Source organism: Rattus norvegicus, chromosome 19 (genome assembly GCF_036323735.1).
Source record: "Rattus norvegicus strain BN/NHsdMcwi chromosome 19, GRCr8, whole genome shotgun sequence".
Classification (NCBI taxonomy): domain Eukaryota; kingdom Metazoa; phylum Chordata; class Mammalia; order Rodentia; family Muridae; genus Rattus; species Rattus norvegicus.
Genome location: NC_086037.1, coordinates 51,827,681 through 51,967,820, shown reverse-complemented (window position 1 = coordinate 51,967,820; position 140,140 = coordinate 51,827,681). Strand labels below are relative to the sequence as shown.

General features: G+C 45.7%; 7 protein-coding genes and 2 long non-coding RNA genes across 15 annotated transcripts in view; 4 read left to right on the top strand and 5 right to left on the bottom strand.

Moving 5' to 3' along the window:
* Positions 1 to 5,132: 5,132 nt before the first annotated feature.
* LOC134483512 (uncharacterized) lies at positions 5,133 to 10,520 on the bottom strand. Its single transcript, XR_010060341.1, has 3 exons — positions 10,147 to 10,520; positions 8,786 to 8,824; positions 5,133 to 8,175 (listed from the first exon to the last, which is right to left on the bottom strand). It is a non-coding gene; the product is annotated as an uncharacterized LOC134483512 (long non-coding RNA).
* A 41,544-nt stretch (positions 10,521 to 52,064) lies between these two features.
* Terf2 (telomeric repeat binding factor 2) lies at positions 52,065 to 80,600 on the top strand. 4 transcript variants are annotated; one of them, XR_005496666.2, is made up of 10 exons: positions 52,065 to 52,662; positions 52,757 to 52,852; positions 53,808 to 53,938; positions 64,978 to 65,064; positions 66,749 to 66,895; positions 68,956 to 69,056; positions 71,624 to 71,741; positions 76,127 to 76,212; positions 78,410 to 78,450; positions 79,991 to 80,012. XR_005496666.2 is itself a non-coding variant. In XM_039097857.2 (10 exons), the coding sequence occupies exons 1-9, from the start codon at positions 52,293 to 52,295 to the stop codon at positions 78,437 to 78,439; spliced, it is 1,257 nt and encodes a 418-aa protein (XP_038953785.1). In that variant the 5' UTR covers positions 52,065 to 52,292; the 3' UTR covers positions 78,440 to 78,450; positions 79,991 to 80,099. The 4 variants fall into 4 exon arrangements, 3 of the variants coding, with proteins under 3 accessions (XP_038953785.1, NP_001101918.1, NP_001229284.1); XM_039097857.2 differs by having other exon boundaries at positions 71,624 to 71,832; positions 79,991 to 80,099; NM_001108448.1 differs by having other exon boundaries at positions 52,373 to 52,662; positions 71,624 to 72,016; positions 79,991 to 80,600.
* A 4,572-nt stretch (positions 80,601 to 85,172) lies between these two features.
* Tmed6 (transmembrane p24 trafficking protein 6) lies at positions 85,173 to 91,260 on the top strand. The gene is made up of 4 exons (NM_001106183.1): positions 85,173 to 85,420; positions 86,279 to 86,405; positions 87,160 to 87,308; positions 90,918 to 91,260. Exons 1-4 carry the CDS (start codon positions 85,208 to 85,210, stop codon positions 91,143 to 91,145), a joined length of 717 nt encoding a protein of 238 aa, NP_001099653.1. The 5' UTR covers positions 85,173 to 85,207; the 3' UTR covers positions 91,146 to 91,260.
* Positions 91,261 to 93,372: 2,112 nt separating this feature from the next.
* Positions 93,373 to 95,515, bottom strand: Nip7 (nucleolar pre-rRNA processing protein NIP7). The gene is made up of 5 exons (NM_138847.2): positions 95,372 to 95,515; positions 95,180 to 95,266; positions 94,943 to 95,081; positions 94,215 to 94,355; positions 93,373 to 94,039 (listed from the first exon to the last, which is right to left on the bottom strand). The coding sequence occupies exons 1-5, from the start codon at positions 95,425 to 95,427 to the stop codon at positions 93,920 to 93,922; spliced, it is 543 nt and encodes a 180-aa protein (NP_620202.1). The 5' UTR covers positions 95,428 to 95,515; the 3' UTR covers positions 93,373 to 93,919.
* A 179-nt stretch (positions 95,516 to 95,694) lies between these two features.
* On the top strand, positions 95,695 to 106,445 carry Cog8 (component of oligomeric golgi complex 8). Its single transcript, NM_001106182.2, has 5 exons — positions 95,695 to 96,097; positions 99,231 to 99,438; positions 100,413 to 101,240; positions 103,292 to 103,460; positions 105,982 to 106,445. Exons 1-5 carry the CDS (start codon positions 95,703 to 95,705, stop codon positions 106,284 to 106,286), a joined length of 1,905 nt encoding a protein of 634 aa, NP_001099652.1. The 5' UTR covers positions 95,695 to 95,702; the 3' UTR covers positions 106,287 to 106,445.
* Positions 106,446 to 106,539: 94 nt separating this feature from the next.
* Positions 106,540 to 108,662, top strand: Pdf (peptide deformylase (mitochondrial)). Its single transcript, NM_001401071.1, has 2 exons — positions 106,540 to 107,093; positions 107,732 to 108,662. Exons 1-2 carry the CDS (start codon positions 106,556 to 106,558, stop codon positions 107,887 to 107,889), a joined length of 696 nt encoding a protein of 231 aa, NP_001388000.1. The 5' UTR covers positions 106,540 to 106,555; the 3' UTR covers positions 107,890 to 108,662.
* A 519-nt stretch (positions 108,663 to 109,181) lies between these two features.
* Vps4a (vacuolar protein sorting 4 homolog A) lies at positions 109,182 to 129,410 on the bottom strand. 4 transcript variants are annotated; one of them, XM_063277786.1, is made up of 13 exons: positions 129,298 to 129,408; positions 124,818 to 124,967; positions 122,838 to 123,356; positions 117,828 to 117,939; positions 117,586 to 117,733; positions 116,183 to 116,244; positions 115,962 to 116,081; positions 114,211 to 114,367; positions 113,113 to 113,261; positions 112,732 to 112,813; positions 111,987 to 112,206; positions 110,485 to 110,625; positions 109,182 to 109,904 (listed from the first exon to the last, which is right to left on the bottom strand). In XM_063277786.1, exons 3-13 carry the CDS (start codon positions 123,075 to 123,077, stop codon positions 109,803 to 109,805), a joined length of 1,533 nt encoding a protein of 510 aa, XP_063133856.1. In that variant the 5' UTR covers positions 123,078 to 123,356; positions 124,818 to 124,967; positions 129,298 to 129,408; the 3' UTR covers positions 109,182 to 109,802. The 4 variants fall into 4 exon arrangements, with proteins under 4 accessions (XP_063133856.1, XP_063133857.1, NP_663711.1 ...); XM_063277787.1 differs by lacking the exon at positions 124,818 to 124,967 and having other exon boundaries at positions 129,298 to 129,410; NM_145678.2 differs by lacking the exons at positions 124,818 to 124,967; positions 129,298 to 129,408 and having other exon boundaries at positions 122,838 to 123,028.
* On the bottom strand, positions 113,743 to 114,204 carry LOC134483350 (uncharacterized). Its single transcript, XR_010060210.1, has 2 exons — positions 113,969 to 114,204; positions 113,743 to 113,831 (listed from the first exon to the last, which is right to left on the bottom strand). It is a non-coding gene; the product is annotated as an uncharacterized LOC134483350 (long non-coding RNA).
* Positions 129,411 to 135,737: 6,327 nt separating the features above from the next.
* The window catches only part of Sntb2 (syntrophin, beta 2), a 92,592-nt gene continuing 88,189 nt past the window's right edge, over positions 135,738 to 140,140 (bottom strand). Inside the window, exon 7 of the mRNA XM_039097998.2 lies at positions 135,738 to 140,140. This exon is cut by the window's right edge and continues 3,947 nt beyond it. The gene's annotated coding sequence lies outside the window, so the exon portion shown is untranslated.

The window sequence follows — 140,140 nt, the reverse complement described above, 5'->3', positions numbered from 1 at the left end:
ATTCATTTACTCCAAAGGCTAAGACAGGAGTCTTTTAAGCCCAAGAATTCAAGAGTTCAAGGACAGCCTGGGCAACTCAGTGAGACCCAGTCTCAAAATATAAATATAAGGCCAGTGAGATGCCTCAGCACAGAGGCACTTTACGCCCAGTACACACATAGAGAGAAATAAAATAAATAACTGTAAATGTTTTTAAAAGGCCAAAAAGTTGGGGCTGGGGATTTAGCTCAGTGGTAGAGCGCTTACCTAGGAAGCGCAAGGCCCTGGGTTCGGTCCCCAGCTCCGAAAAAAAGAACCAAAAAAAAAAAAAAAAAAGCCAAAAAGTTAAACCCAATAATAGCAAATTCTATTATCTACTACTCTATATCATTTCATAATATTTTTTAGATAGAGTATGTTATAGGCAGTATATGCCACCACATATGTTTTGTTTTTAAATTAAAAAAGGGTCTTGGATCTGTCAAGTGCTTTTTTGTTCCTCTATTGGGGTGATAATGTGATTTTTTTCTTTATTCTGTTAACTGTGAATTTTTTAAAAAATCCTGCTTTCTGAGATAAATCATTCTTGATTATGTTGATTGTTAGTCTTTTTTTATAAAATTAAAATTCAATTTGCTTTTTTCTCATCTTTTCTTCTTTCTTTCTTTCTTTCTTTCTTTCTTCCTTTCTTTCTTTCTTCTTCCTTTTTCCCCTGGAGATAGGATAAGGTAAGTTGAATAAGAATGGCCCCCATAGGCTCTAAGTTACCAGAGAGTAGCACTATTTGAAAGGATTAGAAGGATGGATTAGGAGGTGTGGCCTTAATGAAGGAAATGTGTCCCTGGGGGTGGGCTTTTGCCAAATATCTCTTCCTTGGTCTGCAGATCAGAATGTAGCTCTCACTACTTCTCCACACCATCCCTGTTTTCAGCCATGCTCTCTGCCACAATGATAATCAACTATAATCAAGCTCCCAGTTAAATGTTTTCTTTTATGAGAGTTGCCTTGGTCACAGTGTCTCTTCCCAGCAATAGATCAATGACCAAGCCTCGGGGTCTCTATTAAGTAGCTCTAGCTGTCCTGGAACTTGCTGCGTAGACCAGGCTGTCCTCAAAGTCACAAAGCCACTTACTGCTGCCTCCTGAGTGCTGGGGCTGCCTCTTGAGTGCTGGGATTAAAAGTGTGTGCCATCGGGGTTGGGGATTTAGCTCAGTGGTAGAGCACTTGCCTAGGAAGTGCAAGGCCCTGGGTTCGGTCCCCAGCTCTGGAAAAAAGAACCAAAAAAAAAAAAAAAAAGTGTGTACCATCATGCCCAACTCCTTTCTTCTTCTATAGGAAGTATTTGTTTCTTTATTGTATGAGGGGAAGAGCAGAGTGTGTGGGTATGTGGGCAGTTAGAGGACAACTTGTTAAAGGAATGGGTTACAGGAACAACACTCCGGTCCCCAGGCTTGGTGGTAAGCACCTTCATTCACCAGCTGAGCCATCTCACTGCCTGACTTTTTGGCTTTTTAAGACATAGTATCACTGTGTAGCCCAGGCTGGCTTTGAATTTTGAACTTTCCATTATCCTGCCTCTCATAACCTCCAGGTGCTGGCAATAAAAGTATACACCATGCCCAGCCTCAATGTGGTAATTTTTTAAATATATACTACATTCATTTATTTACTGGGGTGGGGAAGATCACATTTATGCCAAAACACATCTGTGGAGCTTTGAAGACAACTGGTAGGAACTGATTCTCTCCTTCTACCTTGTAAATCACAGAGATCAAATTCAGGTTACCAGGTCTGGTGGCAAGAGCCTTTACCAGCTAAGCCATCTTACGAGTCCTGCTAATGTTTCATAGAATCTTTGTGTTTGTACTCATGAAAAATATTAGTCTATAGTTTTCTTTCCTTGGCTGCTTTACTTTTTCCAAGCTCTTGCAGAAGTATTTAGAGGAGCCATGGCAGCAGACTGTCAGTTAAAATTCTCAGTACGGTGCCCACTGCAGGATGTTCAGTTAGAACTCACATCCCAGCAGATCAAGCTGAATTATCTGGGAGGTTAAACTTCACATTAACTAGACATTAAACTAGACATTAACACAATAAACTAGACATTATTAGAGGGATCTGCTTCTTGAGTGATGTTAGGAGGAAGATAGAACCATTCAAAACACTTTCAACATCAATATCTTAGTACTGCTACTTTCCTATATTAGACAATCCTCTCCCAGGCTGCCTAAGTCAGAGAGATCTCCTGGGCCCACTCGCTCCACTCCATTATTTCAGAGCATATATCATGTGTGAGATCCTGCTCCAGGAGAATCATTATTTATTTTTCCAGACTATTTTACTGGTTTTGTATGAAAAGTAGAATTCAAACAGAAAGCCACTATGGTGAAGCTCAATCTGTTCCTCAGGAAAAATGTAGTCTCCTTCCTGTTAGAAAAAAGGCAGCATGGGGCTGGAGAGATGGCTCAGTGGTTAAGAGCACTGACTGTTCTTCCAGAGGTCCTAAGTTCAATTCCCAGCAACCACATGGTGGCTCACAACCATCTGTAATGGGGTCTGATGCCCTCTTCTGGTGTGTCTGAAGACAGCTACAGCGTACTCATATAAATAAAATAAATAAATCTTTAAAAAAAGGCAGCAAGTGGGGTGCTTCTGGATGGCTGACACAAAATTACCCTTCAGGAATGAGCGTTTTTAAGAGAGAGGGCCTCTCAATCCTGAAGTCATGACCTGGCTTTGATTGCTAAGAGCATTAGAAAAGCAATCTAGGCCCACAACTTTAATCCCAGCACACAGCAGGCAGAGGCAGGCAGCGGATCTCTGAGTTGGAGGCCAGCCTGATTTACAGAGTGAGTTCCAGGACAGCCAGAGCTACACAGAGAAACCCTGCCTCAAAAAACAAACATACAAAAGTACATTCTATCGGAAACAGCCTGGCGGGGCCTTAAAGAGAAGCAGAGCCTCCTCCAGGGAAAAGACTCTGACTTTTGTATCCTCTCAAGGGGTTATGGGAAGTTTGACATCGTGTGATTCAGTATGAGATGCATAGAGGAGCCAGGTATTGCCGTAAGTTAGGGACTCTAAAACCACAGCACAGATGTTACTCAATGTCCCAGAGAAAGTGGGGGCGGACTAAGATTTTCTCAAGCTCTGCGATCTGGTTCTAACTTGAGGCAGCAGGCCGATGACCTATCACGTCGCTGTGCATTCTTGAAATCTCTCCTTTAAAGCAACTGAAGTCCATCATTCTCTCTTTCCCTTCCCAGGGCCAAGAGAGGCCTATTCTAGCCTAAAGGTAGGTTTGGTTGAGGACATCCTGTGGCATAATTCCTACTCCGAGATCAGGCTGGTTTCTCCCCAACCTTTGCCTCTAGGGGAAGCTATATCAAGTAGGCATTGATAAGGAATGCCAACTAGACATCGATAAGAATATTTTCTCTCTTGGGCTCAGCTGCCTGCTTTTAGAACTTTCACTCTTCCTCCTTCCAGGGTTTCTCAACTTATTTGTAACAGGCACTAAGTCTGTTCACATCTCAGAAAGCAAACACAGGCTGGAGGGACGGCCCCACAACAGAGCACATGCAAAGCCCTGTGTGCAAATACCCTGGCAAGCTGTCCTCAGTCACTCATCTCAACAAGCCAATTGAAAGAACCAAATAAAAAGTGGAAAGCCGAAAGGGAGAAGATGCATTCAGCGTGCCCACATTGGGAAGGAGGAAATCTGGTGAAACACACTCACTAGTCTGTCTACTGGGTCCTAACATGAGGCTGAGTTTTATGTAGGGGTCCAGAGTCCAGAGTCGCGTCTGTCTATTCAGTCCATGTCAACGAGTGCTCCCACCCATCACAGAGCTTTAGTCGCATCTTGCAAGGTGGTGTGGCAAATTATTGGTGCTGTGAAATCTCTCTCTAGGAAACACTTTGTCCTAGTTACTAGGATTTCTTGTCAAAACAAGTTGGGGAGCAAAGGGTTTCTTTGGCTTACACAGCCACACCACAGTCCATCACTGAAGGAAGTCGGGACAGGAATTCAAACAGGGCCAAAACCTGGATGCAGGAGCAAATGCAGAGGCCATGGAGGGGTGCTGCTTACTGGCTTGCTCCTCCTGACTTGTTCTGACTGTTTTTCTACAGAATCCAGGACTATTAGCTCGGGAATGATACCATCCACAGTAGAACAGGCCCTCCCCCATCAATCGATAATTAAGAAAATGTTCTACAGGCTGAGGTGATTTCTCAATTGAGGTTCCCTCCTCCCAGATGACCAACCATAGCTTGTACCAAATGGACACCTAAGTAGCCAGCACACGAGTTGTTCCTGTTGTCAGTGGAAGGCTTCAGCCTTTTTCTTCTCAGGGCATGGAATTCCTGGGAGAATTCCCAGTTTCCTGGAATGCCTTGTTTCATAATCTGGTAGCCTACTTCTTTATTTATGCTCCACTTCTCCAGGATTTCACAACTTCCCTAAATCGCACCACTAGTCGGTACCAAGTGTTCCAATACATGAACCTGTGGGGGACAACTTACACTCGAGCGATGACACCCCGTCTCACAGTTCTTTGTGAATTCTTAAACATTTATCTCTCTGTGTATGTATGTACATTTATATGCACACACATGGGCACACAAGTGTGGAAGTCATGTGACAACAGGTGGGTGCTGTTTCTCTCCTTCTATCATGTGGGTTCTGAGATCCAAGTCTCCAGTCCCCAACTTAAAAAAATAAAACACGGGGTTGGGGATTTAGCTCAATGGTAGAGTGCTTGCCTAGCAAGCGCAAGGCCCTGGGTTCGGTCCCCAGCTCCGAAAAAAAGAAAAAAAAGAAAAAAAGAAAACACAAAAAAAGAGCTGAGTATATAGCTTAACAAGAGAGCTCTCAACTAGCAGTTGTGAAACCTTGGGTCCCACTCCTAGCACTGAAAAAAACTAGGCTAGAATAGATAATGGGGTGGAAACGTCTCTTCAAATCAGTCATCGAAACAGTGATGAGGAAAGGAGGCCTTCTACGGTGTCTGGACAAACTAATTAAATGCTTTGCTATGAGTTTTTTCAGAGAAAGCGATTAAGCTAAAATCCAAACATAACCAAAGACTTAAATAAATATAATACAAGAAAATGTAAACACAGTTGTGTTAACTCAAAGTTTGGAAACAGGAAAACAGGTTTGGGGAGGTAGCTTTGTGGGTAGAGTGCTGCTTTGAGGGCCTGAGGACCTGAGCTTGGAACTCATGTAAAAGGAAAGACCCTATGAGAAGACACCTATAATCCCAGCACTGAGCAGTAGAGACAGACAGATTCTCATTGGTCAACCATTCTCATCTAGACAGCAAACCCCAGGGTCACTGAGAGATCCTGTCTCAATAAATAAGGTTGAGAAAAACAGAGGACACCTGACATTAACCTTCCACGTGCAAACAGAGAGGTGATGGCACCTTTCTTGCAACTCCCTCACCCAACCCCCCTCTCTCCCAACAACTGCAACAATTAAAACCAAGAGCAACAGATACAGAAAAGCACAAGGGTCAAGACAAAAAATAAACAACTTGAGCTTTGTCAATGTTACATTTTCTTTGTTTATTATTATTTTTGTGTGAGAGTGAATGTATACTGTTTCTCGCCTTACACCATGGGGTCTCGGGATCAGAACTTAAATCTGCTAAACCATCTCATAGACCCAACATTGTCAAAATTATTTTAAAAAAGGAAAAGAAAAGAAGTTCTTCAAAGAATACTCTCAAAACTAAAACAGCTCATAAAAAAGAGAGGAAATATCCTGGCCATGGTGGTACACACCTTTAATCCCAGCACCCGGGAAGCAGAGGAAAGAGGATCTCTGTGAGTTCTAGAACAGACTGGTCTACAGAGTGAGTTCCAGGACAGCCAAGGATACACAGAGAAAAACAAAAACAGAAGAAAAGAAAAGAAAAGGAAAGGAAAGGAAAGGAAAGGAAAGAAAAGAAAAGAAAAGAAAAGAAAAGAAAAGAAAAGAAAAGAAGGGGTTGGGGATTTAGCTCAGTGGTAGAGTGCTTGCCTAGCAAGTGCAAGGCCCTGGGGTCCTGGGTTCGGTCCTCAGCTCAAAAAAAAAAAAAAAAAAAAAAGAGAGAGAGAGAGAGAAAAGAAGGGAAGGGAAGGAAAGGAAGGGATAGAAAGAAAAGAGAAGGAGGGGATGGAGAGGAAATGTTGGGAAGTCATATATCTAAGGTAAGGTACTTGTTTGTATACAGACTCTAAAGATTCTCACAAGTCAATAGGTCAATAGCCAGGAAGGGGAGCTGGATCAGCAGGTAAAGTGCTGGCTGCACAAACCTGAGGTCCTGAGTTTGATCCCCAGAGCTGTGGTAGAAAGAGGATCAACTGCCTGCCCCATCTAGTGCAGCCGTGTGCCTGTACTCACACTCATCATTAACACACACGCCAAGTAAGCAAATAAACGTAATCAATCACAAGCAGGAGCTGGTCCTCCGCTTCCGCCATGTGGATCCTGCGAATCTAACTCGGGCCATCAGACTTGATGGCGAGCACTTTTACTGTAACCATCAACCACCTTACTTGGCCAATAAACTTAAATCTAAAACAGACCAATTTAAAAGTGACCAAAAGCAGGCTGAAGAGGTGGGTCGGTGGTTAAAACCATATACTGCTCTATATTGCTCTTCCTGAAGACCTGAGTTCAATTCCTAGCATCCACATCAAGCGGCTCACGACAGCCTGTAACCAGAGGCATCTGACAGCTTTGACCTCTGTGGGCACTTGCGTTCGTGTGCATATACTCCACCACACACATAGTTAAAAATAATAAAAATAAATCTTAAAAAAGAAATTGATCAAAAGCAGGCCGGGAGTGTAGCTCAGCAGGAGAGCGCGCTTGCCAAGCCTGTACAAAGCTCTTGATTTGATCCCCAGTAAAAGGTTTGGGGTTTCATATTCAAAGGAGGCTCTGGGGCAGACTGTCCTTTTAGAGCTTATTAGAACAGTTACTAATGCCATGGAAAGACAGGTGGACATCAGCGTGGCCAGGGCTCACAGCATCCAGACTGCAGAGTGGCAGTCACATCTTACAATTTCTTAAAAAGGGGGATGGCAAAGAGCTAGAAAATTTCCCCAGGGTGAGGGTGGAGCAGTTGAACATTGTTAGGGGTGACCAGTTAAAGAGCATTAGGTGATTGATAAACATCTTTCCTGGCCGGCCATTACTGAGGGTTAATAAGGCATGAACAGCAAGAATCTAGAGAAACAAGTTAGTCTGAAAAATGTAAATTATCTCCATTTAACCCAAATAGAGACGCATTACAAAATGCCTTGGCTAACAGTCCTGGGGTTTGTTCCCACAGAGAGGTGGGGAAGGGAGTAGTTGGCATTCCTGTAGCTCTTTCCTAACGGACATGGGAGTGGAAGGGACGACTGTCTCTCCTATCAGAAATTCTGGGAAAGGATGGTGTCAACATGACTTCTAATGATGTTCTAGATAAAGGAGTTTGTTCTCGAAGACACAAAAGTTAAAAAGAGGGGTTGGGGATTTAGCTCAGTGGTAGAGCGCTTGCCTAGCAAGCTCAAGGCCCTGGGTTCAGTCCCCAGCTCCGGAAAAAAAAAAAAAAAAAGTTAAAAAGACAGAGTGGGAAACCATACTTTTTAATTAGGAAGCTCGAAGATTCAGTAATGAAGGTCACTGAGCAGCCAGAAGGCAGAGTAGCTCCAGGCTGTGAGTAAAAAGGTCCGAACGTCAGAGAAACCTCCATCCATGCCCACCAATATCTGTCTTCCTATCTAACATGTCCCCTAAAGACCCTAAAATGACTCAGGAGATGGACCTTAAGGCAATCTGGAAACTCCTTGCTGAAACAGGGACACCTAAAGATTCAGGGTCTCCACTGTCACTGACTCTGGGCATTGAAGGACAACCTAGGGGCCCCAGATGGGCAGAGTTAGATTGCCACTGGATCAGCTCCATGTGGACTGACTGCCAACAAGAGTAAATCAAATTAAGAATCAGCTGAGCACACAGAAGTCCAAAGATTAATAGTCTCTGCTGAGATTGTAATGGAGAAGTCGAAAACACAGGGTCCAAAGATTAATCAGGTCACTATCAAGTCTAAAGGATATAATCCACCCTGTACTGCAAGATGCAGGGATTCAGTCCCAAAGCTGTCATCAAGAGGCCGAGGGTGTTTGATGTGGTCTTGGTCTCATTTTGTAGACCTTGTAAATCAAAAGAGACATTAGCAGAAATGTCAGGATTATGCAAACAATATTTTGTTTATAGTTAGGAAAAGCATGAGAGTCTTCTCGTCTAAGTACCGCTGGGGAGGCTTCGAGTCTCCACCTGGCTCATGGGTAGCACAGAATCACGGTTGATTTAGTGGGGAGAACCTGAAGGCCTGGATCCTTCATCTCTCTTAAGTACAGTTTTGTTGCTGTTTTATATTATTTATATTATTTTTCAATCATTTCTTTATTTTAATTTTATGAATATTGGTATTTTGCCTGAACCTGTGAGGTTCTCAGATCCTCAGAGTTACGGGCAGTTGTGAGCCACCTTGTGGGTGCTGGGAACTGAACCCAGGTCCTTTGCAAAAGCAACAAGTGTTCTTAGCCACTGAGCTCTCTCCAAACCCCCATAAGCCTTGTTTTTTTAACTAACTGTGTCTTCAGTTGAGGATGAGTCAAGGCCTTACTGACTGGGGCTCTCCTTGGAAGGACTGAGGGCATAGCCTTTTGTGTTAACTCCCCTCTTAGCAGAATGTACAGTGGTCAGAATCAGTTTGGAGGAGTCCTGAGGCCTCTCTGCACAGGAAGAGAGGAGACTTACCAGAGCTTCAGCATCTCTCAAGACATGTCTTTTAGTCCCCTGGGATGTAAGAACAAGAGTTAGTGTCCCTTTTAGCCTTTCTATCCATATAGGTATAAGCTTTCAAATATGATAACTAGATATCTAAAAGCTTGTGCAAAACCCAAACGCATTTTAATAAATCTGGATTAGACAAATTCTTAGGTTTTAAGATGGTACTTGTAAATGCTACCAAGAAGAGATCAATAACAAGAGAATTCTATTGATTTAAGTTTGATTGAACTATGATCTTAGATATTTTTAATAACTTTTATTATACATATATCACCTGTGGTCATATCTCATGTAACTTAAGACTTTTGTACCTTGTTTAAGCCTCCTTACCTTTATTTTTTTTTCTATTCGGGAAATACCCAGCCATCTTAACTTTGAACAAAGTCTTACACAGAACTCCTTCCTTATTAAAAATATCTCTTTTAGGGATTTTATTTTTTTCAACATGGATGTGTGGGGATGCGAACATGTGTGTGGGTGTCACTGGATACCAGATGAGGGTGTCAGATCCCCTCCAACTAGAGTTACAGGTGGCTGTGAGCCACCCAGCGTAGGCACTGGGACCCAACCTCGGGTCCTGAGTAAGAACAGTGAGCTCATTCAGTCACTTAGCCAGCTCTCCATCCCCCGCTAAAGATGCTTTCGTTCTTATATAGCTTTCTAACATGCTCTTTTGCCCTTACTTTTCCTTGTACCTTATTTTATTTTACTATTATGAGATATAGTAACATTGAACAGATAAATTTACCAACCTACTTGTCGACTTACTGTTGATCCTAATGACTTCAGACTGGGCCCTGAACGTTCAGCAAAAGCAGACAAAAAAGTGCAGAGAGAAAGGAATGTCAATGTGGGGAGAAGAACATTCTATCTCAGCCAGAGAAAAACAGGTCACAGGAAAGATGAAGAAAATCATGTAACCAGGAACATCAACCACCGGGAAGGAAATGTTCAGTAAGTCAAATGGGTCTGAAGAAAGAGAGAAAGTGCAGTCATGTCTTTGCGCCCGAAATCATAGCTGAGATCCTAGCATCTTAGGAAATCAGTGGATCAAGACAAGGGATTCAGTTCCAAGTCTGAAGGAACCCAGTTCTGGAATTACAGGGCAAGGAACAGGGTTCTCAGAAAACTAAGAGCCTTATTGGGGGAGAGGGGGCGAAGGGAGGACAGGAAAGGAGCAGAGTTCCAAACTAGGAGCCACAAAGGACAGAACCCTGGGAAGAGGGTAGAGTGAGGGAAGGGCCGAGTGATGACTGGCCCAGCTTGAGGCCTGTGCAATGAGAGGGAGCCCATCCCTGGCACTGCTAAAGATACTCTGCTATACTTACAGAGAGGAGCCTAGCATAACCTTCATCGGAGAGACTTCACACAGCAATTGATGGAAACTGATGCAGAGACCCGCAGCCAAACATTAAGTGGAACTTGGGGGAATCCTCTGGAAGAAGAGAAGGAAGGATTGAAGGCCAGAGGGGTCAAGGACACCACAGGAAAACCTACAGAATCAACTAACCTGGGCCCATGGAGACTGAACTGCTAACCGAGAGCATGCGTGGGACTGACCTAGGCATATGTAGAAACACACGTGTAACAGTTGTGAAGCTGGGGCTCCTAAAGTGGGAGCAGGGGCTGCTCTGACTACATTGCCTGCCTTTGAATCCCTTTCCCCTAACTGGGCTGCTTTGTCTTGCCTCAATAGAAGATGTGCCCAGTCTTTCTTCAACTTGATATGCCAAGGTCAGTTGATATCCATGGGAGGCCTCACTTTTTCTGAGGAGAAGGGGAAGGAGGCTGGGAGGGAAAGGTGAGAAAGAGGAACTGGGAGGAGAGGAGGGAGGGGAAGCTTTGATCCGGATGTAAAATAAATAAATAACTTAGGGAAAAGAGAGAGGGAGGGAGGAAGGGAGGAGGGGAGGGAGGAGGAGGGGAGGGAGAGAGGAGACCCAGAGAGAGCCCCATCAGTAGAACAAAGCCCAGGGCTGTTGGCAGAAGCCTGCAATAGAGACCTTGAGGGCAGAGACACAGCTGTAGGGGCTGTGACTCAGCATCTCTAAGCCTCCAGTGTAAATAGAAGAGCCGATGAGCAAGAGGCAGAGGCCCAGGGACCTACGGAGTCTGAGGATTTTATGGTTGAGAAAGTCAAACGGAAGACCTCGGAGAGCAACCAGGCAGGCCTTCATCCGGTGTTACAGGTTTCCTTAAAGTCGATCCATTGAGTTTCAATCATAAGAATATTAAATCACACAAACAGCAAGGTAATTGGTTGGTTATCTAAAAGACTAAACTAGTCCAAGATAAGTCTGGGTTTGAACCTGCAACATTGGGGTTGGGGATTTAGCTCAGTGGTAGAGCGCTTGCCTAGGAAGCGCAAGGCCCTGGGTTCAGTCCCCAGCTCCGGAAAAAAAAGAACCAAAAAAAGAAAAAGAACCTGCAACATTTTTGCTCTCTGAACTTACTGCTGAAGTTCCAACAACAGGGTCGCTTTAGAATTTTACCAGTGATAGCATAGAAACATTGTATTCGGTATCAAAATGATCAAATACATCAGAAGTTTTCAAGGTGCTAAGAGCAGGTGGGGTGGGGGGCACACTTTTAGTCCTAACACTTGGGAGGCAGAGGCAGGCAGACCTCAGGCAGCCTGATCTACAGATAGAGTTCCGGGACAGTCAGAGAGATACACAGAAAAACTCTGTCTCAAAAAAGAAGGGGGAGAGGTAGAGGGGGAAAAAGAGGAGAGGGGAGGGGAGGAGAGGAGAGGGGAGGGGAGGAGAGGAGAGGGGAGGGGAGGGGAGGGGAGGGGAGGGGAGGGGAGGGGAGGGGAGGGGAGGGGAGGGGAGGGGAGGGGAGGGGAGGGGAGGGGAGGAGAAATATAAAAATGGGCCTCTAGTGGCAGTACACAACTCTGAGTTCAAGACCAGCCTGGTCTACACAGCAAGTTCCAGCCCAGTTAGGGTAACATAGTGAGACCCTGTCTCAAAACAAAACAAAGAAAGGAAATATGAAAGTACAATTTTTCCTTTGAGGCTGGAGGTTTTTTTTTTTAAATAATGAAATCATCTGATTGTCTTTACTTTTTAGAGGCTACATAAAATTTATTAGTGATAGATGTTTATTTAACTATTGGTCTAAAGGACTAGAGATCATAGATAAATGTTTTAGAATGGACAAATTTTAAGTAGATTTAACTTTTTGTCCAGTAAAGTACAGTCCATGATTATTATGTAGTTTTACAGGATTGTCCCAAGTATGAATAAATATTTGTAAAAGGATTTTTAAACATTTTAATCTTATTTTTCCTACTAAGACAGTCTCTAGCAAGCGAAGGTGTTATTTAATAGAGAAGTAAGCATATAACCAGCATTTGGAGAAATTTAATCACAGGCTTGAAATGTCTTGTTTACTAGAAGGAAAAAATGAAGATCTTTATAAACGCTAAGTGCAAACCAATATTGAAGGAAACCTTATTTGGAGGGATGGAGAGATGGCTTAGTGGTTAAGAACACTGAATGTGCTTCCAAAGGACTCAGGTTCAATTCCTAGCACCCACATGGCAGCTCACAGCTGTCTGCAACTGCTGTTCCAGGGGACCTGAGACCCTCACACCGACACACATGGAGGAAAACCACCACTGCACAAAAAATAAATTATAAGAAAGCTTTATTATTGTACATAAAGAATGAGGCATCGGTTCTATCTGTTTATAACAGAATGTTGGTCTTAGGACTTACGATTAAGTTAGTTCCAAAAAAAAGAAAAAAAGAAAAAGAAATGGAAAAAGAAAGAAAAAAAGAAAAAGGAAATAAAATTGAAAGCCATGCAGTGAAGTCTCTTTGTCACCATTTTACCCAGTTTCCCTTTCCACTCACCCAGTCCACACTGACATATATCGGCTCTGTCTTTCTTTCCCAAGCTTCTTAATACAAATGAAAGTGAGTACAAGAATGCTCATTTTATACCCTTTAGTTAGGAAAGATAGTGAACATCGCAGTCTGTATGGTGCTTTTAGTTTTGTTTTGTTTTTTTGATTTTTACTTATCTTACAAGTGGTTAGATAGAACCGGGGGTATAACTCCATGGTAGGGCATATATGTCTACATGCATGAGGTAGTTAACTCCTAGCCCAACATGCACACCTGCGTGTCCTCCTGCTGCTACAGAGAGAATGCCTGGATCACTGGCACAGAAGCACAGCGTTGCACAATCGAGTATCCAGAGTTGTTGTAAATATACCCTAACTTGTATCCTACTGGTGGTAATTTAGGTTGCTTCCAGTCTTTTGCAAGCACAAACAATACTGAAGTTAGTAACCTCGATCTTCCATCATTACACAATGTACAAAAAGAAATGGGACCCCTAAGCCAAAGACATAAGCATTTGTTGCATTCCCAATCACCAAAACGATGTTCTCAGTGACGGTGCATTTAAGCGAGTTTGCACAGCCTGACACACAGAATACTAATGTTTTCTAATTATGCTAATCTCACATTTAAAAAATTTGTAAGTGAATATTAATGCATACTAGTTTGGTGTGTTTCTTTCCGAAGCTTCTTAATGCAAATGCAAGAGAATACAAGAATGCTCGTTTTATGACATTTTTGTCTGAAAAGTGTAGTGAACAACATACAATCACAATGTTTTGGTTTTTTTTTTTTTTAATGACTTAGAAATGTTTCCAGACAGCTCAGGACATCGTTCCGTGGTAGGGGATTTGCCTGTACAGTTTGCGTGTGTGCGTTTGTTTTAGCAACAAGGTCTTGCTGTATATTCCAGGTCTTGATAAGCCTTAGCTACCCAAGGGCCTGGATCTATACCATGGTCCATATCATCCGATGCACAGTAGTACTTAACTACTCACTGGGTCTATGAACAGCTTCTGGAAGGCAGCAAATGTCTAAAGAGAGTTTTGCAAAGTTGGAGTGTGAGAAAAGAATTTGACCTTATGAGTAGCTTAAAAATGCCTACAGACAGCCCCAAACTTTAATCCTTTATTCTCAAAGCATTTCAACTTCATAACTTTTTAGCCATGGACATGAGACCCACCCCTGGTTAAGTTCAGGTTACGGTTGGGGCACCGAAATATTTTCTTTCATCCATAATCACTGGATCAAGGCCTATAAATCAAATAGTTAAGACACAAAACACAAACAAGGTCATAATTTGTTTCTTCCTGCCTGCTGTTTTTCTTGGCATGAAAAAACTCAAGCTTTTCCTGACTAGGGATGGGTAATGACATAGGGGGTGATTCATTAAAGGCAGCCAAAGAAAATGACCTTTTATTTCTTCTCTTTCTTTCCCCCTATTGTCCCAACTCACATTAGGAAACACACTGAATCAAGTAACTCTCCCACTGATAAGGAATTTTCTTTCAATTCTTTGTTCACTCATGACTCCCCATGATCAGATTCTTGAAGCCAGAGAGGCCTTGGGAAGGTTGGATGTGATGGGTAGAGAGATGTCCTAGTGTCCTGGTTTTTGTCACTTCTCTCTCTACCTTTTCTTAGCACAGCTGTCTGCTAAGTTTTGTTTTTTTTTTTTTTTTAAATTGTTCCTATTCCCAAGGGGTTCTATTCCCAGGGTCTGGCCACACAAACAGGGGTCAAGTATGGCTAAGGGCAACCTCTGGGAACCTCAGTTGTTTTGTTGTTGTTGTTTGAAGAAGGGCCTGTCCCCGATCTCCAGCCTTGGCTGTCCTGCCTGCTATGTAGTCAAGGCTGGCTCCAAGACCCCAAACTCACATCTGCTTCCTGAGTGCTGGAATTACAAACATGCATCCCACGCCCAGCGAAACCTCAGTTCTTTCATCTCAAACAATTGTGTCAGAAGCTAGTCCTTTCTTCTCAGATAAATTTGACTACGTTTAAAGCGTGAAGACAAAGGAAAGTTGTAAAAAATTATTTTTCATAGAACACATACATGATAATACTTAGAGAAATGGCAGACTGTGGGTACATTTTGGCCTATAATCCCAGCATTTGGGAGACTGAAGGAAGTTTGAGGCTAGCCTGGGCTACATAATGAGATCCTGTTTTAAAGAAGAAGAGATTTTGGAATGTGCTGTTTGTATACAGTTTCCTATTATTTGAACTACTTGCCTCTGTAGGAATAATCAAAAAACATTGAAAATATAGAGAACAAAAAAAGTAGAGATCGGGGCTGGGGATTTAGCTCAGTGGTAGAGCGCTTACCTAGGAAGCGCAAGGCCCTGGGTTCGGTCCCCAGCTCCGGAAAAAAGAACCAAAAAAAAAAAAAAAAGTAGAGATCGATCAAAATGTTGATTGGCCATGGTGCTACAGCACTTGTAATCCTACACTAGGGCAGGAGAGACAGAAGGGTCGGGAATTCACAGACATACTCTGCTGCTGCATACTGAATCTGAGGTTATATGACACCCTGTCTCAAAAAGATAAAATAAAATCGGGGCTGCAGAGATGGCTCAGGGGATAAAAGCATTTGCTGTTCTTGCACAACACTTGAGTTCTGTTCCCAGCACCCACATTGCAGCTCATAACCATGTGGAACTGTCTGAAGTCCTAAAGAATCCTATACCCACTTCTGGCCTCCAGTGTCCGCAAGCAAGCCTATGATATACATACATACACATACACACACACATACATACATACATACATACATACACACATACCCACATACACACATACACACATGCATACATACACACACATACACACATACATACATACACACATGCATACATACACACACATACACACATACACACATACATACATACATACAGGCAAAACACTCCTCCACATAAAAACAAATATTTTAAGAAAGTAAAGAAAGTTAACAGTAGCTATCCCAGAGCTGAGAGCTTCTACTTGGTCTTAACTTTCGTCTTTATACTTTTCTGTGTATTTTCATGTCTTTCCAAACTTTTCCCACTAAATAACTTTAGGTTGGTTTGTGTGCCCAGCCTCCTGCACGCCTCTGCACAAGTGGAACAGTTTCTTCTCCCAGTGGTGGGTGTAAAAGCCCAAGAGGGGACAGGAGAGGTGGGGGACAACTGTGTCTCTGATCCAGTCAGCGCAAAGCTGTGGAAAATTACCAGGGATGCCACACCCTCCACACTGCTCTCTCCTTTGTTTTTTTAGTCCCCTCCTCATGAAATAACCCAGCTCTCTCTCTCACCTGCTGCTGTGAGTAAATGTGACCTTCTTGCCTCCTTCATGACTTCCCTCAGAGCCTGCTGTAGTCCTCCCAAAGCAAAAGTGCTCCTTGTTGCTAGTGCTGGGGACTTTCAGGGAAGGAAGAGAGGGTGAGTCTGTAAGTCCTTGGAGCGCAGTCGTGCTCCCCGTCCCCTTGCAGAAGGCATTTAATAAATGGCAGGCTTCAAGGCTGGGAATGGTGGCAGTCACCTGCAAGCCTGGCGCTTGAGACAAGGAGGCATGAGGATTGTCTCGAGTTTGGGGCCAGCTTGTTGTAAACACAGCTTTAAGAGCCTAGCAGACCCTGAGTCTGTTGAGAAAGAGTAGAAGATGCTTATCTGATAAAGGCTGTAGGTTAGAGAACACGGTGTGACCAAGTAGGCATCTTATTTCCTAATTAAACAGATTTTGTATTTTTACCAGAAGTTCTGAGGATTAATGCACCAGGGTGAAGGGAAGGCAGCATCCTTCTCGGCCCTGTTTAGTGTTAAAGCCTTGTACATGATAAGTAAGTCCTCTGCCACTGGATTACCCTCCTATGCCCCCTTCCCAAATTCTTAATCCTCAGACCTCAGGAAAAGGAAGATACTGGGCAGCTCAGACCCACTTTCTCCTGATTCCCTCCCTTCTCCACATGTAGAAGAACAAAGAATAGTTCCTACTGGAGACCCACCACACAGCAGGACCCACAGGGAGTGAAAAGAAACATCTTCCTTGCTAAGGCCACGTGTCCAGAGGATGCTTCCAGCAACACTGGGAATATGGGACACACTACCCACTCCCAGGCCTCTCTACAGCAGAGTCACCACAGAGCTTTCTACTGCTGCATGCTTTCTGTCAGAGGAACCCAGTAGGCAAACAGTGTAACTGGACGCTAACAAAGTAAAAAGGTGTCCTTGAGGACCTTGGTGGACACTGAATCTGGTCATGTGTAAAATCTCGTTTGGTGACAGAAAGAATTAGTCTCAATTTTCCACAAGCTACCATGTGTAGTTTCTGCTCTTAGCACTGTGTGCCCACACAGAGAACTTGGCCTCCACTTCTTAGATGGGGCTCAGATTACGAACCCCAAACTCCCATTAGATATTGAGTCCCCTTTTGTGGTGTCCATTATGAGCTTGGAAGTGGATCAAGTGTTCTAGAAGATTCCAGCAGATCTGGCTGCCAAATTGAAGTAGCAGTGCAGGCTTCTTCATGTTGGCCCTGTCTCTGCTTGTCAGCTGCTTGGGAAATCCAGGCCAGAGGGCGCATGGCTAGAGGGAAAATCAGACACGTGCGTGTGGTAGAATGCAGAAAATGTTGGAGAAGGTGTCTGTGCTACCCGAGAACAGCAAGCCTATCCTAACTTTCAAACCTCCTTTATATATAAAGGGCCATTATTGGAGGTGGGAGGGGGAGACAGAATCCTACTCAAACTAAATAGGGTTTTTAGCAAATTAATCTTCAAAATAAAACAAAAACATAAAACAAAAGACTACAAATTTGGGGGTTGAGGATTTAGCTCAGTGGTAGAGCGCTTGCCTAGCAAGCGCAAGGCCCTGGGTTCGGTCCCCAGCTCTGAAAAAAAAAAAAATAATTAAAAAAAAAAAAGACTACAAATTTAATGCCAGATGATGCAGAAATATGTGTTAGACAATAGCTAGTAACTTTTTATTTATTTTAATTACATTCGTGTGTCTGTGTGTGTGTGTGTGTCTGTGTCTGTGTATCTGTGTGTCTGTGTGTCTGTGTCTGGGTGTGTGTGTTTGTGTGTCTGTGTCTGTGTATCTGTGTGTCTGTGTGTCTGTGTCTGGGTGTGTGTGTTTGTGTGTCTGTGTCTGTGTATCTGTGTGTGTGTGTCTGTGTGTGTGTCTGTGTGTCTGTGTGTCTGTGTCTGTGTGTGTGTGTCTGTGTGTCTGTGTGTGTGTGTATGTGTGTGTGTGTGTGTGTGTGTGTGTGTGTGTGTGTGTGTGTGTCAGTGTGTGTGTTCTCCCATTTGCAGAAAGGCTTATGTTTGGAGGCCAAAGGATAACTCGCAGAAGTTTGTTTTCTTTTTTAACCACATGGGTTCCAGGAATCAAACCCAAGTTTTGGGGCTTGGTGGCAAGTGTCTTTATCTCCCGAGGCTTCTTACCAGCCTTCATTAGCCTTCCAGTAAGGATTTCTTTTAGGTTGGCTATTATGATAGGAATTTTACAAGCATTTTAGCCATTCTATGTTGTGGGTTTGGTCTAATGTTGTCTGTATTATGTTAATCTGAGTCTCTGAGGGAACCCTGTCCCCAGTTGGTTTTGATTGGTAAATAAAGTTGTCCGTGGCCAATGGCTAGGCAGGGAGACAGAGGCAAAATTTTTAGGATTCCCAAGCAGGGACCATAGAAGGTGGAAGGAGAAAGCCACCATGTCGGGAGGAGAACCAAGACAGACGCCACATCTGAGAAGGTTCGGGACAGAGAACATAGTCACCATATAGGAAGCAGGGAAGAGTGGCCCCAGGAGGGCTGTCCTACTGGTCCAGGGCAGCTAAGATGGATTTTAGTGAGTGATGAGTTGGGAATATTGGATTAGCCAAATGGAGGCCAGGAAGTGGCTCAGGCATCAAGCCATTTTAGGCATATCAAAAATTAAAGACTCTGTATATGTGTCTCTCATTCAAGAATATAAAACATTGGGACAGATAGCAGGAAAGTTCCGCCAAGGTGGGAGGGATCTTTTGAGTGACAATAATTGGGTACAGCTACAATTCTACACAATGGTTCTATTTTTGTTTGTTTGTTGCATAAAAAGGGGAGGGGTGCAGAGATGGCTCAGTGGTTGAGAGCACCGACTGCTCTTCCAGCAGCTACATGGTGGCTCACAGACATCTGTAGTGGGATCCGATGCCCTCTTCTGGTGTGTCTGACGACAGCTACAGTGTACTCATACATTAAATAAATAAATAAACAAACAAATAAATAAATAAATAAAATATTTTTAAAAAACAAACAAAAAACCCAACAAGCTGGCATGGTGGTACATGTCTTTTAATCTCATTACTCAGGAGGCAGAGGCAGGAGGATCTCTGTTAGTTAAAGGCCAGCCTAATGGACAAATTGAGTTCCAGGACAGCCAGGGCTATTATACAGAGAAGCCTGTATACATACATACATACATACATACATACATACATACATGAAACAAAGCAAGCTCTTATGTACCCCAGGCTAGCCTCAAACTCACTGTGTGGCCAAGGGTAACCTTGAATTTCTCATTCTCCTGCTGGAATGCCCACCACACCAAGTTTATGAAGTGTTGGAAATGAAACGCAGAATTTCGCACTTGCTGGGTGTACTGGCTGATTTTGTGTGTCAACTTGACACAAGCTAGAGTCATCAGAGAGGAAGGAGTCTCAGTTGAGGAAATGCCTCCATGAGATCCAAGTGTAAGGCATTTCTCAACTATGATCAATGGGGGAGGGCCCAGCCCACTGTGGGTGGTGCCATCCCTGGGTTCTATAAGGAAGCAGGCTGAGCAAGCCAGGGGAAGTGAGCCAGCAAGCAGCATCCCGCCATGGCCTTTATATGAACTCCCGCTTCCAGGTTCCCCTTGAGTTCCTGTCCTGACTTCCTCCAGGGATAGACTGCGATCTGGAAGTGTAAGCCAAATCAACCCTTTCCTTCCCAACTTGCTTTTAGGCCCTGGTGTTTCATCACAACAATAGAAACCCTGACTAAGACATTGGACAAGCATGCTACCAACTGAGCTACGTCACAACCCATTTTTCTGATCACTTTATAGATAGTAAACATTGGGAAAAGTTAGCACCTTGCCTATGGGCCCTCTAGTTTCTAGTGCCATGATCTAACATAAGAGCTTTGTGAGCCCTATACCCTAACAATATACCTTTCCTGAGCAGTTAAAGCTCTGACTTTGACTACAGTGCTATAATTTGCTAGTTGAATGACCTTGAGCAAGTCAACTTCTCTTATCCTATTACCATCACAAGAGGAGAATTCAGAAGCCATGCTAAGAACATTTACCTTCTCATTTCTACTACGTTAACACTTTTTATTTAGGGGGCTGAGACAGGAGAATTGTAAGTTTGGGGCTAATCTTGGCTAGAGTGATTTCAAGGTCAGTCAGACAATATTTCAAGACTGTCACAGAATAAAATAATAATAACAAAAGGAGAGCTGAGGCTATGGCTCAATGGTGGAGTACCCAAGGTTCAATCCCTAGGGCTCCTAAACAAACTTTAACTCTCCGACATTGCAAAGTGTGATTTGTAAGGGCTGAACTCTTATTCTCTGAAGAAACTATAGATTGGTTTCCCCAGGAATTCAGGATCAAAGTTTTCCTTGGGGCCATGTATCCCTTTGAAATAGATTCAAAGGCAGAGAAACTAGAAGGCCTTCCTTCAGTGAATCAACGACCAGCTAGCACAGGTGACTGGTTCTCACCCACTCAACTGATAAGCCCAAAGCGGTCACAGCTCCTAACTTGAACTCACTTTCCCTCCTTCCTGCCTCTCCGTGTGTGTGTGTGTGTGTGTGTGTGTGTGTGTGTGTGTGTGTGTGTGTGTACACGTGTGTAGTCAGCTGAGATAGTGTTGGGTTGATTTTTATTTTTCTTTCTGCAAACACAAACAGCCCCCAGGATGTGCACTGTGCCTGCTGCAAACTACCCAGCTGAATCCGGTGCTCCCTCTGCCCACAGTCCTTTATTGCTGCATTCCAACAAATTAGCCATGTGACAGCAGATTATTTTTAACTTCAATGGAGTAGCTCCCTCTCTTTTAATATATCATGCTTGGCCCACATTCCCCGGTGAAAAGAGCACCAGCGGCCACTTCTGAGAACTTTTAATTACTTCGATTGTTTGCAAAACTCTGTTAGAAGCTGGAGGGGAAAAAAATTCATTTTTCTCCTTCATCCTCCAGACCCGTCCTCCTCGGATTTTATTCTTTGTGATGAGTGTGAGTGGAGTCCAGATTTGACTCAGAATTTTACCAAACCACCACCAAATCCTTAACTTTGTGGCCACCAACTTCTCCTGAAGAGTTGGGTTTTTTTTTTCCCTTAAAGATTAATTTTTGGGGCTGGAGAGATGGCTCAGTGGTTAAGAGCTCCGACTGCTCTTCCAGAGGTCCTGAGTTCAATTCCCAGAAACCACATGGTGGCTCACAACCATCTGTAATGGGATCCGAAACCTTCTTCTGGTGTGTCTGAAGACAGCTACAGTGTACTCACTCTACAGTGTACTCACATATGTAAAATAAATAAAAATCTTTTAAAAAAAGATTATTATTTTTAGTTATACGTATCTCCCCTCTATGGACATCCATACAGGCACATCAGATTAGAGCATGAGGTCCTGATCAGGGAGATTGGACACCCCTGGATCTGGAGTTAAAGGTAGTTGCAAGCCACCTAGGGTAGGGTGAGGGCTGGGAATCCAATTTAGGTCCTCACCATAGTAGCATGTTTCCTTTTTTTTTTTTTTTTTTGCCCCGAGACAAGGTCTCACTTTGTAGCTCTGGCTGTCCTGGAGCTCACTATGTAGACCATACCTTGAACTCACAGAGATCTGCTTGTCTCTGCCTCCTGAGTGTTGGGATTAAAACCTTGGGCCACCATGCCTGCTCAAAGAGCATTTTTCTTAAGGGCTAAGCCATCTCTCCTGCCCTAAATTGTAAACTTTTTCAAGGTTTACCTTATTCTTATTTATGTATCTGTGTGTTTGTTGTATCTAAGCACATGTGTATGTATGAGCACACGTATGTAGGTACCTGCGGCGATCAGATGCCCTGGAGCTAAAGTTGCAATTGTGCCTGTTATGTGCCTGTTGCATCCCAGATTAAAACACTCTGTCCTGAAGGTAAACTCCTTAAGCAGGAAGATAATGTTTGGTTTCAGACTCAGGACAAGGGACTGAGGTGCATCTTCTACATAATCAAAGCAGACCTGACCTTCAGGTTCTCCCAGCATCCCTCAGTCCCTACCTGGCATACCCTGCCCCCAATCCTGAACTTTCCAGCCCAGGGGCTGCGCTGCCCTTCCCCCAGAGGCTCCTCCCTATATAATCTAGACATTGAGTCTCTCAATGTCTCTCTCCTCCTTCTCTTTTCTCTTGCATGCCCTTTCTATCCCACTGATCTGTAGTGACTGCCCTGGCCTCAGTCCTTGGGGCCAGTGATCTTACCTGAGAGCAGCTTCCCAATAAACCTGCTGTTAATTTAATCTAACCTGGCTTGAATTGACTCAATTCGCCATTGAAGAAATAACCTACCCGGTAAATAATTTAGTAGTTCAGGAAGTTCCTGAAACTGACCAGATTCACTAGTTCCTGCCCTATCAGTGTAAGCTGCTGAGAGTTGCTCTCAAATGAGCTAAGATGGGAAGAGCTGCCTAGAAGGGCTTTAGACCAGAGTCACTCACTTGAAAGGCTACGCAGTGTGCTTCACCGTCCCAGTTCAGTGAACTGTCACCCATGTGGGGGGTGGATTTTGGTGACACAACTGTCTTTGAGTCATTTCTGTTCCTATGTGTCTCATGTCTCCCCAAGAAAAGTTTTATCACACAATAGCTGTGAGCCACTCAGCTTGTATGCTAGGAACTGAACTCTAGTTCTTTGAAAGATCAGGAAGCTACCTTAACCACTAAGCCATCTCTCCTGTCCCTAGAGGAGTTGTTGATGTTTCGTTCTAAGCGCAAATCCAATTGGGAGTTGAAGGGAAGACACACCAATCCCAGGCCTACACAGACAGGCAGCAAAATGGGAATTAGGAGGAGAGTCCAGAAGCACTTAGCACTAAGCACTAAGGCCCTAGGTCTTAAGACAAGTCTGCTACTCACTAAATACATCTTTTTTTTTTCTCATGGAGCATTCATTATAATGGAAGGAGAGAAAGAAAATGAAAACTGTTCCCATATAATACAGTATTATTAATGTAGAATAAACGGATAAGAGGTAGAGAAAGAACAGGCCTGGTGGTATATACTTCTAAGTCCCAGCACTTGGGAGACAGAGGAAGGCAGATCTCTGTGAGTTCAAGGCCAGACTAGTCTATATCCAAGACAATCAGGACTACCTAGAGAGAACCTGTCTCAAAAAGAAAAAAAAGGGGTTGAGGATTTGGCCCAGTGGTAGAATGCTTGCCTAGCAAGCACAAGGCCCTGGGTTCGGTTCCCAGCTCCAAATAAAAAAAAAAAAAAAAAAAAAAAAGAAAGAAAGAAAGAAAAAAAAGGTAGAAAAAGACATAAAGGTTCTTATTTATTCCAATTGTTTATTTTGTGGGTGAGCATGTGTCACAGTGCACTTGTGGTCAGTGTTAGCATTCTATCTAAGCTCCACCCCACAGTTACCTGGCAACATAAAAGGGGTTATACTATAAAAACGTTATAAAAAAAACGCTATAAAAGGGGCTGCTTACCCCCTCCTCACTCTCTTGATCTCTCTTACCCTCTTCCCACTTTGTCCCTTCTCCCAGAATTCCCTTCCCCCCTCTCTCTCCACTATTCCTCTCTCTCTCTCTCTCTCTCTCTCTCTCTCTCTCTCTGCCTTTCTCTGATCCCACTACCTCTTGATTCCCCTCCCCATGCCCTGAATAAACTCTATTCTATACTATACCATCCTGTGGCCGATCCCTCAGAGGGAAGGGATGCCTCAGCATGAGCCCTCTGAGGTACCCCCTTCCTCCATACCTTACCACACCTCCATAGAACATATCATATCCCCCCTCTCTTTATCTTTTTATAAACACATCAGTCAGAGGACAATTTATAGGAATCAATTTTCACCATTCACCAAGTGGGCCTCAGTGATCAAACTCAGGTGATCAGGTTTTGACAGCAATTACCTTAAAACTTGAAGAGCTCATTTTTTTTTTATTTATAATGTGTTATTTTTAAGTGTGTGTAAAATCTCTAACTCAGAAGATATCCTAGAAACTCTCAGATCTGGAGAAGGGAAAGAACTAAGCCACGAAGATGGGGGAACAAACTTCCTTTTATGTTCTGCATTTTCTGAAATTTCAAACTTTGTGAATGCATGCTCTCATCTGAAATTAGTAGAAACAATTGCAACTTAAAAAAAAAAAAAAAACTGGGGGCTGGGGATTTAGCTCAGTGGTAGAGCGCTTACCTAGGAAGCGCAAGGCGCTGGGTTCGGTCCCCAGCTCCGAAAAAAAGAACCAAAAAAAAAAAAAAAAAAAAAAAAAACTGGAAAAAGTATTTGGCAATATTTCCAAGCACCTGGGACTTCAGGTTATGGGAAAGACCCTGTTGTTTGTGAATCTGGGCAGGAAGAAAGGGCACACTCCCCGCTGCCACGCAGAGCAACCGTGGACCAGAGCCACGCACGTCTTGTGAGATGAAAGAGGACGGAAGGAAGTCAGTTCAGTCTTTGAGTCCCATACGTAGCGTGGGTGTTTATCAAAGGCCCGACAGCTCTTTCCTAAATTTGAATTCCTGTCAAGTGAGAATCAGTTCAGAAAATATGAGTTCCTCCTTTCAAGCCACTTTGGACAGCCCTGTTCTGGAATGAAGGTAACGGGGCCAAGTTCATTCATAGGGGACATCCGCGTGGGGAAGAAAGGAAGATAAGGCCCAGAATAAAGCTGAAAGTGGACACCTCTGCCTTTTCTCCCAGCTTCCTTTCTGCTGCCCATTGGTTGGCTACACAAGAAGGAAGGCCCGTGGCGCTTCTGTGATTTATCATTGTGATTTATTCATGTCACCTCATGAAAGTGCCACATGTGGAGGAGGAGCTCGCCTGCAGCCTGCACCCTCTGTAATGCTTGTGTTCCAGAAGGTTCCCAGAGTTGTTAGATACAGCTCTAGGATTAATGTCTTCTTGTGGTCTCGAGTCAACCAGTTTTGGAAAAACAAAACACAAAGCAAAACAAAACAAAACAAAACAAAACAAAACAAAAATCCCACAGCTTTCTATAACACATTTATAATCACTTGTATTGTTTCATGATAAATCACCCTCTTTAAAAATCTGCCATTATTTTTCTTGTATTACTAACTTTTGACTTAATTAATGGTTAATAAAGGAATGGACTTCTCTGAAGATTAGAGTGCTGCAGTCGAAGGTTTGAGTCTCTTTACTCACAATACCAGTTTCTCTCTCTCTTTCGAGAAGGACGGTACCCTGGAAGATGTGTGCACATCATGTGCCCAAACACTGCTGGTTTCTGAGACATGAACATCCATGGGCCTTAGTTTCCTAGTAGTCCTGGAATCGATCCCTGTTGGTAACCCATGAAAAATATATTCCTACTTGTTACACAGACTGTTTCAGATGCTGTGTAAACCTCCTGAACTCTGTATTGTTTATCACAAAAAAAGAAAACAAAAAAACAAAACTCAAAGAAGAATCCCCTTGCCAGGTGGTGGTGACACACACCTTTAACCCCAGCACTTGGGAAGCACAGGCAGGATGAGCTCTGTGAGTTCGAGGCCAACCTGATCTACATCTCAAGTTCTAGGACAGCCAGGGCTACATGAAGAGACCCTGTCTCAAAAACAAAACAAGGGCTGGAGAGATGGCTCAGCGGTTAAGAGCACTGACTGCTCTTTCAGAAGACCTGAGTTCAATTCCCAGCAACCACATGGTGGCTCACAACCATCTGTAGTGGGAGCTGATGCCCTCTTCCGGTGTGTCTAAGACAGCTACAGTGTACTCACATATATGAAATAAATAAATCTTTGAAACAAAACAAAACAAAAAAACCTAAAAGCAGAAGAATGCTCTTTTTAAGGATTTTGTAGTGCTTACAGAGATCGTTTGGGGTTTTGGTTCGTGAGGATCAATAATAAATGTCTTGTAAATGGGATATCTGCTGTATTAGCTACAGAAGGCCTAACAAAAGCAGCATAAGGAAGAAGGCTTCCTTAGCTCATGCTTTAAAGGGTACAGCCCATGATAGCAAGCCAAGCCCGGCAATGAGAGGGTAAGCGGCTGGCTATGTGTTCTCTACAGTCAGGAAACAATGACATTCAGGGTGAAAATTTTTCCCTCCCAGTTTATCCCCTCTGAAATGCCTTCATAGACATTGCTCCTAGTGGAGTGTCTCCTAGGCAACTCCAAATTCAGTCAAGTTGATAATGGAGATTAACTATTATACCTACTATGTGCTAGACGTGTCCAGATTCTTTGTAAACCTTGTGTCGAGCCTTATCCGGTACTTATTGGTGTGTAGGTGATTCCGATGGCCTGCCCTCAGGGACCCAGCAGCTGTTTAAATGTCACGACCTGCAGGTGTGCCAAGTGTGTGCAGAGATCTCTCTCTCCTCAGCGTTCTCTCCCGGTGTGTTCTCCAAACGGGCCCTCTCTCTTTTCCTCTCTGCCCGACCCCTTTTTCTCCATCCTCATGGCTAAGCTCCCCATCTGTCTGCCTGTCTATCTGTCCACTCGTCCCTTCTACCCCTTCCCCAGGTCTTCACTCCTCTCCCTCCCCCCCCCCATAACCCCTTTTACACCAGGTCTGTTGTGTGGTTTCTCACAATTTCTCAGGGTGCCAAGGACACTCCTCACCGCATTATATTCCATAACCATGTGTCCTTATATAGACGAGGAGTTTAAGATGCAGAAAAATAGGGGCTGGGGATTTAGCTCAGTGGTAGAGCACTTACCTAGGAAGCGCAAGGCCCTGGGTTCGGTCCCCAGCTCCGAAAAAAAGAACCAAAAAAAAAAAAAATGCAGAAAAATAGACGAGGAGTTTGAGATGCAGAAAAGTGAAGCATTAAGACCAAAGACACCCAGCCAGGAATTTGAGCTCAGAGTTTTTAACTGCCTGCTTGGGGGGGGGGGGGTCTCAGTACGAAGCTCTGGTTGGTTTGTCACTCACTATGTAAACAAGTATGGCTTTGAACTCACAGACGCTCCTGTCTCTGCCTCCTGAGCACGGGAATTAAAACCGGGAATTAAAACTGAGCACATGGGGTTGGGGATTTAGCTCAGTGGTAGAGCGCTTGCCTGGCAAGTGCAAGGCCCTGGGTTCAGTCCCCAGCTCCGGAAAAAAGAAAAAAAAACAAAACAACAACAAAAACAACAAAAGTGCACATGTAGCTGGTTCTCTCCTCCATGTTGATTTTTATTTTTCTGTTTTTTGAGACAGGGTCTCACTATGTATTCCTGACTGGCTGGTTTAGAACTTGCTAGATAGATCGGGCCGGTCTTGAATTTGTAGCTATCCTGCTACCTCTGCCTCTCCAAGTGTGTACCACCACACATAGATTTTGGTTTTGGGTTTTTGTTTTGTGGTTGTTGACATTGTTTTATTTTGAGACAGGCTTTCTTGTAGCCCAGGCTTGCCTTCAATTCCTAATCCTCTCTCCTCTATCTTCCAAGTGCTGGAATTATATGCCTGTGCCACCGGTGCCTAGCTTGACCTTAAACTTCTGAAATTTGCCTCCCTCCTGCTCTCTTTCAATGGTCCAAATCCTCATTAATATTCACAACTCCACTTTTGCTATGCTTCTGGAATGCTTAAGCTTACAAAAGAATTCCGTTTTTCTTTGGGCGGCCTGAGTCAGAAGCTATTAAGGGCACCCAGAATTACTCCTCTGTTAACTCAGCTAGACGCCCCTGAGCAGAGTGGTCCACAGGCAGAGCTTGCTTGATTCCCAGAGACTAGATGTCAAAGTTTCATTTGTATCTGACTAACCTCAAGTAGATAATTTTAGGCCTTGTAGAGCCAATTTTGCTCAGGTCTGTGTTGAACATCGTCTCTTAGAAGTCATTCATGGCGGAAGTACTCAGACCATATTACTCGGCTAATGCAGTCCTCCACTGCAATTTCCGAGAGCCATTCGTTAAACAGTTACCAGCACCCTTTTGTCCTCAGAACTACTAAGAAGCAACTAGCACATCACATGTTTCATCGTTTGCTCCTCTCTCTTAGGCTATTTTTTTTTCTTTTCCAGAATCATTTTAGTAGTTCTCAGAGAAGCAAGCAATTTATGCAAATAATTTTTGCCTTTTAAGAAGACTTGGTTTTTTTGGTACTTGGTTTTGAACCTGGAGCTTCACACATCGGGCAGGTACTTCGCCATAAAGCTGTAAATTAAAGCAGAAAGTACAGCCCCCTCTCCACTCCAAGCCTCTGACATGAAGTAGCACGTCTACTGCTACAGCTAGGGAGCCTAGACTTACAAACCATTTTCACCCAGAGACCATAGTTCTGTGGGGGTCATTCCCGGGGTTGTGCTTCATTTTTGTCTCTGTTTTTGCTCTTGTCTTTTGAGATAGGGGTTCATGTAGCCCAGGCTAGCATAGAATGTGATAGATAGCCAAGGCTGGCCATGAATAGTTGAGGATTTGCAGGCAGGCATCACCATGCCTGGCTTATCAGTGCACTCTGTGGATTTTGACGCACATACAATAGCATGCAAGCCACCATTTTGAGAATATTATACAGGATGGTCTCACACCTCCAAAATCTCCCGTGTCTTTTGTCTTAGTCTTTCTCGCCTTCGACACTCACTGACAGTCACTGATCTTTTTACCTTTCATATAATGTCATCCGATTGGGATTAGGTGGTCTACAGATCTTTCAGATTGACCTCTTTCTCATTGTGGTTCACAATGAGTACATTTTTGTTTTTTAATTTTTTAGCACTGATCCAGGGTCCGGATACACCAGCGTTTATTTGTCTGTTTAACCTCCTGAAAGAAATCTTAGTTGTTCCTGAGTTCTGAGAATTTTGAGTAGAAGTATTCTAAATGTTCGTGCATAGATTTGGGGTAACTACTCTGGAGAGCAAGCATTTGCTGGATTGGATAAGGGTGTGCTTGTTGCGATGCGATGATGCCCTTCTTTAATCCCTGCTGGGAGTTGCAGCTCAGTGACAGGGTACTGAGGTGGAAGTAGAAAGGTCAGAAGTTCAAGGCTACCCTTAACTGCATGTAGAGTTTAGGGACAACCTAAGCTTCCTGAGACCCTCTCTCAAAAATAAACAGTGGGGAGGTGGTGGCACACAGGAGACAAGGACAAGCTGATCTCCTTTTTGGGAGTTCCAAACCAGCTAGTTCTAGGCCTGCCAAGGCTACACAAAGGAATCCTGCCTTGACAAAATAAAACCAAACAATAATAGTGATAGACAAAATAGACAATAAAAAGTCTCAAAAACAAAATAAGAGTGTCAGTTTGTCAGTATCTTCAAAATAACTTCTGTTGGTATTCTGTTGATCATGGTGGGCAGAACCTAGGAGAATTTTCTTTTCCATGATGGATCCCAGGCTTGTAACACACTAGATAGGTAGCCTGTCTCTGAGGGCAACTCCAGCTCAGTGCTGAGTCTTCCTCTCCAGGAACCCAGGGCCCTCTCCTATGATCTTACTATAATTACTACTTGGAGAAGTTCTTTTTCAGTTCTCCCCGATGTTATGCATGGATAATCATGGCATGTGTAAACACAGTTTGATTTCTTCCTTCGTCTATGTACCCTATACTTTCTTTTACCTCAACAAAGTTTTTAAATAACAATTGATTTTTTTCCCCTCAGTTGCAGTTGACAGATTTTTTTTTCTCGTGCTAATTTATGATGGAAAGTTGAAGAAATAGACTTTGGACTAAATACCTGAGAATGGCTCCCAAAATACTGTGGTACCAGCTGACGGTGTTGTCTCCATCCAGAAGCTTCAGAACCGCTAAGCTGTGTCAGACTCCTGATCCCAGAATACCATTGCTCTGCCTCCCTCGGTGCCAACAAAACAGGTGCCTCCCGCCCTCCTTCTCCCTCTACACATGGAAGGGAAACATAAATAGAGCCATCACTTCGAGAGTCATGGGGAAGGTGGCCTCTGCAGCCCAAAAAGTCAGCCACCAAGGAATTGTACTTGGAATAGATTTAGAGCAACCCGGTGTAAAGCAACCTGCCAGGTGCCACTTCTGGATGCATGCCTGATGTTATTTCATTCCTACAAGAATACAAGGAGGAAGGACTATAATTATCCTCCACTGACAGATGAGAACGCCAAGAACACAATGGGATGGTGGTTTGGGCTTTATTGTGCTTTGGGAAGGTAAAAGAAACCTGTTCTTCCACTCTTGGAGAAGCTGAGGTAGAAGACAAGAGCCGACAAGAAGGAAGAACTATTTCCAAGGTGACAGGGGACAGGAGAATGAATCCGAGAACTCCCAAGGGTGCATGCCAGACAGATTCCAGAGCCCCTGCTTGCTTCATAAAGCCATACTACCCAAAATGGAAAGAACCAGAATTAACGTCCAGGCAACACAGTCTTAAGGCTCCTTCCCAGGTCATATCTCTACTACCTCTTTGCATCTGTAGCACAGAACAGAGTGGAAGGGTGAAAGGTCAGCAGGGAAGGTTTCCAGGGGCAGTGAGTTCGCAGCAGGTTCTAGAGTTGGACTGTAGGCTTGTGTATGCCTGGCAGGCCAAAGAGGGTTTCAGATGAAAGAATTCACAGGCCCTCGTGCCAAGCCTGACTCTGAAGGACACCGGACACTGTAACGTTTCAAAGCAGTGCCCTTGACTGAGAATAAAGAAGGTGAGCCAGTGTTTGGGAGAAAACAGTAAACAAGCTGGCAAGAACAGGAAATGCTTACAGAATAAGGTCACGTGCGGCCCCTCCTGTACTTAAAGTTTTATGACGGTTTTAGTTCGGAGCTGAGGAGATGCCCCAGTGGATGAAACTGCTTGCCCAAGAAGCCAGGGAAAGCCGGAGGCAGTAGTGCCCCTCTAGGCACGCCTACAACCATATGCAGGTGAAGAGCAGAGGAGTCCCTCAGCGCCAGCCAGAAAGCCAGAGGCTGACACCTGGGCTCCTCTAAACAGTGTGCACAAATAAATGCTCAGGAGCTCACACAGGAGCAAGGGACTAAGAAGAAACAATCAGTATATCGTCAAGTGGATTGGTAGTTAAGATGGCTCTTACAGAGGACCAGAGTTCTGTTCCCAGTACCTACAATTCTACAGTTCCGGCAGTTCACAGGCATGTGTAACTCTGGATCTGACACCTCTTCTGGTCTTTCACTCACATACATACATGGTATACACTCATACAAACGCACGTATGTACAAAGAAATAAAAACAGACCTCTTTCCCTTTTTTAAATGAGTACAGTGTGTAATTAAATTCATTTTGGACCAGCATGAGATCTCAGAGAACACACCACAGCAATGGTATACCAGTATTCAGATGATTCTTGGGCCTGCCTGTCTTAACTATCTCATCCTGGGTCCATTCTGGATGCCCAGGTCTCCTGCACAGAGACCTAGCCCAAGTTCCTGTGTGACCTTGGAAACTGAGGCTCCTTTACAGTGTCAGTTTTTCCTGAAGATATCCCAGTACAATCAAATTATAGTTACAGGGCTGGCTGTGGTGTTTTACACCTGTAACCCTAGCACTCAGTAGGCTGAGGCAGGATGGACACAAGTTCAAGGCCTGCCTAGGTTTTAGAGAGAGCTCAAGGCTCCCCTGGACAACTTAGTGATATCTTGTCTCAAAAAAAAAAATAGAAAATATAAATCAAAAGAGCTGGGGATGTAGCTTAATAATAGAGCACTTGCCTTGCATGTAATGGACCCTGAGTTCTGTTCCTATTACCTGTTCTCACACACACACACACACACACACACACACACATGCACACATGCACACACTTGTACACATCCATACATACACCCATATAAACACACATACACACGTGCACACACATATATACACTCACACACACTTGCACACACAGACACATACATACACATACGTACACACAGAGAAGATAGTATTATGATTTTTTTTAGCCATCTATAAGAACATTGCTGTTGAAGTATGAAGGAAGCTGGAGAAGTACAAATGCCATGCGTGTGTAAAGACGTGTAGTGCATAATGCATACGCTTACATAGAAAGTGTTTTCTGAGGTGGCAGCAGGGTTCTTGCTACCATGACCGGAGCTCCATCTCACCCCCTCATCTCCTCCCACTGAGAAGAACAGAGCGGCAAGAACAGATCACTGTGGCTAAATTTTAACCTGTGTTTATTTCCCTACAAGTGCCTGCTGTTTAATTTGGCCACTCAAGATCCTTTTGTAAGCCCGTGTGTGAGTCCTGAGCACCAGATCTACGACCTTTGCATACGTGCTAAACATTTATAGAGTGGAAGGGCTCTTTTTCTCCATTAGTGATTTGAGTAAATGCTAACAGCCCCACCACCCCACCCCCCAAAAATTAGTATTTGAAAGATAAACTGCCAATAATTCATCCTGATCAGCTGAGGTCTGCCAAGCAAATAATTTGATAAGCCAATTAATTTCAGAGGGCACTGGGGCTTGTTTCTTCCTGATGCTGATTTTGATTTGTAAAGGTTTTTGGGGTTTGCTCTTGGTTTTGTTTTTTCCTTTAAGTCAGATTATCTCCGTGTTGTACTGGCTGGCCTGGAACTTACTGTGTAGACCAGACTATCCTCTAACTCAGAGAGATCTGCCTACTTTTGCCTTCTGAATGCTGCAAGGCATGGACCACCACACCTAGCTAAGGTTTTATTTATTTGTTTGTTTGTTTGGTGTTTTTAGAGACCTGATTTTTCTGTATAGTCCCAGCTGTCCTGGAACTTGCTCTATAGACCAGGCTGGCCTGGAACTCAGAGACCTGCCTGCCTCTGCCTCTCATGTACTGAAACTAAGGGTGTGTGCCACCACATCCAGCTTAAAATGGGTTTGGTTTGATTTGTTCTTTGGTTTTTGTTTTTGTTTTATTTTGTTTTGTTTTTTGACAAATGCAAAGAGAGCTTTTTAAAGTGAATTCAGCAAATCCATAGAACTAATTTATCAGATGAGAAAACTGAGCTTCAGGGCAAAATCAGGTTTTCAGAATCAGTAAAAGAACCGTATGGGGACATGTTTTATTCAACAATTCCTCTGGCACCTGAAGCTTTCTGTGGTTCTTGCCTTTTGTTTCCCTTCTAGTGTGGTGGACGGTATTTGGGCCTGCGACTGGAAACCTGCGGACACCAACCCTCAGTTTAGTACGATTGCTGCCCCCTGCTGGAAGGAAAACAGTTCACAGGATCCGGAGGCTATATGGAACTTTTCTCAAAGTGTAAATATATATGAAAGTATGCAGCAGGTATGTATTGTTTTAGACAAAGTCTCTGTGACTCTGGATGGACACTAGCCTCAAACTCACTGGAAGCCAAGGATTACCTTGAACGTCTGGTCTTTCTGCCTCCACCTTTAGAGGGTGGGATTATAGGGGTACGCTACTGTGCCTGGTTTCCGTGGTTCTGACAATAGAACCCATATACTCTTGGTAATGGGTTCTGCCTTCTGCCAACTGAGCTACATCCTTAGCTTGCAATGGCTCTCTCTTTGTTTTTCTTTCTTTTTTCTTTGTTTTGTTTGATACAGGGTTTCTCTGTGTAACCCTTGCTGTTTTGGAACTCACTCTGTAGACCAGGCTGGCCTCGAACTCAGAGATCTGCTGAAAGCTGAATTTAAAGACATGTGCCACCATCCCCAGTCAAAAAAACCACAGTAATTTCTGAGGCTAAATGTTTAACACCATGGAAAGACATAAAGGCACACAAGAAACTCTTCCCTGTATCTGTTCCATTTTCTTCTGCCAATTATCATTAATAATCCTTTCTTTGTGTGTGTGAATATGAGCTATATGTGCCTTTGTATGCAGGCATGTACATACATACATACACACACACACAGTTTTTAAGAAGTTTTTATATGTAGCTCTGGACTGCCTCAAACCCACCCATCCTCCCGCCACGTCCTTCACGTGCCAGCATTACAGACATGGGTTCCCACACCTGACTCAATCTAACCTTTTTTTTTTTTTTTTTTTTTTGGTTCTTTTTTTCGGAGCTGGGGACTGAACCCAGGGCCTTGCGCTTCCTAGGCAAGCGCTCTACCACTGAGCTAAATCCCCAACCCCTCAATCTAACCTTTTTAATGAAGAATAGGTCCAGGTGTTTAGTAATACTACCGTTTCCAAACCTGCGGGGACATCGAGAACAGAACGTCCCAGGGAGGTTCACTGGAAATCCATAGCTACCTTCTGTGAACTCCATTCTCATCTCCCAGCCAGGGAAGGAAACAGGACTCATACTTGGAAGGGCTCTCCCATGATTCCGATGCACAGTGCCCTGTATGAACAACCATCATCCTCCCCTTCTTGCTACGGGGCAGCTTCTGTTTCCTGATCCCCAAGTCAAGGCCGAGACCCTTTGCTCTTCTTCCAGAGCAAAGATTGGTGTGGGGGTGTGTGGTGTGAGTTTCGACACAGCCCCAAGGGCGGTGATGCTGGGGGTTAGCTTGTTGGTGTAGGTGTTGGCAGCCAGCTGGGGCTCAGGGAGGGAGCCGCGTGTGGGTGAAACTCAGGAATCCTGTGGCACTACAGTTACAAAAAAATTTAAAGGCCCAGCCCAGGCCTTTATGAAGCACAGCTGAGTCTGACAACCCCAGAGGCAGCACCAGCTCTAGATCTTCTGAGGCGAGGGGTTGGGAGGGGGCGGGACACAGTCCCTCTGGGCCCTTCTAAATCAGATAAGACATAATGTAGGTGAAACGCGGGTGGGAAACGCTCCGTACACAGCAGATTGCAGTCATAAAAAGAGATGACAGATTTCACCGTCACTCATTACCCACCCAAATGTCACGTCCTCTGGGCGCTTTCCCTGGCATTTCCTGCCCCAAGTGGGTGTTGTTTCCATGTGCTCCGCGACACTTGAAATGTAACAACAAAAGGAAAAAATATTACTACTGCCGCCTGAGGTTTCCCGGGTCAGAATGTCTAGCTGCTTTCCTGTGCCATCCTGTTTGATCTCCCAGGAGTCCAGGGATCCAAGGGATTTAAATGACTAAAGCCCCCACAGGCTGTTTAGTCAGTGGGCTTCACTTTTTTTTCTTGCACACTCAATTAACTTTCTAATTTCTGTAGGGCTAGAAACAGGTCTATACCTGGGCCTCTTAATCCATAACGAAGGTGGCACTTCAGAAAATGAGAGATTTTTTTTTTTCTCTTTTTCTTTTTTCTTTTTTTTCGGAGCTGGGGACCGAACCTAGGGCCTTGCGCTCGCTAGGCAAGCGCTCTACCGCTGAGCTAAATCCCCAGCCCCCGAGAGATTTTTGTCTTTGGGGTTTTTGTTTTGTTTTGTTTTGTTTGTTTTTTTTGGGGACCGAACCCAGGGCCTTGTGCTTCCTAGGTAAGCGCTCTACCACTGAGCTAAATCCCCAGCCCCTTGGGGTTTTTTTTTTTTTTTTTTATGTGTATGTTGTATGTGCTTATGTGAGTTGATGTATATTACCTGTGTGCAGTTATCCATGGAGACCAGAATCTTGTGTGTGCAGGTATCCATGGAGATCAGAAATAGATCGCCTGGAACTAGATTTACAAGTAGTTGTGAGGTACCATGTGGGTGCTGGGAACTAAACCTGGGTCTTTTGCAAGAACAGTGTATATTCTTTTTTTTTTTTTTTAAAGATTTATTATATAGAAGTACACTGTAGCTGTCTTCAGACACCAGAAGAGGGCATCAGATCTCATTACAGATGGTTATGAGCCACCATGTGGTTGCTGGGATTTGAACTCAGGACCTCTGGAAGACCAGTCAATGCTCTTAACCACTGAGCCATCTCTCCAGCCCAACAGTGTATAAAGTGTATATTCTTTTTTTTTTTTTTTTTTTTGGTTCTTTTTTTCGGAGCTGGGGACCGAACCCAGGGCCTTGTGCTTCCTAGGTAAGCGCTCTACCGCTGAGCTAAATCCCCCGCCCCCCAACAGTGTATATTCTTAAACTCTGAGCAACTCGTCTGTTAGCCCTGGAAAGGGTTGTTTTTTTTTGTTTTTTGTTTTTTTTTTTTTTTTGGTTCTTTTTTTTTTTTTCGGAGCTGGGGACCGAACCCAGGGCCTTGTGCTTCCTAGGTAAGCGCTTTTTTTTAAACAAAGGTCAATGAACCCGATAGAGGAGTAAGATGCACCTGAGCCCTATTTTATGCCCGTCTCAAACATCGAGATTAGATAAAAGTTTACACATGGGGCTGAGGCTGTAGTTCAGAGCTCTGACAGTAGAATGCTTGCCTAGCGTGTGTAAGGCCTGGGGTTCCAGACCAGTGCCATAAAAAACCAATGTGGTGTACATAGGAGGATTAGAAAATTCAAGGCCGGGGGTTGGGCCAGGGGTTGGGGATTTAGCTCAGCGGTAGAGCGCTGCTTGCCTAGGAAGCGCAAGGCCCTGGGTTCGGTCCCCAGCTCCGAAAAAAAAAAAAAAGAACCAAAAAAAAAAAGAAGAAAATTCAAGGCCGGGGTTGGGGGTTTAGCTCAGTGGTAGAGCGCTTGCCTAGGAAGCGCAAGGCCCTGGGTTCGGTCCCCAGCTCCGAAAAACAGAACCAAAAAAAAAGAAAGAAAATTCAAGGCCATCCTAGGCTACAAAATAAGTCGAGGCCAATAAAGGCCGCTTTGAGTCTGTAGTTTGAGGCAGAGGCAGGCAGATCTCTGAGTTTAACCTGTGCATATAGTGAGTTTCTGTCCAAGCATGGCTACATCTTGAGTCTCTTGAGTCTTGGGGATGGGGCCGTTGTGGGAGGGAAAGACGGCTCAGGTGGTAAAGGCACCTTTAACACAAGCCTGATGACCTGACTTTCATGGTGGAAGGAGTGAACTGACTCCTGAAAGTTGTCCTCTGATCTCCACACACACCCACGATGCCACACAGTCAGCCTCTCACTCAGGCTCATCCTTTTTAAAGACTGAAAGTTCAAACTCTATAGTTTGAGGGCTAGGGCGACAGTTTGTAAAGTGCAGGCGTTGCAAATTCAGAGCCTTGAATTAGATCCCCAAAACCCTTGTAAAATGTTGGGTGTGACTGTAGTCCTGTGCTGAGAAAGCAGAAAGAGGTGGATTCTTCGATGCTCACAGCCTGGCCTACTTAGTGAGCTCCAGGCCGGTGAGAGAGCATTTTGGCTCCTGGAATTCTCCACTGGCCTCCACACAAACCTGTACGCACACCACACACACACACACACACACATACACACACATACACACACACACACACACACACACACACACACACACACCGCAAATGCATGCAAACACATTGTTTGCTTTTGAAATATTTTATTATTTTTTATTATGTGTATGTAGATATGTGTCTTTGTGTGGGTATGTGCATGTGACTATGGCACCATAGAGATAACCATGAAAACCAGAGGCTGCTTCTGAGCCCCAGGCACTGGAGTTACAGGCAGATGGATGCGAACCGCCCCCAGAGGATGCTGGGATCTGAACTCAGGTTCTCGGTGAGAGCAGCAAGTGCTCTTAAACACCAAGTCATCTATCTCTCCAGCCCCCCTATTTATTGTTGTTGGTTGGTGGTTTGAGCCAAGTCCTCTCTCTGTAGACAAAGCTGATCTAGCCTGAAGCTCAAGCCAGACAGGATCCCACCCCTAACCCAGAAGCTATCTGCAATTGACACCGTCTGGTAAAGGAAAACCAGTTTTCTCCAATAGAGCTTTATTTTGTATATCAACCATACTCCAGAGCAGCCCCAAGCCTTGGGGAAATAAAATCAATAGTACTTTTGTGAACTTTTTGCTTCATTTTACTTTGTTTTAGCTTTTTTCTTGTTTATTCTTATTTTCATTTTTTTGTGTATTTTGTGGGGAGCTTTGAAATTGTTTCTTTGGTTTCTGCTTGTTTCTGAAAGAGAAAGGAAGAAAAAAGGAAAAATAAAGACAGGAAATTTGGGAAGATCTGGGAGGGATTGAGGGAAGGAGAAACAATCAAAACATGTTGTGTGAAAAAAATTTTCAATGAGAAAAAGAATTTTAAAAAGGCATGTGCCACCACCCCTTTTATGTTTATTATTATTATTATTTTAATGTTTATATTTATTGTATTTTGTAGGCAAGAATGTTTGTGTCTGCAGGTATATATATAAACCATATACTTGCCTGATCCTCTTGGAGGTCAGAAGATGCTGGATCTGCTGGAACTGAAGTTAGGGATGGTTGAGACCCACTGTGTGGGTGTCCTGGGGTCACTCAGGTGCTCTTCAAGAGCAATGGGAGACAGGTGTTCCTAACCTTAGGCCACGCTTCTTGTTGTTGTTGTTGTTGTTGTTGTTGTTGTTTTGAGACAGTCCTATTATGTAGTCCAGGCTGATCTTGAACTCCTAGTTAGCTTCCTGTCACTCCCTGCTAAGCCACAACAAACTTATTTTTAAAAAGAGAATAAAATAGATTGCACCGAAGGCCTGGAGAGATGCCCAACAAGAGTACAGGCTGCTCTTGCAAAGGACTGTTGGGTAGCTGGCAACACCTGTCGCTGCAGCTCCAGGGGAGCCAGACCCTCCTCTGACCTCCACAGCCAGCTCTGCTTACAAGGAAAGCACTCATATGAGGGTGCCTGTGCGAGCGAGACACACACACACACACACACACACACACACACACACACACACACACAATTTTACAACAATGTTTTTTTTTTTTTAAAGATTTATTTATTTATTATATATAAGTACACTATAGCTGTCTTCAGATACACCAGAAGAGGGCATCGGATCTCTTTACAGATGGTTGTGAGCCACCATGTGGTTGCTGGGAATTGAACTCATGACCTCTGGAAGAGCAGTCGGGTGCTCTTAACCGCTGAGCCATCTCTCCAGCCCCACAACAATGTTTTAAGTTTTAGAGATAAACCACAGAGTGCTTGATAGAAATATTTTTCTTTCTTTTGTTAAAAGTAATTAAGTGATTTATTTATTTTTTTATCTTCTGAACGGTTTTTGCCTGCGTGTATGTCTGTGTGAGGGTGTCAGATCTCCTAGAGCTGTAGTTATAGGCAAATGTGAGCTGTGAGCTGCCATGTGTGTGCTGGGAATCGAACCTGACAAAGAGCACTGGCTACTCTTAACTATCCAGACCCAGATAGAGGATATTTTCGACAACCACAAGTGTGTTCCTCCCACCCTGTCACTGGGCTAAAGTAAGGAGAACAAGTGATGGATTGAGGAACAAGTAAGGACTGAGAAGATGAATCTGGCCTTGTTTTCTTTTTCCCACAATACAGAAAAGAAACTGCCACCTAAAATGACGTATCCCTCTCTGTGAGCAGTCTCCAGCTAACATCTAAAAGTTTGATTTGTACATTTTTTTTCTTTAAACTAGAATTAGCATATTCATAGCAGTCTTTTTCCTAATTGTCCAAAACTGGCAACAATCCAAATGTCTATCAACAAGAGAATGGATGGGTAAAATTGTGGACTTTCACACAAAGAAACACAATACTCAGCTATAAAAAGAAGCTGCATGGATCGATCTCAAAGACAATGTGCAAAAGAAACCAGACAGAAGATGTGCTCAGCGTGAGATTCTGTTTATACGAACTTCAAAAACATTAATCAAATCCCTCGTCATTTTATCTTACTGCTATCAAGCAGGTTTGAATTTAAAATCAAATTTAGGGTGGGAGAATGTCACTTGCTGGTAGTGACTATCCTTAGCATGTTCAAAGTCCAGGGTTCTAATCCCAGGTCCCCAAAACAAAGGCTATGTGGTGAGATTTTTTGTCTCTCAATAATTAAATTGAACTTGGATTTTAAAATAGATAAGATTTAAACCGAGTGCTACCATGTCCAGTTTTCTGCAATCCTGGGACTCATGCATGCTATGCAAACACCCTAACAAATGAGCTAAGAAAAATCCCAGACTTTAAAAAAAAATTTTTGTATGTGTGTGTGTGTCTGTGTGCATGCTTATGTGTGATTCCTACATGTATGTCTGTACTATGTGCATGCAGAGCCCACAGAGGCCTTTGAACCCTCTGGAACTGGAGTTATTGATGGTAATCATGTTACCATGTGGGTCCTGGGGAGTTGGGGAGGAACCAGTGTTCTTAATGGCCGAGCTATCGCTCCAGCATCCCATGTAATGGTTTTTGTTTTTTGGGGGGGTTTTTTTTGTTTCTTTTTTTTTTTTTTTTTTTCGGAGCTGGGGACCGAACCCAGGGCCCTGCGCTTGCTAGGCAAGCGCTCTACCACTGAGCTAAATCCCCAACCCCTTTTGTTTTGTTTTAATGTAGCCCTCCATAGATCAGGCTAGCCTCAAATTTACAGAAATCTGCCAATCTCTGCCTCCTGAGTGCTGAAATTAAAAACATGTACTCTTTTTTTTTTTCAACAACTTGGCTTTCTTCTCAGCCCAGATCCAGTGTTTGGAGTCCGTCCACTCCAACGTCTACTCTGTCTGTGAGCTTCTGGAGCACATGGAGGAGCAGACGTCATTACAGGATATGGCTGGGAACTGCTGGTCCCAGGCTGGTCCCTGGGGTCTGGCCTAGGGCTTATGCAGTGAGCTGCCTCCCCTACTGGGAGATGAAGGACACAGGGCGATGGTGCTGTCTGCAGTCTACAAGCACAAAGGTTCAGCCCCGCTGAGCCTGGGGCTGCAGGAAGAGGTGCAGCAGTATCCTAGAGCTTGCACAAAAACCTGCCCCAGGTGCCCTGCCTAGCGGCAAGATCACCCTGACTCAGGACAACAGCAGGATATGTGTGATGTGTCACAGCAATGGTTCAGGATTCATAGTGCTTTAGAAACCATAAACCTTGAACCAAACCAACGACTCCTTACAATGAATATTTTCATGTAAAGCTGTTTGGGAGCAGGGAGGGGGGGGTGATAAATACTGTGTGACACACTGCGGCTTCCAATGCCATCACGACGAACAAATATGTGATGGAGAGGTGGGAAAGGCAGAGGGGTGAACTGGTGTGTGCCTGGTGGAGAGAGATGGAACTAGAGCTCGATCGGTGACAGGTGAGAGAGGGTTTCCGGCTGTGGAAACGATTGACAGGGGACACGTCATTGTTTAGTAGGGTCAGAAGGTTGGTGTGCAACAGCCTGGAGCTTGCACAGACTCAGTCCCAGAGCACACTGCCCAGCCGCACGATCACCCTTGCCCCAGATGAAGAATGATTCATTTTCTGGATTGGACCTCCTTGAAGGGTCTCCATGGTATGTGCTTTTCTCAGACGCCATGCTGGTGTCCGAGATCCGGCAGCTGCTCCAAGCAGTGTTGAAGCATAATGGGGTTTATACTGATATTCTGGGCTGCCGCTGGAGTCCATGTCAATGTCCGAGGCCTATGGGGGAACTTTCCCTACCTGCCAGCAGTGTAAGACAAGAGGTCTTCTAATCTTTTAAAGCTCGGGCTTTTACTAGGGCAGTCTCCCAGCTAGCTCAACTAACTTAACCCAACTATCTAGTGTACAGCCAGCCACGTGATTAGCTCTATACCTTTCTCTGCTCCACTGGGGTCGGTGTCTGTTCTTTCCCCTCCATGTCCACTTTCCAAACCTCTCACTTCTGCTTTCTTCCCTGAGACAGACTGTCTGCCCGGAAGTTCTGCCCTCCACTTCCTGCTCCAGCTATTGGCCGTCAGATCTTTATTACAACCAATCAGCATTTAATTCTCTGCCTGTGCAGAATTGACGATTGAAAAATAGAGACACACCTTCACACCATCTGAGTAAGGTAACCCAACAGCGGGCCATGCTACCATGGAGGGCCAGGTGGATGTTCGTAGTCTGTGCTCTCACAGGAGGTCACGTTACGGTCCGTGGTCCATGGCCTGTGTTACCACTGAAGGCCGTATAGATGTTCGTGGTCTGCTTTCGTCACCTGAAGCCATGTAGATGATGTCTATGAACTGTGCTGCCACCAGGGATCATGTGTATGTGAATGGTCTGTGCAGCCACCTGAGACGAAGTAGATGTGGTCTGTACAGCCTCCCGAGACCTAGCTGAGGCCTGCCCGTGGCACCTGCTGATGCCAGAGGCCATGTGGACGTGGGTGATTTGTGCTCCCATTGACTGTGAAGGGCAAGGAAACTACTTTTGCAGTGGTATTAATGACTGCAGACTCACATTGGAGAAAGAGGAGGCTTTTTTTTTTTAACTTTTATTTTGACTGAAAGTCTTATAAGTTGCCCAGGCAACTTGAGATGAACCAGCTCTGTAGCCAAACAGGCCTAGAACTTGAGATCCTTCTGCCTCAGCTGAGGTTACAGACAGGCATCAGTAGCCCATGAGCCAGGAATATTTTATATATTAAATTTGTATTGCTCTATTCTTTTTCCTTTATATATTGACCATGAAATAATTGTAGGGCAGTTAGTTAGTTAGTTAGTTAGTTAGTTAGTTAGACAGGGATGCCGGTCTTTTAATCACAGAATAAGATTCCTAAGTATGACCCATACCGTGATTTATTTAATAATTCTATTATCAGACCTTTTCTGTTGTATTTTTTCTAAATTATAAGTGATCCCCAAGGAGGTTCCTCAGAAAATTGGACATTGAACTGCCTGAGGATCCAGCTATACCTCTCTTGGGCATATACCCAAAAGATGCCCCAACATATAAAAAAGACACGTGCTCCACTATGTTCATAGCAGCCTTATTTATAATAGCCAGAAGCTGGAAAGAACCCAGATGCCCTTCAACAGAGGAATGGATACAGAAAATGTGGTACATCTACACAATGGAATATTACTCAGCTATCAAAAACAATGACTTTGGGGGCTTGGGGATTTAGCTCAGTGGTAGAGCGCTTGCCTAGGAAGCGCAAGGCCCTGGGTTCGGTCCCCAGCTCCGAAAAAAAGAACCAAAACCAAAAACAAAAACAAAACAAAAAAAAAAAACAATGACTTTATGAAATTCGTAGGCAAATGGTTGGAACTGGAAAATATCATCCTGAGTGAGGTAACCCAATCACAGAAAAACACACATGGTATGCACTCATTGATAAGTGGCTATTAGCCCAAATGCTTGAATTACCCTAGATGCCTAGAACAAATGAAACTCAAGACGGATGATCAAAATGTGAATGCTTCACTCCTTCTTTAAAAGGGGAACAAGAATACCCTTGGCAGGGAATAGAGAGGCAAAGATTAAAACAGACACAGAAGGAACACCCATTCAGAGCCTGCCCCACATGTGGCCCATACATATACAGCCATCCAATTAGACAAGATGGATGAAGCAAAGAAGTGCAGACCGACAGGAGCCGGATGTAGATCGCTCCTGAGAGACACAGCCAGAATACAGCAAATACAGAGGCGAATGCCAGCAGCAAACCACTGAACTGAGAATGGGACCCCTGTTGAAGGAATCAGAGAAAGAACTCGAAGAGCTTGAAGGAGCTCGAGACCCCTTATGAACAACAATGCCAACCAACCAGAGCTTCCAGGGACTAAGGCACTACCTAAAGACTATACATGGACTGACCCTGGACTCTGACCTCATAGGTAGCAATGAATATCCTAGTAAGAGCACCAGTGGAAGGGGAAGCCCTTGGTCCTGCTAAGACTGAACCCCCAGTGAACGTGATTGTTGGGGGGAGGGCGGCAATGGGGAGAGGATGGGGAGGGGAACAACCATAAAGAAGGGGAGGGGGAGGGATTAGGGGGATGTTTGCCCGGAAACCGGGAAAGGGAATAACACTCGAAATGTAAATAAGAAACACTCAAGTTAATAAAAAAAAAAAAAAAAGTGATCCCCGATGAAAATCCTTAACCTGTGCCCATTCATGATTCTTCCTCCAGGAATAATTTCTAAAAATGGAATCTGTGTAGCTCATGATGGCTCGTTCCTTTTCTGAGTTTCTGTCTTTAAAGGTTGTATTGATTGGCTATCGATTGACACTCCCACCATCAATGGTGCCGAAAGCACCTTCCCTGACAATGAACATTACTGACTTTTTTTTTTTTCTTTTCTTTTTTTTAACCCAGGGCCTTGCGCTTCCTAGGCAAGCGCTCTACCGCTGAGCTAAATCCCCAACCCCCACATTACTGACTTTTAAAACTGTGCTACGCCTGGGTAACCATGCCTCCAATCCCAGTACTTGAGAAGAAGCAGAGGCAGGCAAATCTCTGTGAGTTCAAATACAGCCTGGTCTACAAAGTGAGTTCCAGAGTGTGGCCAGACTGGCTACCTCGTGAGATTCTGTCTCCAAAGCAAAAACAACAAAATAAAAGTAAAATAAAGATTCCTATGTCAACCTCATGCCTACCCACATGCTGTGCACACATGGACACACACATATCTGCACACATACAAACACACATACACACATTTGCATTTACAGATCGGCAAAAACAAAAAGAAGCATTGTTGATCGCTCTGGAATTCGGTCGTATTTCATGTTCGCATCCTACCTACAGCTGTATAAGTTGTCTGTTTGGTACACTGGCCTCTCAAGTAGATGGGAACAATTAGACTCCCAAAACTTAAATTTTGACCCAAGTCAAGCAATTTTGACCCAAGTAAAGCAAGCGGAGATCTAAGGCTTGCCGGTTCTTAACCCAGCCACGGCGACCTTTCCCCTACACCACTCTGCCCCCTGCTGGAGAATACTGTAGCACAAGAAGTAACCGAACTCCACAAAGTAGTTCCCTAGACTTTTCTGGGTATTTGTGGTAGATGGTTGCAGGATGTTTGGTCACACCGGGAACCCCAAGATTGTGTTGTTTACTGGAAAAACCATTTCTAGTTGTGTGTGCCTCAGCCCTTTAATCCCAAACAACAAAGGTAAAATTAGTTTGTACAAGGAAGCACCCGTATTTGAAAGTGATGTCTAATTGAGTGGCAGAAAATCAGAGGTCTTACAGAATAGCATATGCCCAACTCTCAGGAGAATAGAGGAAAGGGAAGCTACTTAAGAGGGAGCCTTGCAGAGAAAAAGGGAGAAGGCAGTTTTAACCAAGACAGTGGTACAGAGACAGTTTGCGGAGAGAACAAGCTAGACACAGTGAAGACAGAATGAACCAGAGAATGAGAAGGAGCCAGAAGATTAGAACAGATTGCCAAAGTTCGTATGAGGCCAAGCTGAGCAATTCAGGAGAGGCTGGGGGGAGAAGGGGGAGACTGAATCAGAATCAGTCAGCCTTGAGAGGATTTTTGAGCAGAACAGCTGAGTTGAACCATTCAGTCAGAGCTCAGAGAGAACTAGAAAGGGTGAGCTTATTCAGCAGCAAGTCTCAGAGGCTGAAAATATTCGAGGCCTAGATTAGAGTGTATGGAAGCTAGAAGTTTCCAGGACTAGGCTTAGGGTAAAAGTCTGAGGTAGTAAGCCTCGGAGATGACAATTATGGCAGACGAGTAAAAGTCACTTTTACAGTAGCTAGAGGAGGACATTGGTTCAACTATGAGACACTGAGACTTTTAAAAAATTAGACCCGCTCCAGGTGTTCTGGAATACCAGCACTTGGGAATGGAAGCATGGGAGGCTCAGGGGTTTGAGGCCAGCCTAGGCTGGATTCTAGATTTAATATAGAAACCCATGCAATTGAAAAAGGTGTCAGAAGTTTATTTGAACGGTTGGCTGAAGCATTTATCAAAAGATGGCCTCCTGAAAAGGAGTTGGAGATGCTTGATTTCTTTTTTTCTTAGCTTAGTGTTGATGAAGGGATTTTTCAGGCTCAGGGAAACTGCAGTGCTAGAGTGGGAACACTGTGCAAAACCTAATCCTCCATAATGAGAAGGCCTGAAAGACATGCTCTTCATCCTATAAGACGCAAACTGGAGAGAGGGGCACCAGCTCATTTAAATTTTGTTGTCACCCTTTCCTTGTCTCCTTAGTGTTGGAGAGCCTGCTGCTCAATTGGAAGAATTAAGGACAATGGGTTTAATTGGGCCCCCGAGGTGGCAGAGGCCAGGTGGCAGCACTGAATTGCCAGAGGCAAGGTAAAGAAAGTAGTTATTATAATGGGCAAAGCATGTGAAGATATTGGTGTCCCATGGAAACGCTTGCCAAAAGGTGACTTCAGCTGAGGAAGAGTTCAGTAATCAAGTGGATAAGACTGCCTGTTGTGTGGACAGTCAGCCTCTTTCCCCAGCCATCTTTGTCATTGCTTAATGGGCACATAAACGATGTGGCCATGGTGGCCAAGATGGGGTTTATGTGTGAGCTCAACAATATGGACTTCTACTCAGTAAGGCTGACCTAGCTACAGCTACTGCTGAATGCCAGATCTGCCAACAGCGGAGACCAACACTGAGCCCCAGATATGGCACCATTTTTCGAGGTGACCAGCCAGCAACCTGGTGGCAGGTTGACTACACCGGACCACTTCCTCCGTGGAAAGGACAATCTTTTTTCTTTTTTCTTTTTTCTTTTTTTCGGAGCTGGGGACCGAACCTAGGGCCTTGCACTTGCTAGGCAAGCGCTCTACCACTGAGCTAAATCCCCAACCCCAAGGACAATCTTTCATTCTTACTGGAATAGATATTTATTTTGGTTCTGGATCTGCCTTTCCTGCACGTAATGTTTCTGCCAAAATCACCATCCGTGAACTTCCAGAATGCCTTATCCACCATCATGGTATTCCACACAGTATTACTTTTGGCCAAGGAACTCATTTCACAGCCAGAGAAGTGTGACAGTGGGCCCATGATCATGGAATCCACTGGTCTTACCATGTTCCCCACCATCCTGAAGCAGCTGATAGAAAGATGAAATGGTCTTTTGAAGACAACAGTTACAGCACCAATTATGTGCCAGGAGCCTGTTTGGCTAGGCCAGAGTTCTCCAAAAGGCAGAATATGCTTTAAATAAAAAATATGCTTTGAATCAAAGTCTAATATGTGGTACAGTTTCTCCCATAGCCAGGATCTGTGGGTCCAGGAATCAAGGGCTGGAAAAGGGAATAGTCCCACTTATTACCACTCCTAGTGACCCACTAGGAATGTTCTTGCTTCTTGTTCCTGCCACCCTCAGTTCTGCTGGCCTAGCAGGGCATGCTTCTGCCGGGAGCCACAACATTCTATTGACCTGAAAGCTTAGTCTTCTTCCTGGTCATTTGAGGCTTCTAATGCCCTTAAACCAACAGGCTAGAAAAGGAATAACAGTGTTAGGAGGGGTGATAGATCCAGATTACCATGGGGAGATTGGATTGCCTCTCCATAATGGAGGCAAGAAGGATTGTGTCTGGAGTGCAGGAGATCCCTTAGGACATCTCTTAGTACTGTCATGTCCTGTGATTAAAGTCAATGGGAAACTATAACAGCCTAATCCAAGCAGGATGACAAGGGCACGGGTCCATCAGAAATGAAGATATGGCTCACTCCTCTAGCAAAAGAGCCAAGACCTGCTGAGGTACTTGTAGAGGATGGAGGAAACACAGAATGGGTAGTAGAGGAAGGTGGTTATAAATACCATGCAAGGCCACATGACTGATTGCAGAAACAAGGATTATAAGTGACATGAGTGCTCATGTTTTATTTTGTTATGAAAAGGATGTTTCCCAAGGGATGATGACCTGATCTAAATTTACAATGCATTTGCCGTTATACGTAGGATAATTATGTCATGTTAGGAGTATTTATGAGCTGGTTACTGTTTCCATTTGAACATGAGATATGATTCCTTTCAAGTTGACAAGGGGTGGATTGTGATGGCTATTCCTGGTTGTCACCTTGACAGTATCTGGAATGAACTACAGTCTAGAAATGGAAGACACCCTGTGATCCAGATCTTGAGGCTGGAAGGCACAAGCTTTTGATTGGGACCTTGAGGCATAGTGGCCATGAAAAGCTTATGCCCAGGCAAGGTGGTGCACCCATTTAATCCAGGAGACAAAGGCAGTCAGATCTCTGTATTCAAGGCTAGACTGGGACAGAGAAAGTTCCAAATAAAGCACAGTTTAGGTCCAGCTGTAGTGGTACCCACCTTTAATCTGGGGCATACCTTCTGCTGGAGGCCTACATCAGGACAATGGAGGAGGGGAGGCTTTCCTCTTTGTGTGATTGCACTTACTGGCCAGCACAGCTGTTGGAATCTACTTCCTCCAGATTCTGGCTTGTACAGAAGACCAGCCGAAACACCTAGCCTCAAGGGACTTCTTACCCATTTACAGCTGCCCATTGTTGGATTAGTTGGACCACAGACTGTAAGTCATTCTACTAATTTTAACATATAGAGACATTACATAAGTTCCGTGACTCTAGAGAACCCAGACTAATACATCTGTGAATTCAAAGCCAACCCTGATCTACAAAGCAAGTTCCAGAACAGTCAGGACTGTTACTCAGAGAAACCCTGTCTCAAGAGGAGGGAGGAGGAAGAGGAAGAAAGAGGAAGGGGAAGAAGAGTGCTGGGTCTAACCAACATCACAGGCCATAAGACCAACAGGTACTAGGTGGGGCCTCATGAAGTTGAAAAGCTTCTGTATGGAAGAAGCCACCATCACACAGGCAAAGTGGCAGGCTACACAATGGGAAGAGATCTCTACTAATTATACATCTGAATCTGACAGTAGCTTAATACTGAAACTATATAAAGAACTAAACAAACAAACAAAAGAACATCAAGGAAAAAAAACTGATGGGCAGTGGTGGCACAGCCTTTAATCCCAGTTCTTGCTGATCTCTATAGCCAGTCTTTTGCTACTTTGTGGGTTCTTCTTTCTCCCACCGCCCAAGGATAGAAAAGAAGGGGGATGACGTTACCATTGGACTACTTCCTGCTGATTAGGGTATTGAGTTCCTTGGGGCAAGCTTGATCTACACACAACTACTTAACCCACAACCAACAGCCCACTCGACCTCTCAGGCTCTGGCATTTATATACCCTCTGAAAAGTCCCCAGAATTCCAAACATCGCACAACGTCAAACTACTGTGGTGGCAGAATCACACCCCTGCTAGAGCACCAGGCAAATCACAGTCAGCTGCTGTGGACAATCTGAAGCAGTCCCATATTCCACACCTGGGAGAAACAAAAACACATTCTTATATTTTTGTATTTTAAAGAAACCAAAATTCCAAAATTGCCACAAGAGATCTCCATGAGTTTTAAGCCTGCCTATTAGTCTACAGAGTGAGTTCTAAGACACCCAAGGTTTCACGAAGAAACCCTGTCTCAAAGAAAAAAAAAAGCCCAAACAAAAACAACTTTAAAAAATTGGGGAACAGAATTAAGCAAGGAGCTCTCAGAAGATGTGACACAAATGTCAGAGAAACAAAGAAGTGTTTAGTATCCTCAGCCATCAGGAAAACTCAAATTAAAATGACTTTGAGGTTTTTATTTTACATCTGTCAGAATGGCCACAATCAATAAAACAAATGACAGCTCAAGCTGGTGAGGATGCAGGGCAAAGGGGCCATTTATTCATTGTTGGTAGGAGTGCGAACTTGTACAGCTACTGTAGAAACCAGTGTGGTGGTTCCTCAGGAAGCTGGGAATATAGATCTACCTCAGCTATGTCACTCTTGAGCATATTTCCAAATGACTGTACCTCTGCTAACAAAGACACTTGCTCACCATACTCAATCGTTGCTCTATTCACGAGAGCCAGAAACTGGAAACAGCCTAGATGTCCACCAACAGATGACCAAATAAAGAAAATCTGGTACATTTACCCCGTGGAATATTATTCAGCTGTTAAAAATTATGAAATTCACAAGTGAGTGATGGGACTAGAAAGAAAAAAATCATCCGTGTGATGTAACCCAAGCCCAGAAAGAGAGATCTGGATGCTTTCTTTTTTATGTGGTGGCTAGCTCTTAAGCCGTCCTTGTGGGTGTTGTAGTTCGTGTAACCACATGGGTTAGGTACCTAATAAAGGACTTGGGAGGGGGAATTTCACAAGGAAGGGAAAATAGAATATGTTGTTATGGAGAGAGAGAGGAGACTGGAGTGGGAGACTTGAATGGGAAGCAGGATGGAAGGGATGGGTTAGGGAGGGAAAACTAACATTCAGGGCCATTAGAGGGTCCACATGGGCTCCTCATACTGCGGCTTTCTATATCTGTACATATATTGTCTTAGGGTTTTGTTGATGCAAAGAGACACCATGACCAAGGCAACTCTTATAAAAGAAAACATTTAATTTGGGTCTGGTTTACAGTTTCAGAGGTTTTGTCCATGACCATTGTGGTGGGAAACATGGCAGCATCCAGGCAGACATGGTGCTGGAGAAGGAGCTGAGAGTTCTACATCATGATCTGCAAGAAGGAAACTGGATGTGTTTCACACTGGGTGGAGCATGAGCATTTAAGACCTCAAAACCCTGCCTTCACAGTGACACACTTCCTTGAAATCCCACCAATCCCCATTCTGGAAATGTCAACCCTGGAGAGCTCCATCCCACACCACCCCAAGAAACCCTATATAAAGTCTTCCTTCTGTTCAGTTCGCTGCTGCTTCTCACCCAAGCAGAGGCAGCCACCCTTTGGGAATTTTTTCCCTCCCAATAAATCTCTTGTATGAGGTTTGCTGTACAGGGTGACTTTGTGGTATGCTTTGGCCCCCGACTGACAGGATGCCTCCCAGAGCAGAGCTGTAACACCTTCTCTGTGGAAACCTCCCCTGCTGAAGGAGAACTGTAATACTTTTTCTAGAGAAACCTTCCCCTGCCAGGGCAGAGCCATAAAGAAACAAAGTTATCCAATTATAAAAGGAAAAAGAGTTCTGGGTGTAAGCCCCAACAGGTGACACAGTAGTCAGGCCTTGCCCCTGAGGATCTCCAACAGTCAGTTCTATCCACAGAATACTCTACTGCTCTAATGGCTAGACCCTGCCAGCCCCCACCCTACAGAGTAAAAAGTTCAAGCTCTGGGCTTGAAAACCCACCCTAGAAAGCTCCACTCTCACCCCAAGAAACCCTATATAAACCCCATCTTCTGTACAGTATCCTGCTGCTGCTCACCTGAGTTTGGGTTCTTCCTTCCCAATAAATCTCTTGTGTGGGAGGCTTGTTGTGCCATTGACTTTGTAGTATTCCTTGGCTCCTGACTGCCAGGATACCTTCCTGCTCAGAGCTGTAACACTTACACTGGATGTAAAGGCATGGACCACTGCACCAAGCTTAAAATCAGATTTTTGTGTGTGAACAAAAATAGATTTTCCAAGCATCCATTGGATGAGTTGGTTAAAATATCTTCTTGAAAAGTACTTGGAATCCAAGGTCACCAAGAAGGTTCAGTGGTTAGAAGGACTGACTGCTCTTCCACAGGTCCTGAGTTCAATTCCCAGCAACCACATGGTGGCTCACAACCATCTGAAATGGGATCCATTGCCCTCCTCCGGTGTGTCTGAAGAGAGCTACAGTGTACTCACATACATAAAATAAATAAATAATTCTAAAAAAGGAGGAGGAGGAGGAGGAGGAGGAGGAGGAGGAGGAGGAGGAGGAGGAGGAAGAGGTTCAGTGGGTAAAGAGGCTTGCCAAAGACGAAACCAGATGACTTTGATTTTAATCCCTCAGACCCACATAATGAAAGGCAAGAACCAACTTCTAAAAGTTATCCTTGGGGGGTTGGGGATTTAGCTCAGTGGTAGAGCGCTTGCCTAGGAAGCGCAAGGCCCTGGGTTCGGTCCCCAGCTCCGAAAAAAAGAACCAAAAAAAAAAAAAAAAGTTATCCTTGGATATCCATGTACACACACACACAGACATACTCACATACACACAAATCTGTTGAACTCTTACAAGCTGAATCCTGGGCTACAGGAACCAGAAACAGTAATTCAGCTCATTTTAATACAATCCCCACGATGTACCTCTATTATGTACACTTGACAGAAAGGGGCACAGGTACACAAATGGGGAAGTAACTTCCACAAGGTTTACACAATAACAAGCAGAACTGTCAGGATGTGAAGGCAGATAGTTTAGCTCCCGATAAGAAAGGCCAACAGGCTGGGATCACCAAACAGCTTTGATTGCCACAGTTAGGACTGCTTCAGAGAGTGGCTCCAAAGCCTTGTTGCACTTGGACTCTGAAGTGAGTTCAAAACTAGCCTGGGCAACTTTGCAGGACCTGTCTTAGAATAAATTTTTAATGGGGGTGGGGGGTGGAGGGTCGAGGGTCGGGATGAGGGGAGAGTGCACGGTTGATAAGTGCTTGCACTAGAATGGTTAGGTCCTGAGCTAATTCCCAGAACAAACCCATGTTTTGTTTTTTTAAAAAGTCTGGTCAAGTTGGCACTATCTCCTTTAATATCAGTACTACAAAACAGAGGCCAAGTTCAAACTCTATGTCTTGAGTTCCAAGCCAAGCAGGACTACACAGTGAGACTCTGTCTCAAAACAAAGTAACTTTTTTCCTATTGTACTGCTTTTCACAATTTGCGAAATGTCTAACACTATGCATGCGTTTATTTTTCGTATTCTTTACAGGGTCCCAAGTAAGGAGCGTAGTCTTTAAAATAGCGCACCTGGCTGGGCTGTCTGGACTCCAATCCCCAGCAAGCATAGCAGCAGACAAAACGGGAACTACGGATGCCAAGGAGGTGGGTGGACCGACCCCCCCCCCCACCTCGGTCCTTTCCCTCCCAGAAGCCCGCGGGCGGCTTGGAAACTCGTCGGTATCATGGCTGCGGGAGCCGGAACAGCGGGCCCTGCTTCCGGCCCGGGCGTTGTGCGTGACCCGATGGCGTCACAGCCAAGGAAACGGCCCGGCGGGGAGGGCGCTCGGCGGTCGAACACGATGGCGGGAGGAGGCGGGAGCAGCGACAACGGCGGGAGGGCGGCGAACCGGCGAGCATCGCGCAGCGGCGGGAGGGCTCGACGGGGGCGGCACGAGCCGGGGCTGGGAGGCGCGGCAGAGCGGGGCGCGGGGGAAGCTCGTCTGGAGGAGGCGGTCAACCGCTGGGTGCTCAAGTTCTACTTCCACGAGGCGCTGCGGGCCTTTCGGAGTAGCCGGTACCGGGACTTCAGGCAGATCCGGGACATCATGCAGGGTGAGGGCTGGCTCGGGCCGCGGGGAGGACAGGGTCTGTGGGGGCATGACTTGGGGTCCGGGGCTCGCAGAGCCAACCATGTCTTCTTTCCCAGCGTTGCTTGTCAGGCCCTTGGGGAAGGAGCATACGGTGTCCCGGTTGCTGCGGGTTATGCAGTGTCTATCGCGCATTGAAGAAGGAGAAAATTTAGGTATGGCTATTCTTTGTGTTCTTTTCTGGGCTTACTTACGTAGGGTTTTGTTATTTTCAAACTTGACATCCGGAACTGAAAGATTCCGGGTTAAAGTGCGCTACTGTTTCCACCGCGGAGGGCTTTTTCATTCAAAGGTGGTTGAATTCTCTAATTCTACTTTTCTCCAGTTAAAGTTCCTTGGCTGGTTTTATGTGTTTTTGTTGTTGTTGTTGTTGTTATTTTATTTTCTCCCACCTGTTAATTGTACACCCGTTTTTGTTGCTAGAAGTAAGTTACATCAATAAGGACATACCTTTCTCCCTTTTCCTCTGCATAGTAAAGTGTGAAACACCCCACACACACACACACACATACACAAGTTGAATTTGGCAGCTCTTTAACAAACTGCCTTCATTGTTGGCCACTTGTATCTGAGAAAGATGTGCTATTCTGGATTTTGAAGTCAAATGTATACGTTATAATTGAGCTGCGTCAAAAAGAATTGAAAGGTAGTCACTTGAAATACGTTGAAGCCCATGTAGTGTAGTGGCCAGCCTGGCCTACAGAGAGAGTTCCAGGACAGCCAAGGCTACACAGAGAAACCCTGTCTCGAAAACAAACAAAAAAGAAATATGTTGATTTGAGTTTGGACCATATATCAAGTACTAAATAAATGCAAATTTTACTGAGTTTGTATGGTCCTTTTGTATTATTATTCACTGATGGTTTTCTGATTTGTTTTCAAATGACAGAATCTTTCTACATAGCCTTAGCTGTCGAACTCACTGTATAGACCAGGTCGGCCTCTGCCCTTTGCCTCCTGAGTGCTGAGATTAGATGCCTGGCTTGCATGATTCTTTATACAAGTGGGTCTTATGGTGTTTGCATGCTTTCATTGATAGCTGTGCACACTTTTTGGACATTTGCTACTCCACAGCAAAAAGCTTAAAGTGGAAACTGTGTTCTGTCCTAGACTGTTCCTTTGATATGGAGGCCGAGCTCACACCCCTGGAGTCAGCTATCAATGTGCTGGAGATGATTAAAACAGAGTTCACACTGACAGACTCAATGGTTGAATCCAGCAGGAGACTGGTGAAGGAGGCTGTAAGACACATTTACTACTTACTTTCTTTCTTTCTTTCTTTCTTTCTTTATTTATTTATTTTCTAACAGAAATCAGGGATCTGTGAGGACTCATTGTGGAATCTTTTCTGTGTGGGTAGAGGGAAGAGCAAGTGGAGAGAGAGAGCGTGAGCGTGCACAAGTAACGTCATCTCTTCACACGTGCCCTAGGCATGGAGAGTATAGTTTGGTTGTCTTTGTGGCCTTGGCAGGAGTGACATTAAACTGGGAAGTGGGTTGACATTGAAGACTGCTGTTTTGGAAGTTATTGTACTACTGAGGAGCACCGAGGAGGCCCCCAAGTATCTCTGGTCCTGGGTTTGGTCACCATTGTCTGTCATAAGCCAGAAGGAATGGTTAGGGCCTGGGGAAATGTGGGACTGAGTTCTTTGACTGCTGAAAGGAGGACTTAAGGACTATTCCCTGCACTAGACTAGAGACAGTCAACCCTGGACGAGGTGTAGCACAGACAAGTACTCCAGAATAACAAAGTTGAGGAGTGTCCAGGAATTCTGGGGTTCGGGTGGCTTCTTTAAACAAACCAAGTGGCTGTGGGTTCTTCTCTAGTAATCCAGGCTGAGGGTGTGGGAGCATGTGCATAGCTAGGAGTGGAAGAGTGGCAGAAAAGTTAAGGCTAACAGAAGAGAACTGAAAAGGGCAAGGTCTTAGAGGTAAATGCTTCACAAGAAGACATTAGCTCTATACAGGGTACATAGATACTTTGTTTTTGTTTTCTAAACATATCTGTTCAGTTAAGGATCTGGAGCAGGAACTATTGGTTCCAAACCATGCTTGGATAATTGTTATTCAGTTCAAGGAGGAAGAATAATCCACTATAGGTTTTTTTTTTTAAAGATTTATTCATTTATTATATATAAGTACACTGTAGCTGTCTTCAGATACACCAGAAGAGGGCATCGGATCTCTTTACAGATGGTTGTGAGCCACCATGTGGTTGCTGGGAATTGAACTCAGGACCTCTGGAAGAGTAGTCGGGTGCTCTTAACCGCTGAGCCATCTCTCCAGCCCCCACTGTAGGTTTTTAGTATGGGTAAGACAGGTTGTGTTGAGGGGGAAAGGCCAGAAAAGTCCTTAGCAATGGAGTAGAAACCCAGGCTACCCTGAGCATAGCTCAGACTGTACTGAATGGAGGAAGTGTTACTTGGTCATAGTGACTTGTACAACCCTTGTAGAAATGAGGACTATAGGTGTGTCATCTGGCCTGTTTTGTAGGGGAGTCTTGTAGGCATGTACATGTTATAATTTTATTACTTAAGCACATGGGTCTCTTTCTGTTGTTGTTTATTTGGGAGTTTGTTGTGAGATGGGGTCTTACTGTATTCAGAGTAGCCTCCGCCTCTGTGCTCCTGACTTGGCCTCCTCAGTGCTGGCTTATACCACACAACCAGCTAAGTTATTGTGTTCCTGTTCTAAATTTTTGTTTGTAATGTCTGTCAGTGAAACCTAAACTCCCTGGGGCTGGAGAGATGGTTCAGTTGGTGGTTAAGAAGAGCACTGACTGCTCCTTCAAAGACCCCAGGTTCTGTTCCCACCACCCACATTGAGGCTCATGACGGTATTCTGCTGTAGCAGTAGCAGACAACCAAGCTACTCTCCTGGCCCTGACTGTAATTGTCCCTTCAATATAGCAAAGTACTCTCTTGAAACAGTGTCTATTAGCCTTTTGTTGCCAAAGGCCAGGAAGCTAGTGGCCCACCTAAGGGGCTCTGGCTCGGGATTTCTTAAAGCTATAGTTAAACTGTCAGCCAGACTTGCAGTGCTGTGGCTTGGTGGTATTCTATGTACCTCACGTAGGAGAGACCTTAGATTCAATCCTTAGCACTACAGAAATAACAGTCATTTTAGACTCAGCTGGCGCTGGGACTGTTGATGCTTATTTGAAATCCCAGTACTCGGGAGGCTTAGGCGGGAAGATTTTGAGTTGTAAGCAAGCCTCAGGTGGTAAGATCCTGCTAGGGTCTGAAAGATCTGATCCATATCTGATGTGGCTAATAGCAGGACTCACTGTCAACCAGCTATAGGTTAGTGTACACGTGGAACTGCGTCACACTGTAGACAGCTGTGCGGTATTACAATGGGATTGTGCAGGAGGTGAGGGTCACAGAGGACTACTTTAGAACCGGGGTCACTTCTGCTTTGATACCCTTGTCACCCTTGTGTTTTTTCTGAAAAATTTCTGAAATTTCTGAATTTCTCATTTAGTGTTCCTAGAGTCTCTTAGTGGGCATCTTAGAAAATCTTATGGGATGCCTAGGTTCATTTAAGCTCTGTAAATTGTTACAGTAATTTATTATTTTGTTTTTGAGACAGAGTCTCGCTATGTATGTAGCCTTGGCTGATATGGAACTTGCTTTTAGACCAGGCTAGTCTAGAACTCAGAGATCTGCCTCTGGTATCTAGGCCTCCCAAGTACTAGAATTAAAGACATTCACTATCACAGTGGGCACAATAATTTATTTTAAAATGTACTAAAATATGCTGGGTGGTAGTGACAAACACCTTTAATCCTGGCACTTGGGAGGCAGAGATGGGCAGATCTCTTGAGTTCGAGGCCAGCCTGGTCTACAGAGTGAGTTCCAGGACAGCCAGGGCTACACAGAGAAACCCTGTCTTGAAAAATAAAGTATTAAAATAGGGTCTGGGGTATGGTTCAGTGGTTCAGCACTGACTGGAGTTCAGATCCCTGGTGTCAATGCTGGGAGAGCATGGGGGTGCTATAACACACCCTCAGAAGGAGGAGATAAGATCTCCAGGACAGGGGTTGGGGATTTAGCTCAGCGGTAGAGCACTTGCCTAGCAAGCGCAAGGCCCTGGGTTCGGTCCCCAGCTCCGAAAAAAAGAAAAAAGAAAAAAAAAAAAAAAAGATCTCCAGGACAGGTAGCTGAGGAGGCCAGCTGTATCTAGAGTTCTAGGTTTGATTGAGTAACCCTGCCACAGTAAGGTGGAAGAAAGATTGTGGGTAATTCAAAAAGAAAACTTTTAACCAAGTAAACTAAGTTAGAACTTCTCAATTCACGTTCTGATTCCTGGAGGTCTCTGAGGCTCGCTCAGAATACACTCTCAAGTTATATTAAATGGCCAGTTCCTTTTTAAAAAGTTTTTTATTAATAAGTATGTCTGTGTACATGTGCATGATATCTACGATGATCAGAGGACTACTTTGTGAAGTCTGTTCTCTCCTACCTTTACATAGGGTAGGGATTGAACTGAGGTCTTCAGTTTTTATGGCAAACTCTTTTACCCACTGAGCCAGTGAGTCTGCTTAGTGAGCTTATTTAATTCCAGCACTGGTGTGGCAGAGGCAGGTGCCAGCCTCTTTTCCCTAATGAGACTATATAGGGTGGAGGGTGTGGCTAAGTTTGCTTGTTGGTCAGGGAAGAGTGGTACAAAGGATCCTAGTACCCACAGGTGCCTCACAACCCACGTTGGCTCCTGTCGCAGGGCATCTGACGCTCTCTCTGGCCTTCTCAGGCACTGCACACACCTGGTGCACAGACATAAATGCAAGCAAGACACCCATACACATAAAATAATTTGGGGGGCTGGGGTTTGAGACAGGGTTTCTCTGTGTAGCCCTGGCTGTCTCTGTGGGCCGGGCCAGCCTGAGAGTAATGGGAGTAAAATAAAGCTCTTTTTTTTAAATGGGAATCTGCTTTGTAAAGTTTGGTGTAAGAGCAAGACTGTAAATGAGTGGCCTGTAAATCCTAGCTCTTTAGGAGGCTGGGGCAAGTTCAAGGTCAGCATGGTAAACTTAGTGAGATCCTATCTAAAAAGAGAGAGCTGGCTCAGCAGGTGAGGACACCTGCTGTCATACCACGCCTGACAGCCAGAACTTACACCTTACACCCAGCCTAGTGCAACCTGGAGGAAGGAGAGAAACAACTAGAACATGTTGTCCTGACCTCCACATAAGCACCATTCGCTGGTACACATCCATGTACACACACACTAAATAAAGATTATTTCAAACTAAGGGCCATGGTATAGTTCCACAGCAGATCGCTTTGCTGCCATGTCCGCATGAACCCCCAATGCCAACACCCAAGGAAAAGTCGGAAGTCATAGATGAGCATCAGTGTCTGAGAAGCTGTCAAAACAGTTGTCCCATGAAGGCACTCAGACCTCTAATCCCAGCGATCAAACATGAGTTCCACAGGCTAGCCTAGTCTGCATGGTGAGTGCCAGGGTATAAGGAGACTCTGTCTTCTAAAAAAGAAGTAAAGTGGAAAAGAGGGCAGGGAAGAGAAAATCCTCTGTAGACCAGGCTGACCTCAACTAGAGACCCGCATACCTCTGCTTCCCTCCCAGTGCTGGGTGATGAGCCCCACTGTCCCCAGTGCTGGGTGGTGTGGCCCCGCTCTCCCCAGCTGCTGTTTTTTTGCTGCTGCTGTTTATTTTGGTTAGCATTAGTTGTTTGGCATTTCTTCCCATTATAAATCTACCTTACCTGTTTTTGAAAGTCTGCTTGTAATGTCCTATGTGTCTAAATTAATTGGAGACCATTCATAAGGCTACCATCTAAGAATCTTAATAAATACAAGAGAGAAGGAATTAGATTATTTTTCTGACAGCTATGGGAAATTAACACAAAGTCAAGCTTGCAGCATGAACTTCGGATTTGAAAGTATTCACATTTCCTGTCCTGCCTCACAAATGAAATTATGGGTGGCCTGTGTTCCAGTTCTGGGGAGTAAAGCACAGAGGCTGTCTCTCCTTACACAGTGGGAACAGCTGCTGAGGATGCAGATGTAAATAGTGAGGTAGGAGAAGAAGATCAGAAGTTAAGACTGTGCCAAGACTAGTGTGGAGTAGTTACCATTTTCTTGCGCTATCTAGAATGGACTCCAGTTAGGCAGCCTGGACACCTGGATGTGTACTCCAGGTATGAACAGAAAGAGTTTCAAAAGACCTTCTCTTTCTGGCCTCTGGAACCTTCCCATGGATTGAGATAATGGAAGGAAAATCCTTTCACTCCTGTTCGGCAGCAGCTGTGCTGAACAAATCGGCAAAGCACAGGGTGTGTGTGTGTGTGTGTGTGTGTGTGTGTGTGTGCGTGCGTGTGTGCATGCGTGTGTGCATGTGCGTGCGTGCGCGTGTGCTTGCCCGTGCTTAGGGGTTGCAGACAGGGTCTCCCTATGTGGCTGTTACTGACTGGCTGGCTGGAACTCGAGACCCGCCTGCCTCTTTCTCTGAATGCTGAGATTAAAGGCAAGCACCACACACTTGGCTGTTGGAAGATTTAGTGTCCCTAAGATTGTGTTCTCTTTCATTAATCCAGTTCATATTACAATCTCATCAGCCGCTGTTACATATAAGAAAAGACAAATGAACTAAAGTAACCAGCACAAAAGATACAGATAGGGATGAGTTGAGTAAGGAGACTCCAGGGCTGGGTGTAGGTAAGTGCTAGAGAGTGTTGTTGTAAAAATATAATAAATAAAAAAAGGTATTGGTTCTTTTATCCCGCTAGGTCCAGCACCGCAGTGTCCCAAGATAGTCTGCTAGTTATCTTGGCGAAAACACATCCCAACTCCTTGGTGGCCCAGTGTCTCTTGCCACCACACACTTCACTACACACAAACCGTCACATAAAGGAGCACACAACACAATAACCTTTGACCCAATTGGTAAGATATAATTGCCCACTTAAACATACAAAGCCCAGTACCATCCATCCCTTAGGAACATTGATAACAACCTGTAAATACACAGAGCAGAATCTTAACATCAGCCTCCATGTCCTCCCACGGCTTCTCTCCCTCCCTCCCTCCCTCTCTCCCTTCCCTTCCCTTCCTCCCTCCCTCTCTTCCTCTCTCTCCCTCCCCTTTCCCTTCCTCTCCCTCTCTCCTCTCCCTTCTCCTCTCCCCTCCTCTCTCTCCCCCTCTCCCTCCTCTCCCAGTCTCCTCCTCTTCCTTCCAACTTTTCTCCTGCCCATCCTTCCTTCTCCTCCAATGACAGGCATCCTTCTATCATGTACCTGCCCTCACCTGTATTTTACAAATTCAATGGGGAGAAGTTTCTGGTGAAGTCACTTGAGTCCTGAGTACAAGACTAGGCCGCTGTCCTTGGGGCAGTGGAATCAGCATCAAAATACAGATAACTTCAGGGCAAACCACAACTAGAGAGTGCATGCAGGAGAGCCAGAAGCCCTTGCCACATATATGACAGATGGATCTTTGACAATGTAATGGCATTTCAATAACTAAAATATTAAATGAAAAAGGGCAATCTTTAGCAGTTGCTGTTGAAACAATGGGGTGTCGGTATGCATAAATGAATCATAACCATAAACATATTTCATAGCAAAAAATAATTCAAAATAGATCACAAAGAAATTGTAAACTTTAAAACCATGAAACTTTTGTTGTTAGTGGTTTTTGCTTTTTTTTGAGACTGGGTAACCTTGTAACCTTGGCTTTCATGGACCTCCCTATGAAGTCTGGCCTCAAATGCCTGCCTCTGCCTCTGCCTCTGCCTCTGCCACTGCCACTGCCACTGCCTCTGCCTCTGCCTCTGAAGTGCTAAGATAAAGGTATTCGTCACCACGCCCAACTTCAAACCATGAATCACTTGAAGAAAGCATAAAAGAAGGTCGTTTTAGCTAGCACATCAAGTTCAGTTCAGTGTTGCATGTTTGGTGTTTCAGTGTTGCACTTAGGAATGGAGGCTGGAAGACTAGGAGTTTAAGGATCTAATACATTACAAGGGAGTCTTACTTGGACAAAAAGAATTTGGGTGGGGGTTTGCTGGAGAGATGGTGTAGTTAGAAGCACTTGTTCTTGCAGAAGACCTTGGTTTGGCTAAATTCACATGGCTATTCACAACCATCTATAACTGAGATCCTATGCCCTTTTCATACACATGACTAAAAATAAATAAATAAGCAAGCAAGCAAGCAAGCTTTTAAAAAGAATCTTCAAGAGGACAAATTGATACATGACAAAAAATGTTTATTCTAGGGGTTGGGGATTTAGCTCAGTGGTAGAGCGCTTGCCTAGCAAGCACAAGGCCCTGGGTTCGGTCCCCAGCTCTGGAAAAAAAAAAGTTTGTTCTAGCTGGGCATGGTGGTGCATGCCTTTAATCCCAGCACTCCAGAGGCAAAGGCAGGCAGATCTCTGAGTTCAAGGCCAGCCTAGGCTACAGAGCAAGTTCTAGGATGTCCAGGGCTATACAGAGAAACCTTGTCTTGAGAAACAAACAAAAAACCCACTTTTGTTCTGAGCTAAATACTATATTAGAAGAATAAACAACTGGAAGAAAATATTTGCAAGTCATATCTGACAACAACTATGATATATAAAGAACTATATATGTGTGTCTAAATCTAGGTACCTCCCTTTTCCCTGATAGCCCAGGCACTGAGGTTTTGAGTGTGAGCTATTATTATTACACTGAGCCAAAGTGTTTGTTTCTGTTTTTATTTTTGAGACTATTGAGGCCTTAGCCTGGAACTTACTAGATAGGCTTTGAACCCAGAGATCCACTTGCTGTGATTCAAGCCATATACTACCATGCCTGGCTAATAACATCCACTTGGGAGAGTTTGGTCAGGTTTTTAAGTTTAGGGGTTTTTATGTGAGTGAATGAATTTGTGTGTGTGTGTGTGTGTGTGTGTGTGTGTGTGTGTGTGTGTGTGTGTGTGTGTGTATGCATGCATTGGTGTTTTGATTGCACATGTCTGTGTGAGGGTGTCAAATCCCCTCGAACTGGAGTTATAGATGGTTGTGAGCTGCCATGGGGGTGCTGAGATTGAACCTGGGTTCTCTGCAAGATCAGCACATGTTCTTTTTTTTTTTTTTTTTTCTTTTCTTTTCTTTTTTTTCTTTTTTTCGGAGCTGGGGACCGAACCCAGGGCCTTGTGCTTGCTAAGCAAGCGCTCTACCACTGAGCTAAATCCCCAACCCCCAGCAAATGTTCTTAACAGTAGAGATATCTTCTAGCCCTGTGATTTTAAATAGTGAAACTATATTATCTTGTTTCCCTATAGGATATTCTATAGCTTAGGCTCTTTGTTTAACTGATAAGTAGCTGAAAGATGGCCCTGGAACTACCAATCCTCCTCCTTTCACTTCCTAAATGGCCAATACATGCTTTGGTTGTTTTACTCTGTGGGGGCTGGAAAGGAGGCTCAGTGCTCATGAGCAGTTGCTATTCTTAAAGGTCCTGAGTTCAATTCCCAGCAACCACATGGTGGCTCACAACCATCTGTAACAGGATCTGTTGCCCTCTTTTGGTGTGTCTGAAGAAAGTGACAGTGTACTTGTATAAATAAATCTTTTTTTAAAAAAAATGCAAAAAACCTGTATGAATTAATGAATGGAATGAAATGTGTGAGTATGTACTGTGTGTCAGGTACTCAAAAAAGCCAGAAAGGCACTTTGACCTCCTAGAGTTTGTATTATAGGCAGTGAGCTTCCTGGCATGGGTGTTGGGACTTGACCGCTGGTCCTCAAAAGTAGCAAGCACTCTTAACTATTGAACCTTCTTTCCGGCCTCTAAAGTCTATTTTTCTTTTCTCTTGGGAGTGAAGTGGGGTGTTGGGTTTTTCAAATCAGGGTTTCTCTTATAGCTCTGGCTGTCTAGAACTCACTCTGTAATCTAGGCTAGCCTAGAACTCTGAGATCCACCTGCTTCTGTCTACTTAGTGCTGGGATTAATGGTGCACACCACCACCACCTGGCTCAAGTATCTGTTCTTTTTTTTTTTTTTTTTTTTATTTATTAAGCACACTGTAGCTGTCTTCAGACACACCAGAAAAGGGCATCGGGTCTCATTACAGATGGTTGTGAGCCACCATGTGGTTGCTGGGATTTGAACTCAGGACCTCTGAAAGAGGAGTCAGTGCTCTTAACCTCTGAGCCATCTCTCCAGCCCCCTCAAGTATCTGTTCTTAACAGTTAGTATCCAACACTTTCTCCTCCATCCAAGGACATTATGTTAAATGGATTTTTGTTGCTCAGTGATAGGCTAGGAGCTTGCTCTGTCCCCTCCGTGCATCAGCCTGGGATAGTAGTACCTCCAGGAGCTGTGAACCCCTGCGGGGCATTAACAGATGTTAGGGAGGATTTGGATAACTGAAACAGTTGCACATTGCTGATAGAAATGCTAAGTAGTACATCTGTTCCCTACCATAGGTTTGGCTGCCACTCACCCTGTTGAACAAGTGTGCTCCAAGAATCCTACTCCTGCATATTTATGGCACAGTTGAAGAGTTGTTCACACAAAACCTGTTTTATCATCTCTGTTCATAACGACCAAAAACTGTGACCTACCAGATGTTCTTGAGTGGATAAATGAATAAACTATAATATATTCCAAACAATACAGTAGTCCTCGACAGCAAGAAAATGGAACCCTGGCAGCCCAGAGCTCAGTGGACTCGCATTGTGCAGAGTAAAGAAGCACCCTTAATACAGCTGGTGCCAGAGCACAGCCTGCTGGCGAGTGTCTGTAGTCTCAGCTCTTGGGAGGCTGGGACTTGAGGGTATGTGATGATACCCTACTTTAAAAAAAGCAAGAAATAGTGCCACTTTATGCTTTTAATAAAGACACAAAATAGCAACAAGAAGAGTTTAGAAAGTGGGGCTGGGGTTGGGGATTTGGCTCAGTGGAAGAGCGCTTGCCTAGTAAGCTCAAGGCCCTGGGTTCGGTCCCCAGCTCCGAAAAAAAAAAGAAAAAAAAAAAAAAAAAGAAAGTGGGGCTGGAGAGATGGCTCAGCGGTTAAGAGCACCCGACTACTCTTCCAGAGGTCCTGAGTTCAATTCCCAGCAACCACATGGTGGCTCATAACCATCTGTAAAGAGATCCGATGCCCTCTTCTGGTGTATCTGAAGACAGCTGTACTTATATATAATACAGTGTACTTATATATAATAAATGAATAAATAAATCTTTTAAAAAAAAGAGTTTAGAAAGTGGACATTTGGATTCTTTTTTTTTTTTTTTTTTTTTTTTTTCCGGAGCTGGGGACCGAACCCAGGGCCTTGCGCTTCCTAGGCAAGCGCTCTACCACTGAGCTAAATCCCCAACCCCTGGACATTTGGATTCTTGCAGATATAGATGTGTGTTAACATTTCATGCCATATGTCCTAAAGAGTTTTTCTGTGTACAAGTTAAATGCAGTTAAACCTAATAGAACTGTTGTGGTTTATAAAAAATAAAAGCTGTGTTAAGAAAGTAGGTATAATAGTATTTATGCTGAAATGATATGTACATAAACATGGTCATCCGAAGATGGTTAATTTTGCTTCTTCAAAGAGTTTATGGTCGTGCCTGCTTATTGATGGGCATCAGAATCTGCCCTGGATGGCTGTACTTATATGTGAAAGTGTCCTCTCAGGTGTCCACTCACCGCTGCCTTTCCATATGTGATGTGTTCTCTCAGGGTCTCTGTTCTTCCGATGGGAGCATCCACTCCTACCTGGCTCTTGGTCGCTTTCCTTTTCTGTTGTGGGTGAGCTGTTTGCAGATCTCAGTAATTCCCCACATGCTCTAGCTAGAGTAGCTAGATGGCAGTTGTGGTCTAAAAGGCTTGTTTCTTGTTGTACAGACTAGGCCTCAGCCTCTTTCTGGATAGAGAGAACTAGCAGAATACTAGGATCCCCACATTAGGTTCTCTCGCTGAGCCCCACCCCGCTTCAAAGCTCTTGTTCCCAAAAAAGATTGGAATCAATTGTTCTGCAGACCTGAAATTTCCAGACTCTGCTATAACTCCTGTCTGTTTTCTTTCCTTAGGCAATCTGGCTCAGCTTGGCTAAGTGTCTGGAGACCAGGGGATCTAGATTTGCTCTCAGGCATTAAAAACAAACAAAAACTACACATATGATTCCTCATAGTGCTTGAACAGTAATGTTGGCTTTTAAATAACAGAAATTTGATTCAGTGTAAAAACAGTCATAGGAAGTTATAAGGTTAAGGGTTTTGGTAGAGTATGTTTTGGTATTTGATATTCTAATGACAATTGTCGTTACAGAACTTTTACATTTTTCTCCCTTTTATAGGCTGTCATTATTTGTATCAAAAACAAAGAATTTGAAAAGGCTTCAAAAATTTTGAAAAAATACATGTCCAAGGACCCCACAACTCAGGTAAATTTGACATATTTTTATTCCTGTGACTTAGTTCCTCTCACTGGTTTTTGTGAAGCAGGAGTGGAAAGGGTTCTTTGTTAAGAATGTCACTATCACAAATGTGGTAAGAGACACCATTAACTCCAGCACTTGGGGAGGTAGATGGAGGTGCAAGGCCAGCCTGATGTCCATAGTGTGTTCCAGGCCAGCCAGAAAACTACAGCGTGTGACTTTGTCTCAAGGGGGAAAAAAAAAACCCACATCTAAGTATTTACCTTTTAAATACCCAACATCTTGGTTGATCCTAACCTCTCAGAGCTTTTGCTTATGGGGCTATTGGGGGGTCCTGCTTGAGGTTTTAATAGTAAACACACAGAGAGACATCTGCATGGTATGAGGCCGTTGGCCTGTTTGCTTGGGCAGTCTCTGAGTGTCTAGCTCCACCTGACTTCTCTCCTTCCTCTTCTGTCGCTCAGAGAGGCAAGAGGACTGCAAGTCTGGGGACTGCCTTGGGCTATAGCTAGTTCAAGGCTAGCTTAAGTCACATAGTTAGACTGTTGGAACATGTTTCACATCTTTTTTCTTATATTTAAGGTAACTCTGACTGTAGCTTCAGTATCTGAGACTGGCTTCTCAAAATTTAGTTTTTTTCAAGCTACTTATTTTGCTTGTTCCGTTGGCTTTGTGATAGAACATTTAAGTAATTGATACCAGATAGTCAACAAAAAGTATGAGACTTCCAGCCCTGTCTATATAAATGCTAGCCCTGTAGGCTTGGAAGGCTTCTTTGGGAAGGATTTATTATCTCCATTTCCTGTCAAAAGGGTGGATTCATTTTGAGCTATATCCTCAGTTGGGTTCCCTTCCCACAACTTGGATTATTTTATAAATTTAAATTTTAGGCTGTGGAATATTGCTCAAGGGTAGGGCATTTGTCTAACATGTCTAGGTGTGAATCCTGGCACCAAACACATGCACAACCCACTCTGTCCCTTTTGTTGTTTTGAAGTGAGGCTTCTCTATGTAGCTGTGGCTATTATTGAAGTAAGTAGACCAGGCTACCTCAAACTAACAGACTCTTACCTCTCTGGTACCACCATGCTTGGCAAAGCCCTTTGATGTTTGAAGATTAACTGTGTAGTACAAAATTCAAAAGGTGTTCTCAGGGTTGTAAAATCGGGTAACGGTGTGCAAAGCCAAGCCTGGGACCCTCTGACCCATGCGCGCACACACACAGATGCACACACGGACCCACACACATGCAGTTAAATTGTAATAATAAAACCTAAGTTGTAAGAAAGCCAGAGTGAGGAAAGAGCTGAATGAAGCTTCCCTTGTCTGGCCTTCACCCATTGCTACTCTCAGAGGCCATTACTCTGACCCTTTCAGAGAAACCATCTACAGGCAAGTCTGCTGTGTGTGCACATAAACCCGTCATGGCTTCCATCTGCCCACAGGACACAGCCTCTACACTTAGACGTCGTTCTCTCAGTATTGTAGCAAGGGGTTTCTGTGAACAGAGAATGAAGCTGCTCTTCTCTTATCACTTTGACCCGGTGTGGCTGAACCAGGGCTAGTCAGCCGTCCTCTGAGTAGTGGGGCAGCTTTACAGACGTTCTGCTGCTGTGTGCTGTCTCAGCTCAGCCCTGGTGTTTACTGTTCTCTTCCTTTCTCCTGATGCAAATGTCAATCTTCCATGTAGAAAGTAAGAACTGATCTCCTGAACATTATCCGGGAAAAGAACTTGGCTCACCCTGTTATCCAGAACTTTTCCTACGAGATCTTCCAGCAGAAGATGTTGCGCTTCCTGGAGAGCCACCTGGATGACACGGAGCCCTACCTCCTCACGGTGTGCCTTGGCCTCTCCTCAGTTCCCATAGCCATGTTTGGGTCCTGGAGCGTGGGTGGAAGTGGAAATGTAAAAGTGAAGAGAGTGACTGCATGCCTGTGCAGTGCCTACGATGACCTCCTGCCCACGGCGGGTGGAACTTAGGCTGGTTTCTCTAACCTGCTCTGTATATTCTTTTTTTTTTTCTTTTCTTTTTTTTCTATTTTTCGGAGCTGGGGACCGAACCCAGGGCCTTGCGTTTGCTAGGCAAGCGCTCTACCACTGAGCTAAATCCCCAACCCCTGCTGTATATTCTTTTACGTGTGACCAAATCTTTACAGTAGTGCACGCTCTTATAATCCACGTGGTTCCCGCGGCAGCAGAGGCTTGAGTGCAGTGATGGGAGTTGGTCTGTGAGGGCACAAGCTGGACAGAGCGGATCTTTTTTTTTTTTTTTTTAATTTTGCGTTTTGCTTGTACAGATGCCTGAGCACTACATTTGTGTGATGCTCGTAGAGGCCAGAAGGTGTCAGATGCCCTGGGACTGCTGGAGATACTGTTATAAGCCTCCATGTGGGTGCTAAAAATCAAATTTGGGTCCTCTACAGGGGCATCCAGCACTCTTAGCTGCAGCGAGAGTAACTCTTGCCTTACCCATGTACCCCTGGCTGGCCTAGAAAACTTGGTAACCCAGGCCGCCCTTGAACACACGTACATCCACCTATCTTTGTGATAGTGCCCCTTGAGTGCTAGGATTAAAGGTGTGGGCCACTGTGCTGTACTCCCTTAGGATGACAGTCTTTAGTTGAACTCAAGAGATTGCATGGTGAAGTACGCCACTGTGCTGTACAGGACCAGTTCCATGAAAGTCTGTGTCTGATCCTCAGCACCCCAAAAAGAGAGTGAAGTAGGGAACCAGGATTGACTGTGATAATGTTAAAGTTGCCTGTTGTGATGGTGGATCTCAAGCCCTTTATACTGGTGTCAATGATAGATCCTATCAGCTGTTTGACAAGTCTCAGATCACTTGTAAAGCAGGTAGCTGGGATAGCTTGCAGGAAGTATCTAGGTGCCACCTAAACCAAAGCATTCCTTTGCCTTTGGGGCACCGGGGGGTGTTCTGCTCACCAGAGGATAGAGCTGTAGTGAATGGGACAGTCTAATACTTAGCAGAAAGACAGATTAATAGTCAGGACAAGAATGTCCTGCCTAGAGCTTCCTGTGCAGTGTTGGTAATGATTTTCAAATACTGTTGGTCAGACAACATATAGTGGGGATACAGTCAATAAAAATTAAATACACAAAGTTATTCTGATCTATAAGTTGTCCTACATTTTAAAAATCTGTTTAGGCCAGGCGTCGTGTGGCACATTCTATAATACCAGCACCTGGGGAACAAGCAGGAAAGTCACAGCAAGTCCAGGGCCATCCTGGTCTATCTTTTGAGTACTGGGCCATCCAGAACTGTAGGCTGAGACCCTGCCTCAAAAATCAGAAAACAAAACAAAGCAGGAGGTACCTGGAGAAATGGCTCAGGGTTTAAGAGCATTTACTGCTCTTACAGAGGACTCATGTTAGGGTCTGGCCTTTGTGAGCATGTGGGTACACATGAACTCATGCAAGCACATGCACATATATGTGAAAATAAATATTTTTTAAGAAGTAGGGGAGGGGTTGGGGTTTAGCTCAGTGGTAGAGCACTTGCCTAGCAAGCGCAAGGCCCTGGATTCAGTCCTCAGCTCCAGGAAAAAACAGAAGATGAAGAAATTTAACTTTTGTATTTATTTGACTCCAAAAGAGACTTGAAAACGAGGAACTGATGGGACCGAGGTAGGAAGGACAAAGGTGCAGTGCAGCCGTCTGTGGAGGGTGCCATGATGGTTCTGCTGCTCTGTTTCAAGATGAGGAAGAGAAGTCTAAGGGTGCCCCCATCATGCTGTTCCTGTCTGTGTCCTCCAGCCAGTGCCTGGGTTGATTTGTAAATGTGTTGCTTATGTGTTGAGTATGATCTTGGTGGAAGAAGCAGATGCTGAGTGAACTTTTGTGGCTTCCTCTTTCTGATGACGCCCTTCCTTTCCTAGATGGCTAAAAAAGCTTTGAGATCAGAATCAGCTGCTTCAAGTACAATGAAGGAGGAAAAGCACACAGAGCCAGTGGAGAAACCACTCAGAGAGCCTCCACGGTGAGCATGTCCTTTGTGATTGTCGGGGAGACATTTTGCTGATGTTACCAGGTTATTGGCATACCACGGGTTGAGAGGCAGAGAACATGGCTTAGGAGAATGAGAGTAGCTGCCTGGGGTCTGGGAAGATCCCAATTGGCACTCCTCCAAAGGTTCTGTTTAAAAGTTTGTTTGTTTTGTTTTGTTTTTAAATATTTATTTATTATATATAAGTACACTGTAGCTGTCTTCAGACACACCAGAAGAGCCCATTGGATCTCTTTACAGATGGTTGTGAGCCACCATGTGGTTGCTGGGAATTGAACTCAGGACCTCTGGAAGAGTAGTCGTGGCTCCTAACCACTGAGCCATCTCTCCAGCCCCCAAAGGTTCTGTTTTTACCGCTCTGCCTCACCTGTAACTTGTGGATCAGCCCCATCCCCACCCCTTCTGACTTTGCAACCCGGGCTGGCCAGGAACTCAGCAATACTCCTTCAGCCTCCATGTGTTAGGTCTTCAGTTGGAGCCAAGCCCCTGGCTGGATAGATGATACTTTAATTCATTCATGTAGCAGTGTTCAGGTAAATGAGTCAGAGCTGGGCATGGTGGCACATAGCTTTGTTGGGGGGAAAGGGGTTAATGGAGGGAGGGTGCATTCAAGACAGGGTTTCTCTGTGTTGTTCTGGCTCTCCTGGAACTCACTCTAGACCAAGCTGGCCTCGAACTCGGATCTACCTGCCTCTGGTGGCACATAGCTTTAATTCCAGTACTGGGGCAAGAGACTCTAAGTTAAGAGGCCAGTCTAAGCTATGTGTAGTGAGACCCTGTCTCAAAATCAAATGAAAAGAACTGGTTGCAGATATCAAAGGAAAGGAAGGAAGACAAGTCCAAATCTCCTTGTAACATGAAAGCCACCGAATTCCTAAAGTGGGTGGGGGGTACGTTTTTATATTTTTGGTTGTCAGCCTAACCTTTAGTGGGTGAGCCATCTCTCCAGCCCTGGAACATTTTTATATAGTAATTCTAGAGGCTCGAGGGTCCATATGTAGTGATGCCCTTCTTGTTAGCATGCCAAGTGCTGGTGAGGGAGGAGTGTGTGTGTCTCTCTGTCGGTCTCCCTGGTCTTAAGTAGTTAGTCTAGGGGGCTCTATCCTGATGTCCTTTTCTAATCCTAGTACTTGCTGGGGACCTATCTTCAAACCAGGAGTTAAATGTCAACATGTGACTCACTGAAACCATATTTAAATCATAGCACACTGGTTTGAAATACAGAGGGCCGGGGTTGGGGATTTAGCTCAGTAGTAGAGCGCTTGCCTAGGAAGCGCAAGACCCTGGGTTCGGTCCCCAGCTCCGAAAAAAAGAACCAAAAAAAAAAAAAAAAAAGAAATACAGAGGGCCAAATGGGTCCTAAAATAAGATATTCCAAAGCAGGACACTAGCAAGGAGAGATAAGGCTTTCTGTTTTTCAGTTGCTACTTTATAAAGAGTGTAAGCATTCCACAGTGTGTTCAGATTTTGTGTGTGATACTTCCTTTTCTTTATGGTTAGATTTCTCAAGTTTTAGACATTTTTTTATTTTATTTTTTTTTTTTTATTTTAATTGTGCATGGTGGCTATGGGTTCCTATGGAATCCAGGAAAGGGATTTGGAGTAGCTGTAGCTGGGTTTATCCAGCTGATGACAAGCCACCTAATGTAGGGTTGGGAACTGAATTTGGGCCTCTGCTCCTCTGCAAGAGCACCAAGCATTCTTAACCATTGAGCTAGATTTCCCAACTTCTCCATGTTGGTTTTTTTTTTTTTTTTCCGGAGCTGGGGACCGAACCCAGGGCCTTGCGCTTGCTAGGCAAGCGCTCTACCACTGAGCCAAATCTCCAACCCCTGCATGTTGGATGTTGGTTTTAAAATACAACTTTGCATGTGTTAGACAGCATGACATGTCATGACCAGTCTGGGGAGGCTGGCCTTCAGGCTGCCGGTTTGCCCTTTCCTGACAGATGTTACCGTAAACTCTCTAGTTGTTCCCAGGGATCGATGAAGTTTTTGTAAAACCTAGTCACATTGCTCCCAGGCCCATGGCACACTGCTTTCTCAAGACACTGACTCTAAACATGCTGTGGATGTAGCCCACTAGCTGCTCATCTCACAGGAGGTCTGGGCTGGGATGGCAGGAAGTAGAGATTCACAGTGAGTCTGTAGTGCTGTCAGTTGGCTGCCCAGCTAGATGTGAGGTTGCCAGGTGCTGCCCAGAGCTCTTACGGGATGGAAAACATTGCTTTGATCATAGAGACTAAAAGGGCTGACAGGGCACAGACTAGGGTGGCCTTGGTTCCTGTAAGGTTCTCTTGTTTGGAACTTAAACTTGATACCACTTAGATTTGTGTTCAGTGAGTGAAGGGTTTTATAAACAAGAGCTGTTGAACGAAAGCAGCCTGTCTTCCCCCCATGTTTTTTGTATTGGCTTGTCTTATTTTGATGGACCGTCTTGAAGAGTCCTGTTTGAAGCCTTATATTTCACAAAAGTCCTGCCTACTTAGGTGTGTTTCTACTTTTGGGAGACTGAGTATCCTGCGTGTGCTTTATTTGCAGACAGCCTCGGAACCCTCCAACCACCATCGGACTCAGGACAGTGAAGGCAGCTTTCAAAGCTCTGTCTACTGCACAAGACTCAGAAGCGGCTTTTGCAAAACTGGACCAGAAAGATCTGGTACTTCCTAACCTAGCATCCCCATCATCACCGACCCACAAAAACAAGAGACCCAGGAAAGATGAAAATGAAAGCTCAGCTCCTGCTGAGGGTGAGGGAGGCTCAGAACGACAGCCCAGGAACAATCGCATGACAATAAGCAGATTGGTGTTGGAGGAGGACAGCCAGAGTTCTGAGCCCAGCCCAGACCTCAATTCCTCCCGGCAGGCCTTATCAGCATCACCATCCAAGCCCAGAGCTCTCAACCAACCCCACACAGGGGAGAAGAATCCCAAGTATGAAGACCTTCTTTGTAGCAGTTTGGGGGCTGGTTGGTGGTCCTGGTGGGCCTGGTTTTACTTCCATGAATGAAGTAATCTTCAGCTAAGCTACTCTCCACCAAGGCTTGCTCAAACTGCTAGAATGAGACTGGGGCAGGGAGGGACAATGCAGTCCTTCCCAGTTCCCAAGCCTGCCGGAGGCTGCAGGGCACTGCCCGAGGGCGTGAGTAAGAGGGCAGGCTTCTGAGCCTCCTGCCTGTTGATCTAAGTGCCTCAATGACTAAAAGTTAGTCTTATTTGGGACGTTTGTCTGAGTTGGGCCTCATTATACTTGGTATTAATGAAAGACCAGTGAGTACTTAGTTTTGTACCTTTCATGAGCATTTGAGACCCAGAAAATTCAGCAAAGATTCCCTAATCTTCCATGTTGTGCAGCTTCTGTGGGTCGGTGGTTAGAATATGTTAATTGTATTAACTTTATCACCATCGTGATGTCAAGCCCAGGTTTTGAGTCTTTGCCCTTCGTGCCCTGTGTGGATCCACCCTCCAGGCACTGGTTTGCTTGTGCTCTGAACATGCTGTTTGTTTCTCCTGCTGTACATTCCCTTCCTCTCATCCCCACAGTGGACTGTCATCCCTCTGTTGTTGCCTGTCAGAATCCAGTGGTGCTTGGCAGGGGAGAGACACTGAAGTGTTTCCTGGGCCCAGGCACTTCCAGGTGTTACCTTACGGAATCTGCAGCTCGTTCCAGGAGATGGTGCTAGCCCTACTGTATAGATGAGAAAGGCTCAGCAAAGTTACTAGGTCACTTGATGTTACACAGCAGGAAGTAGCAGACGGCTGTTTGGGGGTCTTAAGCTGCATGGTGTTGACACAACAGCTGAAGCCACATATACCAGTTACCTCTCCTGAAACTTCCCTTCTCCATGAACTCTTGTACAGCTGTCCCTGCTGTAAGTCCTCTGCCACACTGATCTCCCAAGGCCATGGCCATCTCCACACACTGTTGTGTATTATGATTGTTCAGAGACCCTGTTTTGACGTGCACTGTGAAAGGCCATGGCATGTGATAGCATGGTTTCCTTAACCTGTGTGTGCTCCTGCATTCGGAAACAAGTCACTGCGTCTCTTCACACTTCGTCCTTCCTTGATCCATGATCCATTGATACCTCACAGACCCCCTGTGAGATGTAGATACTGTCCCCTTCCACCTCCCACCCCCATGAGCAGCTGAAGAACCGTGGGCATCAGCAGCCAGTGGGATTGTAAGTGGAGTCTGTCGGGAGGTTGTGGGCCCGCTCAGTGCTGTCAGTGTCCAGGGTGTGAAGTGTACCTGCGGTAAGGGCTGACAAATCCACCAGCCACTTGTTTCTGTCAGGAGAGGTTAATTAGCCACATGCAGAAGGTAGGACTTGTCCGTGGCTGCTGTGGTGCTATGGCTGTGAAACAAGGAGTGGTGACAGACTCAGCAAGGCTTGCAAAGCTGAAAACACTGTCCCATGAGTCTATATTGAGGAAGTGTGAGGTACCCTGGGAGCTAGGGGAGAGTTCCTGAGCCTGCTCATACAAGTCTTGGGTGGACTACATTCTGTGGAACAAATGTGGGGCTGACCTGAAAGGGTAGGAAGGCAGCAGGTATACTGTGGGGAACAGTTCTGGCAGTAGTGTTGGGGGAATGCAGCACAGAGTTGCAGGGATGGGCCAGATCTTGAGGAGGGCCTTGGAGTCTGGCTGGTAGGCAGGCAGCTTCTTAAACTGAGGGTCACAGTTACAGACTTTTTTTTTTAAGGTGTATGTCCCTAGCTTGTGAGGCATCACTGAGGGGAGGGTGGGAAGCTCATGACGGCTGCAGGGAAAGCTTTGGGAAAACAGGGACAGAAAGATTCAGAAGGGACAGGCAGCTAGGAGAAATTACCAAAAGGAAAGGCCATAACACCTAGATTTATTTTATTCCCTAAGGCATCTTGTACCTGGTAGATATGTGCTTGGCGTTTGTTGATCAAGTAAAAGGGATTCTTAGACCTTGTATTTAAGGGTTACCATCCCCCAAATGTGTGTAGGCCATCTGAGGGTTAAGGTTTGTTCATTTGGAAGAGGGGAGGAACCAAAGCCTCAAGAACAAAACCCAGCAGTCACAGGCTAATTCACAAGACTGGGCTAGACCAGTGTTCTCGAAATTTAACCAGTGAGGAACATAAGGATCCAGAAGTGACCTGACTTGTCCGGGGCCACACAGCCACTTGACAGCTAGGAGGACTCTATTCTCAGTCCCTTCCACATGGGAGAAGAGCAGCTGCAGTGAACAGGGCATGTTACGTGGGTGGGTAGGCTCCAGGCAACCTACTGAAACATGTGTAGAAAAGGCAGTGCTGAGAGTTGGAGAAGGACAGGTCCCTAACAGCCTGCGGTGAACTCTGTAGAGGACAGAACAGCAGTTTCGGGAAATGGTGACTGGCCAGGGATCAAGGTGCAAGCTGACTTCCTGTGAGGGCAGGAAAAGTAGAGAATTTAGTAGGCTGTTACCTGTTTGTAAACACTGATCCACAGTAAAACTAAAAAGAAAGAGGCTTGTAAATGTTTGTCATATTGTTTCAAGTAAATTATTCACAATTTAACCAATTACGCACAGTATATATTGTCTACCATTTGTCTCAGCGACTTTGATAATTTCTTAGGAAAACTACAAGAAAGGAATGGGGGTGGGGTATGTCTTGCCTAGCTTTGTTATTTTAAGCCAGGCTGTAACTAGCTCTATGTGGCCCCAAACTGACCGAAGAGGCTTTCTGTACTGGGATCGGTAGCTTTAGGCTGGGGATGTAGCTCAGTTAGTAGAATGCTTGCCTGACGTGCATGAAGCTCTTGGTTTGGTCCTCAGCCAAAAAGGGCCTGGTAACACTCATATCAGCCCTCGGTGGAGGTTAGAAGATTGGCAAATTAAGGTCTTTGATGATACAGCACATTCAAAGCCAGCCTGGGCAACTGAACCCTATCACAGGAAAAAAAGAAAAAAATTATTATTATTTTTTTTTTCGGAGCTGGGGACCGAACCCAGGGCCTTGTGCTTGCTAGGCAAGCGCTCTACCACTGAGCTAAATCCCCAACCCCCGAAAAAAATTATTTTTATGGTGTTGAAAGACCCATAAGAGGAAGATCCAGGAAGAAACTTCTAGGCAGAGGACTTTGTTCACTCACAGGAGCAAAGCAACCTGGGTTGCTATAGGTCAGCAGTTCTCAACCTGTGGGTCTCAACTCAGGGATGCAGGGGGTGTCAAACAACCCTTCCACCAGGGTCGTAGATCAGATATGCACAATTCATAACAGTAGCAAAATTACAGTCACGAGGGGGTCACCCAACATGAGGCACTGTATTAAAGGGTCTCAGCATTAGGAGAGTTGAGAGCCACTGCTGCAGGTGTAGCATGTGGTGTAGTCAAGGTAGGAAACAATCTGGATTCACAGACCATGGAGGAGGATGTGCTGGTTTTGGTGTTTCAAGAAGAGTCGAGCATCTGCATTTCGAGCCAGCTTTGAACTTGTGGTTTTCCCATTGTAGTTTCCCATATGCTGTCAGGTGTGGACCACTGTGCCTCATCATACACTCTTGTGGTGTCACCTTAGTGAGGAGAAAAGGCTAGTGTAATAACTGATGAAAGTTATCTTGAGCTTAGCTCCAGAAATAAGGAGGGTACCAAAGTCAGTGTAGTCAGATTGAGCGTGGCCCTGCAAAGGGGAGGGGGAAGTTTGCACCTTTGAACCTGCTAGATCTTTAAAGGAGCCCAAAAGACTGGCTATGTTGATGAATACCTGTTGAGGATCCCAGCCCTCAGGTGAGGCAGGAGGATTGAGAGCTCAGAGTACCAGCCTAAAACAAAATGAAGAACTAAACAAGTTAGAAAATGAGTTTTGAGGGAGATGGCAGTGTGGTGATGGACTTCACCCAATGCCCAGTTTGACACTTGGCCCTGCAGGCTGGGACATGTTCATGCAAGGAGATGCCTGGAAGGGGGACAGTGAATCCAAGCGTTGTGTGTTGAATCCCAAGTGTGTTCTGAAAGGGAGCCAAGTTCAGTGTCGGGGTGTGGGGGAAGGGAGCGTTTCGTGGCTCACTTTACTGTTTTCCCCTAGAGCATCGAAAGACAAGTGGAACAGCCCTAACGGGCTTGAAGAAAAGGAAGTTTGGTCGGAAGAGGACCAGCTGTTTGAAGTGCGGGGTAAGGCCTCTTGCAGATGTTCGCTGAAGTGTGAGGCATGTTACCTAACAGTCGGGTTCATGTTGCAAAAGCCTCTGCCTCCTGGGGAGACAGTGGCTCTACCTGATCTCATTTGGAATCACTAGGAATCAGATCGATCGTTTGGTTTGGTTTGCAAACAGGGTCTTGCTAGCCCAGGCTGGTGTTAATTGTAGGAGCCTCCCAGGTGCTGGGATCAGGGACATGTAACCACGTCTGCCTCCCTGTATTTCCCTTTTGTTTTTCTTGGTGGTGAGGCAGGGTTTCATACAGTCCAGTCTGACCCAGAACTCCTGGCCTCTGCTTCCAGAGCTCCGGGGTTGGAAGCATCCACTGTCACACCTATTTTTTCCTTTTTGTTTATTTGTTTTGGAGACAGGACCTCTTGGTACGTAGCCCTGGTTGGCCTGAAACATTATATAGACCAGGCTGACCCCAAACTGGGGATCCATCTACCTTTGCCTCCCAGGTGCTAGGACTAATGGTGTGCGTCACACTGCCCGGGTCATATGGTATGTTCTCATACAAATAAAGAGCTAAATCTTCATTTGGAGGGCTGTAAAGACTTGGAATGACAACAGTAATTCTTTCCGAAATTCCAAAAGTTTTGTCCTTAAGTATCCTCCAAGAAGGCCAGCTGCCAAGCCAATGGACCCAAGCTCAGCCTCAGAAGCCACACAGTGGAAGGAGAGTACCAGCGCTCACACACAAGCCTCAGTTTGAGTACACATGTACTTAGAAAATGAAAATATGCTCTTATTGTAATAAAAAAGAGTTTTTAAACACCTTCATAGAGGCTGGGCCTGGTGGTATATACCTTTAATCTGAGCATTCCTGTGGTAAGGACAGAAGGCACTCTCCGAGCTCACTCAGGCTAGCCAAGACTGCATACTGAGACCCTGTCTCAGAAAAAGGGAAAAAAGCCATGGGTTGTGTGTGGAGGTCAGAGGACAAATTGGGGGAACCTTCTGCCATGTGGGTCCTGGAGATTGAACTTGGGCAGGCAGATTTGGTCACTTGGTCTCCCAGCTCCTAAGGATTTTAAATTCTTAGCAGAAAACAATAAAGTGATTATTCCAGAACAATAGTTATCAACGGATTGTAAATGTGTGTGTGTGTGTGCGTGTGTGTCTGTGTGTGTGTCTGTGTCTGTGTGTGTGTGTGTGTCTGTGTCTGTGTCTGTGTGTGTGTGTGTGTCTCTGTGTGTGTGTGTGTGTCTGTGTGTGTCTGTGTCTGTGTGTGTGTGTGTCTGTGTGTCTGTGTGTGTGTGTGTGTGTCTGTGTCTGTGTGTGTGTGTCTGTGTCTGTGTGTGTCTGTGTCTGTGTGTGTGTGTCTGTGTGTGTGTGTCTGTGTGTGTGTGTGTGTCTGTGTCTGTGTGTGTGTGTGTGTCTGTGTGTGTGTGTGTCTGTGTGTGTGTGTGTGTGTGTGTGTTATACCCATATGTAGTAATTCTTAAGGCTTTATTTTTAACTATGTAAGTGTGTGGACTTGTACACATGGCCTCAGTGCTAATGAGACACAGAAGCTGTTGGACCTCGCAGGGTTGGAGTTATAAATGATTGACAGCTACCCAGTGCAGGGACTGCAAAACAGAGTTGTCTCTGAAAGATGAGCCATCTCTCCAGCCCTGAATCTTTACTTTGACTTTTGGCCACAGAATTTAGTCCCTTTTGCATATTAGGCAGGCACACTACTACTGAGCTGTCTACTGAACTTTTATATGTGATAGTTCCTCAATGGATTTAGAAAATGATAGTTTTGGTATAGAGCTTGAAGTCTTGTTGTTAATCATAATTTATTGCAGTCAGGCAGAACTGGCACACGCCTTTAATCCCAGCACTCAGGAAGCAGAGGCCGGCCAATCTCTGACTTTGGGGCCACCCTGGGCTACAGAGTAAGTTCTAGGACAACCAGGAAATCCTGTCTGGAAAAAAAAAAACAACAACAACAAAACCAAAACCAAAAAGCAAAAAACCTCAAAATCTGTTGGAAGCCTGTTTGTAAAGCGTTTCTTTGTTCAGGCTCTCAGAGCCTCAGGTGACTGCAAAGAACAGAAAGGTTACCCTTCAGTCAGTGGTAGTCTGAGCTGCAAAAATTTAAACCTAGTTTTCTTTTGGGGGATACTCTGTTTTCTTCATGTAAACTCTAAACTGAATATACTTTTCATGTGTTCCAACAGCACCAGGTGAAGACAAGTCATCCAATTTAGCAAGAAAGCAGGTAATTTAAAACTGGATGTGGGGATGTTTTGCCTACACTAAGATTGTGTTTTTGATCATGTGTGTGTGGAGGCTTCTGCATGTGACTGCAGTGCCATAGAGTCCAGAGCAGAGATCCTCCGAAGCTGCAGTTACATGGTTGGAAGCCACCTCTTACTGGTGCTGGAAGCCAGAGTTGGTCTGTGTGCACCTGGCGTCTGCAGAGGCCAGAGATGGTTGTGAGCTACCGTTTGGATGCTGAAACCACAGGTCCTCTGGGAAGACAGCCAGGGCCCTCTCCTAACTGCCCTTTCATCTCTCCAGCCCGTAAGACTTTTCTCATAGGAGTTTCACGAGAACCAGTAAAACAGGTCCCCTTCTCAGGAATTTACCCATGCAAAAATACCTCTCAAGGTAGTTCAGACTAGGGTCAACACTGGGTTTTGATGTTTTGGGTTTTGGCACAAGGGGGGAACACAGGGCTCACACATCCTTGGCAAGCACTGTGCCACGAGCTGCACCCTTCTCCTTTTACTTTCCTTTTACGTTTCCATGGTTTCAGGGTTTTGGTTGGTTTTTTGTTTGTTTGTTTGTTTTTGTTTTTTTGTTGTTGTTGTTTTTTGTTTGTTTGGGTTTTTTTGGTTTTTGTTTGTTTGTTTGTTTTAAAGATTTATTTATTTATTATATATAAGTACACTGTAGCTGTCTTCAGATACACCAGAAGAGGGCATCGGATCTCTTTACAGGTGGTTGTGAGCCACCATGTGGTTGCTGGGAATTGAACTCATGACCTCTGGAAGAGCAGTCAGTGCTCTTAACGGCTGAGCCATCTCTCCAGCCCTTGTTTTTTTTTTTTTTTAAGATTTATTTATTTCATTTATATGAGTGCACTGTAGCTGTTTTCAGACACACCAGAAGAGGGCATCAGTTCTCATTACAGATGGTTGTGAGCCACCATGTGGTTGCTGGGATTTGAACTCAGGACCTCTTTTTTTTTTTTTTTTAAGTTTTGGGGGGGATTTTTTCCTGTGTGTTTTGCCTGCATGTATGTCTGTGTACCACATGTATACAGTGCCCCAGAAAGCCAGAGGAGAACATCAGATCTCCTTAAACTAGAGTTTACAGATGGTTGTGATCCACCATGCAAGTATAGGAAACCAAACCAGGGTCCTCTCCAAGATCATCAGGTGCTCCTGACCACTGAGCTATCTGTCCAGCCCCACAGCACGATGATCAGTAAAGAATGATATGTCGGAACATTATAGTTGCAAACTATCCAGATTCTCGGTGCTGCTCTTTGTACTGTAGCTTTGGACCGTGTCTCCATGTAGCTCTGGCTGTCCTTAAAACAGAGATCCGCCTGTCTCTGCCTCCCAGGTGCTGTGGCGCCACTTGGCTTGTACCTCATCGGAAACCCTGCTGTTGGGTTCAGAGCATGCGCAGGAACTTTCCCTGCTGTTGGGCTCAGAGCATGCGCAGGAACTTTGACTTTGGTTTGGTCAGTTTGTTGGGAAAGGTAAACCACAGCACATTTTGACAGGTCGTTTGGTTTTCTTTTGCAGAAGTGGACCATAGAAGAAAGCGAGTGGGTGAAGGATGGAGTGCAGAAATACGGGGAAGGAAACTGGGTTGCCATTTCTAAAAGTTACCCCTTTGTTAACCGAACAGCTGTGATGATTAAAGATCGCTGGCGGACCATGAAAAAACTTGGCTTGAACTGAGAAAGGTTTTCAGAGCCACAGGACTCACAAGAACATGATTCTCAACAGTAGTCCCTGAGGCTGTGATGTCTCCTTCAAAAGCTGGAGAATTGCGGCAACCTCCTCCTGTGCTGGGAGGTCCGGGGACACTCCTGTCACTGTTGATGGAGATCATGGAGCTAAGCGGCAAAGCCAGGTCTACCCATGGCTGCGGCAGAGGCGCGGGCAGGCACATGGCTTGTACAGTGCCGGAACATCATTAGTGTTTCCCTTCAGTGGTTTGCTTCAGTTTGAATCCCTAGTAACCCAGAAGTCTTCTAAGAAATGACGGAATCCATTAGGAGCACATAGGCTCTCATGACCTGTTAAAACCAGAAATGAGAGTCATCGGGAATAAACTTAATCCTCATTGAGTTTTGGACTCTGACTCAAATACAAAGGAACTCCGTGTGTTGAACCCAGATGAGAGATTCCTTTTAAAATACTGTTCGGCCACTTTCGTCCACCCTGGGCCTGCCTGCCTCAACACCCACACCGATGACTGCCGGGGCTACATGGCAGGTTCATCTGCCACACTTCTCCCGGGAGTCAGACGAGTGGATTTTGGTTAAATGGTGATTGTAAATAAGCTTAGCCCTTCCCCACCCACCCTTTTCTCAGAGCCTTCCGTATGCTGGACTTTTGAACCTTGAAAATCATTTGTTGAATATAATGCCTAACTCGACCTCTGTGATACAGTTGCTCCCCCGACTCCCTGGTCTTGCTTTGTTTGTGTCTTGCCCAAACTCTGACATACCCTTCTCCTTTTGTACTGTGCTGTGCTTGCTGTCTCTCAGACACCCTTACAAACTGTCTTTTTGGAAAAACACACACACACACACACACAAATTGAGTAAAGTGTTTTCTGTAATCTTTTTTTAACTATGAGAATGACTTGTTCCTACTTGTAGCATTCTTCATTAAAGTCTTGCTTCTCTCACGTTTCTATAGCTGGTTCATCGAAGTGCAGCATGGACTCCGCTCAGGCTGCTGCACGGTGCTGTTGAGTTGATGAAGCCACTTTGTGGCCCTTGGGTGCCATCCATACATGCTGTAGACTTTTCCTCTCAGTTTGTCCCTTATCCCTGGAACCGCTTTATCTAGGGATTAAAGAATCCTGACTTTCTGCTGAGTGAGTGAAAGGCAAATTTAAAGACGTGGAAGTTTGCGTTTTGTCTTTAACTTGATTGAAATGAGGAGAGTGCAGTTCAGCGCCTGTCAGCCGAATCTGGCATTTGATACTTCTGCTGTCTCACCAGCCACAAGAAGCCACAGGAGTGAGACCCAGAGCTGCTCTGCAGTGCCTTGTAGCTGTCACCACAGGTGGCCTCCCTCCAGCCCCGATTAGAGTCCTGCTCTCTCTTACCCTAAATTCCATCATTAGAGGGCTCTTTCCAAGGAGATGGGTAAGGCTGATTAGAATTAAAGAGGCAAAATACCCTCGTTAGCATGTGCCATGTGTCCACAGGGCTTAAGTGTGTTTATGCAGGGCTCCTGAACAACTGCACTGTGCTCTGTCAACCCAGATGCTGCTTGTAAGTGATGTTTAGACAGTGCTGGCCGTGGCACTGACTGGGAGACCTCTGTGTCCCTGTGAAATGAGGTAGTTCTGGGTTCCTTGACTTAAAAACTTCGCAAGAGCAACCAGGCCATAGGGTTTTGGGGTGTGTGTGTGTGTGTGTGTGTGTGTGTGTAGCCCAGGCTGACCTAGAACTGACAGAAATCCACCTGCTTCTGCTTCTTTCGTGCTGAGATAGAGGTGTGCAGCAGCTCTGTAAGTTGTTTTTTAAAGACTCCGCTACTTTTCTGTTGCTGTAAAACAGCATGACCCAAGCAACTTTCAGAAGAGTTTATTTGGGCTTTTGGTTCTAAGGGTAGGGAGTCCATCACGGAAGGAAGGTGTTGCAGCAAGCAGAGGACATGGCAGTGGAGTGGAAGCTGAGGGTTCACATCCTGAACCAAAAGCACAAAGAAAGAGCGGGGCATAGTCTTCAATCCCAGTGTTCAGAGGCAGAGGTAGAGGCCACCCTGGTCTACATAGTGAATTCCAGGATAGATTGGATCCCAGGAACAAAAATGAATTAAAATACATAGAGGAAGGGTTGGGGATTTAGCTCAGTGGTAGAGCGCTTGCCTAGCAAGCGCAAGGCCCTGGGTTCGGTCCCCAGCTACGGAAAAAAAAAGAAAAGGGAAAAAAAAATACATAGAGGAACTAGGAGAGGCCCATCCCTGTGACACACCTCCAGCAAGGCCATACTCGGTAAACCTTTCCACACAGCACCACCAGCTCAGGGCCGGACCACTACAGACTTCCTGACATAAAAATGCTAGCCTTTTGGGCTAATGCTGGGCCATCTTGGGCTAAACTGGAGATCCTAGTTTACCTGCCTCCTACCCTGTAGGGAGCTGCGACGTGCCACGCCCCAAAGACGGCACTGGTTTCCGCCTTCCACCCTCCCGACGGTGAGCGCTCCTTGTAATAAGTCCTTACTTGGCTATGTCTGCCTGGCCTGCTAGCTTCCCCATAATGACAGCCTGTCTGCATGACCCACGTGGCACGTTGAGGTTGGTCAGCGTTAGGTATTTAAGCTGATGCAGGACGTTCCCCGGGAAGAGAGAATAAGCTTATATCAAGGATCCTGAATAAACTGCCTAAAGAAGATCTCTGCTAGTCGTGTCTTCCTTGCTGGTCGAAGTTGGGTGCAACACTACCCAACACACACACACACACACACACACACACACACACACACACACACACACACGGTTAGGTTACAGGATTCAGAATTTGGAAACCAACAGCTTGAGAAACTCTTAGAACATGAGGACTCCAGCTGTGCCACCTATTCCTCTGGGACCATGAGCCACTCAGGTCTGTGGCAGTGTCCTCAACACTAATATAATTGATGACAGCATTGTGAGGATGAAAGGAAATGTTGGTGAAATGGTGAGCCCAGTGCCTGTCACAGTCAGTGGGTGTTGAAGCCGTGAGTTAGAGATCAGAGATTGGGATATGTCATAGTTTTAGAATTGGAATAGATAACGGTTTCAACATGGATTTCAGATAGTTTTTCCCTTCCTGTGGATGCCAAAGAAGTCGTGAGTAAAGAAGAGATGGAAAGTTTGAATAACGTCCTCTTTCACAGGGTTTGGAGAACTTCAGACTTTTCCAACCAGGCAGGTGGAAGTTAGCAGGAGAGACAGAGTGGAGGGGTGGACCACCTTGTTCACTCTTAGTCTGGGTTTCCATAGCTGTGATAAGCACCGTGACCACCAGCACCTCTCGGAGGAACGAGTTTACTTGGCCCATACTTCCACATCACAGCTCCTCTTTGAAGGAAGCTAGGACAGGACTCAGGCAGGACAAGGGCCTGCAGGAAGGAGCTGATGCAGAGGCTGTGGCCGTGGAGGAGTAAGTGCTGTTTATGAAACTTTGTTCCTTCTTTTGCTCTGCCTGTTTTCTTAAGGATCCCAGGACCAGCCGCCGAGAAGCACCCACAGTGAAGTGGACCCTCCCCCATCAATCACTAAGAAAATTCCCTACAGACTTGCCTGCAGCCTGATTTTATAGAGGCATTTTCTCAATCAAGGCTCCCTCATCTCAGATGAGTACAGCTTATGTCAAGTTGATGTAAATGTATCCAGCATTTCTTCATATGTTAAAATTTTTATGTAGCTGGGTGTGGTGGCACCCAGGGGCAGGCAGACTTTTGAGTTCAAGACCAGCCTAGAGAGAGGCTCAGTGGTTAAAACTAGTGGCTGTTATTCTGGAGATCCTGGGTGCTGGGAATTGAACTGAACCCACATGTCTGCTCATAACCCTCTATAACTGTAGTCCCACGGGATCTGATGCTCTCTTCTGGTGTGCAGATGTACATACAGACAAAACACCTATATACATAAATATTTACAAAACAGTGTGGTCTACATAAGAGACCCTGTACTGCACCCCACCTCACCCCCAAAAAGTGAGAAAAATATCTTTGGTATGTATGCTCTGTGCTTTGCTCTAGGCCAGGAAATCTGTTGGCCAGATGCTGCCCTGATGTTGTGCCCAGTAGTACGTACCTAGCCATTTGCTGTAAGAGAGACCTCATCCCAGCTAGCTTTTGTCACTATGCACAGTGGCTGTAAATGAACTTGCCACATATTTAATCTACAAGAAGCGAGAACTGAGAAAACACCTTCAAGGATGAATGGATGGTTGGGTGGATGGATGGGCAGGTGGATGGATGGATGGGTGGATGGAAGGATGGATGGGTGGATGGAAGGATGGATGGGTGGATGGATGGGTGGATGGAAGGATGGATGGGTGGGTGGATGGATGGATGGATGGGTGGATGGGTGGATGGATGGGTGGATGGGTGGATGGGTGGGTGGATGGATGGATGGGTGGATGGGTGGATGGATGGATAGATGGATGGGTGGATGGGTGGATGGATGGGTGGATGGGTGGATGGGTGGGTGGATGGATGGATGGGTGGATGGGTGGATGGATGGATAGATGGATGGGTGGATGGGTGGATGGATGGATAGATGGATGGATGGATGGGTGGATGGGTGGATGGATGGATAGATGGATGGGTGGATGGGTGGATGGATGGATGGAAGGATGGATGGGTGGATGGGTGGGTGGATGGATGGGTGGATGGGTGGGTGGATGGGTGGGTGGATGGGTGGGTGGGTGGAAGGATGGATGGATGGATGGAAGGATGGGTGGGTGGGTGGATGGATGGGTGGATGGGTGGATGGGTGGATGGGTGGATGGGTGGAAAGTTCTCTTGTGGTTGGGTACTTTTCTAGCACCCATAATCTATATCTGGCAAGCTACTTTCTGGAGATGAAAGATCCTTCTGTGGGTCAACACGGTGGGGGAGGGGGGTAGTGGTGCACGGCACCTGTAGTGCAGAATATCTACAATGGCCCTGAAATTGGTCTTAACTGTGACTTGTGTAGTTAATGATTAGCTGGATGCTTGTCTGACTTCTTTTCCCCGGGACTGTGAGTAACTCACCTGCAGAAGAATCCACAGAAGGCAGCATGTTCGCTTTGCTTCTTGAGGCTGGGCTGGTGGTTCTGAGCCTAGTGACTTCTGCTAAGAGCCAGAGGACAGATCCCCTACATGGCTCCAAGGACCAGCCCCTCCTCCGTGGAGCTGACCGACATGACTTTGCCATCGTGGTCCATCCGGGAAACACAGAATGTTTCTGGCAATTTGCTGACCAGATGGGATACCTGTACTTCAGCTATGAGGTGCGTAAAGGCCTCTGTCCATACCTTTTATAAAGTGAGCCAGGTTTTTTATGAAGCCAAGGTCTAGGTCTCTATATAGCCATGTCTGTCACTTGTGAGTCAAATGGACCTTCAGTTAGAGAGCAGCTCTGGGGAGACTTGGACGAGCAGCCAACAACGGGAGCCAAAGCAGATGGGTTGGTCTGGAACTGGAAGCTTCAGAAAGAAGTGTGTTCCAATCCAATGGACAAAACCATGCTCCTTCAGGAGAGGAAACCTCCCCCTTTCCTCTGATTTGAGGGAAGACAATATTTGCTAAAGTAGTCACATTTATGGGGCATGTATCTTTAGTCCCAGCATTCAGGAGGCAGGGGGATTTCTGAGTTCAAGGCCAGCCTGGTCTACAGAGTGAGTTCCAGGGTAGTCAGCACTACATAGAGAAGCCTGTCAGGAAAGAGAGAGAGGGAGGGAGAGAGAGAGAAAGAAAGAGAGAGAGAGAGAGAGAGAGAGAGAGAGAGAGAGAGAGACAGAAAAGTAAGAGCTCTGTAATAGATTTCAAATGAAATCACTTCAGTTACTGGGGTGGGAACAGTGTCAGCCCTCCTGCTTGTGTTAATTCTGGCAAACTGGAGAATAACCAGCAAGAAGCTTCTCTATGCAACTAGACAATTCTATTTCTTTTTGGAAGGTGCCTGTTCCTTAGGCAAGTACACCCAAAGGGGCTAATGCCTCCCAAGGAGCGTAATACGAAAGTTAGAGGTAACCGGTTGTTTTTTGAGGTTGTGGGGGGTCTCGGACTTGAGGTACAGTACCAGTCTTGCTGTTTGAGTGATGCAGTAGGTACCCTTCTCTCTCCCTCTTTTTTAATGGTGATGGAAGGTTCAGCGCACTCTTGGAATGTCACATGACCGCCACATTGTTGCCACGGCACATACCCCACAGGGTTTCCTTATTGACACCTCCCAGGATGTTCGGGGCCAGATTAACTTTGCTACACAAGAGACAGGTATGTATTCATCTCCAAAGCTATAATAATAGTCATAAATTTCTATGAACTTGAGAAATAAGGGTTGGGGAGTGGTGGCATATCCCTTTAATCCCAGCACTCAGGAAGCTGGTGGATCTTTGTCAGTTCGAGGCCAGCCTGGTTACAGAGTGAGTTCCATTCCAGGTCAGCCAGGACTCTTAAACAGAGAAACCTTGCCACCTACAGTGACACACCTCCTCCAACAAGGCCACACCTCCTAACCCTTCCCCAAACATTCTTCCCAACTAGAAACCGAGCATTTAAATATAGGAGCCTATGGGGCCTTTCTCATTCCAACTACCACACTGGTCTTCATAGCTACATGGTAACAAAGCAAAAAACAAAGTAGGAATTAGCATTGGAAGAGAAAAACATTTTTTCCTATCTAATATAGGAGCTATCATTTAGCAAAATGTAGTTGTAATATTTAGTTAGTTGGTGATAAGAACAGCACCCTTTGCATCAAAAATGGGCCTGTTACTTCCTACATAAACAGGTCTGTAGTAGCAATTTGAAACCAAGGAACAAACTAAAAGTAGTAGTGCGTGGTCCTCATCCCAGCGTTTCAAAGGTTGAGGCATGAGAATTCTGGGTTCAAGCCCGCTTAGCTATATAGTGAGACCCTGCCTCGAATTAAAACTAAAATAAACTGATGATCAGTTATGTCTATGGGGAAGTGTAAGACAGGGTGGGGCACTGAAGATGTGGTAACGAGATCTGGGAATTCCCACAGGTTTCTATCAGCTTTGTCTAAAAAATGAGCAGAATCGCTTCAGTTCTATACAAGTGTATCTCAACTTCGGAGTCTTCTATGAGGGGCCCGAGATGGATCATAAACAGAGTCAAAGAAAACAGCTGAACGATACTCTGGACGCCATAGAGGTAATGGGATTGGTGTTCTTGGGTGGCCCGAATGAGGGAGGAGTCATAAAAACCAAGCTGGCAAAAGGAGCTGAACCCTCTAGTTCATCATACCGCGTGGCGCTCCTCTGTGGCCTGGGCAAACAATGGCTAACAGGTCCGTCTAGTGCACTGCCTGTTTGTAATATACACTCACAAACTTGTGCAGCTACCCAGGTACTTAAAGCAGAGCAAAATCTCATGTCCCCGCAAGAAATTTCCTTACTGCTCCAATTCCCTCTAGAATGTCCTAATCCTAGAAGCAGTTGTACTGTCCCTGTAGGTTTTCTGACAACAGAATCATGCTTGTGGCTTTATATGGTCGCTTCTTTCACATAGCCTGGCTTTTGTTGGAGACAAGGTCTTTTTTTTTTTTTTTAAATTTATTTTATGTATATGAGTACACTGTAACTATCTTCAGACACACCAGAAGAGGGCATCAGATCCCATTACAGATGGTTGTGAGCCACCATGTGGTTGCTGGGAATTGAACTCAGGACCTCTGGAAGAGCAGCCAGTGCTCTTAACCACTGAGCCATCCCTCCAGCCCGAGACAAGGTCTTTTTTTTTTTTTTTTTTAAAGATTTATTTATTTATTATATATAAGTACACTGTAGCTGTCTTCAGATACACCAGAAGAGGGCATCAGATCTCTTTACAGATGGTTGTGAGCCACCATGTGGTTGCTGGGAATTGAACTCATGACCTCTGGAAGAGCAGTCGGGCGCTCTTAACCGCTGAGCCATCTCTCCAGCCCGAGACAAGGTCTTAATATGTAGTCTTGACTGGCTTTATCTCATTATTAGACCAGGGTGGCCTTGAACTCACAGAGATCTACCTATTTCCCTCTTGAGTGTTGAGATTAAAGGCATGCACCACTGTGTCCAGTCTAATTTTCTTTTTCTTTTGAGACTGTTTTTCTGTGTAGCCATGGCTGTCCTGGAACTCACTCTGTAGACCAGGCTGGCCTCAAACTCACAGAAATCCACCTACCTCAGCCTCCTGAATGCTGGGATTAAATGTATGCATCACTGCCACCTGTTTGTTTGTTTGTTTGTTTGTTTTTTAAATAGAGTCTTACACTCTGTAGCTCAGACTGGCCTTGATCTGCAGCAATCCTCCTGCCCCAGCTTGAGTGAGTGCTAAGATTACAGGCCCAAACTATCACACCTAATTTACATAGTATGCTTGGCCCTTTCTGGCTGGTCCTTGGTTCCTTCCTTATAGCTGAGCATCCTACTGTTTAAGGGCAGTTTTGTTGGCAACTATCCACTCAGCAGCTGCCTACTGAGAGTTCTTGGCTCTCACAGTGCTGGTGATAATATTTGCAAACAAGCTTTTGTGTTTTCATGTACCTACAAGTGGAATTTCTGGGCATGACTTAAACTGTTTGGTTTTGTGTGAATTACCTGCCAGTTTTCCATAGTGGATAAGACCTTTAGGCAGCTATGAAGACTGTAATTTCTACCCATCTTAAAGTATTATGGTTGATGATAGCTGTCCTGGTGGCTGTGAAATAGATTTTCTGCTCTGAATTACACTTAAGCATTCTCATTATTGGAAAGGCCAACAAATTGCTATACAAATAAAATTTGCAATAAAACATAAACATTAAAGGCTGGATCAACAGTTAAGAGCACTCTCCTCTTCCAAGAGTACCCAGGTTCAATGCTAAGCACTCGTGTTAGGCAGCTCATGTGTCTCTAACTCCAGTGCTTACATGTATGTGGTACACATAAACTTACGTGTATGTTTATGTGTATGTAGCAGTTGGGAGGTAGAGGCAGGCAGATCTCCTGAGTTCAAAGGCAGTTTAGTCTAAAGAGAAAGTTCCAGGATAGCCGCAGAGAAACCCTGTCTTGAAAAACCAAAATCAAGCAAAATTAAGTATCTTTTCTTTTTTCAACTTTCTCATTTTTACTTGTGACATTTTCCTGATCTCTTCTGGTCAAAAGGTTTCTGAGACAATCTCACCGGTCTTAGCTAATCAGAGAACAGAACCATCTGACTTGCCCATCCTGTGAGTGGCCCCCACAGATAGTATAGTTTTTTTATTTTTATTTTTGTTTTTTTTTTTTTTCCTTTTCTTTTTTTCAGAGCTGGGGACCGAACCCAGGGCCTTGTGCTTGCTAGGCAAGCGCTCTACCACTGAGCTAAACCCCCAACCCCGATAGTATAGTTTTTAAGATTTATTTATGTATTTATTATATATAAGTACACTGCAGCTGTCTTCAGATACACCAGAAGAGGGCATCAGATCTCATTACAGATAGTTGTGAGCCACCATGTGGTTGCTGGGATTTGAACTCAGGGCCTCTGGAAGAGCAGTCATTGCTCTTAACCACTGAGTATCTCTCCAGACCCATAGTATAGTTTTTAAACTCACCATTAAACCAGCTGTGAGTTGTCACCTTGGTCGCATTCACCTGGATGTGGCTGCTCTTGGGGCATCTCCACTGCACATACAGGCCCAGAACTTCCTGATGCAGTTTTGAATGTCCAGGCTGTGCTGTCTTACTGGTCCAGCAGGAGGGCAGAAAGGCTAAATATCTTCTCATATGCATATTGACCATGTATCTTCTTTGGGAAAATGTCTACTCAGATCCTTTGCTCAGGGCTAGGGATGTAACTCAGTACTAGCTAGCCCTTGCCTGGTGTGTACAAACACAAACTCCCTCCCTCACAAAAAAGGTGTTAGGTGTTGGGGGAGGCCATCTTTTTCTTAAAACCTCCTTGTAAGAATTCTTTACATTCTGGGCACACTTCTGACTTGACACCCGACCTATAGAAGCCTTCTCCCATCACTCTGCCTCCTCGGCACACGTTTGTTTGACAACTGCCCATCAGTTATGGCAGCTTTTGTGCTACCATGGCAAAATTTGGTATTTGGTAGTTGCAGGAGACATTTTGCCAGAGACATTGCTCATAAGCCCAACAGAATCTGCAGGGACAAGGTATCAGTTAGGAGGGTAATGGCATGTTGAACACATATCTCAATCAAAAGATCTCAAAGTCTCTCGATAGTGGCTTTTTAAAAAATGATTTATGTGCGTTGGCATTTTGCTGCACATATGTATGAGTTAACACTCACTTGAAACTGAAACGCAGACAGTTGGGAAATGCCTTGTGGGTGCTAGGAATTAACTCAGGCCCTCTGGAAGAGCTGACAGTGCTCTTACCTGCTGAACCATCTCTCCAGTCTCTTGACAGCAGCTTATACACGAAACCTCAACAGGGTAGGAGATCAGGAGTTCAAAGTCATCCTTAGCTACACATTGAGTTTGAGGCCAGCCTGGGCTACATGAGAAATAGTTCAGTGAGAGTGTTTACCTTGAGCATGCAAGGCTATTGTGTTTAGGGTGCAGGCAGTTTTGTGGCTAGTAGGCAATCCTTCTTACCATGGGGGTACATCCCAAGCCCCATCCATGCCTTCCGACTTTAAACTACCCCAGCAATTTTTTTCAAGCACAGCCAAAGTAGCATTTATTAGCAGCTGCCATAGCACTGTTTCTCATAATCCTGAGTGGTATAGGTCACTCAGGGCGGGTGAGACCCGAACAGCAGCCAGCGTGGCTTTCCTCCTTCCCACAGGACAGTACCCGGAGGGTGCAGAACCACGTTTTCCACATGTGGCGCTTCTACAACTCTGCCAGGATGAGGAAGGTGGCTGACTTTTTCCTCCTGCAGTCTAACTACAGCTATGTGAACTGGTGGTCCACAGCTCAGAGCCTTGCTATTGTTCTTTCCGGGGTCCTCCAGCTCTATTTCCTGAAACGGCTTTTCACCATCTCAACTGACACAAAGAAGCCAAGATGCTAACATAGAGCATTATATGTCAAAGATTTGATCAAATCAGCTTTGTTAAGTTATTGGGGTGGAAAAAGTCAATTTAAATCCCGTCTCTGAGTCCATCAATAAAGGCAATGGCAGTAATAAAAAAGTGAGTTCTGATGCTGATTATTCTAAAATATATATTAAGTTAAAAGTTTTCTTTTTTTGAGACGGGGCTAGCCTAGAACTTGCTGGGTAGACACAACTCACCTCAGACTAAAGAGACTCATTTGCCTCTGTGACCCCACTGCTGGCAAGGTGTGCACCACCGTCCTTATCTTTGTACTGCTGTCCTTTAAGCTTCCCTGACTGCACTTAGAGAAGGGGTTCTGAGGATGAAGCTCACCTGAGTAAGTACCTGCTTTGTATACAGTTTGGGCTTTGATCCCTGATACCACATAAATTAAGAGTGGCAGCACTCCGATCTGAACTCTAGCACCGCCAAGGAGGAAGCATTAAGATCAGCCTCAGCCAGTGCAAGACCATATCTCAAAGTAAGTTAAGTCTGAAATAAGAGTTGGAAACGAGGCAAAGACAATTTTTGGAGTTTAAACATTTTTAATCCATCGTAATAGGACTACAAAGGTTAGTGTCCCCACCTTCTACCTTGTCCCAGGGATTGAACATGTCAGGCTTGGTGGCACATGCCCTTATCCACTCTACCAGCCTGCCCAGAGTTATCTTGCTGGCCCTATAGTGCCCTTCAGTGGTTGAAAATATTTTACTTTAAAAGATGTTACCTTTGGAAACTGGTGTGGTGACAGACCTATGATACCATCATCACTTGAGAGGTTAAGACAGCCTGGGCCTCATAGTGTTTCTGACCAATTTAGATATAATGTTAACACCCTGTCTCAAAAAATAAAAATGCCCCCTAAACTGGCAAAAACAGATATTAAGAAATTATTCTGAAGCTGAGCATGGTGGGCACATCTTTAGCCCCAGCATGTGGGAGGCAGACATATCTCTGAGTTAGAGGCCAGCCTGGTCTACAGAGAAACCCTGTCTCAAAGTGGGTGGGGGTTAGGGCACACGGGGGTTTGAGGCAGTATGGTACACCTATTTAATCCCAGAACTTCAGAATCAGATGGATCCAGGTTTCAGGCCAGCCTGGGCTACACAGCACATTCTATGCCTGTCAGGGATACATAGTTAGAATAAACTGTTGCAATAAAAAAGTAACAAAAGTATTTCAACACAGCCAGGAAAGATGGCTCAGCAATTAAGAAAGAGCAGTCTCGGGGGCTGGGGATTTAGCTCAGTGGTAGAGCGCTTACCTAGGAAGCGCAAGGCCCTGGGTTCGGTCCCCAGCTCCGAAAAAAAAGAACCAAAAAAAAAAAAAAAAAAGAAAGAGCAATCTCTTACAGAGGACTAGAGTTGGGTTCCCATCACCAACAATGGGCAGCTCCAAGGAATCCCCACTGTTTTCTGGCCTCTGAGGACACTGATATCCGTGGAAGATACCCACGCAGACGCAGACACACACGCACACACAATTTTCTGTTCTGAGACAGGGCATTTCTACTGTTTACGAGATCCTAGGCTGGGTGATTTCCAACTGTTACTTTCAATTCTGAATACTACTGTTACATTGATGACTAGAGGTATTATTTCAGTTTTGTGGGTTTTGAGTTTGTATTTTAAGGCTGGCCAGGATCTCCGTATGTAGATCCTCCAGGCTGGTCTCAAACCCACAGAGCCCCATCTGCCTCTGCCCCACTCTCCAAGGCAGTTTCATGTTTTTGTTTTTCTTTTAAGAAAGGAAGAAAAGAAACTTGTCTAAGCAGAGTGACTTGTCCAGCCGGCAAGTGGCAGAATTGAGGCTTGAATGTAGATTCTTCCACACTATACACCGCTCACCAAAAAGAAAAATAGTCAAACTGCATCTATTACATTTATTAGGGGCTGGAGAGATGGCCAGTGGTTAAGAGCACCGTTGTTGGGGGTTGGGGATTTAGCTCAGTGGTAGAGCGCTTGCCTAGGAAGCGCAAGGCCCTGGGTTTGGTCCCCAGCTCCGAAAAAAAAGAACAAAAAAAAAAAAAAAAGGGCACCATTGTTCTCACAGAAGACCTGGGTTCAATTCCCAGCACCTACATTGTGGCTTATAACCAGTAACTCTAGTTCCAGATCTGAAGCCATCTTCTGACTTCCTTGGGTACCAGGCACATATGCAGTGCACATCCATTCATGCCGACAAAACAATTACACATATAAAGAAAATAAAACCATTACAATTTATTAAACTCCATATATAAAACCATAGGCATGGCCTACTGTCCTTATATAGCTGTTTCTAACTTTAATATTAACAAACATTAGAAAGTCCACTGTGCTGTTATAAGCCTGGAAAAGAGTTATCACAGATAACAGTAAGATTATCCCTGTCCTCGGTGAAGTAACTTAGAAACCGTCACTCAGAACAAGGCTTCTGAATCAACGATGATGCAGACATAAAATAGAAACACTCAATTTGCTCACACAAATGCTCATAGGTTCTGATTTGTCTGTTTTAGATTTCTGAGACAAGCCTCACTAGGTAGCCCAGGCTAGCCTTGAACTTGCCAAGTAGCCTGAGCTGGCCTTATCCTTGTGATCCACCTGCATTTGGCTCTAGAGGGCCAGAAACCCTATTTTTGAGCCATTTCTGTTGATAAGAATCCAAGCTGCATATCTCAGTGTTATCCAGATTTAACATGATGGCCGGCACACAGGAAACAAAGCTAAGTCCTCTCACACAGCAAAATGTTCTTGGGATGGCCATCTTAAGTTAACGTCTCTTCATGGCGTATGTACTCCCCAATGTCTGCTTGATGGAACACCACAATTGCCATGGGGTCCACTTTCCTGCAGTCTTGGGTAGACTTTGCTGCCACCCCAAAACCCTGGAATTGAAAGAACAGACACTCGCTCATTTACAGAAAACACAAAACCAAAAACCTATGTTGAAGCAGTTATATCTTTGAGAAATGTGTAGGGGCCAAGGTCAGTCTCAGAGGTGCTGATAGGAACCACATCCTTTTCAGTAGGTACTTGGCATTTGCAATGGCCGCTACTCACCAAAGGAACGTCTGCCATGGAATAAACCACTACTCCCTGGTACTGAGACGTGTTTTCAGTGATCCGACCCAGACCGGATTTCAACACATGGTTTCCATACAAGAAGGACTGCTCAGCTCCAGGCTTTATCCACACTTTATACTGAAAGAGAGTTAAAAGCCAAGAGACAAAGATGCTAGGTTCTATCTCTGCAGGTGGATTAGTGGCTGCTCCTGTGTTTAAGGAGACCGGTGGGGAGAAGGAAACCGTTCCCTTTTTTTTTTTTTTTTTTTGGAGCTGGGGACCGAACCCAGGGCCTTGCGCTTCCTAGGCAAGCGCTCTACCACTGAGCTAAATCCCCAACCCCGAAACCGTTCCCTTTAAGTTGTTTGGACCCCGATTTTTGACCTTTCACCATGGAGTCCCATCCTCAACTTTACATTGCAACGTTTAGGTTACAAGCAATTTACATAATAGGTAACAATTTTTTTTTTGGACCCTAGGATCATCCACACCACTGCCACTTGTCTCTGCTTTCTGATACCCAGCTGACACTGTGGAGGCCTGCTTTCCTGTAGACAACTAGGCTATGCAGCTCCACAGCCCTCTCGGAGCCATAACGCTCCCTAACCATGTTCAAACGCAAGCTACAAACAGTTTCTTGCACTGATATTGTCAGAAACTGTTCTCATCTGGCCGCCATTCATGACTTCATCCCGGATAGCAAAATGGAGACCAGGTCCACATACCTTGGCGTAGGGTGCAAGGAAATCCAGAGCTGTAACGTGCAACCGGAACTTGTGGGTCTTGGTAAACTTTCCAAAACACGTACCCAGGGACACTAGCTTATCTCCGGAGATGTTGGCGGCCAGCTTCAGGATCATCTCACTACAGGGGCGTGGGAGGAAGGTACCCGGTGACGGCCACTGATGGATGCCGGCCTCCAGCCCGATACACAGTGAGCACCAAGCCCCATATCACCTCACCTCACATAGTACACTCGGTCGTTGTGCAGCCGGAAACAGTAGGTGCCGTCCGGTCTGTCCACCAGGAGTTGTAGATTCTCTCCAATGCTGAGGGCAAGAAGAAGACTGGCAGCTGAGCAGGAACCGTCCCGCCCCAGTGCCGCATCCCCACTCCCCGCACGCCCGTCCCTCATCCGCCTCTCGGGTTCTTACTATTTCGCAATCTTCTCAAACATTACGCGGGTCTCTTCTTCAGTCAAAGGCCTCATTTTCCCACTAGCTTGGCTCTCCGGATCCTCGTGCCTGGAGAGCCGGAAGTGGAAGTCACTTTATCTCTACTTCCTGGGTACACCAAAGCGTGCCTCTCTAGCCTAATTTTACGTGTTCTTTGCGCTAGCGCCACCTAACGGCGAACTTCTGGGGACAGAAAGTCGGCTAGGTGAGAAACCATAGAGACAGGAAATGTTTCCCAACTGTTTCCGTTTCCACCAGCGAAAACAGCGCCCTCACGGGTCTGGAGAGGAAGTGACGGTGTCGTGGAAAGATGGCAGCTGCTCTGTCTCTCCAGCCCTCCACGACAGCTTCTGCCACGACAACAGCCACAGCAGCTGCGCTGGGGGAGGTGGAAGATGAAGGACTCCTGGCGTCGCTATTCCGCGACCGCTTCCCTGAGGCCCAATGGCGTGAGAAACCCGACGTGGGCCGCTACCTCCGGGAGCTGAGCGGCTCCGGGCTGGACCGGCTGCGTCGCGAACCGGAGCGCCTGGCGGAGGAGCGGGCCCAGCTGCTGCAGCAGACGCGGGACCTGGCCTTCGCCAATTACAAGACGTTCATTCGCGGTGCGGAATGCACCGAGCGCATACACCGTCTCTTTGGAGACGTGGAGGCGTCCCTCGGGCACCTGCTCGACCGTTTACCCAGCTTCCAGCAGAGCTGCAGGTGAGGCTGGCCTAATACTGAGCGGTGCATAAATGTATCTGACGTAGGTCACCCACACGTAGTGCACAGAGCTCTCTTCTGATTGCCTCATGAATCCACTTAAACTTCACAACAGCCATCTAGGTAGGTATCGTCATTATTTTACAGACAAGGAAGTCGAAGTGAAGTCACTTGTCCAAGAACACAGTAAGTTTCCAAGTCAGAATTGAAAGCCAACTCCCTCATAGGCTGTTGTATTCAAAGATAATAAAAGTTCAGCCAGTCATGTTGACATTTGTGATCCCACCACTTGAGTCGCAAGGTCATCATCCTAGTTTGAGTATTGAATTCATAGCCAGCCTGAGATGCATGAGACATTGTATCAAAACAAACCAAAAAGTCTGTGTGAGGCAGTTCATTGGGCCTGACATAGTTAACCCTATATAAATACACACACACCCGCGTGAGCGCGTGCGCGCGGACACACACACACACACACACACACACACACACACACACACCCATGGTGGGCTGGAGGTGCTCAGCTTCAAAACTTCCATTGATAGGAAGCTGACAAATCCTATTTGAAGACATTGTAGGTTGTCAAAAAGCATTTCCTTTATAATCTATATTACCTTTCTAGATCCTCAATCTAATATACTTAGTTCTGCTATTATCCAGCAGATCAGTTTTTCTTTGGAGGCTTGGTTTTTTGTTTTTGTTTTTTTTTTTTCTTTTTTTTGGAGCTGGGGACCGAACCCAGGGCCTTGCGCTTGCTAGGCAAACGCTCTACCACTGAGCTAAATCCCCAACCCCGGAGGCTTGTTTTTTTTTTTTGTTTTTGTTTTTAATTTTTTTAATTTATTTTATTTATATGAATACACTGTAGCTGTCTTCAGACACACCAGAAGAGGGATGGTTGTGAGCCACCATGTGGTTGCTGGGAATTGAACCCAGGACCTCTGGAAGAGCAGGTTGGTGCCCCCAACTACTGAGCCATCTCTCCAGCCCGGAGGCTTGGTTTTTAAAAAAGGTTTTGTATCCTGTATGTCTGAAAAGAGATTGAGAACTTCATAAAGCTAGTTTCTGAAATTATTATAGAAAAGTGGAGAAAGTTTAAGTGGGAGAATGAAAGTTATATAGCAGCACATAACATTAGGACCGGAGGGTCTTAGGGCAAGAGTGTGGCTTATAGGGTGGCTAGTGCTCTATTAGAAAACTATTAGGGGCTGGAGAGATGGCTCAGCGGTTAAGAGCACTGGCTGCTTTTCCAGAGGTCCTGAGTTCAATTCCCAGCAACCACATGGTGGCTCACAACCATCTGTAATGGGATCTGATGCCCTCTTCTAGTGTATTTGAAGACAGCAACAGTGTATTCACATATATAAAATAAATCTTTAAAAAGAATGTTAAGGGGTTGGGGATTTAGCTCAGTGGTAGAGCGCTTGCCTAGGAAGCGCAAGGCCCTGGGTTCGGTCCCCAGCTCCCAAAAAAAGAACCAAAAAAAAAAAAAAAAAAAAAAGAATGTTAATAAAATGTGTATGAGTGTTTGCTTGCATGTATGTCTCTTGTGGTTTGCCCTGGAGTTATCTATATGATGCTAATTCCACTGCCCCAAGGACGGCTGCCAGTTGGAAGGAAGAGGAGGAGACAGGAGGGACAGAGAGTAGTAGTCTCGGAGGAGAGAAAATGGAAGCTGAAGTTAAGATTCCACTCTGTTTACAGGTTGTTATTAATGTTCTTAAGGGATGGATGTGTACTGGGCTTTGTATGTTTAGCTGGGCATTTACATCTTATCAATTGGGTCAAAGGTTATTGTGTTGTGTGTTCTTTTATGTGACGGTTTGAATGTAGGAAGGTGCAGCGGCTGGAGACACTGGGCCGCTGTGGAATTGGGACGTGTGTTTCTGGCATGGAAACCTGCCTCGGGAACTAGATAGGTAGAGAGAGTGTTGCCAGGCTCAGAGAGAGGCATTTGGCAGTGTGATATGGGATGGAGCAGAGTAGGTGAGACGCTTTGCTGACTGAGAATTAAGATATCCAACAGATATCTTGGGGCACTGCAGTGCTGATCCTAGTAGCGAAAAAAGACAGCATTTTTATTTCTTTTATTTTTACAACAACATATGTCTGTGCACCATATGTGCCTAAGGAGGCCAGAAAAGGTTGTCACATATCCTGGGACTAGGTGATTGTGAGTCACTAGATACGTGTGTTGGGACCTAAACTGGGGTCCTCTGCAAGAGCAGTGATCACAGCGCCACCTCTCCAGCTTTAATTCTAGCTGGTGAGGGACTTGTATACTTTCCATACGTTTACTTTGTGTGAGGTCCTGTGTACATGTCATCCTGCCTGTCTCGAACTTTCACACCAATGAAAAGACAGGTCTAGAGAAGCCAAGTACTTTGCCATAACATTGTCCTTCTTTATGAGACCTAGAGCAGTTCAGTCCTAAATGTGACAGTCTATGCAGCCAATCCAAATCCATCAACCATTTTTAAAATTCCATGTTCATGTGGAAGTCAGAGGACAGCTTGTACAAGTGGGTTCTCTCTCTCCATTGGAGGGATGTGGGTATTAAACTTAGGTCAGCAGGCACTGTTGACCCCCTGAGCCATCATGACGACTCCCATGCAAGCCATCTATTAATGATGTGATCTTGGAAAGTTCTTTCTTTCTTTCTTCCTTTATTTCTTTTTTTTTTTTTTAAGGTTTGTTTATTATATATAAGCACACTATAGTTGTCTTCAGACCAGAAGAGGGCATCAGATCCCATTACAGATGGTTGTGAGCCACTATGTGGTTGCTGGGAATTGAACTCAAGACCTCTGGAAGAGCAGTCAGTGCTCTTAACCGCTGAGCCATCTCTCCAGCCCCTTGGAAAGTCTTTTCCAACTTAAACGTTTTCTCAAGTGTAATAGGAGTTGTAGGTTTAAGGTGAGGATTTTTGTTTATATAGGGTTACACTATGTATCCCTGGCTGGTCTGCCTCCGCCACTGGAGGGCTGGGACCATGGGTGTACCCCATCACAGCCAGCCCTGTGTGAAGATTGAAATAGGTTAGGTAGACCAGCTAGCCCAGGGTCCAGTAAGTGCTTTGTTACAAACTGCTGTGCAAAACAGTAAGGACACACATTTTCCTGATTGGCTCTAGGAACTTCGTGAAGGAAGCTGAGGAGATCAGCTCCAACCGCCGGATGAATACCCTGACTCTAAATCGGCACACGGAAATCCTGGAGATTTTAGAGATTCCCCAGCTTATGGACACCTGTGTCCGAAACAGCTATTATGAAGAGGCACTGGAGCTTGCAGCCTATGTACGGCGACTGGAAAGGAAATACTCCTCCATCCCTGTTATCCAGGTAGCCAACTTGCCCAGAGGGCCCTCAACTGATGATCTTATGGCTAATTCTGTGATTGTGACTAAACCTTTCAGTAGAAACCCTTGCATATTTCATATCTTTTCTGCCAGCCAGTAAGCTGAACAGAAGATATTGATGCACTTATTCAAAGATCCTCATGTGCCTGACACTTAGGTACTAAGAATACCTTGTGAAGAAAACATTCAGGACCCTGGTTCTCATTGAAGCTTCTATTAGAGAATATAATTGATAAATTGATAAATAGAATTTGTAATTAATAAATAACAGTATTGCAGAGATTGGTAAATGTCTGAAGAAATAAGCCAGAGAAAGCCAGGCAGGCATGGTGGGGTGTGTATGTAAACTCAGCACTTGGAAGAAAGGGACAGAAGGGTCCGTCAGGAGTTCAAGGCCATCCTTAGCAGCTTAGTAAGTTTGAGGCAAGCTTGCTGAACTATCTGAGATTCTATTTCAGAAACAAACAGACAGAACCAGGTACAAGGGTGGAGATCTGGCAAGGGTTACTAGAGTGCAGCTGCACTATCATTGTCAGGAAAGGCTTTTCCAAGACCTTAATGATGAGAAAAAAAACAGGACTTAAAGATCTGGGGAGACAGCAAAACAGGTAAGGTGGGAAGAAGTTGGCGTGTTTCGGGGGTCCCAAAGCAGCCCCTGTTATTGGACTGTGATAGGTAAGTCTGGGGCTTTAGGAGTTGGGTAGGGCTGTAGAATCAGGCAGGCCTGGAGACCATGATGAATGGTTGTAGTTTGTTGATTGTGACGGGAAATCCTAGGACGATTTTTGAGCAGGAGAACTAGTTATGTAATCAGATCTCTGTAAACCTGCAGGTGTCAGCTTTAGAAAACCATGTTATATGTCAGGAAAGCCACAAGAATGTTGGCTTCCAGGGTTAATAGGATGGGTTCCAAAGTATTTCTCTGAGAGTGTTAAACGACTCAGTGTTTATTGCCAGGGCATTGTGAATGAAGTTCGCCAGTCCATGCAGCTGATGCTAAGCCAGCTGATCCAACAGCTGAGGACCAGCATCCAGCTCCCAGCCTGCCTGCGTGTCATTGGCTATCTTCGACGCATGGATGTCTTCACTGAGGCTGAGTTGAGGGTGAAATTTCTTCAGGCCCGGGACGCTTGGCTTCGCTCCATCCTGACTGCCATCCCGAATGATGATCCTTACTTCCATATCACAAAGACTATTGAGGCTTGCCGCGTCCATCTCTTTGATATCATCACACAGTACCGTGCCATCTTCTCAGATGAGGACCCCCTGCTGCCACCTGCCATGGGCCAGTACACTGTGAATGAGGGTGCCATCTTCCATGGATGGGTGTTACAGAAAATCTCACAGTTCCTGCAGGTGCTGGAGACCGACCTTTACCGGGGTATAGGTGGCCGCCTGGACTCTCTGCTTGGACAGTGCATGTACTTTGGGCTGTCCTTTAGCCGGGTGGGGGCTGATTTCCGTGGCCAGTTGGCTCCTGTTTTCCAGAGGGTGGCAATCAATACTTTCCAGAAAGCAGTTGAAGAAGCTGTGGAGAAATTCCAGGATGAGATGACTTCATACACCCTCATCTCAGCTGCAGCCATCCTGGGCAGCAGCAACATGCCTGCTGCAGTGCCAGCCACACAGCCAGGGACGCTGCAGCCACCAATGGTGCTCTTAGACTTCCCACCTCTCGCCTGCTTCCTCAACAACATTTTGGTTGCTTTCAATGATTTACGTCTCTGTTGCCCTGTGGCCCTAGCACAGGATGTAACTGGGGCCTTGGAGGACGCCCTTATGAAGGTGAGTAATTTTCTGCTACCTTGGGTTGCCCTTGGTAACAGCCAGTCAAGCTATTGTATAGAACCAGTCCATATAACCATGGTATCTGCTGACTTTGAGAGGTTTACCGTGATCTCTGATGGATCACCGTTTGTGGGGTGATCCTGGAAGAAGCTATAAAGTACAGTACCTGTGACAATCAGTCTGTTGCTTGATACTAAACTTCCAGAAATTCAGCAGATTTTTTTTTAAAGATTTTATTTATTATATGCATTATATGTATGTAGGTGAGGACACTGTCACTGTCTTCAGACCCACCAGAAGAGGGGATGTGATCCCATTACAGATGGTTGTGAGCCACCATGTGGTTGCTGGGAATTGAACTCAGGACCTCTGGAAGAGCAGACAGTGCTCTTAACCACTGAGCCATCTCTCCAGCCCCCCAGTCAGTGTTCTTAACTGCTGAGCCATCTCTCTAGCCCCAGTTCAGCAGCTTAAAATGTTAACAGATAGCTGTAAAAGTATCTTTTATTTGCCTGATGTAATTGTCTTCTCTGAGGCTTACTGTCTACATCTGCTAACCTAGGCCTAGTCCTGGAAGCTTCTAGTATACTCTTATTTAAAGATCTAGGATATTTTCAGCCTCTGGATTTACTGCCAAATAAGCTCACCCTTTCTAGCTCTTTCTGAATTCTGGCTGATTCTGCTCAAACTCTAACTCAGCTGTTCTGCTCAAAGCTCCTCTCCACTGCTGACTGATTCAAACTGGCTTTTCTCAGCTTCTGACTGAATTGCTCTGCTTGTCTTCATACTAACTTTGGCAATGTTTTTTTTTTTTTTTCTTTTCTTTTTTTCGGAGCTGGGGACCGAACCCAGGGCCTTGCGCTTGCTAGGCAAGCAGTCTACCACTGAGCTAAATCCCCAACCCTTGGCAATGTATTCTAATCTTCTGGCTCCTTGTTCTCTGGCTTGTTCTCTCTTTGTAACCTGTCTCTGTACGACTGTCAACTGTAAAACTGCCCATCCCCCCACCCCTTCTCTCTTAAGTATCTCTCTTTCTTTGTTATTGTGAGAGTTGGGCATATCCTATTCTGTCATATTTTTCTCTGAGTTGTCACTTTGTCTGCCTCTCAATTAAACATTGCTTCCAAACATGGGTTCTACAATCTAACTTTACCTTCAGTGTTTGGGATTAAAGATGTGTAATAAGGGCGTGTTTGTATTCCAGCCAGAGTGGCCCTGTTGCTGGATTAAAATCCCTTATATATGTCAGCTACTATCAATGAGCTAGGAATCTAGGTATAGTGGCTGGGTTAGGTGTTCAGTCTCACAGGCTATATTCAGGGTGTCAGCTGGGTCCAGGCATCTGTTGGAGTTAGAATTCTGGGTTCCCTTAGAGGTTCATTCAGTTATCCGGTGCCATTCTGTGCCATTGGAAAATTGCAGAACTGAGGCCCTCAGTTCCTAGAGGCCATCTGCCACAGGCATCACACGACATGGCTGTTTCTTCCTCAAGGCTATCAGGAGAGCATCTCTCCTGAATTATTTAATTACACCCCATCTACTAAAACTGGGAACCATACAGAACACAAACCATTGGGTCAGAAATCTACCAGTGAGGGGTTGGGGATTAGCTCAGTGGTAGAGGGCTTGCCTAGTAAGTGCAAGGCCCTGGGTTTGGTCCCCAGCTCTGGGGGAAAAAAAAAAGAGAGAGAGAGAGAAAAAAAAAAAAGAAATCTACCAGTGAAATGACACAATTGTGTTTATTGTTCTGAATTTGAACAAGATAGCAATTAAACATCTGTTTGGAATAATTTTCTTTGTTTTTTCAAGACAGGATTTCTGTTTATCCCTGGTTGTCCTGGAAGTTGTACTGTAGACCAGGTTGGCCTGGAGCTCACAGAGCTGTGCCTGCCTTTGCCTCTGTCCCTAGCCCTAAGCACTGGGATTAAAAGACCTCCCTCCCCTCGACCCCCGCTGTGAATGAACTTTCCTCATGCTGCAAGTCTGCTCTTCCACACAGCAGCAGCACACTTCCTCTGTGGTTGATTTTTAACATCCTTGTCTTGTAGGTAACCAAAACAATCCTAGCATTCCATCGTGCAGAAGAGGCTGTGTTCAGCAGTGGGGAGCATGAGATCTTTGTCCAGTTCTGCACTGCCTTCCTGGAAGACCTTGTTCCTTATTTGAACCGCTGTCTTCAAGTCCTTTTCCCACCAGCTCAGATAGCCCAGACTTTAGGTAAAAAAAACGGAAACATTTTAAAAATTTTGTTTGTTTGGTTTTTGATATGGGATTTCTCCTCAGAGGTTTCTCTGTGGAGCGCTGGCTGTCCTGGAACTCTGTAAAGATTTATTTATTTTATGTATGTGAGTGCTCTATCTGACTGCACACCTTCATACCTGTCGGAAGAGGGCATCAGATCTCATTACAAATGGTTGTGAGCCACCATGTGGTTGCTGGGATTTGAACTCAGGACCTCTAATCACTGAACCATGTCTTTAGCCCTTATTTTTTGTTTTGAGACTGGGCAGGATCTCAGTATGTATCCTGGAACTCACTTGGTAGACCAGGCTGGCCTCAAACTCAAGAGATCCTCCTGCCTCTGCCTCCCAAGTAGCTGGGATTAAAAGTGTGTGCCATACCCAGCCTAGTCAAGTCCCAGGCTAACCTTGAACTTTATATATGGTTGACACCATTCATAAACTTCTGGTCATCCTGCTCCTTCCAAGGGTTGGGATTATAGGCATGTACCACCACTCTTTTTTTTTTTTTTAAGATTTATTTATTATTTATACAGCGTTCTACCTGCACATGCATGCAGGCCAGAAGAGGGCATCAGATCCCATTATAGATGGGATATATAATGTGGTTGCTGGAAATTGAACACAGGACCTCTGGAAGAGCAGTCAGTGCTCTTAACCTCTCAGCTGTCTCTCTAGCCCATGGACCACTACTCTTAAAAGTAAGAAGTTTTACAACAGTATCACACAACCAGACCACCAGAGCTCCCAGGGACTAAACCACCAACCAGAGAGTACACATGGAGTGACCCATGGCTCCAACTGCATATGTAGCAGAGGATGGCCTCTTGGTCCTGTCAAGGCTCCATGCCCCAGTGTAGGGGAATGCCAGGGTGGGGAGGTTGGAGGAAGTGGGTGTGTGGGCACCCTCATAGAAGGAGAGGGAGGGGAGATGGGATGGAGGTTCCGGAGGAGAAACTGGGAAAGGGAATAACACTTGAGATGTAAATGGGGGCTGGAGAGATGGTTCCGTGGGTAAGGGCACTTCCAGAGGTCCTGAGTTCAAATCCCAGCAACCACATGGTGGCTTACAACCATCTGTAATGGAATTCAGTGCCCTCTTCTGGTGTGTCTGAAGACAGTGACATTGTACTCAAATATATAAAAATAAATAATTAAATCTTTAAAAATGTAAATAAAAAATATCCAATGAAAGGAAGGAAAAAAAGTAAACACACATAAAGTAAGAACTTTTATATTCATGTAACTAAATAACATGTGTATTAGCGTAAGTTAGTGCCTTTCTGAAAAAATACAAAGGTGGTAGCCATCACTAGCACCTGCCTTTAGAAGTCTTGTCACCTTATATGCCTTGGTAGACATTCCTCAACTACCCGTTGTATGCTTTTTTATATATATAAAATGTTCAGAGACATGGTTTTGTTTGTTTTAAGGTAGGAGTCTCACACAGCCTAGGCAGGCCTTACTGTGTATTGGAAAATGACTTTGAACTCCTGGTCTGTCTGCCCCAGCTTCCTAAGGACTGGGATTGTACGTGTGTTGCCGCCAGGCTTGGCAGAGAAGTGGTTTTAAAAATGTCTTTCTTGGGGCAGGGGATTTAGCTCAGTGGTAGAGCGCTTACCTAGGAAGCGCAAGGCCCTGGGTTCGGTCCCCAGCTCAAAAAAAAAAAAAAAAAAAAAAAGTCTTTCTCAGGGTTGGGGATTTAGCTCAGTGGTAGAGCACTTGCCTAGCAAGGGCAGGCCCTGGGTTCGGTCCCCAGCTCAAAAAAAAAAAAAAAAAAAAAAAAAGTCTTTCTCATTGGACTTGGTGGTGCTGGCCTTTAATCCCAGCATTTGGGAGACAGAGGCAAGTGGCCATGAGTTTGAGGCCAGCCTGGTCTACACAGTAGGTTCTAGGACTACCAGGGTTACGTAGAGACTTTGTCACAAAGAACAAACAAAAATAATAAAAATAAACAGTAAAAAATAAAATTTTCTCTCAGTTCTAGATCTCTTATGGAGCGGGGTTAGGGGAAGCACAGCTTCTCTCAGGCACTGGGTCAGTGATGACCTTGCCTAAGGGTAGCCGTGCTCTACTTTGAACTAGGCCTTTCCCTTGGGTCTGTCCCTGGACTCTAGTGTTTACTGAGTGTCTCCTGGCTCTGGCTCCACCCAGCCTTACAATGGGACTCCAGTTTAACTGTGTTTCTGTATTACAGAGATGCTTTTAGCCTGGCACAACTTTAACCCCAGCACTTGGGAGGCAGAGGCGGGAGGATCTCTGTGATGTAAGAGACCAGCCTGGTCTACAGAGTTCCAGCACAGCCAGGGCTACACAGTGAGACCGTCTCGAAATAACAAAAATCTCAAAAAGTAAAGATGTTCTTGCTGTATTGGAATATGCAATTGTGTCACTTCTTTACCTAGTGTCCCCTTCCTCCACCCCCCCCCCGAGATCTCTGCATTGAATTTAATAACTTTTTTTCTTTTTCATTTCGTTTTTCCTACCATCTTGGTCAGGCATTTCACCCACCCAGCTCTCCAAGCACGGAAACCTTGGACATGTGAATATCAGCGCCATCCAGGAACCTCTCGCCTTTATCTTGCCTAAGAGAGAGGCAGTTTTCTGTTTAGATGACCAGGAGCTAGTGCCGGACCTCGTGGCCCCAGCTCCAGAGCTTCCTGCGGAGCAGCGCAGCCTGGAGCCTATTGCTTCAGCGACCCTCGAGAGCGGGTCAGAGAAGGGAGAATCAGGGGAACCGCTGCCTCAGGAGCCCGTGGAGGGGGAGCCGCTGCCGGCCGAGCCACCGAGTGAGGAGCCATAGGCAGTTATTCCCTGTCCCCAGGCTGGGGAGCGGACTAAGGGCACGGCGCTGCCGGCGGCTTCTGGAGAGGGAAGGTGTGTGCAGTTGGGGGACTGCTTTGCCTAGAATAAAGCAGAGACCTGTGGAACTTGAGAGCTTTAATAAAACCGAACGACTGTCGCCATCTGGCTGCTGTCCCGGATGATGGGTGCCCGGAAGTTATGCGGGAACTACGCTTCCCAGCGTCCCTGGCGCTAGCCGGAGGACGGGCTGCGGCGTTTTCCTGCACCATGGCGCTGCTGGGCAGGCTGCTGTTGCCAGCGTGGGTCACTCTGAGCCGGGGGCAGAGTTGCAGCTCATCGGCCAGTCTAGAGGGCGCCGCGCGCACGCGCTCCTACTGGCGGTACTTGAGGCGCCTTGTGCGGGGAGCGCCGCAGCCGCCATATACACGCGTGTGCCAGGTAGGGGATCCGGTGCTGCGCACCGTGGCGGCCCCTGTGGAACCCAAGCAGCTGGCGGGGCCGGAGCTGCAGCGGCTGGTGGAGCAGCTGGTGCAGGTCATGCGACGGCGTGGCTGTGTGGGCCTGAGTGCGCCTCAACTGGGAGTGCCGCTGCAAGTGCTGGTGCTCGAGTTCCCGGACAGGCTCTTCCGTGCCTTCTCACCACGCCTGCGCGAGCTGCGTCAGATGGAACCCTTTCCGCTTCGTGTGCTGGTGAACCCCAGCCTGAGGGTGCTGGACAGCCGCTTAGTCACCTTCCCCGAGGGCTGCGAGAGTGTCGCCGGCTTTCTGGCGTGTGTGCCTCGTTTCCAGGCAGTGCAGATCTCAGGTGCAGGGGACTGGGGCAGAGGGGTGGCCTTGCTCTTCCTGGCTGGGGACAGTGCAAACTTAGCAGTTCTCAGGAACACACGGAACTCTGGGCTGACAACTTTCTGAAGGGCAGGGCAGCCCTGCCTAGATGGGTCACAGGGTGCCAACAGGGTAGATTCCTTAGATATGGAGTCTGTCTCTTCCTTTACTCATAGGTAGGTATAGATTTCCATATACGTGTGTCTGTCTGTATTTGCACACATGATTTTTCCAGTTTACCTGTCATGGTGGAGGCTTGTGTAAGAAAGTGGGACTCAAATTTACCCGGATTTGGGAACAAGCTATTCCACGCTAAAGTCTACGTTGGTTTAGGATATATGGTTACTATTTGCTACAGTGTCAAGCTGCAATAGCTTTGATAAATCACACTTGAAAAGAGTTTGATGATTTATCCTTGCCCTGTAGTAGAGCTGGGAATCAACGCTGAATAAAAAGTTGGCACTGGGCCAAGATGAGGTATCCTTTCTGGGAGGGATTAGAGCTGTTGCTCACATTCACTCTTGGATGTTGCCTCTGTAGATAGGCTATAAATAGGACAGGAGGTTGACATGAATTCAGCAAAGCCTCACCCCTGGGAGTCTGTAACTTTTTTTTCAGGACTGGACCCAAAAGGAGAGCCAGTGGTGTGGTCAGCAAGTGGTTGGACAGCCCGAATCATCCAGCATGAGATGGATCACTTGCATGGATGCTTGTTCATCGACAAGATGGACAGTGGGACATTTACCAATCTTCACTGGATGGAGGTGAATGACTGAAGCTCTTCTTGAATTGGAATCTGGAAACCCAGCATCCAGGCCAAGGTGGTCACATCTTGTGCTTCAGCTGGGAACTGGCTCCAGTCTGACAGTAAACAGTGGACTGACTGCTGGTGTGTGCTGGACTGAGATAAGTGATAGAAATTCTTGCCCTAAAATCAGATCTGACGGAATGATTACAGCACGAGTACAGATAGCCCCTTGAAGGAGGCGCAGCTACTTCCTCACAGTTTCCCACGGAGAGAAGTGGGCAGGTAAACATTCTCGGTGCAAATGACTTCGTGAGACAACACATTCTACCCCCACAGCCAATGCTTGATAAGAAGGTAGTCCAGATATCTGAAAGTTCTGTTTTGTTTTTTGGGACAGGGTTTCTCTGTGTAACCTTTGCTGTCCTAGAACTCACTGTGTAGACCAGGTTGGCCTTGAACTCAAAAGATTTAACTGCCTCTGCATTCCTGAGTGTTGGGACTGAGGTGTGTGGGACTGAGGTGTGTCGAACTGTTGCAAGACTGGAAGGCTGTTTTAAAGTGTGGTGGCACATCTTTAACTCCAGTCCTCTGTGCGCGGAGAGGCTGATGATTGAGGATAGCTAGGCACTTAGGCTAGAGTATTTGCTCTTGCAAATCACTAGAGTTGAATTCTGAGTGTTTACATCAGACAGCTCACTGCACCTGTAACTCCAGCTCCAGGGAGTTGAGTGCCTCCTCCTGGCCTCCGCAGGCACTGTTCCCTGCACAGAGATATAATTAAAATCTAAAGAACAAAGCGTCTACCAGTAGCCACTTTCAATCAGAGCAGAGCAAACAGTAAAAGGCCAACATAACCTTGGCTGCAGATTCAGTTCTGGCCCTTTCAAGCTTTGAACTTACAGCTGGAGTATATATAGCTCCGGATGGAACAGTACTTAAGTGGAGGGACCTGGGTGATTCCTAACATCAGGAAGTAAAATACAGAAGAATACCAGCTACTGGAGGTTACTGTGATCTGTGTCACGCAGTGGGGCCCATCTAAACTGGGCAGCATCTATGTATTCAGTAGCAGTTACTAGGTTGTCTCATGGGAACATAGACCTAACATTGCCATTCCTATAATCCCAGCCCTTCAGAGCTGGAAGCAAGAGGATCAGGAGTTTGGGGTCTGCCTGAGCCTTAGGGTTTGCAGGCCTTATGAGCACCCCTGCTTCCTGCCCTCCTAAGAAAAGCAGAGAGCAATCCAGAGAGCCTTACCAGAAGTAAGCTTTACTCTCAAGAACTCCATACTAGAATCAAAAATAAGAAGACTCCAGTAGCTCAAGAAGGGAAAGGGTTTATTAGACATCTCCAGGACAGGACCAGCAGAGGCTGGGCTCAGTTCTCAGTTCTCAGTGAAGGCAGCGATAAAGACCTGCCTGTCTGCCGTCTCTCCTGATAGAAACGGCATTGTGCTCACAGAAGCCATCAGCTCCTGCAAGGAGGACCTGAAGCTCCAGATGCAAGCTTAGGAGGGTGGGATGGCTTTTCCTACTTTACCACAGTCAGCTCACAAGTAGCCAAAGTTAAGAGGAAAGGAGTGAGAGCAGGGGCCTGGTGGCTCCCACTCCTTAACACTTTCCAGATGATTTTCCTCTTTATTTATAAACAAGACAGAAATCAAAGCAGCATTAATTTAGGGGAACAAAAGTTAGACAAAAACAGATCAGGGCAGAGTGTGAGCATCCAGTAGTGAAGTGTGCAGAGCCAGTGTCACGTGTCCTACATGGTGAAGCATCTCTGCAGCTGCCGAGGCCCCTCCTTCATCCTACTAGGTCGGCAGCCAGGCAGTAGAGGGAATACTATTGACTTCACGACTTCAGGCCCTGCCTGGCCACTGGTGTGGGAAGTCCCATGAATTTGCTCCAGTCAGACTCTCAATTTCATTATCAACATGAAGCTTTAACTCTCCTGTCCAAAGTCCTCAGAGAATTTCTTTACTTTCAGGAGGTCATCTGCATTCACTGTGGGCCGGGTAGTGGCCAGAGACCGGAGCATGTCCGACTGCAGAGACAAGCATGCAGCTGAAAAGGCTGACTCCGGGTCTCAGCACTCCCCTCTGTCATGCTGTCTAGACTGACAAGAGGTGTGCCTTCCATCTGAACGACTACTTCACCCATCTACTCAGCCCATCCCAGCAGTAGTTCCGTTACTGTATTCACCCCACAGTGCAGGCAGCTGCCAGGAGAGAGTAGAAGAGTCTAGACTATTCAGGCAAGAGCCATGTGAAAAAGATTTTCACTGGCTTCCTTCTGGACCAAAAAGCCAAGCCTTGGAATGATCATTAGTGTCTTGAATTTACTCTTCCTTTTTTTTTTTTTTTTTTTTTTTTTTTTTCTTTTTTCTTTTTTTTTCCGGAGCTGGGGACCGAACCCAGGGCCTTGTGCTTGCTAGGCAAGCACTCTACCACTGAGCCAAATCCCCAACCCCCTACTCTTCCTTTTAAAGACCCTCAGGATCTCAGCAAGAACTTCAGCTGCCTACAACCACAAAGGCTACTCTCTGGGAGGGCTGTGAGCCAGGACAACAGGAAGACACTTGTCTTTACTCTGGACTTTCTGGTCTCTCCCAGTGGGTCACTTACCATGCAAACCACAGGCTCTAAGAGTTTATCACCAGGGACATCCATCCAAGTCATCTCTATAGCCCCTGGATCTCCTGGAGAACATGGGGTCAGAAGATCATCAATCATAACACTAGGGTTGGTTCGAGAAGGACCACAAACCTGAAACCAAACAGAGAGTGAGGCTGGCTGTTCTTGGTGGTAGAGTACATCAGGACCTAAGGATGGCTGAAGGGGATATGGAGGTTCTAGTCATCAAAGTTGGAGGAGCATAAGTGCCTTTAAAGCAGTCTGAGGACCTGAAAGATAGTCTCCTGTCATCCTGATTTCCGTCTGTGGAACCCATGTAAAAGTAAAAGAAAGCCAACACCAAAAAGTTGTCCTTTTACCTCCAAAACATGCCATGACACCTGCATATACTGCCCTCCTCACCCCCACAGTATTTAAAACAAGTCAGACAAGAAACCTGGTGGCAAACGCCTGTGGCACTTAGGAGGAGTACAGGATATTTGAGTTCAGAGTTATCTTCAACTATAGGATGAGTTTGTGGAGATTGTCCTGGACTAATTGAACCATCTTAAGAAACAAATGTTTCGGGGTTGGGGATTTAGCTCAGTGGTAGAACGCTTGCCTAGCAAGCATAAGGCCCTGGGTTCGGTCCCCAGCTCCGAAAAAAAGGAAAAAAAAAAAAAAAAAAAGAAACAAATGTTTCTCGTGGGCTAGTAAGATGGCTTAGCAGGTAAAGGCCTCTGTAACCAAGCCTGATGACTGGAGTTGGATCTCCCAGAAAACTCATCTCTATGTGTACACACACACACCAATAAACAAAGGCTGAGAGATCCAAGAGGTTGGTCTGGTTTCAGAGCTGAATAAACAGTAGGATCTTCCTGTTAGTGGCCTCCAGATCATCCTGTAGCCCCAAATGTTTCATCTTCCCCAAGGCTCATCCCATAAATGTACTTGCAGCAAATATGTTCCTCTCACTGAAGTCTCCTCAATAGGGAAACCCCCTAAGCATACCAAACCCTCGAGAATTGACTCAGGTCACTCCAGTGTAATTTGTCTTCTACTAGAGCAAACTGCTCACCTCCTAACTTCTGGAATTCCTGATCACTCCACTTTGTTAATTGGTTGTCTCCTTTACTGCCTCCTGTACACTCAGGACAGGGCTGGCACACAGTACATCCCACAGCAAACACTCAGCAAAGATGTGCTTCAATGAGTGGGCAAGTCCTGCTTCTACTTGCTGTGTAAGGCACGGTGCAAATGTTTGGTTTGTGTGTACCTGCCCTCCAGCATGATGATGCCTGCCTATCTTGTTTCCTATAGCTGAAGAGCATTATACTACAGAATAGTAACTACAGACAGGATGTGTGGCACTGCTCTGGTCCTAGAGCCCAAGGGTACTTAATACATACCCTTGTATCCCACAGAGAATGTCCCTTAAGCAGCCAGAAAGCTATTGAAGAGGCTGCCTATACCTCCTGACTGGTAACACTGCCTAAGCCACTGCTGCCACTCACCTTCTTGAAGTGTGTTGCTGACTGTACTTTTCTGACTGGCTGCATGAGAGAGTCCCGCACGATAATGCTGATATCTGCTCCTGAGTAGCCTTCTGTCTTGCGGGCCAGCTCATGGATGTTAGCATCTGTGAGGTTGTGAGGTGTGCTTCCCAGGTGTAACCGAAACATCTGGGCACGGGCCGCTTCCTCTGGCAATGGGATATAAATTCGCTTTTCAAACCTAGAAAGATGCATGACATGAAATGAAAGCTGACTGCAGAATGGTAGGAGGGAAAAGGCAGCATGCTGGAATGAGTGATCCAGGCCCAATACTCAGCTTTACCAAAGGGCTCTGCTTGACATATAGACTTGGGAAGATTCCAGAAAAATGGGGGCAGATGGCTAGTCACAAACTGACCATAGCTAGACAAAGATAACAGACTCCTATGTTAGGGTTTAAATCTCGGCTCGCGCCCGGACAGAGCACACCAAACCAACATGGTTCCACGTGGAGAGGTTTAATGAGAGAAGAAGAGTAGAAGAGGAGAGGAAAGGAGGCCAGCCATGGACATGTGAGGGAAGAAGGGGTGGGGAGAGAAGGGACAGGGAAGAGAGCACAAGAAGAGGAAGAGCAAGAGAGGTGTAAGAGGAAGAAGAGGGGGCTGCTTTTTTAGTCAGGCAACTGTGGGGCGGGGCATACCTGGCTGTTGCAGGTAGCTGTGGGGGTGGAGCTTAGACAGAATACCAACACCTAGGGGAGACTCACCTCCTCCTGATGGCTGAATCCAACACCCAGGGGATGTTTGTGGCACCAAGAACAAGAGTCCCATCATTATTATTCCCCACTCCTGTGGAGAACGGGAGACAAGTAACTGAAAATGTCTGCAGGAGCAGCCAGGCCCCATGAGAAACTAAACCATGTCTTGGGGCTTCCCTGGCCCTCTAGCAGCACTTGTTCTGAGAGATGGGAAGGTGATATGACAAAAGGCCCCAGAACCTTCTCTCTCTTTGATGCAAGCCTGACTGAGGCTAGCAGATATGACATCAGGAGTAACTCCTCCATTGTGTCCAGTGCAGCAACATAATGGAGCCCTGGGTTGCCTTTAGGTGGAAGACAGCCAAAGAGTGACAAGGCACAAGCACATACCCTGCATTTGGACCAAGAACTCTGTTTTGATCCTTCGGGCTGCCTCGCTCTCATTTTCATTCCGTGACCCGCAGAGGGAATCCACCTCATCAATGAAGATGATGGAAGGCTTGTGCTGTCTGGCCAACTCAAACAGGTTTTTGACTAGCCTGTGAGAGTATGAAAGGAGTCAAGACATGGACACTCCACCCAAACATGCCCACCCTGAGACTCAGTAGTTAGACCTGGTGTTTCTCCCACAGGAAGGCTAAAAAAAAAATGGCAACAGGAAAAACAGGGCAGACAAGTCCTCAAGAAGTTGCTGTGGCATCAGCCTCAAATCTTGGGAGGGGAGCCCCATTCATTAGCTCTGGACTTGGGAAGAATCCTTTCCCTTTCTCTGAGCCTCAGATTTATATCAAAGAGCGGAAGTCATCTTGAGGAATAAGCTAAACCCATGAGATGCCCCCAAAAAGATATACAACTGACTACAGGTGTGACGACACATGTCTGTTACCCCAACACTTAGGAGGTAGTGCTAGGAGAATCAGAAATTCAAGGTCAGCCTCTGCTACTGATGGAGACTGTAACCAGCCTGGGGTACATGAAATTCTGTCTCATAAAACCAAAAAGAAAACAAACAAAATGATACATATTTACAATTGGTTCATTTCCCCATTTTTATTTTACTTACATTGGTGTTCTGCCTGCATGTATGTCTGTGTGGGATGTCAGATGCCCTGGAATTGGAATTATAGACAGTTGTGAACTGCCTGTTGTGGGTGCTGAGAGTTAAACCCAGGTCCTTTGAACCCCTGAGCCATCTTTCTTGCTCCTTTGTTTTGAGACAAGGTCCAATTATACAGAGCAGGCTGACCTTGAACTTGTAATCCTTCTGCCTGTGTATCCTGAGTGTTAGGATTACAGGAATGTCTCATCTTTTCCAAGTTTCCAGACATCTGTGTATCAGGACAGCATCTCAAGAAGTAAGAGCTTCTTCTGACTAGTATCCCTGATTATCCAACAGCAGCTCCTCTGGGAAGTGATTTCCAAGGGGCTAGGAAACTGGACTACCAGCAGCTGCCAAAGCTGCTGTAGCGTAGCTGATGGCTGACTTACTTCTCGCTTTCCCCCAACCACTTAGACATCAGATCCGAGGAGGACACAGAGAAGAAGGTAGAGTTGTTGGCTTCTGTTGCCACGGCTTTGGCCAGGTAGGACTTGCCTGTGCCTGGGGGCCCAAAGAGCAGTATGCCTCGCCAAGGAGTACGTTTGCCTGTAATTAAAGAATGAACAGAACTCAGCTGTTTCCTGATGGCGAAAAGGAAGAAAGGAAAGTTGAAAAGTTGAAGGCAGGGCAGGAGAAGCCTGCTCAGGAGGCAGAATGCTTGTCCTGCAAGCATGAGCATTAAAGTTCACCTTCCCACATCTGGGAAAATAAATACCAGGCAAGAGAAGTAGCCTGCCTGTGACCCCGTGTTTGGAAAGCAGAGCGGGGATACCTAGAGTAAGCTGGCCAGACAAACTTAATCATCAAGTTTTGGGGTTAAGTAAGTATTGGCCCTGCCTCCCACCAACCCCATCTCTCTGTCATATGGTGGAGAGCAACTGAAAAAGACACCTGACATCATCCTCTTAACCCCATATACATGTACACATAATGTATCCCCACACATGGGAACATATATATAATTATGCACGAACATACTACGTATACATAATCAATCAAGTTGTGGGGTTGGAGAGATGGCTTGGTTAATAGCACTGAATACTCTTCCAGAAGACCTGGATTTGATCCCAGCACTCACAAGGCAGGTCATAACTAATTCTAATTCCAGGGGATCCAGCATTCTTCTGGCCATCAAGGCAACTACACAAACATGATACACAGACATATATGTAGGCAAGACACCAGTACACACAAAACAAATCCCGAAACAAAGTTATAAAAAATAAAGTCATAGTCACTACAAGAAGAGAGAGTCCAAACACCTGTTGGGAACTCAGATCTCATCTTGCTAATTGGTGCCATGTCCTTGACAAGGGAATTGGCCAGCTCTGGTTCCTGACTCTGCTTGCTCACTAAGATGGTCTATTCCGAATTCAAGTCTTTTTTTTTTTTCTTTTCTTTCTTTTTTTTTTTTTCCTGGAGCTGGGGACTTAAGCGCTCTACCACTGAGCTAAATCCCCAACCCCCCGAATTCAAGTCTTATGCATCTCAGGCTGGCCTACAACTCCTAATCTAGCCAAGAACAGCCCCAACCTTCCGATCATCCTGCCTTCCAAATGCTGAGCCCACAGGAAGGACAGTGAGATACACCACATCCAATTTCTGTGATGCTGAGAACCAGACCCAGGGCTTTACACATGGTGGAAAAACTATCATTAAAGCTATATTCCCAGCTCACAAAAACATCATTTTTGATGCTAGGAAAATGAAGAATTAGGGTCAGGTTCAGGGTTATAGTGTTTGCCTAGGTCCCATATTCCATCCCAACAAAAGGAAAAAAACAAGTCACATGGTAGACAGCTGTGGTGAGCAGGACAGACACACAGGCAGCAAGACCAGAATCTGCCCTCTGTGAGGGAAGCTGTCCCCTGAGGATATGAGGCTACCTACCACATGCTCTGAGACACTGAGGGTGGAACCCCAAGCTACATTCCTCATGCTGGTAGTTTTATACCTACCTATGGTAGGGCTAGTGACTATATTCTATTTATTTTTATTTTTTTAAGGCATAGTTTTTCTGAATAGCCCTAGCTGTTGTAGAGCTTAATATGTAGACCAGGCTGGTCTTGAACTCTGAGGTCCACCTACCTCTGCCTCCTGAATGCTGGGATCAAAGGTGTGCAACATGCTATATTCTTACCTGTGAATAAGTGTGGAAATTTTATCGGCAAAATCACAGCTTCTTTGAGAGCTTCTTTAGCTCCCTCCAGTCCAGCTACATCATTCCACCGAATGTTGGGCTTCTCCATCACAACAGCACCTACAAGGAGGAGGACCCCAGACTGACCCATGGGCACAAATAGACCCCAGAAAGAACCCATGCCACACCGCTTCTATTACCATGGGCCTCAGGCCTCTTACCCATCAACTGTTCTTGTAATTTCTTTTTCTCTGGATTATCCCCTTCGCTGTCACTGTCACTACTAAGAAAGGAAACAAAAGATCAAGTTGGCTCTCCATTCTGGGAGCAAGGAGTCTCTAGCTCTAGTAGCACACACACCTGTGCATGTGCATGTGCACTTGTGTGAGCATTGCTGGTTCAGCACTGGTGAGGGACAAGCAAAGAGATATCTACATGTGAGTGCCACAATCCCTCAGAAAACATTTAAAACCCATTCTCCATTCTTCATTAAAGAAATAAGGACATTGGCAGCTACCTTTTCCTAAGGGCTAATGAGGACAATGTGTTTCAGGGGAACTTAAAGAACATCAAGTCAAGTCACTGTAATTTCAGATGAACTCAAAAAACAGGCAAATAACATGGAATCGCCACTCCAGAGAATTCAAAGGGCAAAGAAGACATGAAGTTTAAAATTAAAAAAAAATATATAAGGGGTTGGGGATTTAGCTCAGTGGTAGAGCGCTTGCCTAGCAAGCACAAGGCCCTGGGTTCAGTCCCCAGCTCCGAAAAAAAAGAAAAGAAAAGAAAAAAAAAAAAAAGACTTACTAAAAAAAAATATATAAGTTAATAAATTCAAAACTACATAACAAAAGCTTGTCTCGAAACAACACAAAACTGCTAAAGGGAAATGCGCTCTCAGCCACCAGCCAGTGGCTGCCCAGCCTTCACTTCTTTCCATCCTCAGATGCTCCTGTGTACCCATCTCCTGTCCCTTTCTCAATCCATCTTCCATCCTGGGAAATCAGACACTGTTTTCTGCTCAATGAAAGCAACTGCTTGAAGGGGCAAGAGACCCCATATGAACAACAATGCCAAGCAACCAGAGCTTCCAGGGACTAAGCCACTACCTAAAGACTATACATGGACCGACCCTGGACTCTGACCTCATAGGTAGCAATGAATATCCTAGTAAGAGCACCAGTGGAAGGGGAAGCCCTGGGTCCTGCTAAGACTGAACCCCCAGTGAACGTGATTGTTGGGGGGAGGGCGGCAATGGGGGAGGATGGGGAGGGGAACACCCATAACGAAGGGGAGGGGGAGGTATTAGGGGGATGTTGGCCCGGAAACTGGGAAGGGGAATAACAATCGAAATGTAAATAAGAAATACTCAAGTTAATAAAGATGGAAAAAAATTAAACAGCTAAAATATTAAAAAAGAAAGAAAGAAAGAAAGAAAGAAAGAAAAAAGCAAGCAAGCAAGCAACTGCTGGTGTTTTTATCACGAGTAGCTAGATACCCCATTAAGAAGGGTGCAATAGAAGTCCAAGACAGCTCTAGCATCAAGAATGACAGCAACCCCAAGAAACAGGAGCACGCACTTGGGAACTCTGGCCCCATGAGCTGTACAGTCCCGCACACTCACCCCTTGCCTTCACTCTGATTCTCTTTGACTGGCTTTTTGCCATGTTTCTCTTTGTTTCTTAAATAATCCTTCAGCTTCTCCGCTCTGTCTAGGTACTGCATGCACTTTGCTCGAATGCTCTCCTTGGCTTTGTCACTGTGGGCTTCATCTGCAAAAAGAGAAACCCAGTGGCCTCCCTGAGCCCCATGTGCCTGCCCTTCTCTTCCAGGGCACTGCAGCCAGGGGACCCCAGAGTGACTCACATTTGATGGCGTGGAGGAAATACTCCACAGCATGCTGGTAGAGCCGAAGTGCCTCCTCGTAGTTCTTGGCTTTGTCCTCTTCTGTGGCTTTTGTCACCAGATCGATGGCTTTCTGGAAAGGCAAGGCATATAGCTAGTGCTCCCCTGAGGGATCCAAAAAGCCTCTGGAGTCACAAGCAGTAGGATGAGATAAGATGGGAGTTAGTGCCAGGCCTGTGGTTTATTGGTTGCAGGCCATTACGTTGCCCTACTTTCCTGCCACCAACTAGAAGGGCTTGAAAAGACAGCTGGCCTTCCTAGGGAGTTCAATGGTCAGATGCCACCCCTTCCTCCATCCTGTTCTGGAGCTTGGCTAATGGAAACTGACATTAATGTCTGGATCTGGGGCTCCAAAGGCAGGCCCACAGAACAAATCCGAGTCTATCTCAATGCTCCAAGGGAAAGATGGACTTGCTTAGCAAAGTCAGAAACCATAATTGGTCCAGACCCTTCCTCCCCACAAAATGCAGCCAGTTAAGAAAGCCCTTCATGAACCTGATAGTTTCAATCCAAGAGAAAGATTCAAAGACACCTCTAGCCCTCTCTACTGCCCAGGTCACTCTAGGGCAGAAGAAAATAATTTTCTTGAACTGCCTAAAGCTGATGCCTGAGAAGGAAAGCTCAACCACATGATAAAACCAGTAAGTAACTCCCAGAACAAAAGCGCCGTGGAGGGAACTGCCTGCTGGCTCTCTAAGAACTCTTGAGTGACACCTTTGGGAAGCTCAAGTCTCTGCAGGCCCACACTCTGAGCTGAACCATCAGCTTCATACAAGTCAGTTTCAAAAAGTACAGCTTCCTAAATCCACAAAACCTGGCCAGAATTCTCCATCTGGTGTGGCACTAGCTGCCTGGCAGGCAGATCCCACTGCAGACCCCGCTCTAGCCACTGCAAACAACAACCTCCTGACCAGCTCTTGGCAGGGCCAGGGCATTTGTTTAGCCATCCTCATCTGTAAGAAAGGCACACAGACAGCTCTGTAAGACTGCCAGGCTGGAGTGAGGAGATAGGCTACACGCGAGGAACTTACTAGAATGAGGAGATGGAAAAGTGAGAATGTGGATGACTGCCATGCTTGGAACCCTGCTGCCTACACACATGGCATGGCCTGCTGACCCATCCTGCAGGTGAGCATACTTGCCACACACATCCCCACCCCCCACAGTTCTTTATAAACCATGGAGACAGGACCTGGTCCTAGTGGCTTCTTTTCTCTACAACCAACACTCTCAGTTCTTAGGAATTTCCACTCTGTATGACTTGCTTAGGTCTGCCCTTTTAAAATGGAGTATAGTGGATCAGAGGGCTGCTGAGATGGCTCAGTGGGTAAAATTACTGTGCAAACCTGGAGCCCTGAGTTAAATTCCTGGAACCCATGGAGGAAGGAGACACCTAATTCCTGAGAGACCCCACACTCAAGGAGAACCTACTGCTCCTGAAAGTTGTCCTCTGACCTCAAAACACACAAATAAATAATGTATAAAACTTAAAAAATAAGGCAAAAAAAAAAGATAGTTCAGCAGTTATAAGCATTTGTTGTTCTTGTAGAGAATCTGATTTGAATCTCTGCTAGGGGATCAGATGCTGCCTTCTGGCCTCCCCAGTCACCTAGTAAATAAGTAGTAACAGAAGATAGATAGATAGATAGATAGATAGATAGATAGATAGATAGATAGATAGATAGATAGATAGATAGGTAGGTAGGTAGGTGGTGGTGACACATACCTTAATCCCAGCACTTGGGAGGCAGAGGCAGGTCAGGGACCAGCCTGGTCTACAGAGCTAGTTCTATGACAGCCAAGGCCACACCGAGAAACCCTGTCTTGAAAGAGCATCCCCACCCCCCAAAAACAAACAAAACAACAACAAAAACCCTGGTACAGACATAGAGGCAGGCAAAACACTCCCAACAAAATAAATATGAGTCTGGAATGATGACTCTGGTTAATGGTATTCTTTTTTTTGTTTTGTTTTGTTTTGAAACAGGGTCTCGTTCTGTGCTCTGACTGGCCTGGAACTCCAAATGTAAACGAGGCTGGCCTCAGCCTCCAAGCCTGGCTGTACCTGCTGCTCTGGCGGAGGACCTTGTTTGATTCCCAGCACCCATGTGGTAGCTCAATACTGTCTGTGACTCCAGTTCTAGGGTATCCGACACATCCTTCTGGACACTGAGAGCATCAGGCATGAAGCAAGGTGCACACACACAGGCAAACACATGCATAAAAATAAAACAGCAAAATGGAGTCTCAGAACAATACCTGAGGTTCCTGTCCCCGAGGCACAGCAGACCCGGCTCATCTCTGCTAAACACCATTAGAGCACCTATCTGGGGACTACAGTTTTCTGACCACCAATGCTGTTTTTTGCTTGCTAAGGAGGCCTTAGTTTCATAGGAGAGAAACAGCTTTGCATAACAGGAGGTAAGGTGACAAATTAAACTGCCAGCCCTGCCACATCTCTAGTGACACCCATAGCAAAAGCTGAGATGAAGGAAAGGTGTGACAAATGTGTGTTCACAGGGACCTGACAGGATGTCTGTAAAAGCCCAGTCGGCAAGTGTATTGGGTTTGTGAGCCATATAATCTCTGCAGCACCGATGCAGTTACAGACATGAGCTAGGACAGCGGCCAATAAACTATTCATAGGCACCAAATCTGAATTTCAAATTATGTCATGAAAGCCTGAAAGTCCCTTTCCCCACGTCATTTAAACAATGTAAACTGAGATATGAGGCTAAGCCAACCAAGTCAGTCACAGAGAACCACGTATTTTATGAGTCCTTTTAAAGAAAACTTCAGCCAGGTGCTGGTGACACTTGTCTTTAATCCCAGCACTCCAAAGGCAGAGGTGGGTGATCGCTGAGTTTGAGGCCAGCCTAGTTTAAAACCTGAGTTCCAGGACGGTCAGGGCTACCCAGAGAAACTCTGTCCCCAAAACAAAACAAAAAACAAAGAAAAAGAAACCAAGCAGAAACTGCCTGTGGCCTGCCTTTCACAGTACTAGTCTCTGGGAAAGAAAAGACATCATAGTATTCCCGAAGTCAACTGCATGCTACAGTACTGACCGCCAGGCAAGCCGAGCTCATTGGTCCAACAGTAGCACAAAGGCTATGGGGATGCTCAACTATATTTGGCTTAGATCTGAGGCCTGCTGTATAGGGAAGAATTGAGACCTGGTCAGAAACCCATGGCTTAGGGATCAGTGTTGTTTTATTAGGTGACACGATGCTGAACTGCCTTCTAAATATTTATACTTATATCCACAGATCTAATCTAGGCCAGAGAAGCTTCTCTCCTCTTAGAGGTTAACAGTTAATGCAGAGACTCCTAACTGACAGTAAGTGTATTGAGGGCTTAGCCCTAAGTGGGACTGTATCAACCGCTGACCCCAGGCACAAGGAAAAAAAGGAAGAGGTGAGGAAAAAGCGGAAGGGTGCTGTGAAATGCAGCTTACCTGCACACGATGAATCGCTAAGACCAGTCAGCACTTAGGAGCACTAACTGGATGAAGTGGGTTATTAATAAACAAAAGAGAGGGAGGATGGGGGTGGGTGGGCTTGGGGAGGAGTTGGAAGCACACATGACCCAGACTCATTGTTTACATGTATGAATCGTCAAAGAATAAAGGAAATTTCAGGAAAAAAAAATCCACTTCCTAATGGAGCCTGACAGCCTGAATTCAGCATCCATTAGAGAACTGATGCCTATCCTCTGACCTCCCCACACGGGCAGTGGGATGGGAATGGGTGTGCTGACACTGACATGCTCATACACATGCACATCGTACATAAACACACACCCCAACAACAACACACAAATAAAGGGTCTAGAATAGGCCATGCCACAGATTATGCTACATGGGACAGAAGAGCTAAGGAACATTAAAAGCATAGAGTTTCTCTGGTGACATTCAAACCTCTAAAAGCACTGGATGGTACAGTTTAAATAGGTGACTGTTACAGCACGAGTGCTATCTCTTCATAAAACTCTTCCCAAAAAGTTGAAAAAATATTTTTGGTTCACAGGTAGTGCTAACTCTGGTCAGGCAGGTGGGGTTGGGCTGAAGTTGGTTTAACTCTTAAGAACAAACTGAATAGTTTCTGCCAGTGAATGGTAGGTTCTGGCTCTGAATTCCATCTAATTTCAAATCTTGAACTCCGATTTACTCCCACTCCTGTATTTCCATTTGGAGCAGCCATTCCCCCATCCCCCACCAGGTATGTGAGTATGGCTTACTCTTTGATGCTCTGGCTAAAGTCCCTTCCTTCATAGTCTTACCTGATTCTGCCCAAGAGCTTACTTTATTAGCAAAGGCTTGCCAAGAACATGATATGCTGAACCTATGTTACAAATGCTTTCCCTGGATTATTCTGTCTTAGGCTGACAACCACCCTACAAGGGCACTGCCTATTTTAGTGATGAAGAAATCCAACATCCAAAACCTAGGCACGCTAGTGAGTGGCAGGGCTGGGATTTAAACATAAGCCTGAGGCCTGAACATGTTTACGCTTTCTGACAGCTCTAGAATGAGCCCTTCCTTCATCCGGGCGGTGCCACCCCAGCGTCGCCCTGCACGGCGGAGGAAATGAATGAAGGGTAGCTGGCCGCGAAACCAGGGGCTCATTGGAAGAAGCTCAGGGAGTTGCCAGGGTGCCTGGCAGGAGCGAGTGAACGCCGCTCCCAGAGCGACCAGCCGGACCCGGGCGCGCTCAGGGGGAGGCGGCGCCGCTGCAAGGCGGCAGTTCAGCCTCGGCTGCGCGACTTGGGCTCCCGCCCGCCGGTTCATCTTGGGCCGAGGCCCAGTGGGGACGTCCTTCGGGCTCTGAGCGCGGGAGAGGCTGCAGTACAGGTGGGATGAGGCGGCCTGACAGGGACCGCCAGGCTGGGCTCCGAGGAGGCCACCGCCCGCCCGCTCCGCGGCCCGCAGGCCCTGCCGCCTTTGGCCTCCGCAGGCGCGCCGCACCCAAGTACCTGGAGGGTTGACGTTGTCATTTCATATCCTGGGTCCGCCCCACACCCCGCGGTGCTGCTTGCGGCCTCGGTCCGGCCCGGAGGAGCCGAGGTGGTAGGTCCGCTGCTCAGGAGCCTGGCAGGTCGACTCTCGGCGCGGGCAGGGCTGCCACTAGCAGTCGGAGCCGAGTCCGACGGTGAACGAGGAGCGCGGCCCAGAGCGGCCCAGCCCGAGTCACGCGGCTGCCGCTCTGCGGCCATGGCCCGCAACTGCAGGCATCACTCCTCCAAGATGGGCGGGGCCTGTCGGGGGCGGGGTCTGATGGGCGGGGAAGGGCCAGCCCAAAGGCTAGAAGAACCTGGGTGAAGGGCGGAGCCTAGCGAAGGGTGCGGCCAACAAGGGCGAGGCATGGTGGATCCGGACGAGAGCAAAGATGGGAGTCCTGGGCGGAGTGGGGGCTCAGACGGGTGGGGCCGACTAAGGGCGCGTCTTGTGAGAGAGGTGAGCGGCAAGGCATAGGGAACACCACTTGAGTTAACCTAGCCAAAAAAAAAAAAAAAAAAGTAAACTCCCTGGAGTTGTGTTTTCCGGCTATTTAAATAGGTTCTATTAATTAGTATTTACCTTGTCTGACTTTAGGGGGCAATGAATGAGCTAGTGTATACACAGTGAATGCCACACTGTGGGTTCAATCCCTGGTAACTGTTATGATAGAATGATTCTAAAGTCACTTTTGTGATAGTTTTTATTATTTTTGTTTTGTTTTTCAAGACAGGGTTTCACTGTGTAGCCTTGGTTGTCCTGGAACTCAGGCTATAGATCAGACTGGCTTCGAACTCAGAGATATACCTGCCTCTGCCTTCCAAGGGCTAGGAGTAAAGGCTTGCACCACCACCAGGTTTGTGCTAGTTTTTCAGTGTTGACCTTTTTGGGCTAGTGAGATGGCTCAGAAGTTTTCAGAAGATGGCTCTTGTGCACAGGAAAAATGAGTTAACAGCTCCAATTCCTGCCAGGTGAAGGATAGAGCAGACTTCTTGTAGTTGTCTGATCTCCACACTCCTGCCCACCCAATAAAATAAATAAATGTAAATTTTTAGTTTAAAATGTTAACCTTGGGCTGGAGAGATGGCTCAGCGGTTAAGAGCACCCGACTACTCTTCCAGAGGTCCTGAGTTCAATTCCCAGCAACCACATGGTGGCTCACAACTATCTGTAAAGAGATCCGATGCCCACTTCTGGTGTATCTGAAGACAGCTACAGTGTACTTATATATAATAAATAAATAAATCTTTAAAAAAAAATGTTAACCTTTCTACCTTCCCCTTAGGACATTAGTATTTTATTCATTCTGTTTTGTTTTTGTGGTGCTTGCAACTGAACTCAGGGCCTCCCTCAGCAATGCCACTGAACCAACCCTCAAACCCTCAGCAGTAAAAATTCTCATATTCTCTCTCCCTCTCTCATTCTTTGCTAAGTATGGCCTCAAATTCACTAGGTAGTTGAGGATGACCTCGTATTTCTGTTTTTGTTTCTTTTTTTTTTTTTTAATTCTTTTTTTTTCGGAGCTGGGGACCGAACCCAGGGCCTTGCACTTGCTAGGCAAGCGCTCTACCACTGAGCTAAATCCCCAACCCCGACCTCGTATTTCTGAACCAATGCCTCCACATGCACTGTTCAGACATGCACCCAGTATATACCTTTGTTTTTTGGTTTTGATTGGTTTTTGAGACAGCACGGGCTATCCTGGAACTTACTAGGTAGACCAGGCTGGCCTCGAACTCTCAGAGATCTGCTTGCTGCTGATGGGATTAAATGTGTGGGTCACCATGCCCAGCTATTTATTGCTACCCTCTATCAAAGGAGCCATTTCCCTTGTCACTGGCAGAAGGAACAAATGGCCATCAGCAGGGTAGCAAAGAGCATGCCAGCCTCCAGGTGCTCCCTCCGATAGCCTTCACTGATTGGTGGGCTTCCCTCCCCAGCCACTCATTTCTCCTCACGTTCCTGTGACTTCAGCTCTGTGCCCTCTTGGTCTTGTCTTCATCTCTCCCTCTCTGCTCCTCCTCAGATCCAGTCATCTGTCCATGCTCAGTCCACGACTTTCTTTCTCAGACTCTTCCAGATGCTTCTGGCTGTTCTCTCCCTCATAGCTACAATAAAGGCCACATCACAGGGGCACATGCTTTTAATAACCAGCACTCAGGAGCCAGAGGCAAGAGGATCTCTTGTGAGTTTGAGGGCAGCCTGAACTGTAAAGCAAGCTCCAAACTGAGAGAACTACAGAGACCCTGTTTCAAGAAACCAGTCAGGGGGCTGGAGAGAGGCTGGAGAGACGGCTCAGCAGTTAAGAGCTCTGGCTGCTCTTCCAGAGGTCCTGAGTTCACATGAAGAAAAAAATTATGCCGAGAAATAAAAAGACTCCAGGAGGAGTCTGGAGGTCCAAAACTTAAGGCACTGGAAAGGCCATGCTCCCTTGAAGCCTGCTGGGCAGAATCCCCATTTGCTACTCTGGTTTCTAGTAGTTGCTGGACACCCTGGGCGTTCCAGTGACTTGTGGATCCATCACTCCAGCCTCTGACACTCCATCATGTCACATAACACGACCATCCCTCCATGAGTCTTTCCTAACCCTAATCATATGCATAAAATAAATAAATAATTCTTTTAAAAAGAGAAAAACAAACAATCAAACAAACAAAGATTTTATCTGGTGGTGTGTGTGTGTGTGTGTGTGTGTGTGTGTGTGTGTGTGTGTCTGTCTGCATGCAGACAGAGGAGTCAGTTTGCTCTAGGGCTCAGACTAAGGTTGGCAGGCTTGGTGGCAAGCACCTTTATATGCTGTGCCATCTGGCCAACCCAAAGCTGGCCTATTTTTTTTCTGAGAAAGAGTCTGTTGTCCAATTCTTAATCTTTTATTTTTAAATTTTAGAAATATTTTCTTTAGTATTTTTTAAGATTGATTGATTGATTTAATGAGTACACTGTTGCTGTCTTCAGACACACCAGAAGAGGGCATCAGATCCCATTACAGATGGTTGTGAGCCACCATGTGGTTGCTGGGAATTGAACTCAAGACCTCTGGAAGAGCAATCAGTGCTGTTAACCACTGAGCCATCTCTCCAGCCCCATCCTTAATCTTCTTATGTGTTTAAAAATGATACTGAACTTGAAAAAGCAAGGCCAGGGGCTGGAGAGACGGCTCAGTGGTTAAGAGCACTGGCTGCTCTCCCAGAGAACCTGAGTCACCCACATGGTGGCTCACAGCTCTCTGTAGTTACAGTTCCAGGGGACCCAAGACCTTCTTCTGGCCTTCATGGATACCAGACACAAAGACATGTATGCAGGCAAAACATTCATACACAAAATAAGGTAAGTTTTTAAAAGATTTATTTATTTTTATATGAGCACACTGTCACTGTCTTCAGCTACACTAGAAGAGGGCATCAGATCCCACTACAGATGATTGTGAGCCACCATGTGGTTGCTGGGAATTGAACCCAGGACCTCTGGAAGAGCAGTCAGTGCTCTTAACCATTGAGCCATCTCTCCAGCCCAAATAACTTTTAAAAATGTTCATAATTTTTAAAAATTATGAAAAAGAAAAAGCAAGACTATTTCTCTTTTTTTTCCTCCTGGCCAGGAGCCCCTAATATAGCTGAGAATGACCCTGAGTTCCTGGTCTCCCAAATATCGGCACCACACGCCACACCAAGGTTTGGTGTGGGTTTCTCTCTCTATTTCTTTCTCTTTCTTTTTCTTCCCTCCCCCCTTTTTTGCATTTTAAATAGATGAATGTAGCCTTAATTTAGGAAACAGTTAGCAAGAATGGCTGTGCCAGTTCAGACAGGGAGGGATGAAGAAGAAGAAGCCTTCTGGAAGAAGGCTGAGGACATGATCACTCCAAAGTATGGTTGAGGGGAAGAAATGAGAGAGTGTATAGCCAGAGGTATCTGGAAGAGTCCAGATCAGGGAGGGAAACATGGCCAGCTGACTGGACTTGACCATGAAAGAAGACAGGGATGGGAGGCAAGAGAGGACAGACAGACTGAACAAAAAGAGAAAGCCAAGAGGCCCAAAGAGTATATGACTAAAATGGCAGGGTTATACAGGATGAGAAGTTTGGGAGAGCGAAGGCCATGAGCTAGAGAAGTTCAGGGTAGTGGGTGGGGCTGAGAGCTGTCATGGACCCTATAACAGGTTTTTTCCGATGCTCAGAAAACCTGGGACTAGCATTCGATTTGGTGTGCTAATAGGCATCACTGTAGCCTTTGGTCCTTTTGGACCTGACCAAAAGGATTGAGAGATGGGCCAAATATAGGCTCCAGGGAGAGCTCACAGGGATGACAGATTCCTCCTGCTGCTGGGCTACTTAGATGCAAATGTTCCATAGAGTCGTGAGGGACCAGCAGCGGATGAGGAGGCTTTGAGTTTGAGGGACCTTTGAAATATCCCTAAAAAATTTCCAGTGGGAAGCTGGAGAGATGGCTCAGAGAGCACTGAACGCTTTTCCAGAGGTCCTGAGTTCAATTCCCAGCAACCACGTGGTGGCTCACAACCATCTAGAACGAGATCTGGCACCCTCTTCTGGCATGCAGGCATATATGCAGGCAGAACACTATGTACATAATAAATCTTTAAAAAAAATATAGGGGTTGGGGATTTAGCTCAGCGGTAGAGTGCTTGCCTAAGAAGCGCAAGGCCCTGGGTTCGGTCCCCAGCTCCGAAAAAAAGAACCAATATATATATATATATATATATATATACACACACACACATATATATCCAGTGGGGCTGTCAATACTTTGGGCTGGCAGTAGGCACAGCTCCCACTGTCACCCTCAGCACCCTTGGGGGTCCTTAGACTTTGTTTCCCTTGACTCAGACCAACTGGAATTGTGGTGTCAATGAAAAAAATAAAAGAATTTTAGGGCTAGTCAGTTTCTGAAACAAAGTTAGGACCCAAAAAAAGATACATCTAGATTTTAGTAAAGATTTTTTTTGGAAGGACAGAGGGGGAGAGTATGGGGAGAGACAACTGGAATTGGAGGGCAGTTGGGGGGAGGGTTGCTATGGAAACGTAGGGCAGTAGAAACCCCTGAGGATTCTCTAAGAGCAACCCTAGTGAGGTCTCCTAGTAATATAGGATTCAGAGCATCTTCTGTAACCATGCCAGGCTTCCAGTGGTGCGACTGGTATACCAACCCAGCCACGAAACCTTCCACCTACAACCTGCCTTGCCCACAAGGCTGGGTAGGCAGTGGAGATACAGAACTTGTGGGCGTGGCCAACCAAGACTAGTGTAATCTGAGGTCGCAGCCACAGTGGGGGCTACACCCAGCACTGCCTGGATGGCCAACAGCCAGAAGCTGGAGAGCATGGAATAGAAGAAAAAAATCAATAAAACAACTCCTAATGATATTCTGCTATACTCACAGAAGGGTGCCTAGCCCAATCACAATTAGAAAGGCTTCTCCTGTAGATGACGGGAGCAGATGCCGAGATCCACAGTCAAACACTAGGCAGAAAGAGATCGAGAGAGAGAATCCAAATTGGAAATCTCCACTTAGTCCCTCTCCTTGGATCTCAGGGAACTCCTAAGAAAAAGGGGAAGAAATTGTAGGAGCAAGGGGGAGGGTAGAGGACACCAGGAGAACATAGCCCACAGAATCAACTAAGCAGGACTCACAGAGGCTCACAAAGACTGAAGGGGCAAGCATGGAGGTCAGGGGAGAATGTCAGGTCCCATAGAGGTAGAGTGAAAAGAAGCTGAGAGCTACCATGTGGATGGTAGGGGCGGACCTCATTTCCCCTGGAAGAGCAGCAAGGGCGAGCGACTAGCCACCGAGTACCGAGTCATGTCTTCAGGCCCACAATAAGAATATTCAAATGCAGGCTTAAGCATGAGGGCTCTGAGAAAGCGAGATACTCAGAGGGAAGGAGGACACACTTGAGAGCACGAGTGTGGGCTTCTCAGAGAGCTGCTGACCCAGCATGATGGCTCAGCAGGTTAAAGCACCTGTCACCAAGCCTGGTCACCTGAACTCCATCCCCTGGACCCATGATGGAAGGAAAGTCGTGCTTTGACCTCCACATGAATGCTATTGTACACACACACACACACACACACACACACACACACACACACAATCACAAGAAGTGTGTGTGCCCAACACCCTAGAGGCAGAGGCAGGCAGATCTCTGTGAGTTCAGGACCAGCCTGTTCTACAGAGGGAGTTCCAGGACAGCCAGGGCTACACAGAGATACCTTGGAGAGAGAGAGAGAGAGAGAGAGAGAGAGAGAGAGAGAGAGAGAGAGAGAGAGAGGAGAATAGAGTTTCAGAAAGTTATACATCCTCAAGTGTGGGTACAGACTTTGCAAAGAGAGTTACAGCTTGTCTTAGTTAGGGTTTCACTGCTGTGAACAGACACCATGACCAAGGCAAGCCTTATAAAGGACAACATAAATTTGGGCTGGTTTACAGATTCAGAGGTTCAGTCCATTATCATCAAGGCAGGAGCATGGCAGCATCCAGGCAGGCATGGTGCAGGAGGAGCTGAGAGTTCTACATCTTCATCTGAAGGCTGCGAGCAGAATACTGGCTTCCAGGCAGCTAGGACGAGGGTCTTAAACCCACGCCCACAGTGACACACCCACTCCAACAAGGCCACACCTACTCCAACAGGGCCACGCCTACTCCAACAAGGCCACACCCTCTAATCGGTCCACTCCCCGGGCCAAGCATATGCAAACCGTCACACAGCTGGTTTCTATGTGGTCATACCCAGGACTTGTGGTGGGGATTAAAACATCTTTAAAAGGTGACAAGGGAAACTCTGGGGACCGCAAGGCAGCTCTTGAAAGCATCAGGCAGGATTACAGTTAAGATCCTCAGAAGTAGGGATCCATCTTTACTGTAAACAAAGATTACAGGGTGTTGTCTGGGGAAAGGCAAGAGGTTCTACCCAAGGTCAAATACAGTCAGACATCATTGTTCATGTGATATAAAGAATCTAAATTCAGAAGAATTGATTGGCACAGGATTTTTCTTTCTTTCCTTTTTTAACAGTGAATATTATTAACTATGCCAGAATTTTTTCTTGCTTCTCACACAGGAAGAGGCTTCAATCAGACTCCAGGGTAAGGAAGCCCTTTTCCTTCTCATGGCCTCATAATTCCGGTCCTATCCTGCCTTGAAACTGTGGCTATAGCTCAACGGCAGAGTGCTTGCTTGGCATGCACAGAGCCCTGGCTTATTTCCACTACTGCAAAAACCAGTAGGACAAAAACCCAATCCATCAAATATTGGTCATTTGGAAACATAAACCAGGAACTCAAAGGAACCCTAACAAGCAAGGCTTGGTCACAGGTCCTTAACAGCCAGTTAAACAGAGAAGAAATAGTAGAAAATCAGAGGAAGGAACTTTATCTGATGTGGCCACATTAGGAAGAACAAAGAGAGATGGCTCAGTGGTTAAGAGCACTGACTGCTCTTCCAGAGGTCCTGAGTTCAAATCCCAGTGTCCACATGGTGGCTCACAACCGTAATGGGATCCGATGCCCTCTTCTGGTGTGTCTGAGGACAGTTGTAGTGTACTCATATACATAAAAATAAATATATCTTTTAAAAAAGGAAGAACAAAGAGATTCAGCGTCCATTCTCTGGGTACCGACATAGGCTTAGATTTGAATAAAGAATGGAGCTGTGCATAGCTAAACACCCCAGGTCTGGTGAGGTTCTGCCTATCACTGTCTAGCCTCCAGTTCTGGAACTCTTCCTTGGGATGAGATAACCCTCCCCCCTTCTCCCTTTCCCCTCACTCTCCCCACTCTAGTTAGAGCCAGCCTTGTCCTTCTTCCAGCATGAAATTCACAGGGAAATTGTTTCAATAATCTGGTAACAGGATGGGACAGGCACAGGTGTCTTTAGAATATCTACATTCCTATCAGGCAGGTTGTGGGTAGCCTATCAAACTGGGCTAGTGTGGGCAACTTAGAGAGATTGTCTCAGAATAGAAAGTAAAGAGTTGAGGGGTTGGGGATTTAGCTCAATGGTAGAGCACTTGCCTAGCAAGTGCAAGGCCCTGGGTTCAGTCCCCAGCTCCGAAAGGAAAAAAAAAAAAAAAAAAGTAAAGAGTTCCAGAGTGTTCAGTGGTAGGAATGTGTGCTTCACATGGGTGAGCTCATAGGTTGCAACCCCAGTGCCACACAAATACATGGGGAAAAGACAAGAAAGAGAACACAACCAGAGGAGTGCCTCAGGTGGTGTGAGAGACTTGACAGAGAGTGGGGACCACAGTATCTGATGCAATCAAGAAGGCAGAGGGTGACAGGGAAGGTACCAATGACTTTGGCCAGAAATGCTTCCCACAGGTACTAGGGCAAGTGGTTTAAAGTCATATCAAGAGATCCAAAGTGAGCAGCCGAAGGAAGGCCTGATTGTAATTGGCACCCTCTGGGTACACAGCTTGCTTTGGGCTTTTCTTCTCAGTGCTCAGTTGTGGGCAACATGAGGGAAGACTCCAGAGGGAAAGGTACTCATCAGAAGAGAAATGGAGGGCTCTATGACCACACCCAGCAAGTGGGAGGTGGATGGAGCAGTCTGTCAGTCGGTCCTGAGGGTCCTATGGTGAGCACAGCAGTATGCTAGAGAGGGGCCTGTTATTGACTTCAGGTGGCGATTTCAGGCAATAAGACATGGGCAACCGCGGAACCGAAGTATGGGGGAGATGGGGTGCTCACGACACACCAAGTCAGGGAGCCAGCAGGCCTTGATGTGGGTCTGAGGGAGGATCCCTGTGGACTCTGGCACAGGAAGGGGCCTTGCAGAGTACATTTCATATCATCATGGCTTCTGTTTCCACTCAAGTGTCCTAGGCACTGATGGTGAAGACAGCGTGGTGATCAGATCTGCCCACCCCTCATCTGACCCCCACCTTCCACAATAGCCAGGTAGAGTATCATTTTTGTGTTTGGTCACCAGTACAGGAACCTCAGGGCAGCTAGCTGCCCCCTTCTGACTTGCCTATCATAGAATGTGCCAGAAAGTGCAAATCAGCAATGAGAGCTCAAAGAAAATAACCTGTGCTTTGGAGAGTTACTGATAGAAAGCAATCTATGATTTGGGGATTAGGGTCCCCCTGTGAGAGATGCAACCACCAACTGGCTGTGTGAGCCACTCCTAAACCAACTTCCCTGCAAACTGGATCGGACCTCCATCCTCCATCCCTCCAGTTAGCCAGCTTTTCCAGTAACCACTCCCTTACCTCCTCCTCTCTCCATCTATCTGGCCTGCTCTGCAGCCAGACTAGGGTTGGGTAGCCATAGAATGCGGGCGGAGGTGGGTGTGGGTACGGGTGGAGTCTTTACTGTTTGGACTCAAGCACAAGACACTATCTACCGCATGTAGTAATCATTAGTGAGTTACCTAAAGAAAGAGCTTGTGAGAGAGGTGGGGCATTAACACCATCCCCCACACATCAGGAGTTGAAAACAGAGGTAAAATTTTAAAGTCACATAATTAGAAAGAGGTGGTGCTATGGCTAAAGGTACCACCAGGAAATATCCAACTGTGTGTGTGTGTGTGTGTGTGTGTGTGAGAGAGAGAGAGAGAGAGAGAGAGAGAGAGAGAGAGAGAGTGTGTGTGTGTGTGTGTGTGTGAGAGAGAGAGAGAGAGAGAGAGAGAGAGAGAGAGAGAGTGTGTGTGTGTGTGTGTGTGTGTGTATTTGTAACAAGGTCTCCCTATGGATAGCGCTAGCTGGTCTGGAACTCACTGTGTAGAACGGGCTGGCCTGGAACTCAGAAAGCTCTGCCTGCCTCCACCTTCTAAGAGCTAGGATTAGGCGCAAGGCCCTGGGTTCGGTCCCCAGCTCCGAAAAAAAAGAACCAAAAAAAAAAAAAAAAAAAAAAAAAGAGCTAGGATTAGCTCGGCGCACACCATCACGCCTGGCTCCAAAGTGACTTTCACAGCAGAAATGTCATTTTCTCACAGTTCTGGTGAGCATGCATGTTTCTTTGGAGGTCTCTCCTTGACTTGTAATGGCGAACCTCTCTTTCCTGCCTTCTCCTGTGGTTTTCCTCTACAAGTATGCACTGGTTACTCAAATCCCAGGCCTCAGAGGACTGGAAATACTAGACAGTAGGAGGACTCTGTGGGAGCTTGGAAACTTTATTACTCAGGAAATGCCCGAGTCTGCTGCATCTTGCCTATTAGCAGCAGATTTATGCAAATACAGTCTTGCTGGAGGCCGCATTGCCTAGCTTCTAACTGATACCCTCTTTACCTTCCAAGGCCTATATTCCTTTTCTCCTTCAATATCTTCACAGGAGGAAGGTGGCCAGTAATTCCGCCACATCAGCACAGTCTACAGAGCATCTGCAAGAACAAGGTCACTTTGACCACTTCAGACACTGACGAAAAGGTTTCCCTTAGCCCTCTTGGGCCCAAATTTCTTCATCATACAGGGACAGAAGCCATATTGGAATAGAGCCCACTCTAAATAACTTATCTAATTAATTTTTTTTCGGGGCTGGGGACCGAACCCAGGACCTTGCGCTTCCTAGGCAAGCGCTCTACCACTGAGCCAAATCCCCAACCCCCTAATTTTATTTTTTATGTGCACGCTTGTGAAGGTGTCAGATCCCCTGGGACTGAAGTAGTTAGAGACAGTTGTGAGCTGCTATGTGGGTGCTGGGAATTGAACGTGGGTCCTCTAGGAGACAAAGCCAGTGCTCTTCATGACTGAGCTCTCTCCCTAGCTCCTTGAGCCCACTCTAAAAGCTTCATTCCAACTTAATCCCCTCCCTGAAGACCTTCTAATCACATTCTGAGATTTAGCATATGAATTTTGAGAGGACACTGCTCGGTGGGTGACAAGCGCGGCTTTTGAGGCCTGCAGGAAGGCTGGTCACCTTCTTTTGATTCCACCTACCTGGTATTCTCTGGTGACTTGCTTTGTTCTTGGAGCCTGCTGTCCAGAGAGCTTCCCAGGAAACACACCTCACCCTCACACATTCCAAGAAAATTGTCACACACAGCTGCTTCTGAGGGACCGTGTTCCATCTCAGCAGTCTCTCAGGCGACAGCCTGACTTCAGATGAGGAGACACCCTGGGTTCTGGAGTCAGGGCTGGGATGGGAAGGGGAGGAGGAAAAGGGGGGAGCAGGAGCTAAATTTAAGTTTTGGGGGGCTGCCCACACGACATGCTTAGACTTGAGAACTTTACATTCTTCCTCATTGTAGCAGAAACTTGACTTTCAGCTCCCACACCTTTAGCAGAACAGGAATGACTTGGAAAGGCACAGTTGATTCCATTTTCTTCCTCCTCCTCCTCCTCACAGTTCTCTGTCCTAGACTGGATTCTGCTAGTTCTAAGAATGTTGACAAACCCAAGCTTGGACCAGTGAGCCACCTCAAGTAGCCAATACGACCACTGAGAGGACAAAAGCAGTGGTGTCCTAGGGTTCATACTGAGGCACATGCTCTTAACCTTGGCCTGTAATGCCAGAGGCAGGAGGATCACAACAAGTTTGAAGTCAACCTGGTCCCCAGAGACCTTGTATCAAAACAACAGTGGTAGAGTGCCTGCCTAGCATTGGCGAGACCTCCAGGCTGACATCCAGCACTGTACCAAACAACAGACTAGTTTCAGTAATGAAAGGGGCCAAAGCCAGGTCCGTGAGAACGAAACAAGGCTTGACTCAAACCCAGAGACCCTCCTGCTCTGCCTCCCGAGTCTAAGATTAATGCATGTACCACTGTGCCCAGCTCCAAAACTAGTTTTGAGAGTGAGGCTGGGGCAGAGAGATGGCTTGGCAGTCAGGGCACGGGCTGCTCTTGCAGAAGACCTGAAGCTGTAGCCAGCACCCACCCGGTGGCTCCCGAACACTCATAACTAAGACCAAAAATAAATAAAAAAGAAAGAAATCCACTTGTTCACCAACTGTGCCATTGCTCCTGTATTCACCTTCCCTGCTGCTCAAACTTCCAGTTCCAAGGAAGAGGCAGTGGGGTGTCCTGGGGTGAGGGCGAGGGTGGACAGGTGCAGGAGGTGGACAGGGAGTGGGGATGGAGGCTTCAGAGGCTGAGGTACTACTTATAGTCAGCAAATGTGATGGCTACGTCTGAAATTAACTAAACCCTGGATGGCCGGGCACGCCTGTGGGGAGGGTTTTCTTCCTTTCTCTTCCCATTGTTGTTGTTTTTGTAGTTTTGTCTCACTCTGTAGACCAGGCTGGCCTCAGACTCAAGAGGTCTGCCTGACTCCACCTCCTGAGTGCTGGGACGAAAGGTGTGCACCATCACCACCAGGCGTCTTTTAATTTTTTTCCTTAGATTTATTTCTGGGGTGTGCATGTGTGTAAATCGTTTGGGAGTCATTTTTTCTCCCTGTTATGTGGGATGTCAGGGAACCCAAATCAGCACTGGAGGCACCCGCTGAGCACCTCCCCTGGCCCGCATGCCCATGTTCTTTAACTCTCAGGCCCTGAGTAGGAAGTAACTGAGTTGTCCAAGGCTGGAGACTGGAGAGACAAAGGGAACAAAGACATGATACTAGGAGGCCAGAAAGCAATGACAGGCCCTGCATGGGATGGGTGGGGGTTAGTCATGTTGGTTTCCTGACAAGGAGGGCTAGACTGCGGCCACCCAAAATGCCTTGTATGGTAACATAGACATTCCTGAATCTAAGAGTGCCTGCCAAAACAGACATTAAGATAATGGAACAATTGTGAAAATCACTAATAATTAGGAAAGACGGCGGAAGGGGAGACAGGTTTTTGAAACACATATTTCAAACGTTCTGCAGCAATCAGCCTCAGCCTCTGACTGGGGGCTCCAGCCACCATCCCATTTCTCTGATTTTAGAAACTTTCCTGTAAGTCTGAAACTAGGACCACAGTTTAAAACACAGGAGACAATGTCTAAAAGCAACTTTTTATTTACAATAAAAAGGTTACAAAGGCATATATACTTATATATATTTATATAATACCCTTAAGTTACAAATTTTCATTGTAATATACAATGTTATATGTCGATGTGCAACCCAAGGGAAGTGTTGTCTAAGCATCTATATTGAGAGAATACACATAAAGCCTTTTAAAAAGAACACAGACTGCTCTGTTTTATGTCATGGGTCTTTGATTTGGTAGCCAGAAGACTTGAAAAAAAATTTTTTTTTTTTGGTTCTTTTTTTCGGAGCTGGGGACCGAACCCAGGGCCTTGCGCTTCCTAGGCAAGCGCTCTACCACTGAGCTAAATCCCCAACCCCAGACTTGAAAATTTTTAAATAAGACTTGTATAGAGGTCTCATTCAAATAAAGGATTATAAAAAGAAAAACAAAAGCAACACCCAAAACAACACCAAAACAATCAGTTGGTACAAATGGGATATTTTTGTTGTTGAGGTTTTTGTGTTTGTTTGTTTTGAGGGGCAGTTTCGAATGCCTACGCTGGCTTGTTATTTACTATGTAACTGTGGATGGCTTCTTCCCACCTCCCACCTTCCAAATGAGTGCTGGGTTTATAGATGTGGCCAGCCACATCTGGTTTTCTATGGTGCTGTGGATAGACCTCAGGGCTTCCTGTATTCAGGCAAGCGTTCTTCTGGGCTAATCAGCAGCCTCACTTAAGCTAGCTTTCTAAATCTTTACACTTAACAAGAATGAGTAGTGAGAGAACAAATACATGTACATGGGCATTAGCAGAGTGTGCACAGGAGGAAGAAAGTAGGTTATGCTCTGTAAGACTTCAGATCTGGCATGAAGAAGAGGGTTGTTTGGGCACTGGGGCCTGCAGGCTTACCTCGGCCGACAGACTAACAGTAACACTGGTATCCCATACTGAGATCACACAGACCTCAGCTTTCCTCTCTCCAGAATCCTACTAAATCAGAAAACACCAACAAGGAGATGTAAAAAATACCCGTGTTAACAGGACTCAACAGAAGGAAAGCCCGTCTTTGGCCCCCCGCACTCGATGTACAGCAGTATTACCATATGCTGGTTTTGATAAAACACAGTCATCGGCACCTGACTGTAAAGGGCAGCTTTGAGAGCAAGACACTCAAGTCCCTACAGTTCACAGTCACCAGTCCTCACGGGTGACTTCAACACACTTGCAAACAAGGGGCGGGAGCCATGCAACTACATAATCTGGCCAAGCCCAGCACAGAGAGCGAGGTGCTTTCAGGGAATGGTTTGAAAAGCTGATCTCACAGGCCAACAAAAAACAGCATGGAGTGACAGGGACAGTCACTTCAGGAAAATCCAGCCGACCCGTCTCTCTCTCTCTGGGTCTTTTCCACTGAGTTTGAATGTTAGTGTGTTCTTTTTTTTTTTTTTTTTTTTTTTGGTTCTTTTTTTCGGAGCTGGGGACCGAACCCAGGGCCTTGCGCTTCCTAGGTAAGCACTCTACCACTGAGCTAAATCCCCAGACCCTAGTGTGTTCTTGAATAAGCGGAATTGTGCTAATTTTTAGGACTTATTTCTATATTGTATGTATATGGGTGTTTTGTCTACATGTACATCTGACACTAGAAAGGGGCACTGGATCCCACAGTACTACGATTAGAGAAGGCTGTGAGCTATCACGTGGGTGCGGACAATTAAAGCCAGAGCCTCTAAAAGAGCAGTCAATGCTCGAACCACTGAGCACCTCTCCACACCTGCACTCTTGCTAATTTTTAATGCAATTGTTGTTTATTAATGGAGAAAAACTCCAGCTATAATGTGTAAGGACCTTAAGAAAGCAAGATGCAGCCAGTGGTGGTGATGCCAGGCAGAGGCAGGTAGATCTCTTGTGAGTTTGAGGTTACCCTGGGCTACAGATCTGTTACAGAACAGTCAGAGTTACACAGAGAGACTCTGTCAAAAGAACAAGGACAAAAAAAGCAAAAACAAACAAAAAACAAAAAATAAAAACAAAACTGCCCAAAACATGCTTAAAAACTCCAGAGATGCTTAAATCGTAAATACAGAAATGAATAGTCAGTAATGTTCAGAAATAAACCTTTCTGCCCATTTAAAATAATAAAAAGGCTATTAATCTACTGTTGGCAATAAAGATTAATCTTTCATTTTGTGATTTATCTTATTGAGGGACCGACAATATTTTCCGTCCCAAACTAAAGTCTAAGTTTTCATTGAGAAATGAGGTAAGCCCAGCTTCCTTAACACTCACCTGCCCGAGCTGACACGGGCAGGGCCTTTAAACAGTTGTTTGCCCGGGAAGTCCGATGCTGGAAAGACAGCACAGCGAGCAGGAACTGAGGCTGCTTTGCCAGAGGACCTGTCCTGCTCCCAGCACCCATGTGGCAGCCCATAACCACCTCCAACTCCTGTTCCAGGCCTCTGCACAGATGTAGCTCACATATATGCAGGTAAAGCAACCACACACATAAAGGAGAAACAGAGTAGTTCATAAAGAGAGGCTGTGGTTGACTGGGCAATAGAGGGTATAAGGCCACCGAATCTACAAGTGTCTCCCCGCCGCATACATTTCACTGTGAGTGGGTGCTCTAGCAGGAGTGCTCAGAGGCTAACTTCTGGGTGGCAGTTCTCTACTTCTACCATGTGGAGTCTGGGCGCTGAGTTCAGGTAGTCAACCCTGGCTGCACGTGCCTTTGCCTGCTGGGACATCTTGCAGGCCCTACAAGTTCCTTTGCGATCATTCAGCAATGCTTGTTAAATGAAACGTAGGGATGGATATACCACGGACTAGTGTGGAAGTCTACATTCCCAGAGAACCTTTTGTCTTCTGTGGCTTCAGAAGGGTGACAGAGCCACAAGGCCGAGTGACTATGGAATGGAGAAGTCAGTGCAAGGCTGAGGCGAGAAGTCTAGTCAGGGATCTCAGTCCTACAGGAAGTGATGGAATATCTTTCACAGGGTTTACCTGCACAGCTTTTGTCGGTGCTTGCTTTAAAAAAAAAAAAAAAAAAAAAAAAGACAGGGTCTCACTGAGTAGCCTTGGCTAGCCTAGAACTCATCCTGTAAACCAGGCTGACCTTGAGATCTGCCTCTGCCTCCTGATGAGACTAAACACTTAAACCAATGTGTCTCACAATATGGTAGATTTAAAATTACGTGTCTAACCAATTGGGCAAAGAATAATTTGCAAAAGGCATATCTATATATTATATTGAATTCACACAAACTTTTTTTAGAGCAGAGTTTCGTGCATGACCACAGGCTGACCTCAAACTCTCTACACAGCTGAGGATGACTTTGAACTCCCCACCTCCCTGGCCTCATAGACCTCCCAAGGGCTGGGATTGTACTTCACACACCATGGCCGGAAAGACGGTGCAGTGGTTAAGAGCACTGTCTGCATCTGCAGAGGACCCGGGTTTTAGTTCCCAGCACCCACATGTGTCTCACAACCCTCTCACGTCCATTCCAGGGGATCTGAAGCCCTCTCCTGGCTTCCTCAGATGCCAGGTGTGTACATGGGGCACATGCAGGCAAACGCTCATATGCATAAAACAAACCCCAGAAAATTATCTGATCCAGACACCTGAAGTGGGATGGAAAAACAGAGGTGGCAGGAAATTAAGTTCAAGTTTACACTTCAAAGCCTGTGCACAGCTGTGATCCACAGCGCTCAGTTAGAGGCAGGGAGATCAGCAATTTGAGGCTAGTCTAGGTTATATGAGAGTTTGTTAAAAATCAAGAAGAAAATCAAAACGTTTTATTCTGAAAGCAAAGGGGCTAGGGATTTCGGAAGATGTCGCTCAGTGGTACCAACTGAATGCTTAGACCAAGGCCCCGGTCAACTTCAATGCCTAAGATTAGAAAAGAAGAAAGGAAGAAAGTGTTCTTGTGAGTCACCTAGTTGGTTTGGCCACTGCTGGAAAGAGCTAAAATAATTAATGTGCTCCCTGTGGGCATTTGTTCTTTCTGAACCTCCCCCTGGAGTTGTCACCTTTGATAAACTTGTGTCACGGGTCAGCTGGACACAGTGTTCCAGAGGATTCCAGGGCCTTGTCCATGCTCTGCTACTGAGCCAATCTCTACACCATCTCATTTTTAAAGAAGAGAACAGGTTTCAGAGCAGCTGCTTAGGCCGCCAATTACTAGAGGGACTCAATCCCTCTTCCATCACCACAGTGCAGAGCGATCATGTTGTCTGAACGTACACAATCTTGGTCTCTACCAGCCACTCCACTCTTGGGGAATATCTAGACTGTGAAAGTCACAGCTTAAAGATGGTTCAGTGTGGACTGTATCCGCTGCTAAGGATTGCATGTAGTCAAAACCATTCTGGATTACTAAGTAATAAAACAAGGGCGTGGATTCAACTAAAGTTTATACGACCTCAACTTT

Bases quoted from the DNA above. Each gene is read 5' to 3' on its own strand.
- Vps4a (XM_006255560.4), bottom strand. From the start codon at position 123,077: ATGGCCGCAGAGCGGCAGCCGCGTGACTCGGGCTGGGCCGCTCTGGGC. The intron at 116,082-116,182 runs GTAAGAGGCCTG...TCCTCCTTGTAG, and splicing joins ATTACAAGAACAGTTGATGG to GTGCTGTTGTGATGGAGAAG. The intron at 113,262-114,210 runs GTAAGTCAGCCA...ATACTCTCACAG, and splicing joins TGGTTGGGGGAAAGCGAGAA to GCTAGTCAAAAACCTGTTTG.
- Cog8 (NM_001106182.2), top strand. From the start codon at position 95,703: ATGGCAGCTGCTCTGTCTCTCCAGCCCTCCACGACAGCTTCTGCCACG. The intron at 99,439-100,412 runs GTAGCCAACTTG...GTTTATTGCCAG, and splicing joins CCTCCATCCCTGTTATCCAG to GGCATTGTGAATGAAGTTCG. The intron at 103,461-105,981 runs GTAAAAAAAACG...CATCTTGGTCAG, and splicing joins TCAGATAGCCCAGACTTTAG to GCATTTCACCCACCCAGCTC.
- Terf2 (NM_001108448.1), top strand. From the start codon at position 52,410: ATGGCGGGAGGAGGCGGGAGCAGCGACAACGGCGGGAGGGCGGCGAAC. The intron at 53,939-64,977 runs GTAAGACACATT...TCCCTTTTATAG, and splicing joins GGAGACTGGTGAAGGAGGCT to GCTGTCATTATTTGTATCAA. The intron at 72,017-76,126 runs GTATGAAGACCT...GTTTTCCCCTAG, and splicing joins ACAGGGGAGAAGAATCCCAA to AGCATCGAAAGACAAGTGGA.
- Pdf (NM_001401071.1), top strand. From the start codon at position 106,556: ATGGCGCTGCTGGGCAGGCTGCTGTTGCCAGCGTGGGTCACTCTGAGC. The intron at 107,094-107,731 runs GTGCAGGGGACT...CTTTTTTTTCAG, and splicing joins CCAGGCAGTGCAGATCTCAG to GACTGGACCCAAAAGGAGAG.
- Tmed6 (NM_001106183.1), top strand. From the start codon at position 85,208: ATGTTCGCTTTGCTTCTTGAGGCTGGGCTGGTGGTTCTGAGCCTAGTG. The intron at 85,421-86,278 runs GTGCGTAAAGGC...TGGTGATGGAAG, and splicing joins ACCTGTACTTCAGCTATGAG to GTTCAGCGCACTCTTGGAAT. The intron at 86,406-87,159 runs GTATGTATTCAT...GAATTCCCACAG, and splicing joins CTTTGCTACACAAGAGACAG to GTTTCTATCAGCTTTGTCTA.
- Nip7 (NM_138847.2), bottom strand. From the start codon at position 95,427: ATGAGGCCTTTGACTGAAGAAGAGACCCGCGTAATGTTTGAGAAGATT. The intron at 95,082-95,179 runs GTGAGGTGATAT...ACGCCCCTGTAG, and splicing joins GACCGAGTGTACTATGTGAG to TGAGATGATCCTGAAGCTGG. The intron at 94,040-94,214 runs GTGAGTAGCGGC...TTTCAATTCCAG, and splicing joins CCATGGCAGACGTTCCTTTG to GGTTTTGGGGTGGCAGCAAA.